We start from the raw sequence: 127,470 nt of genomic DNA, 5'->3' as shown, positions 1-127,470 counted from the left end.
AAAAAAAAAAACAATACAATTCCCAGTGTTTTAGACTGTTACTCAAGATTCTGAGTAAATATGAAATGTTAAATACAGCCTTTGATTGGTAATATCTGTAGCTAACTCCAGGAGGACTTTGAAACCAGTTGGAGAGTGATTAGGAGATGAAGAAAGATGTCAGAAGTTCCATCTTCCCTACCCCCTCAGAAAAGACTACAGATGCAAACCACAGCCTCTGGAATGTTAATTATCATATTCCCCCACATCATTTCCCACTTCTCGCTCTGTAAATGGACATAGAGTTGATTTACAATGTTGTGTTAGTTTCAGGTGTACAGCACAGTGATTCTACTCTGCTCCCTTTGATACCTTATGGGCCCCAGTCATCCCCACCTCTTGGTATTCTACACCCTTAGGGTATCCCCTCCCCTGGAGTGTGGGCTGAACCTGTAATTTACTTCTGACCAGTTCAATGGGCGGTGTCACCCTGTGATTAGAATTCATTAGATTGCCAAGGACCACGTGAGCTTGAAAGGGGATCCTCTACAGCTTGAAAGGGGATCCTCTACAGTCCGGTCTTCAAAAGAAACCCCGGCCCTGGCTGCCACCTGGATTGCAGCCTGATGAAACCAGGCTGGGAGTGTACGACCCACGTGAGCCAGGCCTGGACTCCTGACCCACAGAAACTGTGGGATAATAAACGTGTCCTGTTCATAGCCCAAGCTTGTGGTAACCTGCGGTACAGAAATGGATGACTCATATACCTGTTTACACAGTGATTCACCCAGAGTGACTCAGGAAGTAGCTGGGAAATTAATTGGCCACCAGGCCTCCTCATTCCAACTCTCCATTTCCATGAGCTCTCTCCATGTCTGCAAATGTCATTTCAAGAGGCAGAAAAAGATGGCAAGACATATCATTGTTGTCTCAAGGGGTACCGGTGTTTGCAACAGAGAATTTGACAAAAAGGATTTCACAGATAGGGGTTTATGGATTTCACTCAACCAACGCTCCAAGGATAGGCAACCAGGGCTCCTGGGGTGACCTGGATGATACTTCTAGGGCCCAGGCTCCCCTTCTTATGTCTTCCTGCTTCAACTTGAAGGGGGAGGCTCTTGTTCTCTTGCTCTTTACCTCACCCTGGGCCACATGTGATGTCACTTCTGCACCTCAGGCAGGAGGGCCTTTCTGATGCCCCCAGCAGCCTGCCACTCACGTCATCTCCAAGCTGTGTCATGTGTCTTCTAAAGAGTCTGCAGAAGCGAGAGTTTTTAGCTGGGCACTTTGCCGCCCAGCAAATGAAGGCAGGAGGAATGGATATCGGGTGGACCTCGAGCAACGTCTGCACTCAAAGCTCCTTTCCTACAGAAAGAACTATGGAAAGACAGGAAATAAAAAGAGTGGAAATTAATGATGCGGAAAGCCAGCTATGAGGATCATCAAAACCAAACTGAAAGGTGAAATTTTGAAATGACTAATAAAATAAAATCCATTTCCAGCAGGACCGACACTGTATAATGAGTACAAACAGTGAGCTTTAAAACCATTCATACAACATAATCCATCTGTTATCTCTGGTGGAGAGGCCACCCTCTCTTTTTTTATGCTCTTAGGTATTTTCTACAGTTTTTTTTTTCTATTAGTAATCATACATGGTTTTCATAAGGAGAAAGAGATGTTGTTTGAAAGTTGCACATGAAATGTGTGTTTTGTAAAAAATCATGTTTACTATCAGTTTCCAAATCAAAGATAATCTAAATGTCTACATTTAAAACAGCTGACATTTTCTAATTGTTGGAAATACAGTGATGTAGAATCAGAAGATAAGTTAGTATTTACTCTGTAGATGCTGCCTTGTTAATTGAATATTCTGTTTTTCCTCTGAGAGAACAGTTTAAGGAGTAGCATTGTTTCAAATGCCTAGTGGGTATTCCTGTTAAGTATTACAGAAAAGGAGAGCCTGAGGATCTATTTATTTTCAAGTTCTACTTTTTTTCTGAAAAATTCTTTTCCTGAGAACTTTTGGGCTGAAGGGGGTTTGGTAAGCATGCAAAACTCACAATGTAGCAGATTATTATTATATTTTCTAATCTATCTCTATCACATGAATTTTTTATTCAAAAATTTTTTTAATTAAAAAAATTTTTAAACTCTACTCGATACTATGTAATGACGTATATGGAAAAGGATTCTTTTCTTTATGATGTACTCTTGCCTGCTTCTTTTGTGTATCCCAGGTTTCATTGTAAAAAGAAGCTTGGACTTACAAATAAAAACATGGGATCACATCGCAACAGACAGTTGCCTGGTGGTATGAGCACCAAGTTTGATGTGGACAGGCCTGGATTTCTGGAGGCATCTACTAGCTGTGTGACCCCGGGGATTTCTGAAATGTACAGTGAGAAATTCATTAGGTTCAGTTGAAATTACATGAGAAAATACATGTAAGGTTACTTAGCCCAGTGCCTAGGCATTAAAGACACTCCAGAATGTTAATAGACATTATTATAATTATGATTTAGAGAGGTTAGAGTCTTGGAAAAGAGGGAAGAAGACAGCATAAAGGGAGGACGTGGGGAGAAGTGAGGCCCAGAGGTAGCTCAGATTGTAGGACCGCATCTTACAGCCAGAGATGGCCCCACCAGGGGTAGGCTGGATGCTGAGGAAGAGGAACGCATGCAGTCCTACCACAAGCTCAAAGCCTCCTTTCCTCAGAACATTTGCTGGAAAAGTGTTTTAATAAATCTATAAATCTGTGGTGATTACGGAAGTGAATGATGAGCCCTAGAGTCGTACAGTATGCAACCTGCAAAACTGTACATGGCAGCCCTGAACAATACAAGATGGTTCTACTCTTGCTTCAGTTTCTTCTTAAGCAGTTGCCATCTTGTATTTCTTTTTACCTGGTGGGCCCCTTTAAATTCTTTCCAGGTCAAGGCCGAGTACACATGTAAATACATTATATTGACATGAGGTAGAAGTTTGAAACTCAGGCCACCCCAAAAGGCAAAGAATCGGAGCTGAAGGAAGGATGGATTAATCAGTCTTCCTGCTTCCCTCCCACCTCCCATCCACTACATCTTTCTGCGTTAGCACAAAAGAAGGGTCTGTGTATCAGGAGATACTGCATCAGGTGAGACTGGTTCCAAATGCGGGTTAAATCCTTGTAAATGTCAATCGGAAGTCAATGAGCTCCTCCTTTGTACAGTGGGTTAGCTCACACCTGAAACTCATTACCCCTAGAGGTCGGTTTGGATTGCAAGTATAATGGTGTTTAAGGAAGGTCGATTTCAGGCTTGCTGGGGAAGCAGGCAGGCTGGGGATGTAGAGTTACGGCTACCACCCACACAAGGCTAAGGAAGCCACACCCCGTGTTCAGCCAAGTGCTTCCTGCTTCTTCCTCGGGATCTGCCTGCCTTCCAGCCTGCCTTCCAGGCTTCTCCTTACCCCATCCCCCCCCCACCTCAATGGCTGTCTCACCCTGGGACAGGACGAGGAATCTGGTTGTTAGCTGACTTAGGTATGACTGTGAGAGGAGAGCAAGCCTTGGGGGGCAAATGATACAGGCTGTGACCTGGGGGAGAAGTTCGCGTAGTTGGGAGCCTCCTGGCTTGTGGCTGGGCTGGTGGAGGTGCTGGGATCAGTTGAGACTAGTGATGGGTGTTTAAGAATTTCTGCAGGAGATAACTCGCTGGGACCCTATGAGGAGGGGCTCTCTAGGCACAGGGCATCTCAGACTAGGAAATACGGGACTTCCAGCCTGGACATCCATCAGGGAATCAGGAAAAGGATACCAAAGTCCCAGCAGAGGACACTGTCCTGGGACCACTGGTCACAGCCAATCAAGATCCAGTTCTGCCGAAACCGAGAAGGTTATGTTGTGGGACTTGGGCAGGGAGGGCCCATTTGGGGACCTGCTAATTGGAGGTGAGCCAGGAAGCAAGGGCTTAGTTCCAGAAATAAGGCAAAGTGGAGGTTCTTAATAGTAGCAGGTGATGGCAGGACTGGATAATTTGCTCAGTGGGTTTTGGGCTGCTTTCCCTTAGTTGCCTCCTAACCAAGTGCCCGAGACTTAGGTAGGGTGGAGCGTAGGAACGATGCTCAGGTGGTCCCCGCTGGGGGCGGGGCGGGGCAACAGACCAGGGGCGGGAGCCTGCAGCGAGCTTCGCAGTGCCGCCCTCTGGTCCTCAGTCCCTTTGCTTCTCTGCGTCCTCTGGATCCACGGCTGGAAGGGCTTGACCGCCTCCTCGCTCTTCTGTTGGACCGCTGGTTCTGGACTCTAACTCCAGGTAATCTCCCCACAGAACTCCTGAGAAACAGGCCAAGGCCCTTCCCTTGACAGTTTAGCTAAACCCGAGGGCTCCGTGCTGTGTAATTCAGAGCAGCCGGCCATTTTCTGGGAGTGTCAGCCTTCCGTATCTCTGACAGGGTTATCAGTGTGGGCCTAGGATTATCTCACCCGGTTGTTCCCAATTTTCATATCCAATGAGCAGCTGAGGACACTCATGATGTCGCCTTCTTTCTCTCTGTATTTCTTTCCCCTCCTCACTCAGCTAGCATCTTAGCAGCAGACCCCAGCCTCTCCCCATTTCCTACACTCTTCAGGTTCACTTGGTGTGTCTGTATAGCCTGTGTGCTGTTTCCACGTACACTGTCCACTTTGAAATCTTGGGTCTTGACATCTCTTACCTCCTATAAAATTCACCACTTCATTTGTTCTTTCAGTCATTTATTCCCCAATAACTTAGTGAGAGCTCTTTTCACAGGACCCGAGGGCCTTATGCAATGACCTCTACCACAGGCTCTGGGATCAGAATATATATAGCTACTTAAAGTTTCCCACTTACGTCCCAGGTAAGAACTTTATTCCTCCAGCAAACACTTTTTCTTTGAAAAATCTATTTATGAATTCACGAATGCCTGAAATCGTTTAAACCTCTGCACCTTATAAAATAAAATTCTAATGAGCCTATCTTTTCAACAAATAGTTGGTTTGAGATGTGGATAAAACAATTATCACAGAATCCTCTGGGGGAAAAAATGTCTTGACCTAACACAAAAGCCTTTCCATTCTACAAGGGGAACTTTTTTGACCTAGCTCAGTCCTTTAAAGGGCAAGTAAGGGCTGTAAGAAATTCTAAGGTTTTTCTCAGAATTCTAAGACAGTTGGTCAATATTGATATAAAAAGTCAGGTTCATTAGCGACACTAATTTGGTTTTCCTGAAAATCGGCCAGACAGAAAGTTCTCACTTTTATCCACCTTCATTGTTACTCTCCATAGCAACTGAAAACTATTCTGGGCTGAAATAATCCTCTCTAGCTCCCAGCGCACAGTCAAGGAATTTTAAAAACAGAGGACTTTGTAACCATGAAATACTCTCTGAGATTTAAAAGGCCACAGAGCTCCAGATAAATAATCATTTGTCTTTCGTCTGAAGGTAAGCACAGGGTTTAGAAATGTTTGTATCATCGTCTGTCATTTTTTAAATGCTAACATAAGAATCTTAAACTCTCTCTCTCTTTTTTCTTTTTAAACCATGAAAGTATTTTTCTCACTACCCCACAGTCATTAGCTCATCTCTGGGCCAAGATCTGCCGTGAGATGCTGTTAACATTTTGCATTCCTTAAGCAATCGGTTGAGATATTAATTTTTTTCCAGAAAGCTGATTGATTCTCAAGCTGTCCTTTCACTTCTTTGCTGAGGCCTGAATATGTGGATTTATCATGGCTCGTGTGGCCTTGAAACTCTCTTGTTTTTCCAAGATAGTTCATACTTTTAATCAACTAAAAAGTAACCAGTATGTTCCCGATGTTACTATTTTCTTTTAGTCCCTTCCTTATCGAAAAGTCTTCTAACTCAACATGGTAGCTGTAATTTATTCAAATTTTTTTTCTGTTTACTTTTATTTACTTACTTCACTGATGAGGCCCATAAATCAATGGGATAAAATGAGGGCGTTTCCTGTTGGCGGGGGTGGAGAGATAAATTAGGAGTTTGGGCTTAATGTATACACACCACTATACATAAAATAGGTAAACAGCAAGTACCTACTATATAGCACAGGGAACTATACTCAATATCTTGTAATAAACTACATAATAGAAAAGAATCTGAAAAAAATATATAAATATACACGTATGTATAACCGAATCACTTTGCTGTACACTTGAAACTAACACAACATTGTAAATCAACTATACTTCAATAAAAAAAATAAATGAGGGTGTTTCCTGCCCCGGGTCTTATGACCTGTAGCACCGTCAGGATGGACAGTGAAATGCATTCTTGCTAATTTTTGACTCTATGTCTATTTCAGAGAGAGACAATATAACACACTTCTTGGCTGTTGTAGGGTTTGAAAGTCTACACCCACCATAGTTTCCTGCCGGTTGGTGGGAGTTATAAGTGAGCTACAGACCCCAGTTGTTGAGAAACAGCTTGTCATTGCCAATCAGCTTAGCCACCCAATTAATGAATCCTTTCAAACCTGTTGCAGGCACAGTAATTAAAGGCTTTATTTTTCCTCTTTCCACAGACATTCCTCCAGTTACAAGTTGACACCGTGAACACCAACCCACCCACCGCCATCAGAGGCAGACTTGGGCTAAAGGAAGAGTGGAAATGTGCTTCTGGAGAAAGCTTTCTGTATTCGGGGTGCCATTGTTCCTTCTACTCAGCCTGGTTCCCTTGACTGAGACAGAAAGACCCTCAACTCCAGACAGCAGCGGCACTTGGAGTCCAGGGCAACTGACGGAAATTCTACATGTTCTCTCGGCAGAAGAGCCCACGCCCCTGAACCACTCAAGAAACCTCATCAGAACGCTGCTAGAGAAAACCGGGTGCCCACGGAGGACAGACGGAAGGCAAGGAGATTGCAATCTGGTTAGTGCCATAGAATGGGATCAGGGACAAGGGCATTTTCCAAAGAGAGCCATGCATTCCTTAGCCGCTTACTTTAGGAAAGAAAAATCCATTGCAAACCTTCCAGTATCCGAGTGGGCAATGCATTATAGTGTAATAACTCCCATATTTGGGATATGACAAATCATAAAGCATTCTGCATATGGCATTTAGAGACAGGGAGAACTTGTTTTTATTAAAATGGTAATGCTTCTGTAAGCCTTTCTACGACGCTTCTGCAGGTTTAGAGGTATTTATTTGCAGGTATGCACTTCTAGATCCCTTTTCTTTCTGATTGACTAATCCTTTTAATGAGCTTGCAATGACCTTGAACATGATTGGTTAGATAGATGCCATTTGTTTTCTGAGGCATAATAATACCAATCTGATATTTGTCTAATGTTGAATTTTTTAAGTACTTTCTCCCGGATATCGGTAGGTGTGTTCTAATATTTTGCATCGTGGGGAGTTAATGAATTGGATTATCATTTGCTTAAAAATGAGGAATCTAAGCTGGGGAAGGGAAGTGCTCCCAGTGGGGCTAAAATGGGCCCCAGAAACCCATTTTCCAGGCATTTCCTAGTCTATCAAGTGACTCTCAAACTCTGGCTATCTATTAGCATCACTTGGCCAGGTTCCACAAAATACCCAGGCTGGAGCTTCCTTCTCCAGAGATTGAGATTTCACTTTCCCTGGATGGAATTTTTAAAAATCTCTGCAGGCCACTTTAATGTAAAATCAGCATTACTGTAAAATCAACATTTAATGTAAAATCAGAATGTCTCCATTGGGTGGGGGGAGGGGGGAATGACCAGAGCAGCCCCCAGAGGCAAGAGCCCATGTCTTAAAATGACTGCAGACAAAAAACAGACCAAAACAGTCTGAGCATCCCTTTCCTGAGATGAGATTTTTCAGAATGAACTCACTCACAAATAAATAAGTAAATAAATGAAGACATAACTAACTAAATAAGAGAGGCAAATCATTTCTCCCCAAAATAAATTTTAGCAGATCTTCTCAATCACGCTTTGTTCTGGGGGAAACATTTCTTGGCCAAATGTTCTGTTTTTTGTTTTTGTTTTTTTCACAGAAGGGTCTTGCTAACAATTTTTCTCTGCTCTTTGCAAACAGTAAATAATTCAGTAATCAGTAAAACTCCCAAGGGTTCCCAGAGAAAACATGTGTTGTAAAGGCAACTCATCTGTGATGACAGTAATTTATATATATAGCAACAGAAGACTTCCCACCGGAAATAGCTAGGAGTCATATCTTATTAATGTCCTCCGAGAATTCGCTTCAGAGAAATGTTCTCTAATGACATGAAATGCCTTATTAAGGCTGGTTGGATATTACTTTAGCTTGGGGGGGGATGTAAACAGGCAAGATTATTCTCCATTTTTGGGGGGGGGAGTGGGTTGTTTTGTACGTTTTTTTGATTTCTATGACATTAACAAGTATTTGGCCAATTTAGTTTCTGTTCCATTCCTAGGAAGTGAAACACTGTCTGTAATAGCTTCACCCTCCTGCTGCCGCTGTTTCTCTTTCTCTAAGAGACTAAGGTTAAAAAAAAGGCTGATCTCAGCTTCACCTGCTCAGAAGTCTCCAGTTTACCCGAATCACCATATTCTAAGCAAGGAGCCCACGGAATCTCTCAGTGTCAATTCACAGAAACCAGGGAGAAACACCTGGTTTTACAAACTCCCACATTCTGGTGCAAACCAGAAGTTTTCACCATGTTCTTGAAACTTTTTTTGTCTTTCTAGGGACTCTGTCTACAGAGGGGCAGGGTACCTATCAGAAGTTCCGTGATAAAAAGAGGGCAAGGGAGTGAGTTCAGGTCCTTAAATGTCTGAGAAAAGAGATCCGTGTGTATCCTGAATTTGTGGGGAGGAAAAAAAAAGTTCCCAATTTTATTTCAGATCTAGGTAAAAACTGAATTTTCAAAAAAACTGAAGTTTTTAAGGGCACTGCACATTTAAAAGTAAATCCATTCAAGCTGCCGCCTTTGAATATGGTTACTCTTGCCTGATCATGGCTTTCCTTTTTCTTTGTTTTAATTTTTTAACGGGAAGGGTGAGAAGGGGGTTTTAATACATTTAATGAGGGATTAGTTAACTCGGAAAGAATAAATTCCACTTCAGGTATGATGAGAACCACGAGCCTGCATGGGTTCCAGGCATGGGAAAGGGAAAAGAATCTGGTTTGGAGTCAGTCAGCACTGGGTCCGTATCCTTGTTCTGGCACCGTCTAGCTGTTAGGATGCCGAGATGCTGATTCCTTTCTCAGGGGGCTCCCTGTGAGGTCACATGACCATTTATGAATGCATATACGAGCTCAAGCTCTCTTCCCCTGTTATATTCGCGGAAATGTCCAGTGCCCCTTTTCCAGGTCACTGGAGCAGCTTTTGTGAAGGACCTTCAGTGCTGCTGAGAAAACAAGACTTTACTCTGCGACCCCTCCTGCTCATCCCTCGGCCCCGCCCACCTCGACTGTCCCCAGAGGTTTGGGGATTTTTTTTTTTTTTTTTTTTTTTTTTTTTTTTTTTTTTTTTGTGGTACTCGGGCCTCTCACTGTTGTGGCCTCTCCCGTTGCGGAGCACAGGCTCCGGACGCGCAGGCTCAGCGGCCATGGCTCACGGGCCCAGCTGCTCCGCGGCACGTGGGATCTTCCCAGACCGGGGCACAGACACATCTCCCCTGCATCGGCAGGCGGACTCTCAACCACTGCGCCACCAGGGTAGCCCGAGGTTTGGGGATTTTAACCAAGATCTCCAGGCGATTCTCAGACACATTCAGAGAGAATCAATGCTTTAAGGTCCTGCATTTAATTCCCTCCCCCATCCCCGAGTTGTCATAATGGTGATGGGATAAAGTTTGAAAAGCATCAAGCTTTATCTTAACTTGTTTATTGAGAAAGTTTATGTGAACTCTTCTCAGTTAAGACTTTCCTTTCTGTCACTTAGAAATGCCACTAAATCTAGTACAGACCCACAAAAAGCTAGCGCCGGTCATCAGCTGACATCCTTCCAGATCTTTGTCTGGGAGGAAAAGGAAGAAATATAATTTCCCTCTTGTGTTGTATAGTCAATTGTTAGCAACCCTGCCCCCTCCTAAAACAGAACTTTAAAAATCTAAGAACTTAAAAGAAGGCAGTTGACTTACCCATAACCCGAAATCAAATTCTAAACATCTCTTGGTCTAAAATTCCTCAAGCTAACCCTGCAGGTTCTGACAACTGCCTTATTAACACAGAAGATTTTATATAGCCCTTTGTCGCTGAGGCTCTCGCCTGAAATACACAAGCAGTAAACAAAGCTGAATTAAGCAGCTGGGAAAAGGCAGTCTGATTTGGCTCCAGGGTTCATAGAAAATTACTACCAAACTTCTGAGTAGTCCATTTAGCTTAGTAGAGAGGACTTCTCACAATTTGACTAGTCTTTTTTTTTTTACCAAAGTTTATTTCCTTATGAAGTTGGAAAACAAATTCCCAGAATCTGTGTTTTTCTTTTCCTCTTAAACCTTATGCCTCCACCTGAAGAGATCAAAGGAAGTCAATGGATTATTTCTGAATGAGGCCATTCTTCAACAAAGAATCACTTTAGGGGCTTTCCTGGTGGCGCAGTGGTTGAGAGTCTGCCTGCTGATGCAGGGGACACGGGTTCGTGCCCCGGTCCAGGAAGATCCCACATGCCGCGGAGCGGCTGGGCCTGTGAGCCATGGCTGCTGAGCCTGCGCGTCAGGAGCCTGTGCTCCGCAACGGGAGAGGCCACAACAGTGAGAGGCCCGCGTACCGCAAAAAAAAAAAAAAAAAAAAAAAATCACTTTACTGGAGTCAGAGCCTGGGACAGATCTGATGCCTGTGGGGTGCCAGTATTTGCAAAATTTTGCTAAACATCCTCTCCCAAACCACAACTGAGCCACTTTGGAAAACTGTAACAACTGAAACAAATCTAGTGGTGATGAACTGAAAATCCCAGTCCCCCCACCAACCCCCATAGCAATTTTTGTCACGTCCACGCCCAGAGGAGATTTTACCTTATGTTAGCTCTTCCGATTCTCCCTGCACCACTCCGTCCTCAAGCCACCACCTTCTGCATTAAGGTAACTTGTCAAAGACTCAAATATCGGAGCACAGAGTTTTCACCACATGGTCCTCTGATTCACCATTAAGTTCCATTTCAGCAGGCCTCAAAATCTTAAGCAAGGGGTAGGCTACCTCTGTTCATTCAAGATGACCAAAATCTCTAGCAAGATAAAATGAGCTGCTTCCACAACTTATTTAAACTTTTCCAAGTCAGAAACTGATTTACCTTCCAACATGTAAGCATTTTACCAAAAAATTCTGGAGTGAACATTTGCCTGATTGTGTTCAGGGTACTCTATCTAGCCTGATAGGAGAGGGGGCTCTACCTGCCCTGATAGGAGAGGGGGCTCTATCTAGCCTGATAGGAGAGGGGGCTCTACCTGCCCTGATAGAAGAGGGGGCTCTACCTGCCCTGATAGGAGAGGGGACTCTACCTGCCCTGATAGGAGAGGGGACTCTACCTGCCCTGATAGGAGAGGGGGCTCTACCTGCCCTGATAGGAGAGGGGGCTCTACCTGCCCTGATAGGAGAGGGGGCTCTACCTGCCCTGATAGGAGAGGGGGTTCTACCTGCCCTGATAGGAGAGGGGGCTCTACCTGCCCTGATAGGAGAGGGAACTCTATCTAGCCTGATAGGAGAGGGGACCCTATCTACTCTGATAGGAGAGGGGACTGTACCTGCCCTGATAGGAGAGGGAACTCTATCTAGCCTGATTGATAGGAGAGGGGACTCTATCTTACCCTCTTTTCTGCTACCTCCTGCCTCACCCCTAGAAAGGCACAGAGCAAAAGCCTGGAGAAGGAGCCACGAGTGGACAAGGGCCTCGGGCTGCTTGGATGGGATACAGGGTGGCCACAGACACTGCTGTGTGCAACCAGCACACAACCACACCTGGGCCCCATACATACGTGGTCTGGTGGCCTCACGGAGGTCCTACGTGTGCTTGGTGCTCTTATTCCCACCTACCCGGCGCCATCAGACGACCTGAATAGCACTTGGAAGTCTCTAAAGGTGAACTTGTTCAACCCGCTGGCTGTACCACGTTCTCACTGATGGACATTATAACCTTACCAATCCCCTAGCCTCCTAATTGACCAGATCTCTTCCTACCAAACAGGAGGGAGAGAAAGTTACCTGGTGAGGGGCTGCACAGCAAGTGCAAAGTCTGTCAGTGGCAGAGCAGGAATTAAGACTGGGCCACCACTATTAACTGTGTGGCTTTAGGTACGTTACTCACCCTCTCTTAAACTTGGCTTACACATATCCTAAGGGTATATTTTCCTCATAGAAGGACAACATACTTCATACTTAATTCTGTGCAGGATCTTTGCATACTGCATGTATATGTACCTGTTAATTAATTCTTTATGAATTAAGTAATTGGGTAATTGGTATTCTGAATGCTTTTGCTTGTGCAGAAATACTTGGTGGATTATGATGTGGGCTTTTTTTTTTCCATTTAAAATAATGCAATGAGTTTCCCCCCTTTGAAAAATTGGTCATCCGACACCTTTTCCAGAACCAATTAGATTTATACTCTGAGGGATGCCTTGATATGGAAGATATTTAGCGCTGTCTTGGACACATGGCTTCCGATAAATGGTAGCTGATGTGACCGATGGTTTTCCCGGTACTTCAGTTTCAGGAGGTTATTTGGCACAAAGCTCGATTCAGGTGATTCACCTCCCTGGGTCCTGGTGTCAGTCCCGTCTAACAGCTACCAACCTACGGACTTTTCTCTAGGGCTGAGGAGGGAACAGAAAAGGGCTGCTGCAGTTTTGGTGGCTGCGTTTAATATTGACACTCAGAGTTGATCTTGTTGGGAAGCCTGCGTCCGGTTGCTGAGGTTTTGGCCTCTCACAGTTGAGTTGGGGAGAAATTGGAATCTGTGGCTCGCGAAGAATGTGATTCATGCTTTGCCTCACAGATGGATGACATGTTTCTTTCTGGCTCAGATGGTATTTTCCAGATGTTACCCAGTGGGACACACAGCAGACATGGAATTAGGACCCCTGAAACTTCCACCTCAAGAACAGATGAAAAGATTTCATAGTGGATTATCCCACAGTGGGACAACTCCCCTGGGGCTCAAGATAGGCATATTTTATGTATATATGTATGTATGTATGTATTTATTTACTGGCCAGACCACGCAGCATGTGGGAACCTACTTCCCCAAGCGGGGATCAAATCTGCGTCCCCTGCATTGGAAGAGCAGACTCTTAACCACAGGACCACCAGGGATGTCCTTCAGATAGGCATCTCTTGATGCCTTCACTCTGAGGCTGGTGCCATGTCATGAGCTGCTTCTCAGATCCTGGGAGCATTTCCAGAAGCTACCCAACTGTCTCTGAAGAAACACAGCTCTTATCTTGCTGGGAGAGCTTCTCTTCCACAACCCCTGTGTCTGTCTTTTTCTCACTGTCCCAACCCATTATCCCAAACACCATCCTCTGCTATGTAAACTTCCCAGATTAGATAAGCCAGCTGTCTATCTGTGGGTTGTGAAACAAAGCATCATGGAAGCGTTTTTAGTAATTCTCGAACCACCACCATTTCTGTTAATAGCAGGATGTGGTGACTGATTGCGTCTCAGAAAGGACTGACATCAATTCTCTTAGGTAGGCTAAGAGAGAAGCAGATGGTACTCGTTCATTCCACTTTTACTCTTCTTAAGTGCCAGGCATGGTGCTAGAGGCTGAGGATAGACCTGTGCACAAGACAGACAAAATCCAGCCTTAACGAGCCAGTTGTCTTCAAGAGGAAATAGAAAAGAAACAAGGAGACATAGTAACCTTAGAATCCTAGTTCTATGAAAAAAAGGAAAAATGGTAATGCTGGAGCTACCTGTGGCTGTTAGGCGCTTAATATGTGGCTCATCCCAGTTGCGATATGCTGATACGTGTAAAGCACACAGCAGATTTCAAAGACTTAGTGTGACAAAAAGAACATCAAATAGCTCATTAATACTTTTTTAGAGTTTTGATTATGTGTTGAAATCATATCTTGTGTTAGACCCAAACGGTCTACGAGGGATTCCAACTCGCCCAAGAACCGCCAAGAGTCGAGAGCCGTTGCAACACGCAAGAGGTTTATTAGGAGCCGATGCACCGGGGTTCCCTGAACCTCACGCAGGAGGCCGATGGGAACCCCTAAAAGCGGAATCACATACTTTTTATAGGTTTATTTACTCATAGGGCGGGTATATTCTCACAATGATTGGGTAAATGTGGTGACTTTTGAATTCATTGGCTTAGGAACTTTTGTCCCACCTTCTGGCCGTTATAGTTGTTTGTTCATTGTGGCGGTTAGGGCGTATACCTGTTACGGGCAACTGGAAAATTACCCGCTGTCTGGAAAGTCCCCGTCAACTGAAAAACTCCAAGAATTGGTTTCGATAGGGAGAAGGAGTGGCGCACGATAGGGAGAAGAATTGGTTTACGGGAACAAGTGAGGGGGTGGAAAGTCCCTAAAGGCCCCACACTTGCATATGTATTTCCAGAAAATATATTATTCACATTAATTTCACCTGTTTCTTTTTACGGTTTAAAATGTGGCTACTAGAAAATTTAAAACGTGCCTCACGTTTGTAGCCTGTGTGATATTTTTGTTGAACGGCGCTGTGCCGGAGAACACGGGGCAGGGATGGGGACTTTGGAAATGGTATCTGGGAAGGCATCCCTGAGGAAGTGGCACTTGAAACTGAGACCTGAGAAATCAGGTGGGAAAGAGCCTGGTGGAACTGACAGAAAATCACAGGGGCAGAAGTTGAGTGAGAGAGGTGGAGGGAGGCTAAGGTAAGGTAAGAGAGGTAGGATGGGCAGAAGCCAGACTGAGGAGAAAATTATAAGGAGCTTGGATTTCATTCTAGATGCAATGAGGCATCACGTTAAAAGCCAGAGTCAGCTGGTGTTAATCAAGGCAGAAAAGGGACAGCTTGCGTTAATATAGTTGGAGATAGAAAGGTTGCATTTAGGGAATAAGGGCTTCTGAGAGGACATCCTTTTTATATAAAAGTCCAACCATGATTGTCTTGCTTGAATTGGGCTTTTGAAGCTGCCTACTTTCCCCTCCTATTCATAAAATAATAAGCAACTGAGACTCTGTGGTCGTTAATGTTCTGGGACTATTTGTCAAGCTTTGTTTCTGTTTTTTATTTTTATTTTGTGGGGTTTTTTTGCACAGTGCTTCGAACCAGATGCCCTGTTACTAATAGCTGGAGGAGATTTCGAGGATCAGCTCAGAGAGGAAGTGGTCCAGAGAGTTTCTCTTCTCCTCCTCTATTACATCATTCATCAGGAAGAGATCTGCTCTTCCAAGCTCAACATGAGTAATAAGGAGTATACATTTTACCTACACAGCCTTCTCAGCCTCAGGCAGGATGAAGACTCCTATTTCCTTTCACAGAATGAGACGGAAGATATCCTGGCTTTCACCAGGCAGTACTTTGACACTTCCAGAAGCCAGGTAAGAAAGTCAGAATTGCTAACTAGCTCTCCTGCTAAGATACAGTCTCAGAGCATGATTTTTTTGGTCACTGATTCATTCCTAGGAAACTCAAAAACTTCTGAGAGGTAAGTAATTGTGGTTTTTAGTGATGGGATGTTAAGTGATGTAATTTAAAATTCTGAGTCTGAAGGGGAAATGTAACAACTAATCATGTGAATGTACAAAAATATTTCTTTTATTTTGTTTAATTCAGAATAAGCCTCAACAAAGCTGTTTTGTTTTTAAAGAAAAAAGAAGGGGGGGTGGATGTAATGATTACTCAGTTGTCAGATGAGTTTTAGGCGGAAGCTGGGTGGGTGGGCAGGCAGACCAGGTGACGGGGCAGCTCTGTTCTGAGTCCCCCTGAGCACTAAAGTGAGCGTGACTCATGGCTTTTGATCATTCTCCAAGGACTGAACTGTAGCGGTGAGAGCAGTGTGTCTATTTGCCTTGCCTCCTGGCAAGGGAAGGATTAGGCATTAAGAGTTGGCGAGAGATGAATTAGTCAGTTCCCTGAGGATGCAGCTTGCAAAAAGCATTATTCATGACAGCACAGACATTATCTCTTTCGTGGCTTGTAATTGGTGCTGCATGTGGTCAGGGGTCCCAAGAGCTTTTCTTTTCTCACAGTTCCCACTCTTAGGAAATGGGTGTCTTGTTGCCTTCATTACTAGTCCAGCAAAAGCTGGCCTTTCAGTTACCTTTTTGCTTTCTGCTTTGTGATGGGAAGTTTAGGCTGAAAACGTTCTCTGAACGTGGGGTTTTTTAAGCCGTATTTTCTTAAAGAATGAATTGAGGAGCTACCAGCACATTTTGAAGACTGTGGCAGAATGGGTTTTTTTTTTTTTTTCTCTTGAATTATTCATTGACGTGTCTTAGTCCGTTTGGGCTGATATAACATAAATGCCATAAGCTGGGTGGTTTATAAAGAACAGAAATTTATTCTCATAGTTCTGGAGGCTGGGAAGTCCAAGATCAAGGTGCTGGGCAGATTTGGTGTCTGGTGAGAGGCTACTTTTTGGTTAACAGGTGGTCATCTTTTTGTTGTGTCCTCACCTGCTGGAAGGAGCAAGGGAGCTCTTGGGATCTCTTATACAAGGGCACTAATTCTATTCATGAGGGCTCCACCCTCATGACCTAATCACCTCCTAAAAGCCCCACCTCCTAATACCATCACATTGATAATTAGGATTTCAACATGCAAATTTTGGGGGGGTGACACAAACATTCATTCTATAACAACATATAGTGATAAATTTGATTCTTGACCTCAAATCTGGTTTCTAGCAGTTCAAAGGTATCTGTGCAATCAGGCTACAACTTAATGCCAGCAAAAATATCCTCCAGTTTGCTGTAAATTTCTCTTGTAATTGGCAGAACGAATGGAAAGACTGTTTACTAAGGACTTTGGGGATATCACTTCAGTAATTTTAATCTGTGGCTCTCAAACATGGTTATATTTTTTCTTTCTATTTCCAAGGGATAAAATGGGGTTCCTGTATAGAATTCAGTTTTTTGCTTAAATAGGGAGGTGTGCCTACCTAGAATTTCCTCAGTTCAACGTCTACGTAATGTAAGATTGGTTCAAATGAGCCACTAGGATTTTAGTCATCCTATGTGTTACTGTCTTGATACAGGTTAAATGCAAATGCAAAGCCAGCACTTAAAGGCAGATGGAGTCTATATATTTAATGTAGATTTATGGTTATCCAACATATACTGCAAATACCTGGGCTTCCGAAAGTATGTGAGATTAAACATTCCTAGAACAGAATAAAGTAATTGAATATTATGTGTAGACCTACGTTACTCATCTATTCAGTCAGGAAGAAGTGAGCTACTGGTGAGTCATAACCCTGTGCTAGGCCTCAGAACAACTATCTCCTGGAGGATACCACTGTCACCAGTTCCTGGGAAGGGTCTTGTGGCCCGTGCCCTTGGGGTAGGCTTCCGCTAGGAAGTCAGTCATTCTCGACTTGCAGGAGGCCTCTTGGCACCTCACTGCAGGCTGCTGCTCTCTTTGACTAGGGGGTGTAAGGTCACAGAAGATGCTGGCGGTCCAGGCCCACCATGACTAGCATTTCTAGGTCTTGCTTTCATGGGACTCAACCTCCATAGGTCGAGCCACTAACAGCAACTCCAGGCGGTCCTTAACCAGCTCACTAAGAGTGACAGCCTTACACCATCATATTCTGATTTAGCGACCCTCCCTAATGGTCCAAAATCTAAATATCCGTCTCTTCTTTCCTTCTCTTCCTACTCTGTTTTATCTTCCTGACTCAATCTCTTAATGCAACCACCTCTCTCCATTCTTTCCACTCTTTTGCTGTTTCCATGGTAAATGTACATGGTGCTCTACTAGCCCTGCCTCTTATATGGAGGATGGGTATTCGTGACCACATCCTAGGGACTTTGGGATTGGAAACCATGGTTAGAATCCTCCTTTGTCCTCAGTGGCACATTGAGAGGTTACTCTTTCACACCCTCCATGAAAAACTCACACTTCTATGAGGTTCACACTCTCTTATTTTAACTTGTTCTTGTCATCCATGAATCTTCTGGCTACTTCTCCAAATTTGTTAAAATTTTGGTAACTGCCTCTCCGCCTTCCCCACTGCTCCCCACCATAGCTATGAATAGGCTCTTGCCAAGCTCACCAATTACAAACTTAAAAAAGAAATAAATTCAGGATATTGAATATAGCTCCCTAAACCATAATGGAAAAGAGTATGAAACAGAATATATATATATAGAGAGAGAGAGAGAGAGCGCGCTGAGTCACTTTGCTGTACAGCAGAAATTAAATACAACATTGTAAATCAACTAGACTTCAATAAAATAAATAGATAGATAAATAAATCTGATCCACACTTTTCCCACCTTGTCCTATGTCACAAGAAGGCAACATTGATGTCGTAACCTACCCTTGAGTCCTCATTGGATGAACATACTTCCTCCTTCCCACACTCCTGTACATTGTGTCTCTCAACCATCTCTGTCCTTCTCTTTGCTCTCTCACTTTTGTCAAGTCTTGCCTCCATGAAGCTCTCTTTTGCTCTTTGATTTCTGTCAGCCCATACTTCATGTTTTTTCCCGTTCACATCACCCCCATCTCCTGGTTTCTTCTCACTTGTCCAGCTGTTCTGTATCAGGTTCCTTTATAGGATCCACTTGACCTGCCATCCCTTAAATCATGGCATCCTTCTTGTTGAGTGGGATGCTCTCACAATGTCAAGCATTCCTAAACACTGATGACTATCAATTCCGTTGCAAGCCAGCCCAGATTTCTCTTTTGAGCCATCGACTCATATATACACCCATCTTTAAAAATCTCCATGTTTATATTTCCTCAGCACTTGAAACTCAATATTAAAATCAAAAGTCATATTTCTATTCCTGAACTTGTTCTTTCTTTGATGTTGCTTATGTAGCTCTTGAAATAGTCTCTACTTTGGCTTGTAGATGCTTCACATTCCTGTTTTTTTCCCCTCTGACCCCCATTTTCACCTTTACAGGCTCTTTCTCTGTGTAGATTTTAAGCATTAGTGCTCTTTCAGGTGTGGTCTTAGCTCCCATCATTCTATATGCTTTCTCTGGGGTACCACATCTATACTTAAAGATGACTCACCAGAGTGTATCTCCATCCCAGACCTCTTCCCTGCACTCCAGACCCACATAGACTATATAACATCTTTTCTTTAAGGATATGGTAAAGGCACCTCACACTTAAAATATCCAAAATCAAGGTTATAAATCAACCCGACGAGATCCAGTCTTCATGTATCACTTCATAGGTCAGCAAATAGCATCATCATCCAGTCAAATGCCCAGCTAGAAATTTTAATTCCCAAATTTCTTCCCCCTTTATATCTAATCCAAGTCCTACTGCTATTACCTCCTGAAGAGATCCCTAACCTGTTGACTTACTCCATTATCATCATCACTGTCTTGTACCTGGGCTACAGTAATGGCCTTCTTACTGTGCTACTAGGAAGCACTGACTCTCTTTCCAATCTATTTGTGCTCCACCAGGTAGCTAGAGTGAATCTGTCAAAACACACATCCAGTCCTATAACCCCCATTCCCAAACCTTGCTCACAATTCCCCTTTGGCTTCCAGTTGATTTGAGGATAAAGGGCGAACTCCGCTAAATGCCAGTAGACCTTCAGCTTTCACCATGCTCCCCTTACTCCGCCCACTCCAATGACTGCCCTCCTTCCAGCTGTGTATATCTGCCACCCTTCTTCCTGCCACAAAAATTTTGCATATGCTGTGTCTCCTGCCTGGGCTATTCCTTTCTCCCACTCCTTCAGATCAGTGTGTGTGTGTGTGTGTGTGTGTGTGTGTGTGTGTGTGTGTGTGTGTGTGTGTGTGTGTGCACACGTGCGCCACAATCCCAAGGAAGCCTTCTTGGGTCTGCCTGACTGGGTCAAATAGCTGTCTACTTTTACATCATTGTACCATGTACCTCTCCTTCAAAGCAATTGCCAGTTATCAGCTTACATTTGATTACATTATTGGTTCATCAACAATAGTGAACTTTAAGCTCCAGGGCAGGCAGGCACTGCATTTCCAGTACCTAGGGAAGCACCAGATATATACTGGGTATTTGGGGGGAGAATTTGTGGGATAGTGGGCGGTATTACCATTATACAGTTGTCAAACCCAGAAACCTTAGTCTTTTTTTTTTTTTTTTTTGGCGGTACGCGGGCCTCTCACTGTTGTGGCCTCTCCCGTTGCGGAGCACAGGCTCCGGACGCGCAGGCTCAGCGGCCATGGCTCACGGACCCAGCCGCTCCGTGGCATGTGGGATCTTCCCAGACCGGGCCACGAACCCGCGTCCCCTGCATCGGCAGGCGGACTCTCAACCACTGCGCCACCAGGGAAGCCGCTGATTCATTTTTGACTCTGCACTCCTCCACATTTTCTTCCAAGTCCTTCTAAGGCTAACTTCTTAATATTCTTCAAATACATCTGCTTCTTTCCGTGTCTAGTGCTACCGTCTTAGGTCACGAGATATTTTGGATTAATCAATAACTTCTTAACCAGACTTCTTGCCCTCAAGTTCTAACCCTGTCAGTCCATTTACTACTTTGCCACCTGAGTGACACTTCTGTAACCTACCTTATTGTACATTCTCTTGTTTATAATATTCCGTGGTTTCTCTGGGGCCTTAAGGGGAAATTTATTTTTTAAATTTAATTGAAGTGTAGTTGATTTACAACGTGGTGTTAATTTCTGCTGTACAGCAACGTGAGTCAGTTATGCATATATATGTGTGTAGTTTTTTCATATTCTTTTCCATTATGTTTTATCATAGGATAGTGAATATAGTTCCCTGTGCTCTACAGTAGGACAGTGAGAAAGATTAGATAAATAAGAATCAAAGGGATGGGAGTTAGAAAATTCAGTGTCATGGAAGATGAAAGAAACAAGCATTTTCCAGATAGAATTCTGTCTGAGACTAGAGAATGATGGTAAGCACATTCCCACAAACAATTCACTCCTCTTGTAGAAGAATGATTCCTTGTCTTTAGATGTTCTAATCAGAATAATTTCAGAAGTTAAAATTTTCTTTTTGCTTTGTGTCTGACTTCAGTGTATGGAAACCAAAGTGCTGCAGAAGAAATCTGGTATCTCAAGCAGTGATGGCGCCGATGAAAACACACTTCCTCAGTTGGCTGAGACAATCATTGCTTTGTCCCTCCAAGGTGTTTGTCTGGGACAAAGAAACTTGCCGTCCCCAGACTATTTTACAGAATATATTTTCAGTTCCTTGAATAGTACACATACGCTCCATCTATCAGGTAAGGATGCTTTTCATGAATTTCACTTCCCAGTCACACCTACTAAATATAAACTGTGCCAAAAACAAAAGCAGAATCATTGCGATGACTGAATTTGTCCAGGTATGTTTTAAACACCCTTTTAATCTCAGCATGTAGTGAGACAGCCCAGGGGGCCTTTTCAGGGCAGACATGCTATGATATGCATGTGGTGATAAGGCAAAAATATGCACTCAGGGCTTCCCTGGTGGTGCAGTGGTTGAGAGTCCGCCTGCCGATGCAGGGGACGCGGGTTCGTGCCCCGGTCCGGGAAGATCCCACGTGCCCCGGAGCGGCTGAGCCCGTGAGCCATGGCCGCTGAGCCTGCGCGTCAGGAGCCTGTGCTCTGCAACGGGAGGGGCCACAGCAGTGAGAGGCCCGCGTACCGCAAAAAAAAAAAAAAATAAAAAAAAAAATAAATTGCACTCAGCTCATTTGAGCAGGGATGATGAAATTGTGGATGGAGAGCCAAAGGGAGAGATTTTTATGATCTGCTACAAGTACTAACTGAACACTTTCCTGTTTGGTACAAAGCGCTGGGCCCCGGGGGACAGAGTATCACGTAGAAGGATAAAATAGTATTCTAAAGGGTGCAAGAGGCGTGGTAGCAGTTTGCTTGGAACCATAAAAGTAAGTCATTTAATGTTAAATAAAAGTACTGTAAAATACGCATCCTGGCTACATTCGTGACAGCCAGCATTGGAGGGATCCGAGGTAAAATAAGACATCACGAAAGGAATCAGAATGTGTGTTTCACGCATTTCTTTGTACTTGACATTAAGAGTGAAATGACTTATTTTTTCATCTGCATCAGAATGCCCTGCTTTGCACACACACCAAGGTCACATTCTTCCTCTTGGGAAGTCACAACATAGAAGAGAAATACAAATTTTCCAAGGTACCAGCAACACCCTCATGATCTAGATAAATCTTCTAACTCTGAAAGGGATCAAGAGCTAGGAGTCATACAATTCCATGCAGAACTTTCTCTGACTTGTTTGTCTAACCCACTGAACGACAGTTGTGTCTTTCTGCAATTCGTGTGTCTTTGCTTTAAGAAACGAGAGAAAGAAATCTTTATTAAGATGAAAGTTGAAGTATAATTCAATCACGTTACCTAGATGTCATCACTAGGAAATAGGCCGGGGGAAAGCATGCTACGCTGAGAATGATTTTGATGTAGCAAACAGGAATTGCTAAATTCAGATTTTGAGTGATTGAGTTTTAGCGGGACAGTTTGCATATCAACCGAAGGAATGGAATGATTTCCCTTTTCAAGTAAAAATGTATGCCCCTTGCAATAGGAAGAGCCATCAGACCAGAATACAGAATAGAGTTAGAGCAAGCTGTACTGTAAGATCAAGGCAAGTTGTCTAGATATTGACCATCATGGACCCTGGATAAAAAAACTAAAATAATTGTTTGTGAGAGGTGTTCAGTATCACCCACTTGGCACAAAGCGGCGGCGTTTGCATTTGAGAAGTCAGAATTCCATCCCATCCCCGTGCAATTAGATGCTTCTTCCAGAGGCCCCAAGGCATTTTTTGCTAATGACTGCCTCTGAGCTGGGGCTCTACTGATACTAATTGTATTTTGGGCCAGAGGGGGAAAAAAGTATGGTATTTTAAATTTTTTGTAATGTTTTTATTATAGAGATTGTTAAACATAAAAAGTAGAAACAATAAAATAGTGTACCCCCATGTACACAGTCCCCAGCCTTAACAATTAACAGCAATTGGATAATCTTATGTTTGTCTGCCTCCTCTCCCAATCACTTGATTACTTGGAAGCAATCAACCTGTACATATTTCTGTATGAATCTCTAAAAGAGGAGGATTTTTTTTTTTTGCGGTACGCGGGCCTCTCACTGCTGTGACCTCTCCCGCCGCGGAGCACAGGCTCCGGACGCGCAGGCTCAGCGGCCATGGCTCACGGGCCCAGCCGCTCTGCGGCATGTGGGATCCTCCTGGACCGGGGCACGAACCCGCGTCCCCTGCATCGGCAGGCGGACTCCCAACCACTGCGCCACCAGGGAAGCCCAAGAGGAGGATTTTTTTAAAAGCATCTATTACAAATATCACTGCTAAAAAAAACGAATGATTCCTTTAATATCATAAAAATTTCCTCCATGTTCACATTTTTCTGCTTTTTAAAAAATATTTTTAGTTTTTATTGAATCAGGATGTAAATAAGGTCCATAAAATGTGAATTGTTGGTATGTCTCTGACGGTTTACTTTTGATAGGTGTCATGTCCTTCCCCTCCATTCTATTTTGTTGCAAATTTTTTGTTGAAAAAAACAAAAAGGGATCATTTATCCCATCTGGATTTTGCTGATTGCATTCCTACTCATTTTACATGTGTTTCTTTTTTTTTAATTAATTAATTTATTTTTGGCTGCCCTGGGTCTTCGTTGCTGTGCGCGGGCTTTCTCTAGCTGCAGTGAGTGGGGGCTACTGTTTGTTGCCATGCATGGGCTTCTCATTTTGGTGGCTTCTCTTGTTGAAGAGCATGGACTTTAGGCACGCGGGTTCAGTAGTTGTGGCAGGCGGGCTTCAGTAGTTGTTGCCACAGGCTTAGTTGTTCCATGGCATGTGGGATCTTCCCGGACCAGGGCTCGAACCCGTGTCTCCTGCATTGGCAGGCAGATTCTTAACCACTGCACCACCAAGGAGGTCCCTTACATGTGTTTCTATGCAACGTGTTTCATGTATATTGATTTTTATAGTAGAGGTTTGATTCGTTTTATGTTGTTTATTTATTTGGGGCTACAGTCTGATCGTTGGTATCTTCCATCGGCAGCACATAACATCTGGTTGTCTCTCTGAGAAGTTATAAGCTATTGATGGTCATTGCCTAGATTGATCAGTTGTTTGGGGCTTACACAGTGGTGATCTTCTGATTCTCTCAGTTCTTCTTCATGTTTCAGTGTAATAATTCTATAGTGGAAAATCTTTCCCTCACCGCAATTTCATTTTATTGAGGTTCTTAAAGGAAAGTAAGGATAAACTCTTGATTCTTTAATTTACCACTTTACAAAATAATAACATAGTTTCCTTGCATCCTCAAGGAACAGTGAGCTTTTCTTTCTATATCATTATGATTTCTTATCTCTCAATCTATTGTCATTATTATCCTTTTGATACTCAGATCGTTCCCTCTTTGACAAGTGGAATCTTATTCAAGGTGGCTGTAAGTCCTGTTGTCAAAACCCTTAACACATTTTATATCTCCCTTGCTCTCCAGTATAAAATATTCCAGGTTCCTCTTGTACATTTTCTGCCTAAGCTGGGATAATTGTTTCTCCAAATATTTTTTATCTTTATATAAACCGATTAATCAAACTTCTCTTATTGCTTTTGGATTTTGAGTTAGAGTTGAGAAAGTTTCCCACATTCCCAGGTTATAGAAGAAGTTACTCGTGTTTTCTTCTAGTACTTGTATGCTTGCATTTCTGATCCATTTAGGATTAATTCTGGTGCATGTTGTGAGGATTAGATCCAGTTTATTTCCTCTATACGACTATGCAGTTTTCTTTATACTTCTTATTTAAAATGCAGTGGAAATTATTTCCTCCACTGGTTTGAGATGCTTCTTTTATATAATAAAATGATAAATGCAGTCAGGTCTATTTCTGTTTTCCATTCTGTTCTATTGGCCCACTTGTCTATCCATGTGCCAGTACTGTACTGTTTTACTTATAGTGGCTTTGTAGTATATTTTAATTTCTGATAGAGCTAGGCTTCTTCATTGCTCTTCTTTTCAGGGTCTTCCTGGCTTGTTCACTCTTCCTAACAAATATCACCTAACTGTCAAGCTCTGGGAAAAAATAACCCTGTGATAATTTTATTATAATTGCAAAATAATTATAAAATAACTTAGGAATGATATTTATAAGATGTTGCATTTCTATATCCCATAGTGTTTCTATTTGTGCATATCTACATGTGTGCTTTTGTGGAGTGTTTTATTATTTCCCTCACATAGGTTTTAGACATTTTCTGGTACATTTATACCTAGGCATTTAACTTTTCTTTTGGCTCTCTTACCTGGGGTCCTCTCTTTCATTACAGCTTCTAACTGGTCTTTGTCTATGTGAAGGTTAGTGATTTTTTTTTAGATTAATTTTATAACCTGTTCCATGATTAAATCTTTCATTTTATTTTGCCCTAATTTTTTAGCGTTTTCAGACAGTTTTGCCTCTTCTTTTTCAATTCGTGTGTGTCTTTTCTTTGTCATCTAATTACATTGCTTAATAACCCCGATATAATGGTAAATATTTTGAGAATGGTCTGTACCCTTATCATATTTTAGACTTTGAAAGAAAAGTTTGTTTCCTCACTGAGTCGAGAGAACAATGATAAAGAAATATATTTATAGTCTTTTATATTAACCCACATATTTACATTTCTAGTACTCTTCATTTCTTCCTGTGGACTTGACTTACCATTCAGATCATTTCTTTTCAGCTTAAATAACTTCATCTAGTGTTTCTTGTAAGACAGTTCTGGTACCAATGAATTCTCCATTCATGTTTCTCTGAGAATAATTTTATTTCACCTTCATTTTTTAAATTCATTTATTATTTATATTATTTTTTAACATCTTTATTGGAGTATAATTGCTTTACAATGGTGTGTTGTTTCTGCTGTATAACAAAGTGAATCAGCTATATGTATACATAAATCCCCATATCCCCTCCCTCTTGCGTCTCCCTCCCACCCTCCCTATCCCACCCCTCTAGGTGGTCACAAAGCACCGAGCTGATCTCCCTGTGCTACGCGGCTGCTTCCCACTAGCTATCTATTCTACATTTAGTAGTGTATATATGTCCATGCCACTCTCTCACTTCATCCCAGCTTACCCTGCCCCCTCCCAGTGTCCTCAAGTCTATTCTCTACGTCTGCATCTTTATTCCTGTCCTGCCCCTACGTTCTTCAGAACCTTTTTTTTTTTTTTTTTAGATTCCATATATATGTGTTAGCATACAGTATTTGTTTTTCTCTTTCTGACTCACTTCACTCTGTATGACAGATTCTAGGTCCATCCACCTCACTACAAATAACTCAGTTTCATTTCTTTTTATGGCTGAGTAATATTCCAGTGTATATATGTGCCACATCTTCTTTAGCCATTCATCTGTCGATGGACACCTAGGTTGCTTCCTCACCTTCATTTTGGAAGGGTTGTTCTGCTGGGTATTAAATCCCTAATTGATAGTTCTTTCGTTCAGCATTTTGAACAACTTATTCCACTACTTTCTGGCCTCTATTTTTCAGATGGGAAGTCAGCTATTGATTGTATCAATGCTCCCTGGTATGTGATGAGTCATTTTTCCATCACTGCTTTCAAGATATATCTTTGTCTTTGACTTTCAACTGTTTGACTATGTCTGGGTTTGGATCTTTTATATTTATTCTACTTGATGTCTGATGAGCTTCTTTTTGTTTTGTTTTGTTTTGTTTGTTTGTTTTTTGACCATGCCCCATATTATTTCCCCAACCTGGGACCTTGACAGTGAGAGCATGGAGTCCTAGCCACTGGATCACCAGGGAATTCCCTCTGATGAATTTTTTGAACATTGTAGATTAAGGCTTTACATCAAATTCAGAAAGTTTTTAGCCATTATTTTCTCCAGTATCTTTCTCTACTTCTTTCTCCTTCTTCTCTCCAAGTGACTCACTACATATAGGTCAGTATATTTGCTGGTTCCCACAGGTTTCTGAGACTTGTTCTTTCTTTTTCTCTTTGTTCTTCAGATTAGATTATTTCTATTAATGTATCGCCATATTCAGCAGTTCTTTCTTCTACCATCTCAATATGCTGTTGCACTCCTCTAGTGAATTTTTCACTTCATTTATTCTGTTCTTCTACTCCAGAATTTCCATTTAGACTTTTACATAGTTTTGATCTCCTGATTGAAAATTGCTATTTGTTAATTTATTATTGTCATACTTTCCTTTAATTTCTCAAATATTATTCTCTTTAGTTCCTTGAAGATACTTATAATGACTGCTTTGAACTCTTCATATGGTAAATCCAACATCTGGGAATACTCAGATACATATTTATTGACTGCTTTTTTCCCTGACTCTGAGTCACACTTTTCCATTTCTTTGCAGGTCTCTCTCTCTCTCTCTCTCTCTCTCTCTCTCTCTCTCTCACTCTCTCTCTCTCTCTTTTTTTTTTTTTTGTTGTTGAAACTGGCCATTTAAAATAAAATATTGTAGTAATTCTAGTTTGCAGTTCTCCTACTACTGATGGTAACATTTAGGAAAACACCAGAGGTATTTTTTTCACAAGTAGAAAGATGAATAAATCCCAAGAAATTCACCATAATATTCAATTGTTCTCTGTATCAGTCATTTTTTAAGGCTACAGCTGTACCAAGGGAAACTAAACTGCAGTCTTTAAACTGACAACTATATCACAGTAGCATTAGAAAACAAAGTCTCTTTTGTCCCAGTAATCTCAGCTGCTTTTCAGTTCCTGTTTCTTTCCTGCATTAAACACTGAAGAGGAAAATGGTTAGATTGACTTTACATTAAAGTTATAGTTAATCTACTAAGGATGTATAGTGCCTAAAGGGAATAAATTTTCTAAGGATTAAATCAGTTTCATCTTTTGTTTACATTTTTATAGGGAACACCTAGAAAAAGAATTAGTTGACTTACTAGAAGGCACTCCATTTTTGGAATTGCTCATTTCATCACGGTTCAGCCCTAAGATCTCAAGATCTTGTGAGAGAATCATTACCATGTGAAGTATAAATACTCTTTATTCTTTTTTTTTTTTTTTTGGCCATGCCGTGCAGCATGTGAGATCTTAGTTCCCTGACCAGGGATTGAACCTGTACCCTCTGTATTGGAAGCACAGAGTCTTAACCACTGGACCACCAGAGAAGTCCCTAAATGCTCTCTATTCTTGTTCAGAGTAAAACCTTGGCTTTTCATTAGAACTTAGAAATTTACTTAGTAAATATCTATGCTGTGGCCGTGTGAAATTGTGATTATTCTGAAACTGGCCTGTCTTTATGTGACACCAGATTTTGTATGAAATTTCTAGAACTAGACCAGCTCCTCAACACTCTCTGGACTACAAATACCTGTATCAGAAAAGATAGAATCCATCAACTTCAAAGGAAACAAAACAACCTAACAATCCATGATTGGGCCTATCCTAATCTATCTGTACCCGAGGACCCAGAATCAGATGACAGTCCAGTTTCCTGGGATCAGGTATTGTCGTTATTCCTCTTGTACCATCATTTGCTATCGTCAAAGGAAGTAGCTGTGAACATTCTCTAAGAGTTGTTGAAAAGTTAAAGGATAATGTAGATTTCCTTAAATGTAAAAATATTCTATTTCCACAGTGTGGGCAGGGTTTTTTCTTTTTACAAGTGGGTCTCTATAGACATAAACTTGAGGTCAGGATATTTAGGAGAATGATACATATTACTCTTTCCTCCACTGGGTCCATACTGAATGCAGGAATAATTCATTCAGCAAACCTGTGAGCATTTACTATGTGCTAGTCACCATCACGGGCCACAGGGATAGATAACACAAATAGGCACGGCTTCTATGGAGCTAACAGGGTAGTGGGAGGATATAGACATTATACAGAAACTTACAGTGATGAATGAACACTTTAAAGTTGGATTAGATTATGAAGAGATTACTTTGGATTGTGAGCAACAGAGAAATATTGGTATAGGAGGTAGCACTGAGAAGGTTTTTGAGAAAAGGTGATATGTGAGCCTATAAACACGTTCATATTCTTATTTCCTAAAGTTGTGTTCCGAAGTACGTCCACTAGTCTACCTAGCTAATTCTTGCAAAGGGGCGCTGTGGTCAGATCTGACGGGGAAATACTGAAGACGTATGTTGCACTGTAGCCTATCCATGTGTCTGGGGAGGTCCTTTAGTAAATAAAATGCTTTATCTTATTGGATCAAGCATTTTTCAGACTCTGTTACACACAGAAACCTTCCCTGCCCTTCTTATTTAAACTCTTGAAAAATTGATATTCCATGATGATGGCTTACATTTAATGATGAAATTAATACTATGTATTAGAGACTGCACAGTTTCACCTGCATTCTCCATGCAATCATTACAACAGCGGCATGAAGTTAGGTTATATGATTGCATCCTACAGATCAGGAAATTGAGGCACGGGGCGAATAAGTAGTTGCTTAAGTTCACAGAAACTGAGGTATATACGTCGGTTGTCTGACGGCATATTCTGTGCTCTGAACAGCTATGCTGTTTGAGAAGTGTTGGTTTAAAGAAATAAAACTATTTCTGTTATTTATATCTTGGATGAGTTAACATTCCTATTGAGCGCAATCTGTATTTTAAAAGAGCAAAATTCCTTGAATATTTCTAGCAACAGTGAAGGTCGTTCCTGTAAGTTATGAATGATCGGGCATTATCACGTATTTTTGCTATGATATATTTTAAAAAGCGAATTTCTATTAATTAGGCCACATATCAAACGCATCAATTAAAGCTGATTCTTTCAAACTCACACTTATTGTATTCAACTGGAGGTAACAAGAGTTGACGCCTATATCAATCCTTATTTGTGAAGTCTCTTTAAACGTTTCTTCAGGGCCGGCTCTTAGAAGGGAACCCATTTGTCTGATGGAGACCCTATTTGCATAAAGAACGAAGGTTATTTCTCAAAATGTAGGTGTTACCTGCTTAAGGCGTGTATCTTCTAAGAACGGTAATAATCGTTTTCTGTGCTGATTCTGCAAGACAAACAAACAGCCTCTTTCTCAGTTCTTCGCTGTTCCAACACGTCACTTCCTTTGTGACTTTTGAGGGGACCCTAAGGTAAGAGGCTAGATCTGGAGATCCTGCCTACATTGTTTAGGCTGGTGGTCCTCAAAGTGTTGTCCCCGCACCAGCTGTAACGGCAGCACCTGGGACCTTGTTGGAAATGGAAATTCTCAGGTCCCACCCAAGAAGCTACCGAATTATACCCTGCAACTGTGGAGTTCATCACCCTGTCTTTTAACAAGCCCTCCAAGGGATTCTCAAAACTAAAGTTCCAGAAGCAACACTTGAGAATGTGTTTGTAAAGTTTCCACAGGAATCTGATGATGTCAACACGAGTGTACAAGTATGTTGAAATTTTATGTGAAGGACTAAAGCTATTTCAAAGGTTATTGACGGGATAATCTACATTTCCATTCCATTTTCTTCTTCATTAAAAACATTTCGTCTACCAAAATTTTATAGGATATAATGAATCCCCTTTAAGGACATTTGTGTTAGTGATTTCAGAAGAAATGTAATGCAACAATAACCTAAATAGTACAGGAACAGCAAGTAAATATCAAGGGCATAGAAGCTTATAATAGAATAACCTTACTCTATGAGAAGGTATTCTAAAACTAGAAACTATTCAGTTCCTTGACAGTGAACTGCGGGAAGATGCATGGCATTCTTTTCATGTTTATCTTTCCACTCTCTTACTTCCCAGGCAGGCATTTTTCAATGAGAATGTTTATTACGAAGGATTCATTATCAGAAGCTTGTTGTTAGTTTCCCTTTATTGTTGCCAGTATTTTTAATGATGAAGTAATTCTATTCCATGATTAATAAATGATACAAAAGAGACTGTTGTCTTTGGTGTAAATTGTTTTGATAAAGGGAAAAAAAATCACAAGTTTAGCTTTTCTGCTGCTGCTTCTTGCAGTAGAAAACTTTTGGAGTTCTTGCCCAGTCCCCTTCTGAGAAATGGCTTTCTCACCCACAGTGCTGGGTCCAGAAGCCGTGTTTGACGAGCATGGTCCCACCTCCTGTCTCGGGGGCAAAATTGATGGAATCGAACGGGTATTTGACCAAGAAAACCCATCTATAGCTTTGCTGAGCCAATCGGATCTGTCAGGATTTGCAGACTCAATGCAATCTTGGGTTCTTGGATGGAAAGGTCACCTTAGGGTCAGGGCTTATATGGCCATGTGTTTATTAAAGAGAGAAGACCAGATTTTGAAAGGAAGTAGATGTCTGCAGAGGGAAACAGAAAGAAGAAAATACTAAGCCCCAAAGAGACAGAGGAAAGTCATTGGTTCTAATTTTCCAGCTTCCGGTTCAGTTCCTCTTGAAATGTGGCTGTCCTTCCCATCTCAGACATCCTCTGTAAGCTTCATGCATCCTCCCCTTGGTGTCTGCTGGTTTGAGTAGGTCCTGTTCCATGCAACCAAACATCTCCCAATGAAGATAAAGCTTTTTAACCCTTGGAATCATCCCAAAGGATTTTTGTGGGGGAGAATCCAGCAAATGTGTCATGATTTTCTGATTAGCCATGTGCCTTTGCTTAAAATCCCTACTTCCTACAGCATGGCAGATCAGACAATCCTTGTATACATCACTGACTTTTTTAAAGATACCTTACTGTAACTAAAGATCACACTGATCTTGCATTGGGGTCTTATTTCAGTAGAAGACACGCATTTGTGCTAGCGAAACTATACACCCTTCTCATCCACATATGAAAACTTTTCAGTGTAATTTTTGATGCACAAAACGTCAGCCCTTAACACTTCTGAAATGGACAGATGCTTTGAGGCAATTTTGAGAGACCCATTTCATTTGTTGTCTGTTTCTACTTCTTATCTCATAGATATCCCTATACAATATGAAAAAAATCACAAAGATCTAGATAAAAATTAGTGAAATCAGTAGGCAATAACAGTGATTTCAGTTGTTTTTGTGGTAGAAGGCTGTCAAGGGGCAGAGTTAGCCATATCGTTCAGTGTTTACACACCAGCAAGTTGACACAGCATTCACTTTTTAAAATATTGACTTCACTTTTATTGCTTTTGAAAATGCATGTTGCCTACAAAGGCTTGCTAAATCAGAGAATGTTAAAGACGGTGACCTCATTACCTCAGAGCTCCTGTTTATCCTGTGAAGTCTTAGCTTTGTTAATGACACAAAGCCATCCCCCCTCAAGGTTTCCTTAGGCTGCTGGTTAGAACGCTCTCCAACACATTGTAAAACACGGTGCATCTCTTCAGGAAAGAAAAAAGTGTGCAAAACTCCTGCTATATAATACTCAGAATGAAAGTGAGATATAGCTGCTTTAATCAGAGGTGAAAGATAATCCTGGGGAATTATTTATGGACAAAAGGCTTCAGGGAGACTCACCTAGTAATGGCTTCGTGTGGAAGGGTTGACTTGAACCCTTCCACTCAGTTCTGACTCCTCAAGAATGGTAGTCGATGGGGAATTTGGTTCAGTGCTGAGGATGGTAACAGTGTCTGCTCTTCCTCCTACAGACTTGCTTCTCTGCTGGACAATTCGTGGAGATATTTCTACAGAACAAGCTTTCAGCCATTTCTAAGGAGGACTTTAAGCAAATGAGTCCAGGAATCATCCAGCAATTGCTGAGCTGCTCTTGCCAGCTTCCCCAGGACCAACAAGCAAAGCTGGCACCCCCCGCTCCGGAGAGTAAGTTCTGGTTCTTCCCTCGGAGAGCTAATGCACACAGTGTATGCGATAATGATGGTGAGTGAAGGATACGTACCATATACCAGGCACCGCTCTAAGCATCTTAACATTGGTCAGCTCATCGAGTCCTCACGCAGTGCTACCAGCTAGAAATTATTATTATTATCCTCACTTTAGAGATGAGGAAACTGAAGCACATAGAAGTTAAGTGACTTGCCCACGGACACGCGGCTGGTAAGTGATAGAGCTGGGATTCAAACCCAGACAAGCTGTTTTTAACCACCTATGCTATACTGCCTCTCAACGAATATTTTATATTTTGTGTATAACTTAATATAACTCAAGTTTGTTCCCTGTATTTGACTCAAGCGTGGACCAAGTTCAAAGTCCATAGTTGAGAGGTGGCCTGGTATATGAGAAAGGGCATCGGGGTTGGGATCAGAAATGCAGAGCTGAGTCATGCCTTCCTTCCCCAGCCAACTCTGTGATCTTCAGCAATCTCTTTATATCCCAAGCCCGTCTCTTTCTCTGCACAGTGGGAAGCAGTGATAGTACAGGGCTTCCTATCCATTTCCACACTATGGCACACAGTAAAAATGAAGGCACGTTGGGGTAAACCAAAGAGGCTGTTCTGGGATGGAGGTGACCAGTGCAAGGAGGTGCCAGCCTCCCGGTTGTGGCTGGCGGCCCCAGGAAGCGAAAGGATCAATATTCACGCTCACCTGTGACCCATAACGTCACTGCAGTAGGTGAATACTACTTTAAGACTTCACAGTATATACCAGTGAAGTTCCAGTGGGCTGATGCGCACAAAGATGCATTCTGGAAATTTAAAGCACCTGACATTGAAAAGTCAAAAGAAAAAAAATGGTGGCCTAAAAGCATCTATGATGGATAGTAAAAATATGACATTTAACTGTATTAAAAATATTACCGGGCTTCCCTGGTGGCGCAGTGGTTGAGAGTCCGCCTGCCGATGCAGGGGACGCGGGTTCGTGCCCCGGTCCGGGAAGATCCCACATGCCGCAGAGCGGCTGGGCCCGTGAGCCATGGCCGCGGAGCCTGCGCGTCCGGAGCCTGTGCTCCGCAACGGGAGAGGCCACAGCAGTGAGAGGCCAGCGTACCGCAAAAAAAAAAAAATTACCATTGATCTGAGGGCCTTACATATTTTTCAGAACTGCTTTTCTTTCTCTTTGAGGTAGTCTGCAATGCCCATCATAGCAGAATTGTTCAGTTACTTATTTCTAACTCATAATGGATCCTACATCGAGTGATTCATTTGAAGATTGTGAACAAAAACATGCCAGGTCTATATATCTAAAACCCCACGTTCACTGAGAGGAAAAATAGCTTCATTAAAAGTGAGCAGCTAAATAATTCAACACCTTGTGGTCAGTGATGGCTCAAAAATGGATCTGTATTAACCAGACACCTCCCTGGCACGGGGTCTGGTTATACAGGCCAATTGGAAACAGGGTTTTGGACTGAAGATCCATGAAAAAAGCTTAATTCCCTTTTTAATTAACTTCTAGACCCTTCTAGGAAATAGTCTTCCTGAGAAAAATCCAAACAAGTCATACTCACTAAAGAACCTAGAAAAACAGCACCGTCCTCAATTTAAAATGTTGCATCATATAACTAAAGAGAAAGGTTTGTGTTGTTGGCCTTCTGAAATTACAGGAATGTAAGACGTTAAAGAGAGGACGACACAGGGAGACGTTATTAAGAACACAGTGTTCAGTATGCTGAAACGCAACCTCTAAGCACCACCTTCAATTGAATTTCCAGGAAAGAATGCTATGGCCGTGTAGAAATCGTTTCAGACCTGTTCAAAGAAGCTGCTCAGGATTGGTTAAGAATTTAGTTGGTAGGTCCAGTTCTGTTGTAAGGATGGGAAAGATTTATATCAAATCTGACTCCAGTCAAGAAAGATTTACAAGCTCCGAAGGAGTGAAACATCCTTTCTCTTCCAAAACCGTACTGCAGCTGCCCTCAGGACAATGGGGAGAGTAGAAGAATTAAAGAACTTGAAACTTTGCCTTTTGCCTGGGAAATGTCAGCCCCTGATTTGTCCTTGTTGAGTTCCTGACATTTTCTTATCTTTTGTAGCCACCATAAAAATGTGGCAACTTTGAACTTCATTAGGCACCCAGGTGCTCACGTTAAACTTCAAATGTCTTTAATTTACCTGTTAGTCAAGAAGAATCACTTGCCCACTGAGAGTCTGTTTGTGGAAGAATGGGATGTGAAACTTGGTTAAACATCTCTAGGGATTTTTTAACAACATAGGTATTAAGTTAGAGCAAAATAAAACCTCTAGGCAGGTGTATGATCATTCCAGTCTATTCCTGTTATGTTTGTTAAATGTCGTAAAAAATACTTGCACTTTACCATCTCAACCCTTTCAAGTGTACGGTTCGGTAGTATTAAGTATTTTCACATTGCTCTGCAACAGATCTCTAGAAATGCCTCGTCTTGCAAAACTGAAACTCTGTATCTGTTGAACAACAGCCGTTTTGTAGATTTCCTAGCAGCGAAGGAGTAGCGGTGAGAGTGGGAAAAATCGAAGTGTGAAAGTTTTTTGCCTCCTCTGAGTACACTACCAACTTTATTTTAATGTTCGATCTCTGTATAATTTAGAGCTTGTAATTCGATAAGGGTCCTCTTCACATCACAAGCCTATTGTCATCTTACCAGCTAGTGTCATTAACATGACCTACTGTGGAGAATGACTGTCCCAGAAAGGTACAAGAATGATGAGGGTGCAACATCTTCAATTATAACACCTTTTAAGATGGGAATTTATTAAAATCCACAATGGGCTTTAAGTGCAATAGTATGATAGCTGAAACTGTTTGATTTTGTTATCTGTCTGTAGTCACGAAAGGAAATGATGGTTTAATTTTGTAATTACCTACCTTCCTTGTTTACAAACCATTTGGCCTGAAATTAGTAACTTCTAAGTTGAAACAGAGTATTCGCTCTGGATATCTGCAACCAAAGGAAAATGGTGGGTGAATACTCTTTATTCCCAAATCATATATACTTGACTCTGAAAGCCATTTCTTTTTCTTAATCTTTCTCTTTCTCTTTCTTCCTTTACCCTTTTATTTCTTCTCCCCTCCTACATATTTGTTTCTGTTTGAATAATTGTAAAAAATTGCACTTTCTGAACATTTAAAAAATCGAGAAGCTTAGAAATACAGAATAAATTTTAGGGGTTATAAACACTTATTGCAATAATCCAAAAGGTAGCCTGTCCAAATTTATATTATCATCCATTACACATTGACTGATCCGTTTTTACCAATGCAATCGCTCGTTTTAGTCACTGAGAATAATAAACACTTCTGACACTACAAATAATTTTGAGAATTTTTGTGAGAAAGTACTCATTTTGTCCACAGATATTGATCTACAATGGCCCAAACTATATGCTCCTTCTGTAACCTTGCTTCCTTGCCTTCAAAATGTTTAAATGAAATTAAATGACAAATATTACCAGTGTCTGTCAATAGAGGTTGTAGTTTAAAGTGAGAGAAATTATTTTCTTTGTGGGTAGGAGGTAAGCTAGCTCCTTGCTTGCTAGGGTGATTTTTTCCTAAGGGGTAGTCAGGATAACTTCAAAGCCACGGAGTAATTTGGAGAAAGCCTTTTCATTCTTTTCCTTCCAAATTAAAGCCTTGAAACCTTTTACCCAATATAGCACTCACAAAACAATTTTGTATCCCTATCGGTTATAGTATAGGCTGGATTCTTCTAGCATGTTCACTGGCAGAGGCCCTCATTGGGGCTCTGACTGTTTTGCAATCTCCTCTTTGGCTCAGAATATGGCTACAGCACCATGGCAGTGACGTTGCTCACGCTGGGCTCCATGCTCGGGACGACCCTGACCCTTTTCCACTGCTGCGAGGAGAGCTATCGGCTCATTTTACAGCTGTTTGTGGGTCTGGCTGTTGGGACACTTTCTGGGGATGCTCTGCTCCATCTGATTCCTCAGGTAAGTGGCTATTTTCCGTTTCAGATGGAGTGTTTCTAATTTCTCTTTACTTTGTGCCACTGGAGGTGTTTATGCAGAGTTTCACAGTGACGTGGATGCATAGATACAGTGGCCAGTGTTTTCTGTGATAATCAGTATTATTTCCCCAAAGCCCTTGTAGGAGAAAAGAGATGATTAATCATTAGATCCACCAGGTTATTCTTACTTTTGAAATTTAAAAATACGTGATCAGATATGGATTCCTATTAACAAAAATTCAGGAAGTGTACGTATCTATAAATAAAAACGAATGGGCTATAAGATGTACTGGTTTTTCTCCGGTGGCCCCCAGCCCTCATCAGATCCATGCTCTGCTCTTCTCAGCCCCTGAAGATTGCACCCCCTCAGCTCTCTTGCAGGCTGGATTGTTGTTTGAGTTCCCCCAGTGGGTGCACAACAGAAAAGCCAGGGCAGGAGGAGAGAGTGGCAGGGGGTATCTCTTCCCCACTCCCTCCCTCCAGCACTAGCTCTAGAAGCGGAGGATTACAGGCAGTAATACACCTCCTGCAGGAGGCCTCCTCCCTAACTTCGTCTCCCATGGAGCTTCAGTAATTGAGCTTCAGTTATTTCCAACCTTTGCCCTTTGCCCTTTCAGCCTTGAGAGTGATAATGGTTCCCTGGGGTTTCCGGTTTCCGGGTGTCTCATTATCCCTCGTTCATACCCTTGACACCTGCCCGCACCTCTGTCATAGCACCACCATTAACCTCTCTTCGTTTGAACCATCAAAATGAATTTCTCTCTCTTGCCCAACTATTAGCATCTAGATTTCCTTTAAGAAACATGCAGTCTCCAGGAAGCTGGCTCTTTGCTGAAGTTTTCAGAGGCTCATTTGTCAGAGATGAAAGGATTAGAACCAGAGATGCAGAAGAGTTCAGGGAGAAGGGTCTTCAGATGAGGTTATGTATTCCTCCTGAAATCTCTCATGATGGGTAATGCTGAGCCAGTGATTTCCCCCACGTCTCACAAAGTCTGAGATGTTAAAAATTTCCACAAGCCTCTAGCAATTTCCTGCAGGGTCCCTCTTGTTGCTTAGAGGCTCAAAAATTATTACGTGTTCTGAAAGTTGCAAAGTGAGCATTGGAGAAATGAAACAAGCCATTATTAGTTTTAATTTCCCGTATAATCTAATTTTCAGGAAATATTTCAGGGCTTAGTGGTTTGAGGCGGTGGCCGAAGCCTGTTTCTAGGTCACTGCAGTGGGTGCAGAGCTGTTCATTGCCCAGGATCCTGGGAAATAGCAACAGGATCTTAAGGCTGCCTGGGTCTCCCCGAGTGGGAGAGTACACAGCCCAAGGCAGCAGGGGTGGACGCTGTGGGGAGTGGGACTGTCCACCGACCCTCCAGAGACATATTTACAGAGGGAAACTTAGCTGGGTTTCGCTTAGAAGGCAGTTGCTTTACTTGAGGAAAGAGAGGAGGACATAAATTATTGGGAAGAGGAAGATAGATGCTGTACAGGTGTGGTGGAAAGCTAGAAAAATCAGTGGTTCCTGAATGCGATGCACGGCCAGTGTTTAAAGGTCTGCACAGAAATGAGAAAAATCCCACTGTCACGATTTCCTCTTTTAACTAGCTGCATTGATTCAACTTGAAGATGTACATTTGATTCTGAGATTGTGAGGTTTTCCTCTGTTTTCTTTTCTGACATGACAACATCCTCTGTTTTGTGACATAATGGTAATTCCAAATATTAGGTGCCTGTCCTTTTAAGTCTTTACCAAAAGAAAAAGTGGACTAACCTGTATATGTCTTTAGTTATGTCCATACACTCAATGTGTATATGGAGATCCATACATACACTCACACATGTGTACATATGTATCGATATGTATATGCATATGTACATAAATACCTATACACTATTTTTATGAACATATACACATAATTTTTTTCTTTTCTAAATTTAATGGTTAGTAATATCCTAAATATTGAAACCACAATATTTCCCAAACTGTCTTCTCCTGGGGAGGGAATATGATACATTCTGATTTACTAGCTCACAAGAAATCATGAGGTCAGCAAATGGCTGAGACAAGCAGTGGGATGAGTCAACGAGAGGAAAATTCCTAATGCTTTTCTAGTATCCTTTTGTGTCCCGGAGAGCTGACAGTATTGCTGGGCATACAGGATATGCTCAATGGAAAAAGTCCTTCAGGTGGATTTCTTACTTATTTGAGCATTTATTAAAAGCTTTCTTTAATTGCTATGGGGAGAATAAACCCTGGATGAAATGTATCTTTATATTTGTTTTGGATATACAAAATATTGATTTGTTATAAAGCATTGCTGTGCAAATTGGGATGGATTGAACTGGAAAAAAATTCAGCTAAAGGACTGAGACTGTAGGAAAATTTAGGCCACTTGCTGAAATAAGCTTAGGCTTTCGTCTACTCATCAGCAGCAGCTTTTCAAAGCTCTCTTTTTTCACATCTTATTTGGCCACGATTAAATCACATAGTGGAAGTATTCATACATCTAAAAGCAAACTGGGCTTTGGATGAATTCAGGTGTTGTCATGGGGTTCCCCAGAATGGAAATTGAATATATTTTCAACAGTGGACCTACTAAATAATATTTAAGTCATCAAAAGTTATTTCTTTCCATCTCTTTTCTTTTTAGGTTCTTGGTTTACATGAGCAGGAAGCCTCAGAGTTTGGACATTTCCACGAAAACAAGGGCCATATTTGGAAACTGTTGGGATTAATTGGAGGCATCCATGGATTTTTCTTAATAGAAAAATGTTTTATTCTTCTTGTATCACCAAGTGCCGAGGTATATTTTAAATTTTATTTATCTTTTATGTTAGGGCTTCATGATATTTGTCTTTTATTTCAGAAATACTTGTTCAAAAGTAATTAACATCTTCATGAGGTTGTCCATTTAAGGGATGGGACTCCGCTTTCTAGGACACACAGATCGTTCTGAGAGCTTCCCTATAAGCATGGTTATTAATTTTTCAAACATCTGTTGCTGGCCCATTACTATACTTATTACAGCCTCCTTTTTGACCTCCCTGGCTAGTTTAGAAAGAGGAGAATATTTCATGTCTGAGAATGAAGGGGTTTAAAGGCCTAGCTACCAATCTGTGTTTTGGGTATCTTTCTTAACGCAAAACAAATTAACAAGCAAACAAAAACTTTGAAAATTCCGAAAATTATGCATCGTTTTCTATCTTAAGGACATTTAAAAGTATGCAAACAAGAGGCTCAGGAGTGGGAATTCCAGCAGATCTTTTTTTCAGCTTGAATAATTGCTTTCACTGTGTCTGCATTTGATCAATTTCTACATATATGATGAAATGTAAAATGCAGTGTGGCTTATTTTTAGATTTTGTTTCTTTTTGCTCTTATATGTTACCCTATAAGAAAATAGATGAACAGTTTTGTGGGTAGTTAAAAACATAAATGCTTGTAAACAAACAAACAAACAAACAAGCAAAAAACTCCAGGAGACTAAAATAAACTTTCCCTACAAAGTCCTGGGATTCTGCAGTCTTCATGGTTTTCTACTTATTCCCTGATTTTCTTCCCATTCACATACTGTAAAATGCTTGTACTCAGGGCAAACACTACTATCTTTTAAAAGACTTTTAAACAAACTTTTAAACAAGCAAACACTACTATATTCTTTTTAACTCGGAAAACAAGCCTTTGTTAATTTCTATTAATTAGGTCTTGTAGGTATAAGCAGAAGCAATATATGTTATAGTCATTTTCCTTGAGTAACTGATGCTCTTGGTATTTCTTTTTAAACGTCTTTATTGGAGTATAACTGCTTTACAATGGTGTGTTAGTTTCTGCTTTATAACAAAGTGAATCAGCTATACGTATACATATATTCCCATATCCCCTCCCACCCTCCCTATCCCACCCCTCTAGGTGGTCACGAAGCACCGAGCTGATCTCCCTGTGCTATGCGGCTGCTTCCCACTAGCTATCTATTTTACGTTTGGTAGTGTATATATGTCCATGCCACTCTCTCACTTCGTCCCAGCTTACCCTTCCCCCACCCTGCATCCTCAGGTCCATTCTCTAGGTCTGCATCTTTATTCCTGTCCTGCCCTTAGGTTTTTCAGAACCATTTTTTTTTTTTTAGTTTCCATATATATGTGTTAGCATAAAGTATTTGTTTTTCTCTTTATGACTTACTTCACTCTGTATGACAGACTCTAGGTCCATCCACCTCACTACAAATAACTCAATTTCATTTCCTTTTATGGCTGAGTAATATTCCATTGTATATATGTGCCACATCTTCTTTATCCATTCATCTGTCGATGGACACTTAGGCTGCTTCCACGTCCTGGCTGTTGTAAATAGAGCTACAATGAACATTTTGGTATACTATCTTTTAAAAGTCTTTTAAAAGACTACTGTCTTTCAAAATATCAGCACTTGTTGCTTATTATCCTTCCTAAATTTATTCTAAAATTTTATTTCATGCATCAAAAATAAGGTGGTTTATGGATGGATAGAAGGATGGTAGATAGATAGATGGGTGATAAAATAGGTGTAATAAAATGTCAATGGTAGGATCTAGGGAGTTAATATCTGAGTGTTGACATCACAGGTCTTTTAGCTTTTTTGTATATTTGAAACTTTTCACAATAAATAGATTTTAAACAAAATTCTGTAGAAATTTTTTCTGTTTTAATGAATCAGGGTTGTTCTTTGGCCTGGGGCCCAAGCTGGGGTACTACAGTAATTCAGGAATTAGGAATGACAGTTTCAATCCCAACACTTTCTTAAAAACTTAGGAATCCCACTTTCTCTAAAAATTTAGGAACTGAACCTCCACAAAAGGAGTTTCTAATCTAAATAAGCATTAAAGACAATAATAAGATCCCCATTTATACACAATAGACTAGCATTCATGGACTGGAAAAACTAATTCAGAAAGCCAACATATCAACTTATGCATAATAATTAGAAATGTAACCAGGTGGAAATGAGTGAAATAAATTCTGAACATTCAAAAATTATATTTTTTTCAGATGGTCCTTGGACTTGTCAGGGAACTTAAAATGAGTTTTAAGAACATAATTTTAAGATTCATGATATTGTGTAAAAGAAAAGGAGTGTGGATATTTTAGAAGCTACAAGTACTTTAATTGGTGAATATCTTTCTGGAGATATTCATTTAGTCGTTATAGGGTACAGTACAGTTTCAATGATCATCCTTTTGGTATCTCCATCAGAAAGAGCTCACAATTTAATTTTGCAGTAAATAAAAAGACAATATAAAATTACCACCGTTCATGCCTTTGTAAATCATGACTAGAATTTTTGAGGTTGCATTCTTTTTTTTTATTGAAGAATAATTGATTTACAATGTTGTATTAACTTCTGCTGTACAGCAAAGTAACTCAGTTATACATACATGTATTCTTTTTCATGTTCTTTTCCATTATGGTTTATCACAGGGTACTGAATACAGTTTCCTGTGCTATACAGTAGGACCTTGTTGTTTATCCATACTATATATATATATTAGTTTGCATCTGCTAACCCCAAATTTGCGGTTGCATTCTTAAAGCATTTAGACTATGCATGATGTTTTAGGGCAGCCCTATGCCCTAAAACATTCATTTTAGCAAGTATTTATCCTGATGAAATTCTCCTGGTACCCTTTTGGTGTCATCCACCCCTTTGGCCAATAAGCGAAATATTAAATAGAGCTGTGGAATTGACAGAGGCTACACCTGTGTTCTTCTGGCTTCAGCACTAATTTTAAACCATCCTCATCCAGCAGGGCATGTCACTGGTTAATGGGCATACGGGACATTCCCGCCATCTTGCGTTCAACACTGAATTAAGTGACCAGTCAGACAGAGGCAAATCTGCTTCAACTATCCAGTTGGTAGGTTACTGACCTGAAGTATTCTACTGATTTGCTTACCTTCTTTCCTTTATTCCTTGATAAATAGATGAGAATCAGTAGGCTAGATAAGTATTAATAGAATCCACTCCGATTTGCCTAGTCTTGATCATGATAAATCCTATTTGGAAAACTTTGCCAAACACCTGAAAGCTGTTTTCAGGGGTAAAATGCATTTTCCACAGATTCAAGTCACTGCTCTCTGCACCTCTTTGAAACACACGTGGATCAGATTGACATAATAAACATATCCTTAATCACTCCCTTTACCAGTTTTCATAAACCAGCCAACCTTGAGGTTTCTCCGGTCTGAGAAATCCTTAGTCATGACTAGGTGAGGCCAAATAAATGTTGAGCAAGGAGTTAGTTAGAGGACGTAAGAGTGGAGGGTTCATTTCGTAATGTAGGAGAGAAGTGATTCTGTCCGCGGAGATGTCTCATAGTAAGTGCCTTCTGTTACACTGAGTTTTCCACAACAAAGATCTTCCGTGTGAGTTCTCAAAACACAACCTCCAGTCAGGTTCAAAACAATATTCCCATTTTAATTCTTAAAGTCATAAATAAAGGGACCTGAAAAATATGAAAATATATAACATAGTTAGAAAACATGCCTCCTATAGCCATGGCCTTGGGGGAGGGGGTTACAGTTCAAGAGTAGATTCCTGAGTAGAGAGAAGTAAGCTATTCCTGACACATTAACCTGGCAAAATACAAGTGTCTGGCAGTAGATTGCAGAGCTAGAGCTAACTCAGGGATGTGAACAAAAAATATTTCTTTACAAAAGCCTTATTGTGTTTATTGTTTAGATACGTCACATGTGGTTTGAAAGCAGATAACTTCAGGCTGAGATTAGTTTTTAAATCACTTTAATGCTGACCTCATTTCTTCTGTGCGAATGAAGGGTCCAGAGCCCCAAGATACAAGCACATCTCGGATGTTAATTCAATGAGTTTAGAACAATTTGACTACTCTAGCTGACTAATAGTATACTCACCATTTGTTTTGTTATTTAAGCTGTAAGATCAACCTAAAGAGAAATAGAAATAATTTGAACTTTTAGGATTGTTTGATGGGTCCAATTTCCTGTTTTTTGGGGTTTTTTTTTAGTTATTTCTGAGATATACATTTTGAATTTCCTAGTTTTTTTGTTGTTTTTTTGCGGTACGCGGGCCTCTCACTGTCGTGGCCTCTCCCGTTGCGGAGCACAGGCTCCGGACGCGCAGGCTCAGCGGCCATGGCTCACGGGCCCAGCTGCTCCACGGCATGTGTGATCTTCCCGGACCGGGGCACGAACCCGCGTCCCCTGCATCGGCAGGCAGACTCTCAACCAGTGCGCCACCAGGGAAGCCCCTAATTTCCTGCTTTTTAAGGAAAGTTTTTAAGGAAGAGGAACTCACAAATCTTTCCAGTCATCAAAGGAGTTTTAGATATTTGCCTCTAAATTCCTTTACGTACTGTGACAATATATAGCTTTTTGGAAAAAAAATCCTGGAATAAATATCTGAAGTCCTGTCTTTTAATAGTCTTTTGATCTTAATCAGGCTTTGATATAACATAATTTTTTAAAAACCCCACATTTTTCTTTTGTTTCTGGATCCACCAATTTCAGGCAAGAGACCTGTCTACCTCTTCCAGCCCGTATCCTTCAGATCCTACCTTCTCAGCCACCCTTCTCCAAAAATAGCTTATCGTTACATCTTTTGAATAACTGCTGTTATTCTAACATGTGAATGTTAAGTTTACTTTCTCTGTTTACGTTAAAAAAAAGGCCTATGTCTCACATTAAATTTGTCTCAAAGTTTCCACAATTTGGGGTGATAGGAATATGCTTCTAAAAGGACATGTTCCATAGACAGATAAGAAGTATTCTTTTCACACAATAGAACAAGAATCTTAGGCCTAGGGAGGGAAAGTGTCTTTCCTGAAATTGAACCATGAGTCAGTCTCTGAAATAAAATCATATCATCTCAACTTGTAGAAGTCAATTACAAAATCTCACCTTCGTGTCGTGTGAAAGGATGAAAAATCTTTTTAAATTGTATTCTTTTGTAAGTTTGTTGATCTCCTTTCTTAGCAAGTTTTTTGTTTTTTTTTCCTGACTGGAAACACCACAGAAACAGCATCTTATGCTACGATGAATGAAATGAAGTGTTGGGTTTGCAATGGTTTCTTCTCCACAATCTACTTAAAGATCAGAAGAAATTCTAGATCCACAGTCTACTTACTGTACAGGAGCAGGGCCAACTGAGGTCAAGAATCAAGAATCATTTTTTTTTTCCTACGGCTTGGGTTTCATAAAGGCTTCCATAATTTAATAATGAATTACAGACTATCTAAGTAGCCTCCAGCTCTCTATGGAAGACTCTGAGCTATGTAAGAGTGCTATTTCCATCTACATGTAGATAGTGGGGAAAACACGCTTGCAGACTCTTGGCTCTACCTTCTGTGTTTGTCTATGAAATTGAAAAGTTCTGATATACTCCAGAGGATCAAAATGTCTTTTGATAAAATCAACATAACTCTACATGTCTCAGTTTTCGATAAAATGATGACTATTGCTTATTATTCATATTTTATTTTTTAATTTAAAATAGAAAGGCCCGGAAGATGCACAGGCAGCTGAAATTCCTAGAGGCAGTCTGAACGCCCCCAACAGAAAATGTGAGTACCAATTTTAAAAATCCAAACATTAAATATAGAAAGTGCCATAGGAAGAGGTTGTATCTGTTTTGAAATAAATATGTGAAAACCATGTAAATTTCATATTGGGTATGTATTTCATTATTAAAATTTTGCAATGAAATTTTTAATAAGGGCTCATTCCTATCAGTCTTTGAAACCTACTACACATTAATATCAGTGTCACTTCATTCTTTAAAAATGTTTTCCCCAGTGGCTTAAAACTGATCCTCTAGAAACTTCGATTAGCGTAAATACTTACGTGGTTATCAAGGCTCGTTTAAAATCCTGCTGACGTGATGATTCGAGCCTTTTACTTCCCATGAAGTCTGGAGACAGTACTGTTTTTCTTGTCTTCTGTCACAGTCTACTGATAATTCATCACAAATGTCTATCTCATTTATGATATTGTCGTTAACATGGTGGAGTTCAGTGCTATCTCGTTATTCAGATCTTATGCCATCACTCATTTGTTTGTATAATTTGCATCCAGTTGTCTTCTTTCTATGATTTTCCCTATTTCTGAATTTGATTAGCCAATTTTGGTCAGGACTTTATTCCCTTTTGCTCATGCTTTTGAATAATTCTTAGAACTTCTTTTTTTAAAAGGTCTGTGTTGGTTTTCATCAGTTGCTCCTGAATCCTTGCCCCATTTTTCTCACTGATATTATTCTTTTGTAAACACACTTCTCAATAGTTCAATGTTAAGCAGTCGTGATTAGTTATGTCCATTCTATCAGAATAAGTTAGTTACCTGAGAAGAAAAAGAGGTATTTATTGAATACTTATTATATGCCAGGCAGAATGCTAAACACATTCTGGATTATCTCATTTAATGAGATATGGATTATCTCATTTAATCCTCTTAACACTTTACTGAAGTAAGAATAATTAATATTCAAATTACACAAATGAAGAGACCAGTCATTAGAGAGGGTAAGTCACTGCCCAGGATTACATAGCTACTAAACTCCAGCATTGAGGAACCAAGAAATGCTAATGCAGCAACCATTTCCTTGTGATCATTCATTCAGGCATGCATCCCTGTATTTTTTCACATTCTTTCATTCATTTAAGAAATGTTAGGGCTTCTTGGGTGGTGCAGTGGTTAAGAACCCGCCTGCCAATGCAGGGGACACGGGTTCGAGTCCTGGTCCAGGAAGATCCCATATGCCATGGAGCACCTAGGCCCGTGCGCCACAACTACTGAGCCTGTGCTCTAGAGCCCGCGAACCACAACTACTGAAGCCCACGCACCTAGAGCCAGTGCTCTGCAACAAGAGAAGCCACTGCAGTGAGAAGCCTGTGCACCGCAACAAAGAGTAGCCGGCTCGCCGCAAGTAGAGAAAGCCCATGCACAGCAACGAAGACCCAACGCAGTCAAAAATAATAAATAAATAAAATAAATGAATTTTAAAAAATGTTTGAGGATGTTTTAGGCACTGTGATTGCACGGGGGAATAAAATTAGGAATGGTCTTTATCCTTAGGTTGCAATGTGGTTGAGGATATAAATGCTAATAAGAACAAACAAGGTGGTAACAATCACTGTTCTGAATGTGTTTGATGTTTTCACGCCTGTAATTTATTTATATGATTCAAAATATGTAATTACGTAGTCTGTCCAACTCTCTTTTCAGGACATTGGTAGTGATATTTTTCCTTCTAAATATTTAGTTCCAGGAGAAATTTTAGAATGCCAGGCACCTAGAAGGTATATCAGAGACATTTCTTTGTATTTGTTTTAGAAGAAAGGAAGTGGAAAGAAGCCTACACCTAGTCAAATTAGGAGCAGAGAATGGCTGTAATAATGGAAGTGGAAGTAATAATGATGGACTCATTCAAATATTTTGTAGACCTGATATCTTCCTACTTCAGATATCAATCTTGGCATACAGAATGATTAGTGAACAAATCCAAATTCAATTATGCAACTGCCCTTTTTGCCGGGGACATATTGAATTAGCTTCAAATATTTGATTACTTGTTTCATATTACCTGACTGGTGGAACTCAGGATGTGAAAGTCCTATCCACAGTCTGATTTAAATAAACAAAAAGCAGCACGCTACAAGATCCAGGCTGAGTATTACCATGGAAAACCTCTGCTAAGTCAGAAATGTGGCACTCGAAATGACTTCCATGTACCGAAGGAAAGGTAGAGTATTATTGATAGTTCTATAATGAGTACATTGATTTGCCAGTGAACGCTTGTCTTATCTTCCACTGAGTAATGTTTCCGTTGCCTTAACATGTACAATGTGCTCCTTGTTGTTTATATGCAAATATGTGTATTTGCCTTGCGGCTTGTTACATGGCCATGATCTGACATTTAGAAACCCATCATCAGAGATAACAAAATAATAGGCAACGAAAATAGGCTGCAGTGTTTCTTGGCAAAGTATAAATTGGGTAAAGCTTTTCCATCCAAATGTATGCCGTTAATATCAAAACTCTGTGTAGGCATACGCACAGGCACGGATTGGAGATCACAATTTATTTGTATGCTGCAGTGTTGTCACATGGATTACTTTAAATTATTTGATTTTATTTCCACAAAGAAGAGCTTTACTTCCAAAAATTGGCAGGAAAAGCTGAGTGACCTCTTTGCATTTTTAGGCTCAGAGAGCTTCCAGGCAATGCCAATAAGAACTCTCTGAATTCAGTACTTCGATATTTATTCTGTATTTTTATGACTGTTGCTTAAAATCTTCTCATTTTTGTTGAAGGATGAAATGAATTAGGAAACCACCAGAACGATAGAACTGAGTCTTATCGCCATGGTTCTAAATAAAGCATGATTTTGAGATGTAAAATGCATGGCATGTCTTTCCAACACAGGCAATACACTTGTCTCCTGGCTGATATAGTCTGGGCTAGATCTGCTGTTTACTGAAGTTCCTTATTTCACAGTGTGGGCTATGAAATAAGTCAGATCATATCCCCCCAGTAAACCCCAGTAAACTGTAGTAAACTACAGTGCAGTCCCTCCAGTCTTAGACCAGGTAACAGAAACCAGAAGGTAACCTCTTCCTATTTTTATTGAGTGTCCAGTTATTAGAATATTCTGGGCAGTTCTGATAGTAACAATAGCAACTCCTAACACCTGTCACACAGTATACACCAACTGAGTAATTAGACGACAGCAATTGATTTTAATGGCTGTTCTTATCAAATGGTATGCCTAGGTAGTTCACTGTCAGAATATGTGTTAGCCCTGGAATACTTTTTGTATTTGTTAATGGTTCCAACCCATAATACTAATACACAGTTTTAGGTTTTTGAAAACAGAAATTCTGTCCGTCAAAAACTTGAACCCAACTGTGATCTAATTATTTCATTAATTAAACCCATTATGGTCCAGTTGATTTCATTGGCTGTCTACTAATCAGATAATGTATATAATGTAATAGAATCGCATGAAGACAGCGTCTCTTTATTTCATCCAACATCTAGTTGGTCTAGTCAGAAAGACAGAACATTCAGTAAATGTTCCAAAGCTAACTTTGGGATCGGAAGGGATGGAAGCGGTTCTGCCGTGGTCACATTTGGGGAGTGAAGGAGGCAGTAGGGAGGGTGGTTAGCACCAACCAGAAAGGGGAACGATCACAAAGTGGCAGGAGGTTGACAGTTGACTCCAGGAGACTGACACGAGGGGCAGTCTGACTCAGGGGACAGTTTCAGAAAATAGACTCCATTTTACTGGCATTCTGCCCCGAGGGTCTTAAATTATTTAAAAATGCTTCACAAAAGACATTATGTGGAAAGGTCATCGAATGTATTTTGGAAAGTTACACCAGTGTTATTTTTATCTTCTTTTGGCACAGCTGAGCAGGAGGATAGAAGAGCGAATGCCCTAACATCTCATAATTAGTCAGACCCGTTAGAAAAATGGTGACCATAAATCCGTGTGCCATATCGGTTGCTGTATTCACATCGCCGGTCCTGACCTATTTTGAAAGCTGAGACAAAGTGGAGTTACTTAATCTGGTGCAATTTAAGAATGTTGAGGCTGGAGGGGAAAGTTGATCGTAACTGAAGGATTCCGTGAACTATGTAGTGCTTTGTTAATGCTTCTTACACCTTCTTTTGGTCCTTTAGGCAAAACCATGAGCTTGTTAGCAATAATGATCCTGGTTGGGGACAGCCTGCATAACTTTGCAGATGGCCTAGTCATAGGAACAGCCTTCTCATCTTCATCCGAGTCGGGAGTGACCACAACACTTGCTATCTTGTGTCATGAAATTCCCCACGAAATGGGTAAGTCTGACAGTAGAATCACTCTTCCTGCTCGCTGAGAAAATCATAATATATTTCTAGCCATGGTTTACTAGGCTTCTTTTTCCAACACATGATTGAAAGATGAATACTTTCTGTTCATAATTTATTTAAACCATCAAAAGCAAAGAACTAGAAAAAAAAATTCCTGTACCTCAAGATAGAATGCAGTTAGACCCATTTATGATATTTCCTGGATCCAGAAGTGACTCTTTTTGGATTCTGGAGAATTCTATATGGGAAACAGTCATTAAAGGTGGGGGGAAGGGATAAATTAGGAGGTTGGGATTAAGATATACACACTGCTATATATAAAATAGATAATCTACAAGGACCTACTGTATAGCACAGGGAACTCTGCTCAATACTCTGTAATAACCTATATGGGAAAAGAATCTAAAAATCAATGGATGGGGCTTCCCTGGTGGCGCGGTGGTTGAGAGTCCGCCTGCCGATGCAGGGGACGCGGGTTCGTGCCCCAGTCCGGGAAGATCCCACATGCCGCGGAGCGGCTGGGCCCGTGAGCCATGGCCGCTGAGCCTGCGCGTCCGGAGCCTGTGCTCCGCAGCGGGAGAGGCCACAGCAGTGAGAGGCCCGCGTACCGCAAAAAACAAACAAACAGTGGATGTATGTACATGTATGACTGAACCACTTTGCTGTACAACTGAAACTAACACAGCATTGTAAATCAACTATACCCCAATACAAAATAAAAATTAAATTAAAAAATTAAAATACTGGCATAATAAAAAGATTCTTTAATTTTTTAAAAAAACTTCAGCAAAAACTTTAAAATCTGCATATTAAATGTGGGAAAAACATTAATAGGAGAACTTTTGATCCATTATGTCAGCAAACAGGCCAGTGAGATAAAATAACATTTAAATTAAAGCCAAACCATGGTTTCATCAACCTGATTTACACAAAATGTCTAAAGCCAAGTGTAACATTGAAATGACAGGCGTATGGTATCAGATTCATGTAAGACCCTTTTTCTGGATAATCTTAATAACCCATGTAATTCAAATCTGCCTCCCAGGAACCAAGAGGAGACGGAATAGACATTTCTGAAACAGGTCCAGAAAGAGGAGAGGCTGGTCCCAGGAACACGTGTGCCCTAGAGAGAGGGCTCTTGGCAGTCACTCTTTCTTATCTCACTTTCACATTTACATTGCCCACTTGGGCCCCCCCTGACCTCTTGGGTTCTGTGTCTATTGCCCAGAGTCCTGTCACTGATCATCACTGACCCATTCCTCTCTGAGGAGTTTATCCAAGGTCCTTCCTGAATCCGTTAAGACATACCTGGTCTGGGGGCCATATTGTATGGTCCTATTTTAGCTACTATGATAAAACCCAACAGAGGAGGGTGACAGTCTGCGACAGGCCAGCAAAAATGTCTGAAGACCTGTTCATAGGATTAATTACGCAATAGAACTAGGAAACTGAGTCCCCAGGCTGTCTCTTTTAAAAAATTTTTTATTGAAGTCTAGTTGATTTACAATGTTGTGTCAATTTCTGCTGCATAGCAAACTGACTCAGTTATGCACATATAGACATTCTTTTCTGTATTCTTTTCCATTATGTCTCTTTATTGAACTTCAGCCTCTTCTCAATCCCAAAACTAAGAAACAGAGCCTCTCAGATTACAAGATCATTCTTCTTTTGGAGGAAAAGTGTAGAGGGAATAAGGTCGTTTTTCTATAATTAAGGCAGTAAAACATTTTCTAAAGGAAAAATTTGTTTTCCTAACCAACTTTTGCCATGATTTAAAAATCTCCTTAAGTCATCTTCTCTTTCTCTTTCTTAGCAGTTCCTGCCTAAGTAAAAAAAGAAAAGCCTATATAATGTTTACTACCTTGGGATTTTGCCTGGCAAGTTTCCAGGTAAAAAGCTTTAGAAATCCCAGGGCAGCAAGTGCTTTATTTTGCATTTGTCTCAGTTGAATATGTCACAGGACATTAGGAAGTAGAGAGTATGTCACAGTTCTCTCTGTATATACTGTCTTCCAGAGCAGTAAAAGGAACAGAACTCTTGAAATGTAACTTCCTAAAGTATAATGAGTTAGGCCGTAAATCCTAGAGAAATATAAGAAAGTGTTTTATTAACTGATCATTCAATGTTACTTATAAAATTGGCCCCAGTTGCTGAAATTTGAAACAGATAGCACACGAGTTGAACAAAGGCATCATCAGTTAAATGATAATTCTAGTTTCTTTTCCCTTAAATTTCAGGAGACTTTGCTGTGCTCTTAAGCTCTGGACTTCCTATTAAGATTGCCATCCTGATGAATCTTATAAGCGCTTTAACTGCCTTCATAGGACTGTATATTGGGCTCTCGGTATCCGCGGATCCATGTATTCAGAACTGGATCTTAACCATTACTGCTGGGATGTTCTTATATTTATCCTTGGTGGAAATGGTAAGCTTTGTGGTTTTCCTATTTTGTTTTTCCAAACACTAAAAATGCAAAACAGAGAAAAGGCAGCAAAACGGAAGGGTCGATGGGGAGAAGAGAAGAAGGATATAGGCAAAAGTATAAAAGAGTAGGGAAATATTCTGTGCAATCCAAGAAGGTAAGTGGTAGGCAGAAGAAACATAATTTGAGATTCAGAGAATATTGACATTCTTTTAACTGAAATTAAGTGGAATGTTTGAAACCTTTATAATTGTCAAAAAGTGATTGTCATTTCATTCTGCTCCAGCTTTGCATCTATAAAAGTTGCCTATACTTCCAGCTGAAAAGTTCTGTTAAACAGCCAGCCACTTTGTTTATACATTAGAAAATATTTCAACTGAATTTGTCATTAAGTTAAAGAGCTCTTTGGCTTAATGAACCAACCCTATCTTTAAGTTGCCAAAGCGCTATCATGCTGGAGAAATGAGAAAGATGTTTATAGTATTGAGTCTCTAAAATTGCAATATATTTTTCCTGAAGAGGTCCTTGCTGACATTAATGGTTAACTCAATCATCACGTTTCATCCCCTAGAATCTGAATTGAACCTGGGAAATGTCACATTTTTTTTTTTGCCTCTTAAGTTCTGTTCTCTGCAAGATAAACCAGTTTTTTAAGGTCACCTTCTATTAGATTGTTTACAACTTACATGTCTTTTTTTTTTTTTTTTTGGCTGCGCCATGGGGCTTAGAGATTTTAGTTCCCAACCAGGGATTGAACCTGGGCTCCGGCTGTGAAAGTGCCAACTCCTAACCACTGGACCACCAGGGAATCCCCTACAACTTACATGTCTTAAGAGAAAAGTCATAATGATTTTCCTGTCTCATGGGCGGGAATAAGGCAAATTAAAATGGCATAAATTAACAAAAGAAATATATATTTGTAAAATCACCCATTTTTTAAAAGAAGTCTTTATTGAATTTGTTACAGTATTGCTTCTGTTTTATGGTTTGGTTTTTTGGCCACAAGGCATGTGGGATCTTAGCTCCCCAACCAGGGAACGAACCCTCACCCCCTGCATTGGAAGGCGAAGCCTTAACCACTGGACCGCCAGGGAAGTCCCAACAAAAGAAATATTTAAGACTTAAAATCAATAGAAAGCCAATCTGATCAGAAATAAAACATGTGATTACACGCATCCTGGAGCAGAAACGTAAAATAAACAATCTTGAAGGTCATATGTGGAACAGGGCCATTGGGGTTGACTAGTGACTTGGCAGAAACCAGCGATTGTCCTGGATGTAAGTAAAGAGACTGTTTCATAAGGGAAAAAATCTGGAAGGCAGGAACCTGGGCTTTTACAACCAGAAGAGTGCATTCTATAAGCAGATTTCAAGAAGGGGACTCTTCAAGTAAAACCACCATCTTAAACTTCACTGTGGGGACTTCCCTGGCGGTTCAGTGGTGAGGACTCCACCCTTCTGCTGGGGCTTGGGTGGGGAGGCACGGGTTCAATCCCTGGTCAGGGAACTAAGATCCCCTATGCCTGTTGGGGCACAGCCAAAAAAAAAAAAAAAAAAGAAAAAGAAACCCACTGTAAATGCTTCTGACTTTTTGGTGGTCTTTCTTTTTTTCTTTTTTTTTTTTTTTGTGGTACACGGGCCTCTCACTGTTGTGGCCTCTCCCGTTGCAGAGCACAGGCTCCGGACGCGCAGGCTCAGCAGCCATGGCTCACGGGCCCAGCCGCTCCGCGGCATGTGGGATCTTTCCGGACCGGGGCACGAACCCGTGTCCCCTGCATCGGCAGGCGGACTCTCAACCACTGCGCCACCAGGGAAGCCTGGTGGTCTTTCTTAATTCTCATGAGATTCAAGTATACGAGGTAAACACCAAAATGTACTTTCATATTTGGAAATGTTCTTACATATTGTCTATGATACTCGGGGAATTCCCTAATCTTGATAGTGAATATAGTCAAAGGTGCAGCTGATTCTACCCATCTTTTCTGAACCCCGGTCCCCAACCCGCAATCAGTGTTAGAGAATCCCGCCATCCTTCCACTCTGAGAAATCCGGATATCTCACCTTGTGTGACTTAGAAAGTACACGGCCACTCATCACTGAATGTCGTGAGCTCTGCCTTTTATTTAAAATGTCTGTAGATCCATCCTTAAGTTCACTCTGGAGCCTCCTAATTTTCAGCTTTGCATTTCTTTTTTTTTTTTTTTAAACATCTTTATTGGAATATAATTGCTTTACAATGGTGGGTTAGTTTCTGCTTTATAACAAAGTGAATCCGTTATACATATACATATGTCCCCATATCTCTTCTCTCTTGTGTCTCCCTCCCTCCCACCCTCCCTATCCCACCCCTCTAGGTGGTCACAACAGCTTTGCATTTCTAATTCCTTTTTTCTTTAGGAGTTCGTCGGGGGCAGTTGCTATATTCTTTTGAAGTTGATTTTGTGTTTTAACACAGTGTCGTCTCTCTTCAAGTATGATGGATGTGTATGTACGTAGTTAGTCCTTTCTCTTTGTCTCCTAAAATTGACCTGAAAAGATTATCAAGAACCATTTGAGCCCTAAGCTAAAGACATCATTTTCCCCTCGATGTTTCCTCTCCCAGTCTTGTAAGGATAAAGAATTGCTTGTAAGAAAACAACGTGAGAAATCCTGACCTTATTGCAAATTACTATTGGCCAAAGAAAAATCAGTGTCCTGGCAAAAAGACAGGAAAGAAAATCCTGAGTTTCCTGGGGCTACTTCCTATAATCCAGGTCACCTGCTCTCACGGCCTTTTGAGTAACTTCTAAACAAATACAGCTCTTTCACATAGTGGCAAGTTTAACTGTTGTACTCTGGGGCCATGCCAAAGAAAATACTTTTTTGTCATTTCGAGGGAAGAAAACAACGTTTCAAGACTCTGTACAACAGCAAAGAAAATAAATGACGGCCACTAAAGGGTAAGGGGGAATACTTTCATTCATTGGCTATTTACCAAATTCTGGAAATTTACCAGGCATCTTCTGAGCAGGGTTAATGTGAAAAGATTAGCTAGATTTTTGCTTTGCCTATTTGTTTCAAAGAAATTGGGTGTGTGATTTCAAACTCCTAAAAGGAAAAGAACTGGGGGCAAAAATGGGGCCGTGGGCAATGATGCCAACAAAGCAGAAAGTCTTCACCAGGCAAGTCTGCCAGCCTAAAATTCTCCCGAGTGGTATCGCCTGATCCAAGCACGTCACCTCTCAGTTCCATCGAATGGTTTCTAAAGTACATTAAGAATGAATGCAGCTCTGGGTGGCCAGAGGAAATTCATTCGCTACTGTAAAGAGCCGTGTGCTAGACTGGGTTTCCCCAAAGCAGAGTCTAAGACAGAGGCGTGTGTGAAGTCACTCGACTTGGCAGGTGATCCCGGGGAGCAGAAGTGAAGGGCAGGCGGAGTGAAACAGAGAAGGATAAAAGGTCAGTAGAACAATGGGTTTTTATTAAGTTCAATACCACCGTGGGGCATCCGCCACACAGGACCTACTGAGGGGGCGTCTGTCCCCATTGTTCGTTAAGCATCACCTCCCACATTTCAGGAGATACATGCCTGAGTGCCAAGGGAGTTCCCTGGCAGTGCCATGCCGTCACGCTGAGGAGCCCAGGGCAAGAGAAAGAGGAATGTAGTGTAGACCTGAAACAAGGCTTCGTGCGGGACTAGTTAACGCGCTCTTGGAAATGGTGTCTTGCCACAGTAGCTGGGGTGAGAGATGGGCTGAAAGAATGTGAAATAGCACACACGTGCTGGCCATTAACAGTTGACCCATCCGCCACTCAGATACGCTTCTGGTCCTTCACTTTGGAATTCCATCTATACCAAAGCCCCTGCAGAGCGGTAGACAGCAAAAATCTCCACAAAGACTTAATACAAGGTAGTTAGTGGAAACAGTCTCTAAACCCTACTGGTCTTGAGGCAGTATTTGATATTCATGATCTCTGTCCTTCCAGCAGACAATCTTGATTCTCCGCACCTTCAGGCAGCACTGTGGCTGACCTCGATTTCATTCCTGGTAGGACACCCAGATCTTCCCTGAGGGATCCTTTCTGTCTTTGTCAGGCCATAGCTCCTGTGGTTGCCTGTTCACCATTGTCACCAGGCATGGAAACACCAGGAAAGGCTCCAAGGAATTCTCAGGTTTCCAGATACAGTCCTTGCTTACTCCATTGTGTAGCGATCACCCTACTTCTCATGGGAAACCACTGATGATTGTTGCCATCAGCGTAATAACTTTTTTCTCTTTTAGTTGATACATTAGCTTGAGATGGTCAAGTGACCAGGTGGTAGACATAACTTCAAGTTCAGTGGAAACATTCCCTGGTGTATTCTCCTCACGAACAAGGATCTGTGTGATCTGATGGTCCTAAAGTTTGCAGGAACGGGAAGCACAAATTCTAAAAGCAGAAAAACTGGCAATGATCATATACTATTGCTTCATGAGTTTGTCTTTTGTTTCTGTTCTTATTTCTATTATTTCCTCCCTTCTACTCACTTTGCATTTAATTTTCTGATCATTTTCTGGCTTCATGAGGTGGAACGATGTATCATTGATTTTAAATGTTTTCTCCTTTTCTAGTATAAGCATTTAAAGCTGTAAATTTCCCTCTTAGCACTGCTTTGCTGAGTCTCATGTATTTTGCTATGTTCTGTTTCCAGTACTGATCATTTTGAAATGTTTCTAAACATTCACAACCTCTCATGATTTTTTCTTATTTGACCCATGTACTTACTGTATGAAAGTATGTTGCCTAATATCTCAATATTTATAGCTTTAAAAGTATCTTTTAGTTATTTTAATTCTTGCATAGTCAGAGAATATACCTTGTATTATTTTAGCCCTTTGAAATATTCTGAGACTTTTTTATGGCCCAGAATATGGTCTGTCCTGGTGAATGGCCCCATGTTCACTTGAAAGGTACATGAGTGTGACTGCTGTTGGGCGAGGGGTTCTGTGAATGTCAATTAGATCGGGCTGGGTGATAGTGTTATTCATATTTTCAAATTCCATGATTTTTTTTCTCCACTAGTTCTGTTAATTATTGAGGGAACGCTTGAGGGAGTTAAAATACAGACCTAACTTTGTGGGTTTCCCTATTTCTTTCTTAGTTCTATCAATTTTGCTTCATACATTTGATACTCTGATATTAGATGCACGCATATATGGGGCTGCTACGTCTTCTTAATCGAATGGATACTTTTATCACCATGCACGATCCCTCTTGATCTCTGGTAAAAGTCCTTGGCCTAAGTCTTCTTTGCCTGTTGTTAATATAGTCACACCTGCTTTCCTGCTTACTCTTTGCACAGAATATGGAAAGTAAGTGGTAGGGCTTTGAAAGAGTATTTGAAGTGACGTAACAGGAGAAATGTCTGATACAATCAGCAGTGTCTGTGATTCATATGTTAATATCCATGTATCTTGTTTATCTTATTTCCCTAAATCTTATTTAAAACAAATCTATTGGTTTGTGATCTTTTTCATACTCCCATGTTTGCTACAAAGATTTCATGAGATTTGTTCTTTATAGATATAATAGCCCCTGAAAGATATACATGTGCCAGTCTTGGAAGCTTGTGAATATGTTATCTCACATAGGAAAAGAAACTACGCAGGTGTGATTAAGGTTTAGAATCCAGAGATGGGAAGATTACCCTGGATTATCTGGGTGGTCCCAACCTAATCACCAGTTGTGAAAAGTGGAAAACCTTCCCCAGCTGTGGTCAGACAAAGATACATGACGACAGAAAGGTCAGAGAGATTTGATGTTGCTGAATTTGAGATTGGAGTTAGGGGGCCAGGAGCCCAGGAATGCAGGCAGCCTCTGGAAGCTAGAAAAGACAAAGAAACAGATTCTCCTCTAAAGAATCCGAAATGGAAAAATACGTTACCAGATTCAGGTCCGGCTGCTCCCCGCTCGAAAATCAATACCCGAGAGGCAGTTGTTGGTAGAAAGGAAAATTGCTTTTAATCAGAATGCTGGTGATCTGGGGAGATGATTGACTCGGTGTCCCCCAAAAACCATCTGCTTGGCCATGAAAGTTTTTAAAGGGAAAAACGGAGGTAATCTCAGTTAATCATTGAGATGGGGGTCAGAGTCGTCACCTTGTTGACAGGCTTGTTGACTTCTTGTGATGTTTCTTTAGAGGCTGTCTTGTTCACACAGTTTGTCCACACTGTTGGTTCACGAGATTACTGAAGGGGAAGCAAGGGAAGAGATCTGGTCACCTGTTAATTATTCTTCATTTCTACTTCTTTGATCTGCAGAAAGAACCAACAAGTTAGGCAAGGTATTGTGTGAGCACAAGATCTGATAGGTGTGCTAGGGCTGGAGATGAGTAGAGCATGGAGGTGCCTGATTGAAAAGTTAGTTACAGCGTAGCTTTGCTGAGTGGAAGAGAAAGGGGGTTTCCTGCTGTGGGCCGTTTCCTGCAAAGAGCTGTTTACAGATCCCACCCCCCTCAGATATCATTCCATTTCTACGGGATTAGGGATGAAGGTCTGTCTTCTGTAGCTGCTTCATGCTGTGAAAGGGCCTCGAGGTCTTAGTGTGAAAGATGCTGACATGGGTTTGAAGCATCTCTCGGCTGACAGCTTCAGTTGCCCGTTTACATACACAAGCAGAGGAAGTTACAATTATTTTGATGCCTGCAAAGATACAGATTATTATGAGCAGTAGTATTAATCCCATTCTCTTAAGGCCAGTGCTTGGAACTGTGCAAGCCATAGATTCAGTTCCGCTCTAGATGGAGCAGCTTATGTCATGACTGCAGTCTGGTCGTCATGCAGTTACTTCCCTCTTGTGGCAATTACAGTATCTGTAAAACAACTCGGGAATGTGCATCAGACACTGTCTGTGACCCTATTATCCTAATCATTAACTGCTTGAACCTGCTCTTTTGTGACCCAGGAAGGCCTGGGAGATGTCAGCTTTTCAACAAACAAGAGGCAGAGGACACGAAGGGGCCTTTTTACTTGGGGGGAGGGAGCCCACAGGGTTCTGCTCGGTTCCAAACACATTGATTTTAGCCTGGTGAGACCCAAGTCAAATTTCTGACCTACAGACTGTAAGATAAATTTGTGGGGTTTTGGCGGGGGGGGGGGGGGGGGGTTGTTTTTTTGCGGTACACGGGCCTCTCACTGTCGTGGCCTCTCCCGTTGTGGAGCTCAGGCTCCGGACGCGCGGGCTCAGCGGCCATGGCTCACGGGCCCAGCCGCTCGCTCCGTGGCATGTGGGATCTTCCCGGACCGGGGCACGAACCCGCGTCCCCTGCATCGGCAGGCGGACTCTCAACCACTGCGCCACCAGGGAAACCCAAATCTGTGTTGTTTTAAACCCCCAGGTTAGTAGTGATTTGTTAACAGCAGCCATAGAAAACTACTATGTCTCTGTGCTACTAACCTTGGTTTAGATGTGCTTGGGAACAGAGGCAGCTATGTAAGAGCTTCTCATTCGAAGTCTGAGAACTGAAAATTCCTTCTAAGACAATTCCCAGAACTAAAAAAACCAGGAAGATTTCTCATAGCCACCATCTCTAAAGTTTATAAAATCTCTCAAATAGAAGGAAAAGACCAGCCCTGGAAGTACTGTTTTTTTTCAGCAGTTTGGATAAGAGAGACTTTATTTTTAACGATATGATTTATTATTTAAAGAATAAGTTAATTCATTTTGAAGAGCATTAAGCAGGTTATGCCAAAGAAAGGTTTATTTTGGATCCGAAACAAGATTCAAACCTTTAGGCACTTTTCCTGAGGTTTTAAATCCTGCAACACTGTTTCCATAGCAACAAGCCCATAGAAATCTCAAGGGGCTATCATGATGGATGTGACTGGAGATGTCTCTAGAATGGGGATCACTGCACAGCTGCCTAGGATCTAGTATGTTAATAGCATCCAAGCTGATAGTGGAGGAGCTGTAACTCAGAGAAGTAGGTACAGAAGAAGGAAGTGCCTACCAATTCATGCCAAAGCAAAAGAAACTCTCATGCCCCCTCCGTGTACATCACAGGGAATTAATTGAGGGTATACCTTATTTCCAGTCCTCTCCCTCCACCAGTCTTTCTCACTACATAAATCTCTGGGCTGCTTCCTCTTCTGCTCTGCACTTGGGTTTTTTATTTGTTTGTGTTTGGTTTTGTTTTTTGTTTTGATGCTCTTTTAAAACTTCTTTTCACTGACATAATAATGGGAGAGGAAACAGTAAGATTGAAGAGGAATCACTTAGAGCAATTTGCTTATCTACCTTCTTCTGGAAATAATATCCTCCAAGTAATATCACAGCCACCCTTTTGCCTGGAGCAGTTTTCAATTACCAGATCATTTTCTTTGTATGAAAGGCAGGGTAAAGAATAGTTTGAATTTTTGAACTTAGATCCTCTGCTTTGAAAATATACCCAAACACAGGAAAAAAAAATCCCTCTACGAAACCCACTCAGTAAATAGGATTATCAACAGTCCAGATGAAGGGCATTCATTGGCTTCTCTACAATTATTTTAGTTTAGTAAATATAACAGCTTTAAGATTGTGAATTGGGTAAAAAGAACATTGACTGACAAAAGGGCCACCCTCCTAGCTAGGTTTCTCATCTTTTTAAAAGCAGGTGACTGTAATATTAAGCTATCCCTACACGTTTAGGATATTTTGGTCCTATTCCCTGTTCCCGTCATGCTTTCTTTATCTTCCAATTTATTGCATTTGATTGAGTCTTTCTTTCTCGGAGGACTGTAAATAAATCCAGTGCAATTCAATCAATCATCTATAATCCCAAGTTGGCTCTGGTAAATGAATCCTTTATCCAAAAAAACTAGTAAGCTATCCTTTCTTTGAAGTTTGGCAATATCTAGGTGTAATGACCTTTAAACAATATTCATCTATAGAAAAGGGATATTTTGTTATAAAAGACATAAAATAATCTTGATATGAATATTTTCTTTCAACAAATACTGTACTTGAAATCAATGTGTGTAACTGACATCGTTTAAACGCTTCTGCTGTGAAAAAGTGAGAAGCATTTAAAAACCATTTCAGGTAGCACAATGAATATTATTTAACGTTCACAGTTATTTCTTCACAAGAGCAAGAAGTATGAAAATCATTCTTCCCAACAATTTTGAAAGATTTCCCTTCTCTCTCTGTAAAAAAAGAGATTTCTCGAAAAATCAGTCAAACCCTACACTTAGATATTTTCTACTGAGAAAATGATTAATAGGCCCAACTCTGATGAACACTGAGCTCTGTAATTTTTAAAAATTGGCCACCAGAAATGTGTGTATTTTTTGCTCTTCATGTTTTTTTTCTTCTAACTAGTTTCTCAAACCACATGTGCATGTGTGCACACACACACACACATCTTCCAAAGCAATCCATTTCTCAGGAAAATATTACAGCTGACTGATGACTCTCTTTTCTGAGCTATACAATTAAGAGTTTGTCTAACTTAAGTGCTTCCCCTAAGGAAAAAAATGGAGAAGTGAATAGTTAAATACAAGTTAAAAACAGGTAATATCTTCGTCTCTCTGAATTATATGTGACAATGATATGGTCTTTGTCTTACAACTCAGTTTTCAAAAGAGAAATTTTCATTTATCTTCTGCGGCAAGTGGCTTCATGAATTTCCCTTGGGATACCATTGAGAAGGTAGAAACCTATAATATCTTGTATTTGAATGTTTAACAAATAAAATATCTAATGCTGAATTTTTAAAAAGAAGCTTATAAGCCTCCAGTTTGGTGATCTCAGACACACTGAGAGCTGTGGCCCTTGCTTTCTTGCTTGGTAAGGAAAGTTAAAGCTACTGTGTTAAGTTGTTTTACAAACATAGCTACTAATTTTAAAAGACCTAAATTCGAAACAGGACTCGTGTCAGTGGGAACAAATCTCCCAATTTCAGGATATTGTTGGTTCGACGTAGTAATTTGTGTTGACGGCACTAATTCTATTCACGTGGGCTCTGTTCTCATGACCTCATCAAATCCTAATTATGTCCCAAAGGCCCCACCTCCTAATACCCTCACATTCGGGGGTAGGGTTTCAACATATGAATTTTGAGAGGGGACAAAAACATTCATCACATGACATTTTATGCTCTGGGACTTGGAGATCTAAACATAACCCAGAACTTGATGTTCCTCAGTACAAAGTGAATGCAATAAAACCTTAGTAAATGACACCTCTTCCTACCATATATTTTTTTCGATGTAATCTAGATGCTACTTATTGTAATATTACAGTAAGCTAAAGAGCTAAAGAATTAATCAAAGTTTTTGAAACCTTGGAGTGAGTGAAGGTGTGTGTGTTCATTGTGGTAAAACATTTGTAACATAAAATTGGCCATTCTAACCATTTTAGGTGTACGGTTCAATGGCATTAAGTACATTCACATTGCTCTGCAACCCTCATCGCCATCCATCTCCAGAACTTAAAAAATCTTTTCATACTGAAACTCCATACTCATTAAACAACAATACACCCCTACGCCCAGCCCCTGGTAACCACCATTCTGCTTTCTTCTCTATGAATTTGACCATTTACTGTAGGTACCTCACATTAGTGGAATCATGCAGTATTTGTCCTTTTGTGATTGGCTGAGTTCACCTCACATAATATCTTCAAGGCTCATCTGTGTCATAGCATGTGTCAGAGCTTCCTTCCTTTTTAATGTTGAATAATATTGCATTGTATGTACATCACATTTTGTTTAGCCATTTATCTATCAATGGATACTTGGCTTGCTTTCACCTTTTGACTATTGTGAATAATGCTGCTATGAACACGGGTGTATAAATATCTGTTTGAGTCCTTGCTTCAATTCTTCTGTGTATATATCCAAAAATGGAGTTGCTAAATCATATGATAATTCTATTTTTAATTATTTTAGAAACTGCCATACTGTTTTCCATAGTATCCGCACCATTTTACATTTCTACCGGTGGTAGTCAGCGTTCCAGTTTCTCCACATCCTCACCAACACTTGTTATTTTCTGTTATTTTGATAATAGTGATCCTAATGGGTGTGAAGTGGTTTTCATTTGCATTTCCCTAATGATTAGTGATGTTAAGCATCTTTTCATGTGCTTATTGGCCATTTGTATATCTTCTCTTTGGAAGAATGTCTATTCAGGTCACTTGCTCATTTTGTAATTGGGTTGTTTGCTTTTTGGTTGTGAGTTATAGGAGTTCTTTATATGTTCTGGATATTAACCCTTTATCAGATACATGATTTGCAAATATTTTCTCCATTCCATGGATTACCTTTTCACTCTGTAATGTCCTTTGTTGCATAAAAGTTTTAAATTTTGATGAAGTCAAACTTGTGTTTCTCTTGTGTTGCCTAAGCTTTTAGTGACATATCCAAGAAATCACTGCCAAATCCAGTGTTACAAAGATTTCCCCCTATGTTTTCTTCTAAGAATTTTATAGTTTTAGTTCTTACATTTAGGTCTTTGATTCATTCTGGGTTAATTTTTGTATATGGTGTAAGGTAGGAGTCCAGCTTCATTCTTTTGTGTGTGGATATCCAGTTTTCCGCGTTCGTTGAAAGGACTGTTCTTGCCCCATCAAGTTGTCTTGGCACTCTTGTTGAAAATCAATTGGCTGTGTATGCAAGAATGTATTTCTGGGCTCTCTGTTGTATTTTATTCACCTGTATGTCTGTCTTCATGCCAAGACAACACTCTTTTGATTATTGTAGATTTGTAGTAAATTTTGAAATCAGGCAGTGCAAGACGTCTAAATTTGTTCTTTTTCAAGATTGTTTTTACTATTTGGTGTCCCTAGAGATTTATATGGATTTTTCTGTTTCTGCCAAAAAAAAAAAAAAAAAAGTCATTAGTATTTTCATAGGAATTGCATTAAATCTGTAGATTACTTTACCTAGTAGTGATACCTTAACAATATAAAGTCTTCCAGTCCATGAACATGAGATGTCATTCCCTTTATTTGTGCCTTCTTGGTTAAGTTTATTTCTAAGTATTTTATTCTTTTCAATACTGTTGCAAATGGAATTGTTTCCTTAATATCCCTCCTCTTCAGATTGTTCATTGTTTGGATATAGAAGTACAATGGATTTTTGTGTGTCGGTTTTGTATGTTACAACTTTGCTGAATTTTTCAATTGTATTTTATTTTTTTTTTTATTTTTTTCGGTACGCAGGCCTGTCACTGTTGTGGCCTCTCCCGTTGCGGAGCACAGGCTCCGGACGCGCAGGCTCAGCGGCCATGGCTCACGGGCCTAGCCGCTCCGTGGCATGTGGGATCTTCCCGGACCGGGTCACGAACCCGTGTCCCCTGCATCGGCAGGCGGACTCTCAACCACTGTGCCACCAGGGAAGCCCTTAATTGTATTTTAGATTTTTTTTTTTTTTTTTTTTTTTTTTTTTTTTTATGCGTTACGCGGGCCTCTCACTGTTGTGGCCTCTCCCGTTGCGGAGGACAGGCTCCGGACGCGCAGGCTCAGCGGTCATGGCTCACGGGCCCAGCCGCTCCGCGGCACGTGGGATCCTCCCAGACCGGGGCACGAACCCGCGTCCCCTGCATCGGCAGGCGGACTCCCAACCACTGCGCCACCAGGGAAGCCCCCTTAATTGTATTTTAAAAGCTCGAGAGTAAAAAAGTATATATTAGTACTGGGTAACAAATTTTTGCTTATGGAAAGACATGTTTCATAAACAGTAATTTTTTAATGTAATTCTATGGTGAATAAAATTGTGTAAGTTAAAGACATTTACAAGTCAAAAGGGTTCCATCATTAATCACATAAGCCCATTTCTCTTCTTTTGTTTTTGAAGCTCACTGAAACAGAAATCTGCTGCAATTCTATCCACTGTTTTCTCTTCTTCCTCAATTTTAAGTTGCATGAATAGATAAACCTATGTTGATGACAATAAGTAAATAAAAGAAATCTCTATTGCTTTTCAAAGTTAGAAAGGATGATATTTTCCTAAATTCTTGCTGAGGACTGAATGACAGTTTTGATCCTCGTCTGATTTTTTTTCTTTCACTAGAGCAACGTCCCTGTTTTTGTGAAGTTTGTGACAGTGAATGCCAAATACAATCTTGTTTGCTCATCAGGAGTAACGTAGGTTGTTTACAATTCATCTAAAGTTTATTGAATGTATGAGATGATCACTGCTATGAAGAGCCACAATCTGAAAGAAAAGCAAAAAGGTAACGTGATTGTGTCTGTGGTGGAATACTTACTAACACAAGTAAGTTGTTCAGCCAACACAAGGGAGAAGACAGACAGGAGCAGTGCATCTATCTCTTGGATTCGTAAATGCAAAATAGTCTTTCTGCTTTACTAGTTTTTCAGCAAGTTGTCATCTCATGGATGACATCTTCAGAAAATTTTCTTGGAGACAGTGCATAGACAAAAGATTATACAGACTGAGTTATTAGGTTTTGCAAACACTGGATGAACTTTTGGGGTGTCATTAAAAACAGTAATCGATCTACCTCTATTTAACAGAACTCCTACATGTCTCTTTGTAATCATTTTTTAGACAACACGTTACCAATGAACAATCATCAAACGACCCTTCAAAAGTCAAGAGAAAAACTGAAAAATTAACATTGTTATAAATATGTGAGTGGGTGAATATTCAAAAGTTAATTTTTCTCATGTGCTAGACAACATAGAGCTATCCCAGTGGCTCTTCATAGCGGTGATGATTTTAAAAAATCTAAGTGTATTAGTGTTATGAGACTATGGAAAATACTTGGAAAAATATCTTCCTGTTCTGAGTATAAATAAAAGACTTTGAAATGGCACTCTGTAGTTTGGCTGTAGCCACCAAACAATCCAGTAACTCAAAATATTCTTTAGTTTTTCCTTCTCATTTTTTTCTATTTTTACTCTTAGAAAATAGGAAGGTATAGGTGGAACAGAAGAAATATCATTAGATCCATAATCAATACCAGATGATCCATAACCGTTATAATGTTTCTCCCAGTAAGCCTATAGGCCATGCTGAGTGTTTCTTTAATTTACACTGGGCTTAGATAATAAAAAAAAATTTTTTTCTGTGTATGGTCTAAGATGGTGGCCACACCCACATGTGACTATGCTGAGTGCTTGAAATGTGGTTAGTGTAACTAGGAAATGGATTTTTTAAATTAATAAACGTTATTGTTTACAGCAGTTTTAGGTTCATGGCAGTATTGAGTAGAAACTACAGAAAATTCCCACATGACATCTGACTCCCACGTACACACCTTCCGCCACTATGAACATCCCACACCACAGTAATAATATGTTCGTGACAATTGATGAAACTACACTGATACATCATTAGCATTCGTGCTTGGTGTTGTCCATTCTATGGGTTCTGACAAATGACATGTATTCCACCACTGTAGTATCAGACAGAATAGTTTCCCTGCCCTAAAATTCCTCTGTGATCCTCCTATTCATCCCTCCCTTTCCGTTAACTCCTGGCAACCACTAATCTTTTTACTGTTTCCATAGTTTTGCCTGTTATTTCACTTAGTAGTATACATGTACATTTTCCCCATGTCTTGATAGCTTTTTTTTTTTTTTTAGCCTTGAATAATATTCAGTTGTCTGGATGTACCACCATTTACCTATCCATCTACCTACTGAAGGATGCCTTGGTTACTTCCAAGTTTTGGAAATTATGAATAAAACTGCTGTAAACATCCATGTGCAAGTTTTTCTATTAACATAAGTTTCCAAAATATTTGGGTAAATACTGAGGAATGCGATTTCTGGATCTTAACGATAAGAGAATGTTTAGTTCTGCAGAAAGTATGTCAAATGTCTTCCAAAGTGGCTGTACCATTTTGCATTCCCACCAGCGATGAATGAGAGTCCCTGTTGCTTCAGATCTTTGCCAGTATTTGGTGGTGTCCGTTTTTTGGATCTAGGCCGTTCGAATAGGTGTGCAGTAGTATCTCATTGCCATTTTAATCTGGAATTTCCTGAAGTCATATGATGTTTAACATCTTTTCATATGATTATTTGCCATCGATATACCTTCTGCCTCCTTTGGGGAGGTGTCTTTTCAGCTCTTTTGCCCATTTTAAATATTGGGTTGTTTGTTTTCTTATTGTTGAATTTTAAGCGTTCTTTGTATATTTTAAACAGTCTTTTACAAATATTTTCTCCCAGTCTCTGGCTTATCTTTTCATTCTCTTGATGTTATCAAGAGAAGAAGTTTTTAATTTAAATGAACTTCGGCTTGTCAGTGAGTTCATTCATGGATCATGTTTTTGATGTTGTATCTAAAAAGGCATTACCAAACCCAAGGTCATCTAGGTTTCACCTATATTATCTTCCAGTAGTTTCATAATTTTGTTTTTCATTTAGATCTGTGATTCATCTTGATTTAATTTTTATGAAAGTTCTGTGTATAGATTCAGTTTTTGCGTGTGCATATCCAATAGTTCCAACACCATTTGTTTAAAAGACTCTGTTCCATTTTATTACTTTTGCTCTTCTGTCAAAGATCAGTTGACTTTATTTATGTGGGTCTATTTCTAAGCTCTCTCCTCTGTTCCATTGATCTGTTTGTCTGTTCTTTTGCCAATACCACACTGTCTTAATTACTGTAGCTTTATAGTAAGTCTTGACGTTCTTCTCCAACTTTATTCTTCTCCTTCAATATTGTGTAGGCTATTCTGTGTCTTCTGCCTCTCCATATAAACTTTAGAATCAGAATCAGTTTGTCAATATCCACAAAATAACTTGCTGGGATTTTTATTTTGATTTGGATTGCATTGAATCTGTAGATCAAGTTGTGAAGATCTGACATCTTGACAATATTGAGTCTTCCTATTCATAAACATGCAATATCTCTCCATTCAGTTTTTCCTTGACATCTTTTGTTTGAGCTTTATAGTTTTCCTCATATAGATCTTGCATATATTTGGTTAGATTTATACCTGAGTATTTCATTTTGGGTACTAATATAAATGGTAATATATTTTTAATTCAAACTCCACTTGTTCATTCCTGGTAAATAGAAAAGCAATTGACTCTTGTATATTAACCTTGTATTCTGTAACCTTGATATAAGCATTTAATAGTTCCAGGAGCTTTGCTGTTGGTTCTTTGGGATTTTCTACATAGATGATCATGTCAAGTACAAATAAACACAGTCTTATTTTCACCTTCCCAATCTCTTCACCTTTTGTTTCCTTTTCTTCTCTTACTGCATTTGCTAGGACTTCCAATGCGATGTTGAAAAGCAGTGGTGGGAGGGGACATCCTTGCTTTGTGTCTGTTCTTATGGGAAAGCTTTGAGTTTCTCACCATTGAGTGAGAAGTTAGCTGTAAGCTTTTTATAGATGTTCATAGTGAGTTTGAGGAAATTTCCTTCTATTCCTAGTTTACTGGGAGTTTTTATCATAAATGGGTGTTGAATTTTGTCAGTGCTTTATATGCATCTATAGATAGGATCGTGTGATTTTCCTTTAGCCTGTTGATATTGGAATGTAGATTACATTAATTGATTTTTGAATGTTAAACCAGACTTGTATATGCCTGGGGTGAATCCCACTTTTTTGTGGTGCATAATTCTTCTTACACATTGTTGGATTTGAGTTGCTCATATTTTGTTGAGGATTTTTACAACTCTGTTCATGAGAAATATTGCTCTCTATTTTTCTTTTCTTGTAATATCTCTGTCTGGTTTGGGTGTTAAGACAACTCTGGCCTCTTAGAATGAATTAGAAAGTATTTCCTTTGCTTCTTTCTTTGGGAAGAGATTGTAGAGAACTGACACAATTTTTTCATTAAATATTTGATAGAATTCACCAGTGAATACATCTGGGTCTAGTGCTTTGGAAGGTTGTTAATTATTGATTCTATTTCTTTCATAGAAGTAGGCCTATTCAGATGGTCTGTTTCCTTTTGTGTTAGTTTTAGCAGATTGTGTCTTTCAAGGCATTTGTATATTTCGTCTAGGTTATCAAATTTGTGGGCATAGAGTTATTCATAATATTCCTTTATTATCCTTTTATTGTCCATGGATTTATTAGTGATGTCCCCTCTTTCATTTCTGATATTGGTAATTTGTGTCTTCTGTCTTTATTTCTTAGTTAGCCTGGAAGAGGCTCATCCATTTTATTGCTCTTTTCATGGAATCAACTTCTGGTTTTGTCGATTTTTCTCTATTGATTTCCTGTTTTCAATTTCATTGATTTCTGCTGTAATTTTTATTATTTCTTTTCTTCTTCTTTCTTTGGATTTAATTTGCTATTCTTCTTCTAGTTTCCTAAATTGGAAGCTTAGATTATTGATTTTAGATCTTTCTTTTTTTCTAACATATACATTCAATCATAAATTTCCCTCTGTTCACTATGTTCACTGAATCCCACTAATTTTGATATGTTGATTTTCATTTTCATCTAGGTCAAAGTATTAATTTCTCCTGAGATTTCTTCTTGACTCATGTTATTTAGAACTGTGTTGTTTAATCTTCAGTATTTGGGGATGTTCCAGCTGTTTTTCTGTCATTAATTTCTAGTTTAATTCCATTGTGATCTGAGATCAGACATTGTATGATTCCTATTCTTCTAAGTTTATTAAGCCCAGAATGTGGTCTGTCTTGGTGAATGTTCCACGTGAGCTTGAGAAGAATGTGTGTTCTGCTGTGATTGGATGGAGTGGTCTGTAGATGTCAATTTTATCCAGCTGATTGATGGTCCAGCTCTTTAGTTCCACTTTGATCTTACTGATTTTTTGCCTCCTGGATCTGTCCGTTTCTGAAAGAGGCCCGCTAAAGTCTCCAGCTGTAATAGTGGATCCATCTAGTTCTTCTTTCAGTTTTATCAGTTTTTGCCTCATGTATTTTGACATGCTGTTGTTAGGTGCATACACATTAAGGATTGTTATGTCTTCTTGGAGCATTGACTCTTTTTTCCTTATCTAATGCCCATCTTTTTCCCTGATAACTTTCCTTGCTCTGAAGTCTGGAAGCTTGATGGCATTTTTCTCCAATATTCACTGTGAGAATCTGGTAGAGCTCCTCTCAGTAAAATTCACAAAAGTGTGTGGGTGGAAGGCCTCCCTAAGACTGGTTCCCCCTGAAGCTTTTAACGCTTAGGCTTGTCTACACTCAGCCTCTAACGATCCATCAGTTACAGCTCCAGTTTCCCTACCCTGGCACTGGTTCCTACAAAAGTTCCTGCTTGTGGTTTCTGCTACAGTAAATTGTGATTCTCTGTGTCTTCTTGTCTTTCAGTATGTAGGCCAGCAGTTTGCCCTGTGACCTCACTTCTCTGACATATCTAAGAAGGCTGGTTAATCTTTGAGTTTGTTCAGTTTTTCACTTGTTAGGATGAATTGGTGACTTGTAATCTCCTTACATGCCATACCAGAATCCAGAAGTCTTTGATATTCAACTGTTGACGGGGAAAAAAATGCACAACGTGAGAGCTGTGACTTAAGTTTTATCGGGGCAAAATGAGGACTATAGCCCAGGAGACAGCATTTCAGATAGCTCTGAGAAACTGCTTCAAAGAGGTAGGGGGGAAGGTCAGTATATATGTGGTTTCAGTGAAGGGGGGTACATGCAATCAAGCACATATTTTTTGCAGAAGGTTTCCGCTAATCTCGTGATTAGCCAGTCACAAGGAGCAGATGTCAGCCTGAAGGATTTTAGTGTTTTTTCTAGATAGGAGGAGATGCGAGATTTGGGCTCATAAAATCATCTCCTGAAAATATCTAATTATCTGAAGACCTGTTCTGCCAGTTTTTTCCAGAGCACAGAGCACCTCATTTCTGATCTCCACCCTGAACTCCTTTCAGGAGGTGTTGAAGGTCAGCAGCTGCAGCGGCTCATAATGGCAAGTGCTCCTTAGAGGTAGATGGCAAGTGCCAATTTGTAGGTGACACAACTATTAAGTATACAGTTGCACGTGCAAACGGATCATTGCAGATTTGCCAACCAAAGGGTGACTTCCATTAACGAGTTTCCATTTTGTTTTTAGAAGTGACTCTTTTGCAAGGACAGAATTAAGCCATTTACAAATGTGACAGTTAGACCAACCCATTGCATCTGTGCCCCTAAAGAGTTTAAACATTATTAGGACACCCTACAGAAAGGCTTCTGAGGTTTTTCTCCTCGTCATGTTTCTTAGGAATAAGCATGGTTCTTCTTAGCAAAGGCAAATACATACCCGACTCAGTGTGCACGATGGGTTTTAAGGTCCCTCTGAAGAGAAGATGGTATAAACCAGTTGTTAGTTGTGCGCCATGAATGGAGAAACACATCATTTCTCTTGAAAGTTGGTGACGCCAAAAGCTATGGATTCCTGAGAGGGGAAAAATATTTGCATTACAATTTTACCTTCATAAGAGGTATCGCCAAGTGTCTTCAACAAATGAATGTTGAACTTCTATATTTGAATTGTACATTGTTAATAATGAAAGGCCTTTGAAATTTTTAGTGTATTAGATCAATAGAAATATTGGACACTGAGATTTCTTTTTTAGCATGTACATTTATGAACCATAATGAAGGTAAATGTTACAAAATCCAGTAATTGATCTTTAATGACACCAACAAGGAAGCATTTTCAGAATATCAACGGAAATGGACAGAGAAGTCTTTGTATGGCCTGGGAGTGTGAACCTTAGATGTACAAGAAGGAGAGACAGAATCTTAGTTTCAGAGGATATTCTACAGACCACCCTTTTTTTGTGACAAGTTCTCCCTAGTATCTAATTACTACATGGTACATGATATTAGTATTTATCCACTTTCCTTCCTGATGTGTTCTAGCTTCTCTGAGAACATTCATTTTAAAGCTTCAGTTTGACTAAGGATACAATTATCGGGATGGACTCAGGTGTAAAACATTTATTTACTATCACTTTCTAAAATGTTCAGAAATCCTAGTCAGCAGTTGACCATCATAACTACCTCTGAATTAGTTAATAGAACTTGCAAGGACAATTATCTGTAGAAAAATCACGGTCAATATGTGGAGTTTGCGCATCTCAGGGAATGTCTTTCCTGTGCCTGATTGAAAATTTAAAAAAAAGAGCTTAGTGGTGTGTTAAAGAGTTGCATCTTAGTTCAAGATTATTTTCCAGAAAACTACAACACCTTGACTATCATATCTTGACATTCACTGATCTGACTTGAGGAACTTGCCGAGCGTGGAGGTTAAAAAGGAAGGACTTTCTACTTCAAGGTTTCCGAATATCTGGAAGAAATCTAAAGAACGTTTCTCCTAGTGCTATCTCTGGGCAAGGCTGTTTTACTAACATTTCTCATCTTTTTTTTCTACATTTTACTTCAATGTTAACACACTCTATCCATCATTTCACCCCTCTGGTCTTAGGTTATAAATCAACATCTGTAAAACTGTTCAATAACAGCATTTAATTGCCCTGGAGGAAAAGGGGTCTTTTCTCACTTGAAAGCCAGGGAAAAATGGTGGCATTTAACCTCTTGTTGGGCATTTTAAAAAGAGGAAAAGAACAATAAATGCTCTTGAAAATTAATTCAAATGGACCTTTATTTTCCTTCAAAATTTGCTGACTGAAATTATTTTAAAAATGTGAGTAGGACTTCCCTGGTGGCGCAGTGGTTAAGAATCCACCTGCCAATGCAGGGGACACGGGTTCAAGCACTGGTCCAGGAAGATCCCACATGTTGTGGAGCAATGAAGCCTGTGTGCCGCAACTACTGAGCCTGCGCTCTAGAGCCCGCGAGCCACAACTACTGAGCCTGAGTGCCTAGAGCCTGTGTTCCTCAACAAGAGAAGCCACCGCAACGAGAAGCTCGCACACAATGAAGAGTAGCCCCCGCTCGCCGCAACTAGAGAAAGCCCACATGCAGCAATGAAGACCCAATGCAGCCAAAAATAAATAAATAAAATATAAATAATTTTTTTTTAAATGTGGGTAGATTTGGAGCAAGTGAAATACTGTGATCAGATGTGGTCTGAGCTTTGGCATTTTATGTTTGTATCTTTTGGAAAGACTTTCTGCAGAACTCTGGTATTTTGGTATGTACCCAAGAGATATTACGGTTCACATGTCATCCATAGTCATCCAAAAGAGGGCCAAGTATTGTCTCAAAAGCAAGCTTAGCTGGGTTTTCTTCCAAACCACGTGGGCATGGGAAGTTCAGACAGGCCACCCAGATTAAGATCAAAGCTTCCATATCAGGGTGAGAATCTCCTTAAAGTGTTTTGAAATGTTGATTTTCATTGTTTGTCTATTTCTATAGGTGTACAAAGTTAGTCTGTTATAGCTTTTTTTCCAGTGCATATTGTCTGCCTTAAAAACAGAATCAGTAATGTGATGTCGTTTATGACAAAGGCAGTGTGATATCTGTATATTCTACGTATTTTTATCACATGCAATGGCTAGTTTATGCCTAATTGGACATTTTTAGTGTTTGCATTTTCTAATTTTTTCTAATTAGTTAGAAATGTATTGGCCATAATAGACAGAGGTGAATTTCAGATAGAAAGCTGGTCTTTGTAGGTGTTTGTATATCCTCTACAATAATGAGATGACCTGGCTCCTTGTCTTGGTTCTGACATCATGTCTGTGTGCCTTTGGATAAGTCATCATCCTCCTTGAGCCAGTGTTTCCTCATAACCGAAAGGAGTTAATAATTTTACCTCTTACAGGGTTATGAGGAGTAAACAGGAGAGGGGGAAAGATATAAGAAAGGGCATGATAAAATGGATGTAAATGAAAGTAAATGTTACATAAGACCTGCTGCCAAGAGCATCCTGAAAGGCCTCAAGGGAAAGGTGAGCTGCTAGAAGGTACCCCTGAATGAATGGCACGTTATCACAGAGCCAGTTATTTTGATTAAAAAAAGCAGCAAGGGATACCATTTGCAGCAATATGGACGGACCTAGAGATTATCATACGAAGTGAAGTAAGCCAGACAAAGACAAATACCATATGATATCACTTATATGTGGAATCTAAAAAAATGATACAAAGGAACTTATTTACGAAACAGAGACTCACAGAGACAGAAAACAAACTTACGGTTACCAACCAGGAAAGGGAGGTGGCGGGAGGGATAAATTAGGAGTTTGGGATTAACATGTACACACGACTATATATAAAATAGATAATCAACAGGGCCTACTGCATAGCACAGGGAACTCCACTCAATATTTTGTAATAACCTATAAAGGAAAAGAATCTGAAAAGGTATATATATATACCGGATGCTGCCATACAGGCATGAAAAAATACGTCAGCCTGTTTTCCACTGCCATAACTCTAAAGCCCTTGCATATTTTTTATGTTTGACCTTTCTCTTGCTAGGTAAAAGAATACAGTAGTTCTCAATCAGAGGTGATTTTTAGCCCCCAGGGGACATTTGACAATGTCTGGAGACATTCTTGGTTGTCATGACTAGGGGCAGACGTACAACTGACATCTAGTGGATAGAAATCAGGGATGCTGCTAAACATCCTTCAATACACAGGAGAACTCCCACAACAAAGAATTCTCTAGCCCCAAATGTCAGCAGTGCCAAGGCGGAGTTCAGTCTCCAAACCATGTTGACCTGAGCCCGTGCTCCAATAGAAATGACTGTCATGAGAGAGAGATACTCACTCGGACCGTCTCAGGGTCAGGGATTCGAAAGAATGTGAGACAAACACATTGAGGCATTTCACACAGATGCTCGAGTGAACGTTTCCCTCTAAATGGCGTACGGCATTTCACAAACATAAAGCGGTTGCCATTTCTCTCTCTGAGAATAAAACATAAGTCTTAGGAGATGATGCCTTTATTGTTCCAAAGGTCAGGAAGACCTTGGTCATCATTTTGAAAAGAAACAAGTGTATGCTTCGTAATAGCCAGTGAATTCAGCAACTTCGTAAACCTAACAGAACGATCAAAAGTGATACCTTTCATTTATTATCTATCGCACATTTAAGCATTTTCCAAAAATCAAAATAAGAGTTGGGTTTGCTTTCACTTGATAGCTCTGTCATTTTAAGATTTCTGGTATCACTAAGATCCTTCTAACCACAATCAAATGGCTTAATTTATCTAATGTTTTAGAATTTTGGTAAGAGTAGGTATTAAACATTTTGTAACTGTTTGGGGAATTTGAAAGGTTATTAAGTTCTGAATAACAGAGTCTCTCATGTTTTCCCACCAAACTTTTCCCAGCAGTGAATATATCTGGATCTTATTCTGGTTTTTTATTCTTTTTTTAGCTTCCTGAAATGACTCATGTTCAAACACAGCGACCGTGGTTGATGTTTCTCCTGCAGAACTTTGGACTGACCCTAGGTTGGCTTTCCCTCTTACTCTTGGCTATATATGAACAAAATATTAAAATATAAGTTGAGTCTCAAAATCCTTCAAAAATCAATTTCAATGGCATTATTTTGTTTCTTTTGTTGTATTCTATAGTGATTTATAAATTAAATATTTTTACCTTAGGTGAAGTGTGTCTTTTAGTTCATTAACTTATTGATTTTATAATGCAATTTTGTTTCTATAGTGTATAAATGTCAGGTTGTACTTAATTGAATTTTTGTTGTTAGTTTCCAACACTGTGATGGAACTCACACCTTTTTAGTAACTCATACGCTCTAAATTAATTGTAGTAAACTTCCAAAAAATATTTTTTCCCTAGTAAAAGATGTTTGTTTGTAGTATTTGAAGTGGACAAACGTCTGTTGGGTTAAAATCTGCTGTAACTTCTTTGATGTCAATAATATATTTTTTGTGTGTATGTGAGATTATAAACCATAAGCAAACTAAATTACAAACAAATGTAATAAAGTCTTGTTTTCATGTGATGGTTTGTATTACCTTCTGTTACTGGATGTCAGATTCTGAATCAACGCTAAAAAAAAAAAAAAACAATATAGAATAGTTCACCTGAAAGTGTGACCCACTGGCTAAGAAATGCTCATAAATGAGCAGACTTGGGAATTTTAAAGGCTACTGTGTCAGCACTCTTCTCTATAAGCAGCAAAGGAAATCTGTTCTCGACAAAGAGAACTGGAAACAAAAAAAGTGAAATTCAAACAATTTTAACATAAAACTTGAGTCGGGCAGTAGATTTAATGCGTAAAGTGTCACAGATTTAACAGAGTGTGTTGATGAGAATAATATTACTAAGTGAAACATATTTTTATGCTCTTTCTGAGGAAATATAGAACCCTAAACATTATTTAAGTAGGTAAGGTCATGAGATGTACAAGCAACATTCCTGATAACCTAGCAAAATCATTAAAATAGAAAATAACTCTGGCTTTAGTCATTTTTCTTGGGAAACAGATGCCTACTATTTTTCTCATTTTTTAATGAGATATCTTGACAAGGGAAAAAAGCCCATTTTACTGCCAGAATGACTCATGGCGCTGCATCAAATACATCTCTCCTCCTTCCTCACTTACCAGTAGAGAGTCTTTGCCACGTGCACGCAAACACAATCTTCTTCAACCTTTCTTTGATCTCAGAATGAGGGGGCTTTCTCCTTCAGTTGTCGTTAGAGCTTCATTTAAGGGAGCGTCATGACGTAATGCAACAGTGCTCTGGCTTCGGCAGACATCAGGACCGATGGAGGGTGTTTCACAGTGTAGACTGCTGGGCCTCATCCCTAGAGTTTCTGAGGCTGTAAGTCTGCGGCGGGGCTTGATGTTGAACTGCTTCCAGGTGATGCTGAGGCGGCTGGTTGGATGCCCCGCCCCCCCGCCCGAGCTTCACTGGCGTGATGGAGATCAGACACACCTGGCGTCAGGAAAGGGCAGGCGCACGACTCTTGCCCCATTAAGTTGATTAACGCCCGACAAGCCTCACAGTAGACCTGAGTTCCTAGGTTGAAGGCCCCTGCTCTTTCCACCTTGCTTGTGAGCGTCGGTTCAGTCGCGGGAGTTACCGGATGAAGAGTTCGCAGGTAGCACTTTTATTCATCTCCGCCTTGAAAGGTAAGCGGCCCCGACACGTAGTGCTTTGTCGTCCTTTTATTGGAGGATAATATGTAGCTGAACAAAACCGCTTTGTACAGGTCGATGTGGTGTGGAGGTTACGCAAAAGGAGCACCTGGCACCACCCGTGTTCGGGTTTCTATGAGCACGTTCTGATTTGGGCGTGAAGCCTTAACTTAAGACAGTCTAGTTAGAAAAACTCTGGTGGATGAGTTTGTTCCCAGCTCAAGTTTAGAGTAGTTTGGGGTTTGGCTAAATTAAACATCTTTTTTTTTGCGGTACGCGGGCCTCTCACCATTGCGGCCTCTCCCGTTGTGGAGCACAGGCTCCGGACGCGCAGGCTCAGCGGCCATGGCTCACGGGCCCAGCCGCTCCGCGGCATGTGGGATCTTCCCGGACCGGGACACGAACCCGTGTCCCCTGCATCAGCAGGCGGACTCTCAACCACTGCACCACCAGGGAAGCCCCTAAGTTAAACATCTTGATGTGAGCTACTCTGTAACCTTCAAGTTAGAGTGGGTTTAATTTCTTTTTAAATTTTATTGAAGTCTAGTTGAGTTACAATGTGTTAATTTCTGCTGTACAGCAAAGTGACTCAGTTATACATATATGTATTCTCTTTCGTATTCTTTTACATGATGGTTTATCACAGGGTATTGAGTATAGTTCCCTGTGCTGTACAGTAGGACCTTGTTGTTTACCCATCCTATAGACACTCGTTTGCATCTGCTAATCTAGAGTGGGTTTAATTTGACGTTGGATGAGGTGGTGCCGAGGATGTAGAGGGATTAACAGGAGTCAGCTGTCGGGAGAATTTGGAGGGACATTTTCAGTGAGTATTTTGCAACCCAACACCAGTGTGCTCTGGTTGTAAGCAAAGACCTGGCCATCAGAGGTCATCTGCAAGGGTCATCCTAGGAATAGGATGTAGTGGCTCCTGAGGGTACCTTTCTGGGTTGGCCATCCCTCCCCCCATGCTACCTTATACCTGGCTCTCTGTTAATCCTTATCAGCAACCCAATAGCCTGAGCTGGACCGCCAGCCTCAAGCAATCTTAAAAATTGATAGAAATTCTCTTTTCCTCAAAATTGAGTGGTAATGATAAAAATATTATGATGACTTTTTGCCTTCTAAATATGGACAGAGTCTAAACTTGGGGTGGCTGACCATGGTCATCCTTTCAGTCATGTACGTTATGTGTTACTCACTGAGCTTTGGGGTAAATGGTGTTTTCCTTGAAACCAGATTTCACGATAACGTTAGAGTATTTCTGTTTAGTAGACCTAAATTTAGGATTCCACTGTATTTCTACTCGCTGATTGATTTGTTTTTTAGTCACTGAACTAGAAATGCTCCCGGAGGAATAAAAACCAAGGAGCAGGTCATACAGAAATCTTATTTGAACATCCATCACCCACTGACAGGGCCCTCTTTAGGGAAAGGAGAATTGGTATCGTGTTACTGTGAGGCAGAATTCAGGGCCCGGGAAGGTGGTTCCAATGCCACGTGCTGACCAGGACCAGGGTGTATATAAATATGCCCATAAATCACAGCCATGATCACCCCTCCGCCACCCCTTCCAGAAGCCAGACTTTGGAAATGCGACTGTGCCTCTCTCTATAAGACGCCCCTCTCAGGATACCAAACCTTTTTTTTTTTTTGCGGTATGGTGTTGTGGTCTCTCCCGTTGCGAAGCACAGGCTCCGGACGCGCAGGCTCAGCGGACATGGCTCCTGGGCCCAGCCGCTCCGCGGCATGTGGGATCTTCCCAGCCCGGACCACAAACCCATGTTCCCTGCATCGGCAGGCGGACTCTCAACCACTGCGCCAGCAGGCGAGCCCGATACTGCACTTTTGACAACTTCCTTTCCTCTTCGAAGCTGGAGGGGAAGGGTTGGATTGTGACGATGCTGGTTGCTAGGGTAGACTGGACCAATCAGGTTGGGGCTCTTGTGTGCATTAAGAATTCAGACGCTAAACTGGAATCCCAGCAGTGCCACGTAATAAACTTACAACTTCTTTGAGCAATTTTTATTTCTGTAAAATAGGGCTAAAAATAGACCCTACCTCATGAGGTTGTGGTGGGGTCAGTATGAGATGTTTACTGTTCCTGAAACACAGTGCCTGGAGAATACTGAAGGCTGAATGAATATTAAATCAACATCATCATCACCACCATCATCATCAGTATCCCGTTCTTTTATCACATTTTCACAGTTTACCTCTCAGGGCTGTACCTCAGCTCATGGAAATGTCTTTCCTTGGTAGGGAATGGAGATCAAACCTTTTTATGTCTTTACAATCTTCTACTCAAGCCTCCAAACCAGTCACTCAAATATTTCCTTACTGTTTTTTCACCTTGACTCACTTCCAGAGCTGGAGAGATGGTGGGGGGGCCCTCTGGTTGACCCCCAGTCTGCCATCTCCTCTGGGAAGCCTCCCTCCAAGTGTCATAATGCTTGCACCCAGCGTGAGCCCCTCTCTCTTATTCTTTATCTTATTTATTTAGTCTTGTTGCCCAGAGGCACTCACTTTATTTTATTTTAAACTTTTTATTTTATATGGAGCATAGTTGATTAACACTGTTGTGTCAGTTTCAGGTGTACAGCAAAGTGATGCCGTTATACGTATACGTGTATCCATTCTTTTTCAGATTTTTTTCCCACTTAGTTTGTTACATAACATCGAGCAGCGTTCTCTGTGCTATGCAGCGGGTGCTTGTTGGTTTTCTATCTTATATACAGTAGTAGGTACGTGTCAATCCCAAACTCCCTAACTGTAAGCAAAACCTATTATGTTCCACTCTGATCACACTTCTCAGGACCTGGAGGTTGAATAAGGGAAGCTGATGGAGAGGAACCTGTCTGAGGTCATGGCTATGGTCACAACTTGATTTCAATTCAGAGCCCAAAGGAGTTCAGCCCACTGCCCCTGTTGCCAATGTACCCTTTGCACCTGCTGCTGAGGGAATGCGACCAGCTCTGAAAAGGGTCCAGGGTCCATGAGGCATCACCCTTGGGAGTGCCGGCTTGTTCAAACAGGGCAGGTGCCCTCCAGCTGGAGGTACACACAGCCACCGTGGACAGCGAGGACACCATGGACAGCGGCGCCAACTCACCCAGCGGATGTTCCTACCTGCCCTAGCACCCATGTGTGTGGGGCAATGAGCCCCCCACGGTCAAGCTTTTACCTCCATAGGCACATCTCAAAACCCACTGGAAATCATAGGAAGTTTGAGAAGCCAAAGAGAGTTTTCCAAATCCAAAGTGATCTAACCCCATGTGAAGGGCCTGTGAAGTGTACTTACACACCTGCCCTCCCCCTACCACAATGTTCATGTCTCAGAGACAGACTTTATCATATGGACCTTCCCCCCACCTCCCAGCCCATCGCCCCACCACTGCTTAACCCGCTTTGCAAAGCCTCTTGCTTCTCAGAGGCTTTCTTTCTTTGTATGATAAATCCCTCCATCTCCCTAGTCATATTGACCAGTATAAAAACAGGAAGATCTTCCTCTTCCCCTGCCCACAGAGACAGGGGCTGCCAGCTGGGACCCACCTAGGCTCTCACCAATTCCCACCCCTACCCTTGACTTTACACAAAATTTTGGAAAGTATCCAGGATTTCTGGTCTATGGATTTGTTTTGTTTCACAGTCTCAGATAGCTATGCAGAGTGCCCCTAGACTCAGCCCACAGCATCCCAGCATGCTGGTGCAAGAACCAACCTCAGAGATTTAATTCAACTCTTTGCTTTTATAGTGGTGACGTAATAGCAAATCTTTTTATAGTGCTTACGAGGTGCCAGATACTATTAAAGGTGCTTTATAAGACTCATTTAATTCTCTTAAGAAGCCTGGAAGTATAGGTGAAACACTCTTTTCATCCCCCCTTTTACAGACGAAGAAACTGAGGCCCAGAGGGGTCAGTTAACTTGCCCAAGGTTACAGAGCTAAGGCAGGCTGGCTCCAGAATATGTGACCTCAATCCCTGCAACACACAGCCTCTATAGAGAAGAAGTTGAGGTTTGGAGAGTCTGAATGACAGCCCAAGCTCTTATCTCTGTAAAGCCGTTGACCAAGGACTCAGCTCGAGATCTCAGATTTCTGGTCCAGCAATCTTAACAATTTTTACCATCCTCTCTGGTCCCAGTCCACCCTTCTCCTCTGTAAGGTCTCAGTCATTTAAGGTGGCTTTGCTTATTCTTGTTCATGTTAATTTCTTCCCATGAGGATCTACAGTCTATACAGCATGTTTGTTTCTTTTTAATGGAAGTTATTTTCATACAGCTTAAAGCCATTTAACAAATGAATTCTTTAAGTTCTAAAATTTCAAAAGGTTTCTAGGCTTAAGGAATTTTTTGTTAAAATATAATTGATATATTACCTTATTAGTTTCTGGTGTACAACATAATGATTCAGTGTTTGTGCATATTGCTAAACAATCCACCACCACAAGTCGAGTTAGCATCCATCACCACAGTAGTTACAACTTCTTTATTTCTCATGATGAGAACTTTTAGGATCTACTCTCTTAGCGAGTTTCAAGCACACAATACAGTATTATTAACTATAGTCACCATGCTGTACTACATCCCATAACTTATTTATTTTATAACTAAAGTTTGACACCCTTTGCCTATTTTGCCCACCCCTTACCCCCCGCCTCTGGCAACCACTAATCTGTTCTCTGTATCTATGAGCTCACTGTTTTTGTTTTTAGATTTCACATATAAATGAGATCATATGGTACTTATATTTCTCTGTCTGACCCCTTTCATTTAGTGTACTGCCCTCAAAGTCAGTCCATTTTATTGCAAATGGCAATATTTCATTCTTTTTTATAGCTGAATATATTTCATTGTACATAGGTATATACATATATGTATCACATCTTCTTTATCCATTCGTCCATCAGGGACCCTTAGGTTGCCTCCATATCTTTGTTATTGTAAACAGGGCTGCAGCGAACATGAGTGTAGAGATATCTTTTTTAAAAAAATAAATTATTTATTTATTTTGGCTGCGTTGGGTCTTTGTTGCTGCACGCGGGCTTTCTCTAGTTGCATCAGAGGGGGCTACTCTTTGTTGCAGTGTATGGGCTTCTCATTGCGGTGGCTTCTCTTGTTGTGGAGCACAGGCTCTAGGCACGCAGGCTTCAGTAGATGTGGCATGCGAGCTCAGTAGTTGTGGCTCACGGGGTGTAGAGCGCAGGCTCAGCAGTTGTGGTGCACAGGCTTAGTTGCTCTGCGGCATGTGGCATCTTTCCGGACCAGGGCTCGAACATGTGTCCCCTGAGGCGGATTCTTAACCACTGTGCCACCAGGGAAGTCCCTAGACATCTTTTTAAGTTAGTGTTTTTGTTGCCTTCAGATAAATACCAGAAGTGGAATCTTGGATCATATGGTAGTGATATTTGAAGAATCTCCATACTGTTTTCCACAGTGACTGTACCAATTGACCTTCCAGCCAATAGTGCACAATGATTCCCTTTTCTCCACATTCTCACCAACACTTGTCATTTTTTAAAAATAATAGCCATTCTAACAGATGTAACTTGATATCTCATTATGGTTTTGATTTGCATTTCCCTGATAAATAGTGATATTGAGCACCTTTTCATATACCTGTTGGCCATCTGTATGTCTAATGTCTAATCATATCCTTTATTAGATATATGATTTGCAAATATTTTCTCTCATTTGGCAGGTTCACTTTCATTTTGTTGATAGTTTCCTTTGCTGTGCAGAAGCTTTTTAGTTTGATGTAGTTCCACTTGTTTATTTTTGCTTTTGTTGCCTTTGCTTTTTGTGTCAAATCCAAAAAATCATCACTAAGACTGATGTCAAAGAGCTTATTGCCTACGTTTTCTTCTAGGAGTTTTATGGTTTCAGGGCTTACATTCAAGTTTTTAATCCATTTTGAGTTAATTTTTGTGTATTTTGTAAGATAGTGGTCCGGTTTCATTCTTTTACATGTGGGGGTCCAGTTTTCCCAGACTGTTTATTCAAGAGACTGTTCTTTCCCCATTGTATATTCTTGGCTTTTTTGTCATAAATTAATTGACCCTATATGCATGAGTTTATTTCTGGGCTCTCTATTCTGTTCCTTTGATCTATGTGTCTGTTTTTATGCCAATACCATACTGTTTTGATTACTACAGCTTTGTAAAGTAGTTTGGAATCAGGAAGTGTGATGCCTCTAGCTTTATTCTTTCTCACAATTGCTTTAGCTATTCAGGGTTTTTTGTGGATCTATACAAATTTTAGGACTGCTCCTTCTATTTCTGGGGAAAAATGCCATTGGAATTTTGATAGAGATTGCATTGGATCTGTAGATTGTTTCGGGTGGTATGGACATTGTAACAATATTAATTCTTCTAATCCATGACCATGGAGTATCTTTCCATTTATTTGTATCTTCAATTTCTTTCATCAGTATTTTATAGTTATCAGTGTACAAGTCTTTCACCTCCTTGGTTATATTTATCCCTAAGTATTTTAGTCTTTTTAATGCTGTTGTAAATGGGATTGCTTTCTTAAGTTCTCTTTCTGATAGCTTGTTGTTAGTATATAGAAATGCAGCTGATTTTTGTATGCTGATTTTATGTCCTGCAACTGTACTTAATCTACTTTTTAGTTCTAACAGTCTTCAGGGTGTTCTCTTTGTAGTCTCATGTCATCTGCAAATAGTGGCAGTTTAAATTCTTCCTTTCTGATTTGTATACCTTTTCTTCCTTCCTCCCTCCCTCCCCGTCTTTATTCCTTCCCTTTTTTTTTTTTTTTTTTTTTTTTTTACCTAATTTCTCTGGCTAGGACTCCAATATTATGTTGAATAAAGTGATAAGTGTAGGCATCCTTGTCTTGTTCCTAATATTAGAGGAAAAGCTTTTACACCATTGAGTATAATGTTAGTTTTGAGCTTGTCATATATGGCCTGAATTGTGTTTAGGTATGTTTCCTCTACACCCACTTTGTTGAGAGATTTTATTTTAAAAAATGGTTGTTAAATTTTGTCAAGTGCTTTTTCTGAATCTGTTGGGATGATCGTGTGGTTTTTATTCTTTGTTTTTTTAATGTGATGTATCACATCGCTTGATCTGTGGTTGTTTAACCATCCTTGCATCCCTGGAATTAACCCCACTTGATGCTGGTGTATGATCTTTTAATGAATTGTGGAATTTGGCTTGCTAATATTTTGTTGAAGATTCTTGTACATGTTCATCAGGGATATTGGCCTGTAATTTTCTTGTGGCATCCTCGTCTGGCTTTCATATCAGAGTAATGCTCGACTTGAGAAAAAAGTTTGTTCCCTCCTCTTCTATTTTCTGGAAGAGTTTGAGGAGTGGTATTAATTTGTCTTTAAATGTTTGGTAGAATCATCACTGAAGCCATCTGGTCCTGGACTTTTGTTTGTTGGAAGGTTTTTGATTACTAATTCAATCTCCTTACTAGGAATCAGTCTGTTCAGTTATTCTTTTCTTCATGGTTCAGTCTTGATATGTGTTTCTAGCAACTTATCCAGTTCTTCAATGTTGTCCAATAACTGTTCGTAGTAGTCTCTTACGATCCTTTGTTTTTCTGTGGTAACAGTTGTAATATCTTCTTTATTTCTGATTTTATTTATATGATTTGTCTCTCATTTTTTCTTGGTGAGTCAAGCTAAAGATTTGTCAGTTGTGTTTATCTTTTCCAAGAACCAGCTTTTAGTTTTATTACTGAGTCCAAGCTCTTACTGCTCATCCCACGACAGGCCAGTAAATCAAGAGATGAATTGTTGGGGCAACGAATAGTGACTTTATTCAGAAAGCCAGCAGGTCAAAAAGACGGTAGACTAGTGGCCCAAAGAGCTATCTTACCCAGGTTAGAATTCAGGCTTGTTTTATACTGAAAGGGGAGGGAGTGTGGCTGTTTGTTGCAAACTTCTTGGTACCAGAATCCTTTATTCTTGCAGCTGTCCAAGTAAGTCTGGTCACAATGCTTCTACAAACCTCCAACAAGACAGAGATGTCCGTCTGCAGCTATTTGTTCTGCAACTGTTTATCTCTATATGAATGGAAAAGTGTTATACTTTTAAAGGTCAGAGCTTTGAGAAGGGGATAGACTGTATACTTCAGGTTATAAGCAACATTCTTTTATGAGAGGTGCAGAACCAGCATGACGAGGCACAGGCAACAGAGCACAAAAGTTAGAGCTAAAGGAATAGATTCAATATGGAGTCAGGTTTGTTTCTCTCTGTTACAGTTTCACTGATATTTTCTGTTGTCTTTTTAGTGTCTATTTTACTATGAAATTCCACTCTGATCTTGTTATTTCTTTCCTTCTACTAACTTTGGAATTTATTTGTCTTTCTTTTTCTAGTTCCTTGAGGTATGAGGTTAGGTTGTTTAACTGATATTTTTCTAGTTTCTTGATATAGGTACTAGGAACTTCCCTCTTAGAACTGCTTTTTTCTGCATCCCATAAGTTTTGGTATGTGGTATTTCCATTCTAATTTGTTTCAAGGTATTTTTTTGAATTTTCTTCTTTGACCTATTTGTTGTTCAGTAGCATGTTGTTTAACCTTCACATATTTGTAAATTTTTCAGTTTTCTTCTTGTAATTGATTTCTAGTTTCATACCATTGTAATTGGAAAAATGCTTGATATGATTTCATTATTCTTAAATTTATTAAGACGGGCCTAACACGGTGGTCTAACCTGGAGAACATTTCATCTGTGCTGGAGAAGAATGTATATTTTGTTGCTTTTCAATGAAATGTTCTGTATGTGTTTGATAAATTCATGTTGTCTAACGTGTCATTTAAGGCTGATACTTTCTTCCTGATTTTCTGTGTGAATGATCTATCCATTTGATGAAAGTAGGGTGTTGAAGTCCTCTACTATTATTATTTTTTGTTTGTTTGTTTTTTGCAGTATGCGGGCCTCTCACTGTTGTGGCCTCTCCCGTTGCGGAGCACAGGCTCCGGACGCGCAGGCTCAGCGGCCATGGCTCACGGGCCCAGTCGCTCCGCGGCATGTGGGATCTTCCCGGACCGGGGCACGAACCCGTGTCCTCTGCATCGGCAGGCGGACTCTCAACCACTGTGCCACCAGGGAAGCCCCCTTTACTATTATTGTATTGCTGTCTGTTTCTCCCTTTAGGTCTGTTAATATTTGCTTTATATATTTAGGTGCTCCTAAGTCGGTTGTGTAAATATTTACAAATGTTGTATCTTCCTGTTGAATTGACCCCTTTATCATTATATAATGACCTTCTTTGTCTCTTCTTACCGTCTTTGTCTTGAAGTGTATTTTGTCTGATATTTGTATAGGTGCCTGAGCTTTCTTTTGTTTTCCATTTGCATGAAATATCTTTTTCCACCCCTTCACTTTCAGTCTGTGTGTGTCCTTACATCTGAAGTGAATCTCCTGTAGGCTGCATATAGATGGGTCTTGTTGTTTTATCCATTCAGCCACTCTGTGTCTTTTGATTAGAGAATTTTAGTCCATTTACAGGTAAAGTGATTGACAGGTAAGTACATTTGACCCTTGAAAAATGTGGGTTTCAACTGTATCGGTCCACTTATATGTAGAATTTTTTCAGTAGTAAAAACTATAATACTACACGATCTGTGGTTGGTTGAATCCTTGGATGTGGAACTGTGGACACAGAGGAACTGTGGATGTGGAGGAACTACAAATACGGATGGCTGACTCTACGTTTTATGCAGACTTTTGACTGTGTGGGGGGCCAGTGCCCCTAATCCCCATGTTGTTCAAGGGTCAACTGTACTTATTGACATTTTGTTAATTCTTTTCTGATTGTTTTTAATTCCTCTGTCTCTTTCTTCTTCCCTTGCCCTCTTCCTTTGTGATTTGATGATTTTCTGTAGTGAAAGTTTAGGTATCTTTCTTTTGATCTTTTGTGTATCTCCAATTGGTTTTTGCTTTATGGTTACCATGAGGCTTATATAAAACAACTTATATTTGTAACAATCCATATTAAGTTGATAACAGCTTAAGTTGGAATGCATTCTAAAACTCTACATTTTTACTTCCCCCACCCATGTTTTATGTTTTCGATGTCACAGTGTACATCTGTGTATCCATTAAGAAATTATTGTAATTATGTTTCTTTACTACTTTTGTCTTTTAACCTTCATATAGTTTTTAAGTCATCAACACACCACCTTTACATTAGATTATTTTGAATTTTACTATATATTTACCTTTACCAGTGAGATTTGTACCTTCACATGTTTCCCTGTTCCTAATTGGTGCCCTTTTGCTCAGCTTAAAGAAGTGCCTCTAACAATTCTTGTAAGGCTGGTCTAGGGGTGATGCATTCCTTTAGCTTTTGCTTGGCTGCAAAATTTTATCTTGTCTTCAACACTGAACGACAACTTTGTCAGGTAGAGTAGTCTTGTTTGACAGTGTTTTGTTGTTTTGTTTTGTTTTAGCTCTTTAAATATATCATGCCACTTCCTTCTGGACTGCCAAATGTCTGCTGAAAAAAATCTGCTGATAGTCTTATGGGGGTTCCCTTGTTTATAACAAGCTGTTTTTCTCTTGCTGCTTTTAAGATTCTCTCTTTGTCCTTAACTTTTGGCACTTAATTATAATGTGTCATAGTGTGGGTCTCTTTGAGTTCATCTTTTTTGGAACTCCCTGGGCTTCCTGGATCTGGATGTCTGTTTCCTTTCCCAGGTTAGAAACATTTTGAACCGTTATTTCTTCAGATAATTTTTCTGCCGCTTTCTCTCTCTCTTCTCCTCCTGGGACTCCCATAATGTGAATGTTGGCCTGCTTGATAGTGCCCCATACATCCCGTAAGCTGTCTTCACTCATTTTTCGTTCCTTTTCCTTTTCGCTGTTCTAACTGGGTGAATTCCAATGCCCTGCTTTCGAGTTCATTCATCCTTTCTTTTGCTTCCTCTGGTCTGTTGTTGAACCCTTCTGTTATATTTTTCAGTTGAGTTATTATATTCTTCAATTCTGTGACTTCTCTTTGGTACTTGCTTATATTTTCTATCTCTGTGTTGAAATTCTCACTTTCTTCATCCATTCTTCTCTCAAGCTCAGTGAGTATCTTTATGACAATTATTGGGAACTTTTGATCAGGTAAATCACATGTCTCCATTTCACTGAGGTCTTTTTCTGAGGTTGTATCTTGTTCTTTCATTTGGAACATATTCTTCCATATCATCACTTTTTTCTTTCACACTTTGCATTAGATGCATTAGATAAAACAGTCACTTCTCTCAGGCTTAAGGAGTGGCCTCATGTAGGAAATGAAACTTATTGTTCAGCGTTGCCCTAGATCTTGGTTGTGTCTCAAACCTTTGTGATTGTCTAAGCAGACTACTTTACTTTTAGGGGCTCCCAATAGTTGAGGGTGTGCTGAGACCTGTCATTGTACCGGAGAGGAAGATCTCAGTCAGCACCTAGATTCAGGCTGATTGGATGCCAGACCTTCATGCAGCAGCTTTTCAGATATGCAAATATTCCTCCTTCAGAGGAGGAATGGGAAATGAGTGTTTCTGTCTGCTCCCTGTGTGCTGAAACCTGGTGTGATAGCCAATGAAGAACTGTCTTGTTCTCTTTGCTACTGTCCCACTGAACCCATGAACACAAGCCCTACTGGTCACCAGAGCCAGGCTTTCTGGGCAGCAGACACAAAACCCGGGCACCGTATGTGTACAGAGCTTCTTTTCCACAGAACCAATGATCTGGGGCAGCCCAGAGGGAGGGTGCAAGGATGGAACTTGCTGGCCTCCCTGGTCCCTAATGAGGATTGTAGTTGGCCCCTTGATTTGTGTTTAATTAGAGCCCTGCCCCTCAGACCAAAATGAAGATACAGTAATAGTCCTCTGCCACAGATTCTAGCGACCAAGAGGGAGAAGGAGGCAGAGGGAGGGCACAGAGATGGTACCCAGCAGGCTCCACCCCTGGAGTGCACCTCAGTAGACCCCTAGATGTGCACCAAACCAGAAGCCTTCCACTCAGGCCAAAGCTCCAAGACAAGCAAATAGGCCTCTTTCACAGAAAGACTGGGGGCGTGTTTCAGCCTGCTCTCTCTGCGCTGTGCCCTGGGGTAGTAGCCAGCCAAGAACTGTCTCTCCATTTGCTATAGTCCAAGGAGACCCACAAACACAAGCCCCACTGGCCACTAGATCAAGGGGCATCCCTGGGCAGCGGCCACAAAAACTGGGGCACCAGACATAAACCAGGGCAGTAGAAGTGAGTATAAGCTCCCCTGTGGGAGATACCAGTGCAGCAGAGGAAGAGTACAGAGGGAAGCACCCACCCTCCAGGGTCTCTGGAGAGGATTACAGTCAGCCCTTAGGTCTCTGTTTAATTAGAAACCTGGCCCTCAGGCCAAAGCTCCAAAAGAAGCAAATAGGCCTTTTCACAGAAGAACTGGGGGTGTCTTTCAGTCTGCTGTCTCCATGCTGTATCCTGGGGGTGGCAGCCAGCGAAGAACAGCCTCTCCATTTGTTGTAGTCTAAGGGGACCCGTGAACACAAGCCCCGTGGGCCACCAGAGCCAGGTGACCAGGGGCATCCCTGGGCAGCAGCCACAAAAACTGGGGCACCAGACGTAACCCAGGGCACCAGGATCATGTACACACTTTCCTCTGGGGGATAGAGGTGCAGCAGGGGGAGAGTGGAAGAGAGCACCCACCCTCCAGGGTCTCTGGAGAGAATTACAATCAGCCCTTAGATGCTCGTTTAGTTAGAAGCCTGCCCGTCAGGCCACAGAATGAATATATACTGATAAGATTCTTATACAGAGAGACTGGTGGCCTCACTGTTACCTCTTGTCCTGCGCTGGGGGTGGGAGCTGGTTAAGAACTCTTTCTGTATTTGTTAGTGTCCTGTGGGACCCGCGAACGTAAGCCCCATTGGTCATCAGAGCCAGGAGATCAAGATGTGTCCCCTGGGCATTAGCAGCAAGGACTGGGACACCAGACCAGTGTAGAAGCTCCTTTATGGGAGACACCAGCAAGCTGGAGTGGGGCAGAGGGAGAGCACGAAGCTGGCACCCAGCCTCCATCCCTGGAAAGCACCTTCGCAGGCCCCTATAAGTGTGCCAAACCCAAAGCCTGCCCCCAGACAGGTAAATAGGCTTCCTTCACAGAAAGACTGCGGGTGTGTTTCAGTCTGCTTTCTGCATTGTGCCCTGGGGTGGGGGGAGGCCAAGACCTGTCTTTCCATCTGTTCCAGTCCCATAAATGCAAACCCCGCTGATCAGGTGATCAAGGAGCATCCCCTGGGAAGTAGCCAGAAAAACTGGGGCACCAGCTGTTGCGGCGAGCCGCTTCTGACCAGCAGAATGACGAATCACCACACGCTAGATTCTTCTCGCATCACACTTTATTGGAGTACAGCTTGGTTTCTGGCGGATGGAAGGAAGACCCCGTACGCTCGAGCCTGTCTGCTTATATAAGGGCTTAAGGACTCGTGTAAGTCCCTGATTCGTCCGTATGGTTATCGCATTTCGCAAGCCGGACTTTGGATAGGCCACTGCTTCAAAACCTGATTAGCATATTAGGTGCATACGCCCTAGCGGCATACTTAGTGCATGCGTAATGGCTATCCGGCCGCGCCCTACATCTCCCCCTTTTTTCTTTTCGACCATTGCAGCGGACATTGACCTGTACCAGTGCTCATACCGGGGTATGTACACGGTGTACCGGTAGTTTCCGCTTGCATTCGCAGACACCCTCCTGCGTGCAATGCTCGCAATCGAACTGCAGGGTGCAAGGGCTGTCTTCACGTGGCATGGGCTCCTCATGGAGGTGCAATGGTAACGAGACCTCTCCGTGCAGAGGCAGCCCCTAGGGCCGATCCCCTATAGAGGTGCAATGGCGGCAAGGCCCCTCTGTGCAAGGGCGATCATATGTTTTTTAGGGTGGAGAGCCAGGCTGCGGGGGACTCGCCTTCACTGATGGCCACAAGCGCCTGAGTGAGCATTATCCTATCTCGCCGGGTTCGAATGCGAATACGACAGACCAACCAGAGACACAACACTATCCCAAACAAACAGCAGGCTGCGAACAGTCCCACACCCACCCATTCCTTAAAAAAGGAAAATGCTCTAGCTAGCCATGCGGTAAATTCTCCAAGAGTCACTGGATCCACTCTGGTTGCATTCAGCTGCAGGATATTCAACTTCTGCTTAAATATCCCCTGGCAGCCTCTGCAAGATCCTTAAGTATTTTATAATCCACCATCTCATAATATCTTTGACGCGTGGCTGGGTCTTCAAACACCGGAAAAGCTGTGGGTACCTGAGACCAGACTTCTCTGGGTATGAATGTACACTTTGGCGGTTCCCGAACCGCAGCGCCAGGGGGGGCGCTAGCAATAAAAGCGGAAGTCTGAGTACATGTTAAAGCTTTTGATTTAGCAGAAGCACAAAATGGCGGACGAGCACCCGCAGAGGCACAAAATGGCGGACGAGCACATGGGGAACTGCCATATCGTCCTCTTTCATATTCGGCAGCTGCTTCTTCCAGATCCGCCTCCTCCTTGGGATTCAACTCATCTTGAGACAAATAAAGCGCTTTAAATTCATCTAAGAGTGGATACAATCCTGGCGTTGCATCCGATTTTTCTATTTGTTTTTCTCTCTTTTTCCTAGGATTCTTAGGCCTATCTACCGTAGTCCCTATATTTTCACTTTCTGACGCACTATCTTGATGTATGCTAAGAGCTTTACGGCCCATCTGTACAATATCTTCGCATTTCCCTTCTCTTAAGCACGAATGTATCATTCTCCATAACGGAAACGTGCCTCGAGAGAGCTCCCCCATTTTGTGACGATCAGCCAAGTCCTTCCCCAGTTTTTCCCAAGATGGAACAGTCAGGCTTCCAGACACCGCAAACCATGGGGCGGCACCATCAATATCCTGCAACAGTTTACTAATAGTTTTATGTGAAATCTTAAGTCCTCGATCGTTCAGAAGGGCTTGGATGGGCTCATGGAATCCAACGGTTGGTTCCGCGGATGAACTATTCCCCATAGTTCACTCTCATATATGAACAACTTGCTAAAGCGGGAAGATCTCTGACCTATCTAATGGCCAGGGGAGACACACTCGGTCGGGCTGATGGCACCGTAGCCGCACGCAGACAAAAAGTGCGACAGCTACGAAGAGAACGAAAGCGAAAATAAAAATCTCGGGCTCTATTGCAGCAAAAAACATACCTAAACTGGACTACTTAACGGCGGTTCACTCCGTGTGTCGAGTTCTGAATCGGTCCTCCATGCGGGGCGCGCAGATTCCCGGGTTTCGGCACCACTTGCGGCGAGCCGCTTCTGACCAGCAGAATGACGAATCACCACACGCTAGATTCTTCTCGCATCACACTTTATTGGAGTACAGCTTGGTTTCTGGCGGATGGAAGGAAGACCCCGTACGCTCGAGCCTGTCTGCTTATATAAGGGCTTAAGGACTCGTGTAAGTCCCTGATTCGTCCGTATGGTTATCGCATTTCGCAAGCCGGACTTTGGATAGGCCACTGCTTCAAAACCTGATTAGCATATTAGGTGCATACGCCCTAGCGGCATACTTAGTGCATGCGTAATGGCTATCCGGCCGCGCCCTACAAGCTGTGTGTCCAAGCTCCCCTCTGGGAGAGACTGTCCCTCTGGAGCACAACAGAAGCGAAGTGCAGAGATAGAATCCACCCTCCAAGGTCTCTGGAGAGGATTGAAGTCCGCCCTCTGATGCGTGTTGAGTAGAAGCCTGACCCTCCAGCTGCAGCTCTGAAGATAAGCTAACAGGCCTCTTTCACAGAGACACTGGGTACCCCAATCTTCTGCCTTTCTGCTGTGTCCCTGGAGTGTCAGCTGGTTAAGAATTCTTTCTCCACTGGACCCACTCGTGTAAGTGCCTCTGGGCGCCAGAGCCACGATGAGTCTCCCGGACAGCAGTTGCACGATTCAGGGTGCCGCACAAGTGAGAAGCTCCTTTTGGGGTGACACCGGCCACCTGGAGTGAGGAAGAGGGAGAGCACGGAGATGGCAGCCGCTGGCCTCTGTCTGGAGAGTGTTTCAGCCAACTGTAAATGTCTGTTAAATAGGATGCCTCCCCCATTGGGATGATGCTTTAGGATACACAAATACGCAGTAAGCTTCTGTTGTAGGATGTCTGGGCACCTCTCAGTTTCTGCCTCTGCCTGGTCCCTGCGGTGAGAGTCCCAGCATGTGAGCCCTTTAAGGGTTGTTTCTCAGTTTGCAGTCATCTACGGGTCTCACGGAACAAGCCCTGTTGGCTTTCTAAGCTAGATGTTTGGGGGGGCTCATCTCTCAGGTGCAGGTCTGAAGAGTTGGCTGCCTGATATGGGGGTCAAATGCTTTGCTCCTTGGGGAGAAGCTCGGGGTTCTGAGTTCCCTCCTGACTGTGGGTTGTCACCGTGTGGCTGGTGGGGTTTATGGTGAGATTGTGCCTCAGCCCCTCCTACCTGCTTCCATGTGGGTTTTCTTCTCATTCGTCCAAAATGGAGGAGGCACTCAGCTAGTTTTGGGTTTTGTTCATGAGGAAATGGTTCCTTATGTAGCTGTAGATTCAGTGTGTCTGTGGGAGGAGGTGAGTTCAGGATCCCGCTGCGTCACCACCTTGAATCAGAAACTATTTATTCATCTTGAGTTACTGAGCAATCCAGGAAGCAGTTGTGAAATGTTAGGTACACAAGGTCACCTACTGTGATTATGATGGGTAAGAAATGGGTCTCATCTGGAGTTTTAAATGCATCACCCTTAAAAAAAATGCACAGAGAACTACCTGGTTATCAGGCTAAACTGGAAGAGGTGAAGCTCTTCTAGGGCTAAGTCACCCAGCTCAGCTCTCTACAGTGGAGAATAGTTGGAAATAAATGTCTGAAATTGCCAAATATATATATTTTTCTGCCCAAGAGGGACAGTTTTCTGTGACCATATTACCTGTGATGAACCCAGGTAATGAGTTCAATACCGGGACCAACATTTGAAGAGAGTTCATGAAAGTTTTGCTTTTTTTCGTTTTTTTTTTTTTTTTTTTTTTTTTAAAGAAGCGAGGGCACAGGCATATCCAGAAATGATGGGGTCTTTTTGCTTTTTTTTTTTTTTTTTGCAGTACGCGGGCCCCTCACTGTTGTGGCCTCTCACCGCTGCGGAGCACAGGCTCCAGACGCGCAGGCAGGCCCAGCGGCCATGGCTCACGGGCCCAGCCGCTCCGCGACACGCGGGATCTTCCCGGACCGGGGCACGAACCCGCGTCCCCTGCATCGGCAGGTGGACTCCGAACCACTGCGCCACCAGGGGAGCCCCAGAAATGATGTTTTAATCATCATAGTAACAGCTGTTATTTACTGAACTTTATTATACAAGGGGCTTGCTTATTGCTTTACCTATATTTCTCTTATCATGTAAGTCCCATATTAAACCATTTTAGAGATGAGAAACTTGAGTCAGAAAGTTTAAGTAACTAACCCAAGACCACACAGCTAGTAAATGGCAGAGCCACCTGTGATTCTCTGGTCTGGGGGTCTGTTCTCGTTACATACGCTGCCTCAAATGAGAGTTAAAAGACATTACTGGGAGAGGAACCTCTGAAATATTATGCAGGAATCACCTTTTTAACATATCTACTTCCAACAGTGGAACAAGCTGACTTGGGTGGTTTAATAACAGTTGAGGAAGGCTGTTATTAAAGAGATATGAAACTAGACGACCTCTAAGGCCCCCCACCAAGTCTGGGAGCTGATGCCTGTGCAGGGGCATTTTGTTGCAAGGAATAAAGGCAGACAATGTACTTGTGTTGCAAAGACTCAAACGTACAGCTCAGGAAAGAGAAGCATTTTCCCATCTATTTTGGAGCTGTTTTGGGTTCGCCAACTCTATCTGGGTGTTCTTTTTGCAAATATCCAGGTCATCAGAGTACTCAGCAAGTGTTTTGAAGTGACGTCTTTCCTTGTCTATCTTTTCCCCTCAACTTTTGTTCTCTCAGGGTAAAATGATAGCTCTTATTCACTTCTGTACTCTTCTAACTTAGCCTACTGCCCCAAAATTTGTCAAAATGAACTGTCTAAGCACCAAATCAAGTCACTCCTCTATTCAAAATATTTTGTCTGTGGGACTTCCCTGGTGGCGCAGTGGTTAAGAATCTGCCTGCCAATTCAGGGCACGAGAATTCGATCCCCGGTCCAGGAAGATCCCACATGCCGTGGAGCAACTAGGCCCGTGCACCACAACTACTGAGCCTGCGCTCTAGAGCCTGTGAGCCACAGCTACTGAGCCCGTGTGCCACAACTACTGAAGCCCATGCTCCTACAGCCCATGCTCCGCAACAAGAAAAGCCACCACAGTGAGAAGCCCACGCACCACAGCAAAGAGTGGCCCCCGTTCGCCACAACTAGAGAAAACCTGCGTGCAGCAACGAAGACCCAACACAGCCAAAAGTAAATAAGTAAATTGAAAAGAATATTTTGTTTCTCCCTACTGCCTCCATGAAAATGTCTAAGTTACTTAACGTGGAGTAAAGACTGTGATTTGTCCTCTTTCTACTTCTCCTGCTGCATTTTTGTCTCCTCCTTCTTTGTGTTTTAGGCACCAATCAAATCAGACTGCTTTGCATATTTTCCTCTTGCTCTTCCTCACCTCTGTGTATCAGCAGGGAGGTTCCCTCTGCCTGGCTTGCCTCAGGCACGAGCTCTTCCACAAGTTCTTCCCTCATTCTCCTAGGTCTCACCAAGCCCAGGGGGATGATGTCACCATCTTTTATGTTCCCATCGAGCCTCTATCACGGCTCCTGGGGCTCTGTGGTTTATTACAGTAGAGATCGCCCTATTTCCCACCAGAGGGCTATCTCTGCGTTTTCTCATGCATCTGGGTATTTCCAGAAGCTTAATCTTTACCTGATCTACAAAAGGCGTTGAGTTACTATTTGATGAGCAACTGAATCAATCAAAAATTGTAAATCTCCCTCCATATCTGAGACCTGTTGAGTCAAAAATAAGAGGCCAATCCAATGAAATGCCAGACTAACTTTTTGGATGGGATAACAAATAAGACCTCTGAAGGATTTACCCATAGGTGTACAAGCGTGAGTCTCTTTTTTTTGTGAATTATTTAAAAATTCTTTTTGTTAATATTCTAACAATGTCACAAGGTGGATAAAGGTCATTGGACTTGTGCTACAGACTGAATGTTGTTTGCATCCCCCCTCCAAATTCATATGTCGAAATCCCAGTCCTCAAAGTGATAATATTTGGAGGTAGGGAGGTGACAAGGTCATGAGAGTGGAGCCCTCATGAATGGGGTTAGTGCCCTTATAAAAGAGACCCCAAGAGAGCTCCCTTGCCCTCCCACCATGTGAGGACACAGCGAGAAGGCGCCATCTACAAACCAGGAAGTGGTCCCTCACCAAACACCAAATCTGCCGGCATCTTGGGCTTGGACTTCCCAACCTCCAGAACAGTGAGAAATCAATTTCTGTTGTTTATAAGCCGCCCAGTTTATGGTATTTGCTACAACATCACAAACAGACTAAGACACCTTTTTCAAAAAAGGCTGTGATAATAAGTCAATGACTGATTCTTTTCATTTATTTATTTATTTTAATGAAATATAGTTGATTTACAATGTTGTGTTAATTTCTGTTGTACAGAAAAGGGATTCAGTCATATATATATATATATATATATATATATATATATATAATATATATATATATATATATATATAAAGGTATACATTGTTCTTCATATTCTTTTCAATTATGGTTTATCACAGGATATTGAATATATTTCCCTGTGCTATACAGTAGGACCTTGTTGTTTATCCATTCTATATGTAGTAGTTTGCATCTGCTAATCCCAAACACCCAATCCATCCCTCCCCACCCCCTCCTTGGCAACCACAAGTCTGTTCTCTATGTCTGTGGGTCTGTTTCTGTTTCATAGATAGGTTCATTTGTGTCACACTTTAGATTCCAGTTATAAGTGGTACCATATGGTATTTGTCTTTCTCTTTCTGACTTACTTCATTTAATATAATAATCTCTAGGTCCATCCATGTTGCTGCATATGACATTATTTCATTCTTTTTGGTAGCTGAGTAGATCTCCATTTTATATATATATATGTATATATATATATATATATATATATGCCACATCTTCTTTATCCATTCATCTTTCGATAGACATTTAGGTTGCTTCCATGTCTTAGTTATTGTAAATAGTGCTGCAATGAACATTGGGGTGCATGCATCTTTTTAAATTATACTTTTGTCTGATATATGCCCAGGAGTGGGATTGCAGGATCATATGGCAACTCTATTTTTAGTTTTTGAGGAACCTCCATACTGTTTTCCATAGTTCCTGCACCAATTTACATTCCTACCAACAGTGTAGGAGGGTTCCCTTTTCTCCACACCCTCTCCAGCATTTGTTATTTGTAGACATTTTAACGATGGCCATTCTGACCAGTGTGTGATGGTACCTCATTATTGTTTTGATTTACATTTCTCTAATAATTAACAATGTTGAGCATCTTTTCACGAACCTGTTGGTCATCTGTATGTTTTCTTTGGAGGAATGTCTATTTAGATCTTATGCCCATTTTTCAACTGGTTTTTGTTGTTGTTGTTGAGTTGCATGAGCTCTTTGTATCGTTTGGAAATTAAGCCCTTGTCAGTCACATCATTTGCAAATATTTTCTCTCAATCTGTAGGTTGACTTTTCATTTTGCTTATGGTTTCCTTTGCTGTGCAAAACCTTGTAAGCTTGATTATATCGCATTTGTTTATTTTTGCTTTTATTTCTGTTGCCTTGGGAGACTGACCTAAGAAAACATTGGTACGATTTATGTCAGAGAATGTTTTGCCTATGTTCTCTTCTAAGAGTTTTATGGTGTCATGTCTTATATTTAAGTCTTTAAGCCATTTTGAGTTTACTTTTGTGTATGGTGTGAAGGTGTGTTCTAACTTCTTTGATTTATTTACATGTGGCTGTCCAGCTTTCCCAACGTCACTTGCTCAAGAGACTGTCTTTTCTCAGTTGTATATTCTTACCTCCTTTGTCAAAGATTAATTGACCATAGGTGTCTGGGTTTATTTCTGGGCTCTCTATTCTGTTCCATGGATCCATATGTCTGTTTTTGTGTTAATACCATGCTGCTTTGATTACTGTAGCTTTGTTATATTGTCTGAAGCCTGGGGGAGTTAGGCCTCCTGCTTTGTTCTTTTTCCTCAGAATTGCTTTGGCATATAAATTTTAGGAATATTTGTTCTAGTTCTGTGAAGAAATGTCACGGGTAATTTGATAGGGATCATGTTAAATCTGTAGATTGCTTTGGGTAGTATGGACATTTTAACAATATTAATTCTTCCAGTCCAAGAGCATGGGATATCTTTCCATTTCTTTGAATCATCTCAATTTCCTTCATTAATGTTTTATAGTTCTTATCATATAAGTCTTTCACCTTGGTGGTCGGGTTTATTCCTAAGTACTTTTTTTAATGTGATTGTAAAAGGCATTGTCTTTTTACATTGCCTTTCTGATATTTCATTGTTAGTATAAAGAAATGCAACCAATTTCTGTATTAGTCTTGTATCCTGCTACCTTGCTGAGTTCGTTTCTCAGTTCTAGCAGTTTTTGTGCAGTCTTTAGTGTTTTCTATATATAGTATCATGTTATCTGCATATAATGAGGATTTTACCTTTTCCCTTCTTTTGATTTCTTTTTCTTGTCTGATTACTGTGGCTAGGACTTCCAGTACTATGTTAAATAAGAATGGTGAGAATGGGCATCCTTGTCTTCTTCTAGATTTTAGTGGGAAGGCTTTCAGTTTTTCACTGTTAAGTATTATATTGGCTGTGGGTTTGTCATAAATAACTTATTATGTTGAGATATGTTTCCTCTATACCCACTTTGGTAAGAGTTTTGATCATGAATGGATGTTGGCTTTTATTAAATGCTTTTTCTACACCTACTGAGATGTTTCTTTTGTTGATGTAGTTTATCACATTGACTGATTTGCCTACGTTGAACCATCCTTATGACCCTGGGATGAATCCAAATTGGTCGTGGTGTATGTTCTTTTTTATATGTTGTTGGATTTGGTTTGCTAGTATTTTATTGAGAATTTTTGCATCCATATTCATCAAAGACATTGGCCTGTAATTTTCTTTTTTGGTAGTGAATGACCAATCCTTTAGTCAAATTCAGAGTATACTGCTTGCTCCAGAACTCAACTGTTGACTTATCACTGTTCAGGTGTTTCCTTTATGACTAACGTGAAAAAATATGATACGATCTCTGTTTAGTTGTCTTTTTTAGAAGATAGTAATTTTATATTAGAAGTGGGGTTTGGAGGAGCATTCCACACTACATTATATGACATAATGAAAACAACTATCCCCCATAACACTGTTGGCACTAGGACTGCATCTTCATTTGTTAAGCACCAGCTGTGTACCAGACACTATTCCTGGCATTATAAGTATCTCTCCTTTAACCCTCAATGCAAGTTTGAGGTGGTTATTCTTACATAAGTACACTGATGTTTGTAATATATTGATGAGGGGTTAATTCCATCTCTCTTTAAGGGTTAGTATAAGGAGGATGAGAAAATGCATTTGAGAGTGTTTTCAAACGGTAAATCTCTATACAAATAAGTGGTTTTATTCCTGACAACTTATTTCAAGGGGAGACACTCAAATTTGAGCATATGTAATAATGTTTGTCTGATTATCCAATTATGTCCTATATCAAGATTATTGTTGGGACTTCCTCGGTGGTCCAGTGGTTAAGACTTCACCTTCCAATTCAGGGGGTGTGGGTTTGATCCCTGGTCAGGGAGCTAAGATCCCACACGCCTCAGGGCCAAAAAACCAAAACATAAAACAGGAACAATATTGTAACAAATTCGATAAAGACTTTAATAATGGTCCACATCAAAAAAAAAATCTAAAAAGAAAAAAAGACTATTGTTGACTTGGTAACTCAGAGCCTTAACTGTCAAACAGAATTCTTCTCCGAAATAGACGTTAGATGTGAGTATATATACCTTCATGTACAGAGTCATAGGATGCTAGATCTGGTAGGAAACTTCGATGGATTCAAGCTCAGTTTCTTTACTTTCCAAAGGTGGAACTCAAAACAACAGGAGGCTGGCTTAATGTATGATCAGATCAGAGGCAAGTTCTGGATGACAAAGGGTTAGTAACAGAGGAGAGAAAGCTATGGAAAGGGGTTTGGAGAAACTGACTTTGCTTTGGGGAAAAGGAGTTGAGAGAGAGAGAAGAAGCTGCCCAGACACAATATTGGAAAGAGTGTCAGAGCCTCAACCCTAATTCCTGAAGCCTTCCCTCCATATGGCATCAAGGAATCCAGACAGCAGAGTCAGGTGGGCTGGGGGTCCAGGCTCTGACCAGGAGGATGGCTGGGTCACCGCATCTCAGGCTTAGACCAGTGTATCTGAATTCCAACGCTACTCCCAAGTCTGACTGTATTATTGGCTCATCAAAGGACTTGGGAATCCAGGAACTGGAAGCTGAGGCAGCAGGATGGGCCTGGCCGAGATGCTGCCATTGGTGAGCGGCAGAGCTGAGCCCAGAATCCAGCTCTCCCGACCCCTACTCCAGCCTCCACGCTTCCTGGATGTGTCGAGTCTACCTTTGGCTACGGTCTTCTTTCCTGGATCTCATTTGTCTCTTTCTTCAGCAAAAAGTGTTCTTGCAAAAGGATTAACAGTATGATTTGTGTAACTCTATAACTGGGAGAATGAGAGGTTGGGGAGCATTCCACGTCTGCAATCACTCACGTAATGGAAATAGGGAACCCCCAACCCACTGCCAAGCACTACGTCAGGCACTGTGAATATACCCATTACTTGGTGGTAGTTCCTGTGACGTGAGCCCACTGATGTTTACAGAACACACTTACCCACATCGGCAGTTCAAGCTAGTCTACTTCTTCATGCAGTCTGTTCACCGATAACGAAATGTGTTTATCCTGCCTTCCGTAGCCTGGAGTATCGCAAGAGCCTGGGCTTTGAGGCCTGCCTCTGACACTTACTTGCTGTGGTTACTTGAACCAGTTCCTTAACTTCTCTGAGCCTCAGTCCTCATCATGGGTGTAGCACTTTCTGCCTCGCCAGGTCAATGATCTGTGTAAGCGACCCACCTTAGTTCCTGGCATGTAATGAGCAGTCCATAAATGAGAGCTATTATGATGTCACTTCCGTTAATAAGATTTTTTTTTTCAGACCAGTTACCAGCTTAAACCGAGTCCATTCAGAAACAATAATAATAACAACAACGACGTTAGCAACATTTGCCAAAGCACTTTCTGTATTTTGGGTGCTGTTTTATCAGTAATTACCTCTATTATTTCGTTTAACCCTCACAACAACCTTTGCTACCTATTTCAATGTAATGAATCAATGCGTCAATACTTGTAAGTAGCTGGAAGAATTTCTAGCACATAGTAAGTGCTATACATGCTTATTTAAATTTTAAAAAGATAAATACCGTTCTTTCCCCCATTTCTCAGATAGGGACGCTGACTCCCAGAGATAAAATGACTTGGCCAAAGTCACACAGCTGGAGAGCGAGGAAGCTGGGACCCACACCCTGGCAGGGCTCCTGCAGGCCTCGCGTGAAGCTTGTGGTAGACGGTCCTGGTGTTTCTCACAGAGCCGAAGGCTGTACCCATGATGGAAAGGAGGAGCGAGTCACCCGCTGAGACATCCTGCATGTTGGTTCTTTCCCTCACTTCTTTAGATACTGACTTCTTCCAATGCCCTAACATCCAGGTGTCGCCCTGTCCATCCACTTGGGCGGTCCTTTCTCTCTCCGGAGAGCAACTGGACTACACCAGTCTCTCTCTGATCCCATAGGGACGTAGTCACCCTTCTCTCTCAAGAACCTTCCTGTCTAAAGCAGCCCAATTTCCTTCCACACTGTATGTAGCAGGTCAGCCCAGATCAGAAGCTTACCTGCCTTTCCCCCGCCTCTTTGTGGGTTTTCCTAGAATGTTCCTAACTCTCCCTCTGCACAAGTATGTCAGTCGTTCCCCCATAGTCTCAAGAAACGCATTCCTGGAAATGGGCATTAGTGCTACATAATCATACAGAAGAAGCACGGGGACGCAGGTGACATTTTAGCTGCTTGCGTCCAGACAGCCAGGGGTGTGATGGGATGCGCGCCCCTCGTTAGGCCATCGTTCACCTTTTCTTCTGAGTAACCGCTGTGGCGTGTGTCTGTGCGGAAAGCCTCGTCCGTCTTGGAAGGCTGCGGTCTTGGTCTCCGCGATAAGAACATCACTCTCGCTTGAATCCGCCACTCGCGGGGCCTGCTTTGCTTCTCGAGGACGCTTAGTTCTTAAACCCAGGCGAGATGAAAAACATATTGTGCATCCCTCGGGGACTATTTAAAATGTAAAATATAAATATTTCTCCTTTGAACGGACTTAACTTAGCAAGCCTGGGTCTGGTTTGTGTCCCTTCAGTCATCACAGCGGCAGGATGTCTCCCAGCCCTCCATTTAGCCAAGTCGAACCGCGCTGGGGCAGAGCCAGTCAGCACTTGGGCCCTCTCTGCCGAGCAGGCCTCACAAGGGTTGCCAAGTCTCCCTTGATCACATAATGCCTTTCAGATAAGGTTAACTCTGCAGTGGGCCCTGCCTCGTGTTAGTGTTTTATGGTGACAGATCCCCGGGCTCCGGCTCTCCCGTGACAATGAACCCCTTGTGAGGAACATCTAAGGGGAAGGTCAACCAGCTGAGGGTGGGGCGCAGGGCCTGGGACTCACACCTTTGCCTTGTCACGGCCAACTCAAAATCACTCCCCTCCTTCCCCCGCTTCCCCTAACCAGGGTGTTCTGAAGAACTTCTGAATAGAAAGGAAAAACCCAAGAGAGTGGCTACACCTTCCTTCTAGCATCCTCCCACTTTGCCAGACTGAACGGCTGCCCTTCAAATATGACTGAGGATACTCTTCCTATCTCACACACTGTTCAGAAGCCTAGCCTGCCCCTTCCTCCTGCTTAATTTAGGAGCCAGGGCTTGCAGGGGACCGGGGGACAGACAGCGTAGGGCTCTCGGATTCCCTTCTGCAGCTGGAGTGATGGCTCCTGAAGCTTGTGGGGCTGAGTGGTGGATATTTTCTGTACGTTCTATTTGCAGGTCTTCTTCGGTTCTGAGAAACATTAAACAGTAAAAGAAACCTCATTGGGTGCAGCAAAAAATATGTCTTTCTTGAGCCAGGGGGTACTTAGTACTCCAGGGACAGGACCGAGTGGGAAAGTGGCTTCTGAGTGTCCCAGCCTCGGACCCCTTTCTTCAAGCAAACTCTCACGAGGAAGCCTCACCTTAGAAGGGAGTTTTCTGGCTCAAGGAGGGTGTTGAGTGGAACACCTATGAGTGGCACCCCTCGGAAACACCTGAGGCTTTGAGGAGCAGAGCTAGGGAAGCATCTGGATATAAAGGGAACACGCAGCCTGGTGTTCCGGCTCCAGTTCTGCCATACCTTGAATGGTACCGAGCAGATCATTTCATACCTGGGGGCTTGTTCTGTCCTCCGCTGATGAGCGCTCAGGTGAGAATAGTGCATGGTGATCAATTTGCTTTGGCACACGGCACCTCCTGCTTGACTCAGTTTGCAGAGGAAGGTTGGGGGTTGGTCCAGAAAGGTCATAGCTGGAATTCCACCTGTTATTTTTCTTCCTCTCCTCTCAGCTCCCATGTCATTTTGGATCAGCCAGAGAAGAGATTCTACCTGGGGTCTCCTCGCATCCCCAGTGTCTTGGTCCAAAGTTCCGTGGACTGGGTAGTTTACAACCAACAGAAATTTCCTCCTCACAGTTTTGGAGGCTGGATGTCCAAGATCAGGGCACCAGGACAACCGGCTTCTGATGAGGGCCCTCTTCCTGGTTGCAGACAATACACAGCCTTCTCACTGTGTCCTCACGTGGCAGAAGGGGCTATGGAGCTCCCTGGGGTCTCTTTAGTAAGGGAACTAATCTCATTCATGAGGGCTCCACCCTCATGACCCAATTACCTCCCCCAAAGCCCTATCTCCTAATACCATCACCTTAGGGGTTAGGATTTCAACATATGAATTTGGGGGGGGACACAAACATTCAGACCATAACACCCAGCCACCCCATATATTGTAGATTAGCCAACTGCAGGCATGTCCTGTCTTTTTCCCACTTTGGGCTCTTCTGTGGCTTATTTTCTCCTCCTCTATGCTTGGTTTATTTTTCTTTTTACCTTTTCATTAACAAAACCAAGCAGTTGTGTGTACTAGGGACTGTGATGTCTCAGTGATTTATAAGAACTGGGAGAGGGAACTGGAGTCTAAGACTATGGACACAGAAAGGTGGGGGATGTCACAGCCCCTCCCCCCAGCCTTTCGCAAGGCTGATGTCTCTGGAATATCAGAGGCCATTATCCCTGGCCTCAGGCCGTCATTTACTCCAGGCTCCTGGCTCACTGAGGGTCACTTGTTCCTGGAGTCCTCATCTATAAAATAAGGAGGCTGAGTTTGCTGACTGCCAAGATGCCTGTTAATTCTAACCTCCTTTGAGGGTACTGCCCCATATACCTCTTAAAATGGGCTTGGGCTGGAGCTGATCGGAGCACCAACAGAGCAAAGCAGAATTCTGAGGAATGAAGTTCAAAGGTCCCTCCTTTTGCTGTCCTTGGTGCTGCTTGGCTCATAAAATAGAACAAAACGTCATGAGTAAGATATTTTACTATCGATGAGGAGGATTGGCCTCGGCCTCTTCTTTTGCATTAAATTTTACCAGAAATGCAACATGATTGCAGACTGTTTGGAACTTTTACTTTACAAAAGTCACCTACAATCACATGACCCTGACATTACAGCCATTATTTTTGGTTTTTCTCTTTCAGAGTTAGCGCAGCTACGTGATTATCTCAAAGATGGAAGACATTTGTTTACGCATTTTTTCACTGACATCTTATCATGAACATCTTTGGTGCTAGTGAGATCAGAGTCTTTGGGATCAGATAGCCACTTTCTACCTGGAGAACTCTGGATAGCATCTAGACCATCAGTTTCCCCATCTGTAAAATAGTACAACCACTAGGATTAAATTGAATAAGATATATAAACGCATGTAGCACAGAATTTGACATATAGGCAATACTTAAAATATCATTTCTGCCCTGCTTCCTTCTGAATACCCCAGACAACTACTATTTATGGCATTTCCTATCTGACTAATTGAAATTTGGAAAGGGATTATAAATCTAACTCTACGTTTTGTTTTGCCAAAATTATTTTGGTGTGTAATGTTAATCCAGTCCAACGTACATCTGTTGAACTTGCACTTGGAAAGACACTGTGCCTTTCACTGTGTAGCGTAGAAAAAGCATGATCCTACTTCTCAAGGAACTTACTGTCCGTAAGGGGAGATAAAGCGCATGTGCAAATAGCTATCATCTTGATGCAAGGTGTGTCGAGAGACATAGGACGGATGTGGATTGCGATGGGCTAAAAAGTAGGAAGAGGGAACTTCCGACCAGAGACTCAGTTCCAGCTCCGCCCCTTTAAATGAATCTGTCCACTGGCTGGAGCCCCATGCTTTCAGCTCTCGTTCCTTATCACATCCTCTGAGTTTTCCACCTTATTTAATGCTGTGCTTTCCTGCCTCTCCGTTTAAACTTCTTAGCTACTTTTCTTTGAACCGTTTTTCTCATGCCTGTCCTTGTGACATCTTGACCTCCTGACTCCATACACTGTATATACAGTAGGGTTCATCCTGTACTACTCTGTCCAGAGCTCCAGGAAACCCGCCTGCCCACCCTATACGTTAGCCATGGCCCAAGTCGTTAGCCACGCCCCAAGTCGTTAGCCACGCCCTGATTCACCTCTGTCTTGTTCTCAGAAAGGGCTTTTTGGTAGAGGAGAGATTTGATCTGTTCCTTTAAGAGCAGATGGGTTTTTGGTTTTTTTTTTTGTGGTAAGCGGGCCTCTCACTGTTGTGGCCTCTCCCGTTGTGGAGCACAGGCTCCGGACGCGCAGGCTCAGCGGCCATGGCTCACGGGCCCAGCCGCTCCGCGGCATGTGGGATCTTCCCGGACCGGGGCACGAACCCACGTCCCCTGCATCGGCAGGCGGACTCTCAACCACTGCACCACCAGGGAAGCCCAAGAGCAGATGGTTTTTTAAAGGCTAGAAGGGATTTCTAAATGGTAGGAATAAGCCAAGCAAACGTGCAAGTGAAGGAAATTGTCCCGTGTTTGGGAAATGCTGAGTAGTGGGGCTGGAACACAAACATACGTAGAGGTGAGTCATCAAAGAGTTAAGGATGGATAAATTGAGGTGAAATTGTGGAGGCTTCAGAAATCTCATTTAATACTTTTAAACTTCACTTGACAGATAGGATGGAGTTACTATAGATTTCTGATCTAAGTATGTTCAAGCTTTCCTGACAAGGGCTTTGCAGCGTGGGAAGTATTATAATCCCACATCTGGGCGTGCCATGCTTCTTTGGGGCCTCTCTATGGCCCACTGTTACCCTAGATGTCACCTGGTGGCACTTGCTTTGGCTTCAGCTATCCTTTTCATTTTCTGGCCTGGCACTTCTCTGACGCTGCAGCAGGATGGGAGGGAAGGCCCCTCGCAGATACCCCATCCTGTCAGCCTGGATGTGCAAAAACATTCACCCGCATGGCAACCTGTCCCCCATGGGGAAGGATGTGGGTGACAAATGCTGCCCTCTGGGTAGCAGTCTCCACAGCTCCTAGGAGTGTCCAGCACGACGGAGCCCAGAATGTACTTATGGAACTGCTGCCCTTATTTTCTGTTTCATTCTCTGCACTATTCCCCTCCTATTTCCTGGGATCCCTTCCCAAAATAAATACCTTTGAGAAATGCCTTGTCTCAAGGTCTGCTTTTCCTCAGAAAGTTGGGCTAAGACCCATGGGACTTGTGTCTGTGCCCTAGAGCAAGGATGAGAGAAAGGTCTCAAACTACATTTCAAATTCATCAGTCTGTTGAACCATGTAGGGGGTTTCGTTTTATGTTTTTTTCCCCAAATTCTGCTGCTGTGTTGTTGTTATTATAAAATATATTTAATATAAGATTTGCCATTTTAACCATTTCGAAGTGTACAATTCAGTGGCATTACTTACAGAATCGTGCTACCATCATCACTTAGACTTCAGACTTCTTTCATCACCCCAACAGAAACCCTAGAGCCATCGAGCAGTAACTCCCCGTGTCCTGGCTGCCTGGGTAACCTCTAATCAACTCTCTGGCTCTGAATTCGTCTATTCTAGAGATTTCATATAAATGTAATCATACAGGATTTGTCCTTTTGTGTCTGGCTTATTTCACTCAGCTTAGTACTTTCAAGATTCATCCAAGTTGTGGCATGTATCAGAACTTCACTCCTTTTTATGACTGAATAATTTTCAATTGTTTGGATATACCATATTTTGCTTTTCTATTCACCCATCGCTGGACACCTGGGTTGCTTCCACATTTCGGCTCTTGTGAATAATGCTGCAGTGAATATTGTCATATAAGTGTCTGTTCGCATCCCTGCTTTCAATTCTTTTGGGTATATACCCAGGAGGGGAATTGCTAGGTCATATGGTGATACTACGTTTAGCTTTTTGAGGAACTGACAAAATGTTTTCAACAAGAGTTGCTCCATTTTATGTTCCCTCCCACCAGCAGTGTAGAAGGGTTCTAATTTCTCCACAACCTCACCAGCACGTTATTCTTCATTTTTAAAATTATTATTATTATCTCCATCCTAGTGGGTGTAAAATGGTATCTCATTGTGGGTTTGATTTGCATATCCTTAATGATGAAGGACACTGAGAGCATCTTTTCATGTGCTTATTGGTCATTTGTATATCTTCTTTGTAGAAATATCTATTCAAGTCCTTTGCCACCTTTGGGTGTTTTGTTGTTTCATTGTTGAAAATTAGAATCTCATCATATATTCTGGAAATACGGTCAGGTATACCAGAGATACAATTTGCAAGTATTTTCTCCCAGTCTGTCGGTTGTATTTTCCCTTTCTTGGCAATGTCTTTTGATGCGCAAAATTTTTAATTTTGCTGAAGTTCAGTTTATCTAGTTTATCTTTAGTTGCTTGTGTTTTGGTGTTGTATCTAAAAATCCGTTGCCAAGTCCAAGATTATGAAAATGTACCCCTATGGTTTCTTGAACATGTTTTTTGAAGACTTACGTCTCAGGCACTTTCCATTTATAATGTTATTTAATTCTTACAGCAAACCTGTATGGTAATATTGTCCCCTTTTGATTGATGAGGACATTTAAGCTCAAAATTGTAATTTGCCCAAGACTGTGCAACTAGTAAAATGATAGAGGAGGGATTTGAACTAGTGCTTCCAAAGTCCTGATGGATACAAATTTGGGGGGTTCAGGAATGAGATACCATAATTTACAGAATTTCTCAGGAATTCCCCCAAATCATAACTTATTCTTAAAATACTTCCAACATTCTTTATATACTTAACTCATTATTATGGATATCTAAAAAGTTTTGTTTAATAAACAAATATTAAATTTAGTAGAATTTATATAGTGAATGTTCAAACACTGGAAATGCCAGCAAACAGTATTGGCTTATATTCAAATAATGTAATGTTTGGATCTCTTAGCAAGATTAATAGAACGTCAAAGAATCTTGTGTAGAAACTGTCAATTTAAGGATTTATTTGCTTCTAAAACTTGTTATTTCTTAAATCATTCTTCATAGGAGTTAAATAAAGCATACAATGTGTATAAGCTTATTAATATTTCTTTTATGTGCCAGAATGACTCAGTGTTAGCAGCAGACAGGGCCAGAAGCAAACACTTATAATATGGCAACTGCTACAGGCAAGAGTGATTAGATCGTAAATTCTCCTCTCCAACGTTGACGGTTAAGCTTTAATTCTTGCTGGAGGATGATAATACTTTCCCCCTTTCCCCAATTTCTCAACTGATTTTTCTCAGGATTGAGGAAAACATAAATTTTCTGAGGAATGCCGAGAAAGAATTCTTGCGTGGAAACACTAATTGGAGCCAGATCTGGGTGTTTCCCCTTAAAATCCCAAGAGATGTTAGGAAGGAAGGAGAAAAGGAAAAGATCCTTCAGTTTTATGATGAGGAGGTCTCCGGTATAACACTCTGAGAGTGATTATTGGTGTATTAGTTTCCCATTGCTGCTGTAGCAAATTACCACAGACTTCATGGCTTAAATTAATTCTCTCACTGTTCTGAAGGTCAGAACTTCACAGTTCAGTGTCACTGGGCTAAAGTCAATGTGTTGACAGACCTGTTTCCTCCCGGGGCTCTGCTGTTTCCCTGGGTGTTTCATCTTTGAGTGGCTGCCTATATCCCTTGGCTTGTGGCCCCTCGCTGATCTTCAGAGAGCGTCACTGCAGTCTCTGCCTGCATCATTATATCTCCTCCTCTTTGGACTCCTCCTTCATCCCTCTTTTGGGGACCATTGTGATTACACCGGGCCCATTGTATAATCCAAGACAACACCCCTCTTCTAAGAATCTCTAAGTTAGTCACATCTGCAAAGTCCCTTTTGCCGTATAAGGTAACATTCCCAGGTCCCAGAAATAGGTCATGGACCTAACGCGGGGGCCATTCTTTAGCCTACTGCGCTGGGCACTGTGGTCCACGCTTCAAGTAAGAATGAAAGGTGGATAGAGGTGGCCAGGAACTGACAACAGGTGAGCCATCTAGATCAAGGTACTGAGTAAAGAACGTGCCTAGGTGCCAGTTAGGCTTCATCTCAGTAGGCAAAATTCAAGGTCTAGTGGAACTCGGCAGGCTCCTATCCTGTTCACAGTTAAGAGCTGGTGAGTATATGAGCTGAATTACACGGGGCTCAACTTGCAAGGAAAGGAAGTAAGATCCAGAAAACTGATGCTCTGGAGTTTAGGTGGGCAGCCATCACAGGAAGTCTGTCGATAGAACAAGAGCTCCTGTTTAGGCTCTGATTTTGAAAGGAGGTCTAGTCTCTTGGAAGGAAAACTGGTAAGAATCAAGTGCGACTTCAGGGCTCTCAGGATAGCAAAGGAACCAGCTTGTTCCTGCATTACAAATTCAGAATAGGGAAAGATGCCAAAGCATAGCTCTTATGACCTGTGTGTTTTAGGAGAGTGTAGGTTTTAGAAACCATGCTATATGTTGTGGTACCTGGTGTGATAAGTGATATGTGGAGTAGGTGAGCTGTGACTTAAGAAAAACATGAGATTGTCTATGATTAGAATTAGGAATAAATAGACTTAGACAAATCAGATTTACAGAAAGAAAGATTTATTCTTAAGACTATGGAGCACTTAACACCCTGTACGTAAGTGCGTGTACGCACATGGGTGCGTGTGAATCTTAGAGAGAGTACATTTTACTTATCTACTCTCCCAGTGAGGTATAGCCAGATTGCCTACACCTTCCTGATCCCCTCCCCCCAAAACCTGCAATAATTATGCTCAAATACTTCTCCTTATGGACTCATATGAGGATTTCTTTGAATATATATCTGGAACGTGATCCCTAGGTCAGGGAATATAAGTGCCTGGTCACTCCCCAGAACGATGGTATCAGTCTACATTTTTTTCCAGGAGGGTGTGAGGATTCAGGTATCCTTACATCCCTGTTAACATTTATCGTTTTCCAACTTTCTAACTTTTCCAATCAATTTATTAGGCAGTTCCTCCTTGTTGCTTTAATTTGTGCTTTTCTGTCTACTGCGTTTCAACCTCGTTTCGTATGCTTATAGTCATGTGACTTTCCTCTGCTATAAACTGCCTCTTTGTATCCTTTGTTGACTTCGTCTATTAGAGTTGTTATCTTTTCCTTGGTTCATGTGAAAGTGTCTCTTGTATTCAGGAATATTAATCCTTTGTCAGTGTCAGGCATTACAGATAACTTTTCCATTCTGTCAGTCTATTAGTTTTGTCCATGATGTTCTTTGCTGAACAGAAATTCATAATTTTGATGTGATCAAACACATCAAGTTTTAGCTTTACTGTTTGCACTTCTGAGATTTTAAGAATTTTCCCCCTTCCAAGTCACAAAAAATATTCCTCTGTGTTTTCTAATAACTTTAGGTCTTTAATCCACTTGGCGTCCACCTAGCCGGTGCTAGGTATTAATCCAGGTTTGTTTTCCTTCCTAATACTAGCTGCTAGATAATGGATTCTTTCTCCATTGATTAATGATGCCATTTTACTATACCTTAAGTTCCCCTCTATACATGAATCTGCCTCTGACCTCTTTTTTCTGTTCTGTTGGTCTACTTTGCTGCTGTACTTTCATTACTGTGACTATATGGTAAGTCTTAATAATTGATACATGGCCCCCTTATAGATCTTCTGTTAAGAATAACTTAGCTTTTGAGAACCTTCATTCTTTTTTTTCTTTTTCTTTTTAAAAATAAGATACAATTCACACAAACCATGAAACATACCCTTTTAAAATGTATAATTCAGTGGGTTTTAGTATATTTACAGCCATCACCGCTCTCTGTTCAGAACCTTTTTATTCCCCCCAAAGAGAAACTTTGTACCTGTTAGTAGTTACTCTCCCTTTCCCCGCTTCCCCAAACCCCTGGAAACTACTAATCTACTTTCTGTCTCTATGGATTTACCTATTCTGAACATTTCACTTAAATAGAATCATACGATATGCGATCTTTCATGATTGGCCTCCCTCACTTAGCGTTAACATTTTCAAGGTTCATCCATGTTGGTGTATGTACCGTATTATGTAGTGTTTTGGTTGCCAAATAATATTCCATTTGTGTGGATATGCCATATTTTGTTTATCATCCATCAGTTGATAGCTATTTGCGTTGTTTCCACTTTTTACTATCTTGAGTGATGCCGCCATGAACATTCACGTACATGTTTTTGTATGAACAGTTTTCGGTGCTCTCGGTTATATACCTAGGAATCAAATTGCTGGGTCATATGGTAATTTCATGCTTAGATTTTGAGAAAATCCCAAGCTGTTTTCCAATATAGCTGCACCATTTTACACTCTCACCAACAGCACTGTCATCTTTTACCCGGATCATTGCTTAGGCTCCTAACTCTTTTCCCTGCTTCCACACCTACCCTCAGACTGTCTCTTCTCAATTTGTACGATACCAGAAAGATTCAGTGGGTTTGATTTCCATTTCCTTAGTGGCTGATTTATGTTGAGCATCTTTCTATGTGTTTGTTGGCCATTTGTGTATCTTCTTCGGAGCAATGTCTATTCAAATCCTTTGTCCATTTTTAAATTATGTTGCTGTTACTGAGTTACAATTGGATTATATCACTCCTCTGATCAAATTCTCCCCAAACCACTCAGAGTAAAAGCCAAACTCCTTGCAATGGCTTAGGAAACCTACAAGATCTGCTCACTCCGTGAACGCTTTTCCTTCCACTCACCCCTCCTCAACTCTGCTCTAGCTACTGGCTGCTTCTGGACTCCTGCCTCTGGGCCTTTGCACCTGCTATTCCCCTTACCTTGATGCATCCCCACAGATGACCACAGGACTCTAATTTTTCAGGGGTTTGCTTAAATTTCATCTTTCAGTGAAGACTTACCTGTTCACCTCATTTAAAAACTCACACCACACTTCTAGTACCACTACCACTTCCCTCCCTTTCCTAGTTCCCTGGTTTATTTTTCTCCATAGCACTTGTTCCCTTTTTTTCTTTTTTTTTTTTTGTGGTACGCGGGCCTCTCACTGTCGTGGCCTCTCCCGTTGCGGAGCACAGGCTCCAGACGCGCAGGCTCAGCAGCCATGGCTCACGGGCCCAGCCGTTCCGCGGCATGTGGGATCTTCCCGGACAGGGGCACGAACCCGTGTCCCCTGCATCGGCAGGCGGACTCTCAAACACTGCGCCACCAGGGAAGCCCCACTTGTTCCCTTTTAAGTGCTATATACTGTGCTTGTTTTTGTCGGTCTTTCTCCACCCTGACTTTAGAAAGTAAATTCCATGAGGGTAGGGATTTCAAAAGACATTACAATCCACAAGAATCTCCCAGGACCTTTGGCACTTTTCTCTTTGGAAATCAATGCAGCAGTGGTTCAAATTATTTGTCTTTCGTGCTTCATATGGATTTCAATGTAGTCTTTCCTCCTTCTCCATGCAGGGCTGCTCCTGTCACAGCACTGTGATTTCTACAAAGGCAAGTGGTGAGTTCATTTGTTTTTGTTGGTTTGCTTTTTTTAAAATATATAGATAAATTTATTTATTTATTTTTGGCCGCATTGGGTCTTCGTTGCTGCGCACGGGCTTTCTCTAGTTGCGGCGACCGGGGGCTGCTCTTCATTGCGGTGCACGGGCTTCTCATTGCGGTGGCTTCTCTTGTTGCGGAGCACGGGCTCTAGGCGCGCGGGCTTCAGTAGTTGTGGCATGCAGGCTCAGTAGTTGTGGCTCACGGGCTCTAGAGTGCAGGCTCAGTAGTTGTGGCGCACGGGCTTAGTTGCTCCGTGGCATGTGAGATCTTCCTGGACCAGGGCTCGAACATGTGTCTCCTGCATCGGCAGGCAGATTCTTAACCATTGTGCCACCTGGGAAGTCCTGTTGGTTTGCTTTTGTTTTTTTTTTTTTTTTTAACCTCTTTATTGGGGTATAATTGCGTTACAATGGTGTGTTAGTTTCTGCTTTATAACAAAGTGAATCAGTTATACATATACATATGCTCCCATATCTCTTCCCTCTTGCGTCTCCCTCCCTCCCACCCTCCCTATCCCACCCCTCCAGATGGTCACAAAGCACGGTTTGCTTTTTAAAATCAAAAATTGAATATGTGTTTAAATAAAGAAAGCAATCACTGGATTCTTAATAATTCCTTATCTCTTTCTTTAAGAAATTTCCAATTGAAATCTGGCTTCCCCTCCCACCTAGAAAACTCAACTGCTCCCAGCTACCCCTGACATTGATTGGAACCCAGAGGGGTGGTGAGGGGCCCAGGAACTGAGCCTCATAACTTCAGGATAAATCAGACTCTGCTCCCCAGCAGTCCTGCGTCCTTTATTGAGATTGTTCCCTCGTTCTCACTCTGTCATTAGTGTCTTTTTTATTGATTAGCGTACAACACACAGAAAGCACACAGATCATACATGTACAGCTCAATTAAATCTTCCCAAGTTCAACACACCTGCCCAACCAGCTTTCACATCAAAAGACCAAATGCTACCCAGCAGAACCCATCTGGATTGGTTGTACTTTTAGCTGATGAAGGAGGTCGAGGCAAAAGAAAAAAAAAAGGACTATAGCACGATACCTTTTTACCTTAGTAACAGGTCTGTACCTTTTCAGAAATGAGCTTCCAAATGTGCCTCATACTCTTGAATTTCCATAATGAGCTCATCTAATCTTTGAGCAGATGTCTGATAATGTGATTCATCCTAGCATTTTAGCTTTTCTCTCTTTTTTAAAAATAAACTTAATTTTTTTAAAAAAGGGAACTGATGTTTGAATATATGTGGCCAGTTTGTCTTTTGATACTGTAAGTGGATGGCTCGCAGGAGGAGAAGGGCAGAAAGGCGCCATCTGAATTTATTCTAAATCACTCTCAAAATCTTATCACCCCTTCTTCTCAAGCAGCCTTTGCATGGGATCCAGGCTCTCCTCTCAGGAAGCATAACAGACAATCGTCTATAGCCCAGAAGTGCTGAGAAAGCCCCAAGCTCAAAATATCCCTTCTGAATTTGCTAGTTTCTCCACCGATTTCTGACCTTTGTTCCTAGACCTTCAAGTCGGCAAAAGCAAGGACCCCTGGAAAGGTATCATTTGAGGCATGATCCCTTAAAAATGCAACAAGTTTGACACACCTTCCAGGTGTAATGCTTTTCTGGGGTAGGTTAGAGAGAATAAAACTCCGAGGGAGAAAAGGAGTAATCAGGAGAAAGTGACGTTTGTGAGAATTAGTGTGGTTTAGTGGTGAAGAGGTTAAGCATGAGAGACAGACATGGGTTCCAGTCCTAGCACGGCCACTGTGCAAGCTGTGTGTGCTCCAGGTTGCTGCCTTCAAGCTCCCTAAGCATGACGTTCATTATCCACAACACAGAAGAATCGCTGTAATAGTGCAATGAGATTCTGTAGAATGGGGATGGTCATGCGAACAGTGTGGTGAGAATCAAAGGAAATAATACATCTGTAGCAAGCAGAATAATGTCCCCCAAAGACGCCCACATCCTAATCCCAGGAGTCTGTGAATGTGTCACCTGATGTGTTGAAAGGGACTTTGCAGTTGATTACCTTTAAGGACCTTGAGGTGGGGAGATGGCAAAGGAGAGTTAGGTTGCAGATGGAATTAAGGTTGCACATCAGGGAGATTATTGAAATAGGGAGATGATCCGGGATTATCCTTAGAAGTGGAAGAAGGAGGCGGAAGAGAAGGTCAAAGTGATGTGAAGCATCGGGAGAAGAACTTGCCCTACCATTGCTCTCTTTACAATGAAGGAAGGGGCAAAGGGCCAAGGAATGCTGGCAGCCTCGAGAAGCTGGAAAAGGCAAAGCAATGGATCCCCCCAGAGCTTCCAGAAAGAGACACAGCCCTGCTGGTACCTTGATGGTAGCCCCACGAGAACTGTGTCAGATTTCTAACCTTCATAACTGTAATATAATACATTTGTGTTGTTTTAAAGCCTTTGAACTGGTGGTAATTTGTTACACCAGCTCTAGAAAATGAACACAAACTAACAAAACTAATAAAATATTTACAGACCCTAAAGAAGTGCCAGGTACATAATGAGTTAATAAATTAAACCCACGTTAGTTATGCAGGATAGTTAGGGAAAAGGAATGCCGAATACTCTAAAATGTTTAATATGTAACAATTTTGTCCAGGGTTGACCCTGTATATGTCATCAAAAGCCTGCTCTGAGAATCTCATAGAGATTCACAAAGCTGGCTTTAGAACCTAAAGTAATTCTTCCTCTTACTTGTTTACGGTCAGAGCCAGGGTTGTCATGTCTAAGAACACCCCCAATAGTCATTCTGTTCAAACAGCACTTGGAGAAATGTGTTATTCCAAATATATATATATAATACATTCTTTATATGTCTATAAATATACATAAATATATATTATTTATACATAAATATAATATAAATATATGTATTATATACATAAATATACATGAATATAAATATATATATAACTATATATTATATTATAAAAATGTGTATATATATATATATATATATATACACACAGAGACATACATATACTTATATAAATATAATTTATATTTATAAAAAATAAACCCCTTCCTGGGCTATAGCAATGTCAGATGGATGTATCCCACCTCATTGGTTACCACCCTTCTGATGCAGACCCTATTACCTCTCACGTCGATGATATTTTTGTTAGCATCTTTATTGGAGTATAACTCCTTTACAATGCTGTGTTATTTTCTGCTGTATAACAAAGTGAATCAGCTATATGTCTACATAAATCCCCATATCCCCTCCCTCTTGTGTCTCCCTCCCACCGTCCCTATCCCACCCCTCTAGGGGGTCACAAAGCACCGAGCTGATCTCCCTGTGCTATGCAGCTGCTTCCCACTAGCTATCTATTTTATGTTTCGTAGTGTATGTATGTCCATGCCACTCTCTCACTTCATCCCAGCTTATCCTTCCCCTTCCCCATATCCTCAAGTCCATTCTCTACGTCTGCATCTTTATTCCTGTCCTGCCCCTAGGTTCTTCAGAATCATTTTTTTTTTTTTGGTTCCATATATGTGCTAGCATACGGTATTTGTTTTTCTCTTTCTGACTTACTTCACTCTGTATGACACGTTGATGATTTTTAACAGCCTTCCAACCCATCTCCTGCTCGTCGGTGGCTCCTGCCTTCCAATCCATCTTCCGTGCTGTCTTTATGGAGCTTTTTAATAATAAAGATCTGGTCCTGTCCATGCCCACCCCTGCCCCCAGGCGTTTAGTGATTTCCCAGAACTTTTATAGGAGAAGGTCCTGAGATCATCAGTGATTTCAGAGGACCTTACAGGCTGTTTCCAAGCCCCTTTCCTTTCTAGAAAGGTCGAGATTTCCCAGCTTGCCTACTTGAGCTTTGGGTGGTGGCCTGCCAGGACGACTCCTCAGTCCCTAAACATCTACCTACCTCCTGACTTTGGCCATCCTGTCCCCTCCTCCTGGAAGGTCTTTCTCTGACAACTTGGCAAGTCGAAGTTTCAGCCACTGTTATCTAAAGCCTTTACAGACCAGACCCGCGAGACGTAGTCTCCTCTCCGAGACCACAGAACATCAAGTGCCTTCTAGAACAGTGCATTCATACCTGCCTTAAATTCTCTGTGAGCACATAAACCTTAGAGGGCAGGAGGAATGGGAGGCGAGGGACATGGAACCTTACATATTGATGAATCGCACACAGCGTCAGAACTGTGCCTCCCATGATGGTCCCTGGTGTCACATGTGGCTATTTAGATTTTAACTAGTCAAAATTAAATCAGTTAAAAACTCTTTAGTCCTCCTGGCCAAATTTCAACTATTCAATTGCCATGAGTAGTTAGTGGCTACCGTACCGGAAAGCAGGGACATAGGACTTTCTGTCATCATTGAAAGTTCTGGGACTTCCCTGGCGGTCCAGTGGTTAAGACTTCACCTTCCAATGCAGGGGGGGGTGGGTTCGATCCCTGGTCAGGGAGCTAAGGATCCCACAGGCCTCGCAGCCAAAAAACCGAAGCATAAAGCAGAAGCAGTACTGTAACAAATTCAATAAAGACTTTAAAAATGGTCCACATCAAAAAAAAAAAAAGTTCTATTGGTCAGTGCTGATCTAGAATACAATAAATATATGAAGAGGAAGGAAGGAAAGAAATAATGAAGGGAGAGAGAAAGGGAGGGAAGATAAATAAAATTCCAAAGGAAGTCAGGGGAAATTGTCCCAGATTTGGAAATGGGGGAAAACGGTTAGAGTGTCCTTTCAGCAAAGGCCTGGAAACCCCTTTGGAGATTATCTAGTTCTATAGGGCTGTGCACCTCTGGTTGACTTTTATATCTAGGTAATTTTATATCTAAGAGATATAAGAGAAGAAGTTATCGTGCAAAAACTGATAGCAGCGCAGTTGATTCTTGCCCGCAACAAGGCAAATAAATTTTGTTTCACGAGAGAAATAATTCATTTCTACAATAAAGATATAAAAGATCATCTCAAAGATTATATTTAATTGCCCCATAAGATATTAACCTGTTTTGCATCTATTAACAAATTTTAACATTCTTAACCAACAGTTTACATCTATCTATCTATCTATTGGAGGCTGCCGTGCAACACTCCTGTGGACTCACCTGGAAGCCCGGTACAGGGCATTGCTTGAGACGTGAAACTCATAGGCTACATAAACCCAGGCTTGTCTTTCCTTGGCTCCCAGTGTGAATGACAAAAAGCAGTAGAGCTTGAACTTTGCTGACGCTCGGCTTCTTTAGGTTCTTTTGTCCTCTCTACTGTTCGGGGTTCTTTTTAGTATGTCTATGTTTGGTTTTGGTTCTAGTTCATGCAAGGCCACTGAGTCATTTCTACTCGGTTGCAGCAAGGAGGGATTTGGTTTTATGGTCTTTCTAGTGATTCTAACCAGATGGATAATGGAGAGGACTGAGAGTCATGTGTTTAGTTTTTCTTAAATGACACCCTGGCAGGGCAAAGCAAATGACAAATAAAAGGAGGCTCCCTTGCAAGAGGTCCTTTCTGAGGTACTGGTCCCTATACAACTTGTGAAAGGAAAATCAGAGTCCGCCAGTGAAGTGGTTAAGAACAGATTTTATTCAGGGGCTATTGCACGAGGGGACGAGAGACCGCGGCCTAGAACTGGGCTCGGTTCTGAAGACAGCAAGAACAAGTGGGTATTTATAGACAAGGAGCAGGGTGGGGGTCTGCGGACGGAACATTACAAAGAGAAAACATCCAGGGTGAAGGGGATGCTGGTTAACCCAACCTGACATTCTTGCTGCAGTCAGGCCGGGGTGATCAGACATCACCTGGGGATGGGTGAGGAATTTAATCAGATATCAAAGTGATCAGATATGGAGGGTGGGAGAATTCTCTTACCTGGCTTAGCAGGGCTTTTGGTAAAATTGGGCAATGCCAAGATAGACACAGGAGTCCAAGAGTTGAGTCCTTGTGTTCAAAGCAACCCGACCAAAGTTTGGTCAAGGGTAGCGTTTTGTTACCCTGAACAAAGATGAGAGTTTGGGGTAATCTTTGGAAAGAAGAAAATTACTTTGCCAAATCTATAATCAAAAATACTCTAAGACGGTGAAAATTGACAGAATAACAGACAAAATTAATAAAAGGATGAAAATGTTCTTACAGTCCCTGAGTATAGAAAATGGAGTCATTAATAAAGGCAGGGGCTGAAAAGTGGAGACCTCTGGAGTTTATTTTTGGGGCTGAGACATTAACAGGAATGAAAAGCCTTTAAAAAGAGTCCCATGTGGTCAAGGTAGAAGTTTCTTGCTTTTATACTGTACTTTGAAATGTTAACAGAGGAGAGAAAAGATAAGAAATAAAGTGAATATAGCCAGGAGAAATATTTCTTTGACAGATATAAAGAGAAATATGAAAAAATATAATAAGGTCAGGTAGGAAAATCTTTATCCTCTTACAGTGAGTACCTGGGGGCCTGCAAATTAAGCTAACAAAAGACAGATTAGCAGGAGAAAAGGCACACAATTTTCATTAATATTTATGTGCACAAAAGTTCATAGAAAAGAAGTGAAATTCAAAGAAGTGGTTAGACTCAGGGACTTATATACCCCTTTAACAGAAAGGGCAGGGAGCTGGGCTTCGAGGGATGACAAATCACGGGAAAGTAACTTGGAAAAATATATGGGAGAACTAATGGAAGGTAAGGGTTATTTTAGGGGGGTGTTGACTCCCCTGTCTCCAGTGATATGAGTTGATATTCTCTTTATGCTACAGAGAAGGGTAAGGAAGAGAGAGGGGGACACCTTCACACATGGAAATTAATACCCTCCTTTTTGGCAGAGAAGGGAAGGTCAGGGAATTCTTCTTGCATCCATTGATTATGAATTGTCTTCAGCTCAAAATAATCTTTATGCCAAAGTGGCGTATTTGGGGAGGGCGTATTCTGATTCCCTTCAGTGGCTTTCTGAAGGTCAGAGGACAATCTGAAGTCAGAGTCAGTCTGTGACTCAGTAATGACTCTTGTCAAACGGCAGATGTAGCCAACGAGAACTCGCCCGAAGGATGTTCTGTTCAAGAAACAATTCACTTTGAGATGTGACTTGGGTTGAAAATGCATGTCTTTGAAAGTTTTACCAGTTGCTTATTTTCTTCGAAAGGAAAGTAAACCAACAAAATGATAGTGACTGTACTCATACCCAGTAACATATCACCGTAAAAAAGTATATATAAAATTAGGGATTTGAGGGATTCAGTGGAATTTCCAAAGTCTGCTTCAACTGTCCGTGGCACCAACGGATATGTAGTCTAAACACCTGTGTCTGACTTACTTCTAACCTTGTCTGAGAAGGAGCCTTTCGATCAGGTGTTTTGGATTGGATTTTATGGAGTGACATCTGCTCCGTGTGTGAAAAATCCATTCACCAGATTTGTTTAGTTATTTCTGTGCCTCCGGTTAATATTTTTCTTAGAAGTTATCCAATAGCTTGCAGGCAAATTCTCACAAGAACTCAGGCTTTATGTAATAGACTTTTCGTAACTTGCTAAACATATCTAAAATCTGCTCTTGTTTTCCTAACTGCTTGATATCTTTCTACACCCCTATTATAATCCGATCTCAAGTCTCTTGCAAATAAACTTGACTTCTCTTAAGCAGTCAACCACAGGCAGGCTCTCTTGGAATTAAACCGGTTGCCCTGAGCAGTAGGCAGTTAAATGGCCATTTCTCCTCAAAGCCAAGCTGCCTACTCCCCTCGGCAGAGAACAGAGCAATGATTGGAAATCACTTTCCAAAACCTTATCTCTGACTGCATCCTTTGCTCTGCTCAAGGCTAGGTTCGTTTGAGCTCAGACCATTTACAGAGGGATTTCCTGACTTAATTTTTGTCTGGTACCTTTTTTTTTTTCTTTTTTTTTCTGGGTCTTTCTGTCAGGCTGCTCTGGGATTTTCTTTGAGCATTTTGTCCACTCACCCACCCGCCCACCGCTCTTCAGATCAGGAAATAGCTACCTGTGGGATCGTGCCCTCCAGTTTCCACACTTAGCAGAGTTGAGAAGAGGACCCAAGGCTTCTAATCGCAAATCCCGCTTGACACAGGACTAAGTGTTCCTTCTGTAGAGTTTTGTTGAATCACTTGTGCGCAGAAGCTTGTCTCCACAGAAGAGAGTCCTGACTGGGATACTTGAAACCTAAGTATGGATGCCTTGCGTGTTTTCTAGTTAGAGACACTGTTGACTTCCCTCTGTTTTCTCCCTCTAGTGGCCATGAGGATCCATTGAGCCTTCCTCCCTTCCTTCCCTCAAAGTTGTCCCCTCCTTTTCTTTCCTCCCCTTCCCGTCTTTCACTCCTTTCACCTTCTGCCTCAACTATTTCCATGGCTACTGAAGACGTGGTCTCCGGTCTCCCCCTCACCCACCGAGTTCACCCTTCGTAGAGCCAGGAAGAAATGGTCAGATCACCTTGCCTGACATGGCTCCGTCTACCGAACACTGGGGTCCACAGATCTGCAGGGTCTTGGTGACACCCTCTCAGGGATCTATTCATTTCTCGATAAACCTTTTAAAAAGTTTGTATCTTCATTTTGATGATAAGGTATAAAGTTAAACAAGAATTGACTCATCTGCGTGCTTATAACCTAGTGTGAACAGGCGGTTTGAGCACCCACATCAGTTTCTGTGTTTACTCATCCCCTACAGAGACATTTAAAAAAATGAATGTCGTTTTTCTTAAGCTTGTGGTTAGAGCTCTAAGGGACCTTAGACTGAGTGAAATAGTGGAGCCGATTTTTTTAAAAACATCTTTATTGGCGTATTATTGCTTTGCAATGTTGTGTTAGTTTCTGCTGTATAACAAAGTGAATCAGCTCTACGTATACATATATCCCCATATCCCCTCCCTCTTGCGTCTCCCTCCCTCCCACCCTCCCTGTCCCACCCCTCTAGGTGGTCACAAAGCACGGAGCTGCTCTCCCTGTGCTATGCAGCTGCTTCCCACTAGCTGTCTGTTTTACATTTGCTGGCGTATATATGTCCATGCCGCTCTCTCACTTCGTCCCAGCTCACCCTTCCCCCTCCCCGTGTTGGAGCCGATTTTTGAACCAGACCATTTAGACACGAAATGGCGATTATCCAAATGGAGCCACATTTTACAGATTATTCGAGGATCGAATATCATCATGGCCAGTGGTAGAAGATGCTCTCTGACCCATCTCCACTGTTCAGAGCCTCTGTCCGATGGGTGTTAGCTAGCTTTGCCCTGTGAAATCCCCCATGGAGCTGTTTGCTTTATCCCCTGAGTTGGTTTTCCGAAGCTTCCAGAAGACTGCGAGTTTGTCGAGAGCTTTCTGAGATGTTTCCCCACACTCCCCAGCCCTTCCTCCCGCTCTCGTTATCTGTGCTCAGTCTGGTGACTAAGCGTTTTGAATTAGAAGGTCCACTTTTCAGCAGAACAGTCACCCTCCTCTGCTTTCTGGCTCCTTGTGGCTGGGCTCCAACTCCGGATCGCTGTTTCTTCACTCATTTCCTTCTCGTTTTAAGATAATCTGACGTTATTGTTGCCTCTTCCCAGGAGTATTTCCAGCTTGGGCTTGAAGTACCGGGTGGAGACAGGAAGCAGGTTCTGGTTGTTTGAGGGGGTGTTATTGACTAAAGATAAGTTGGTTCTTTAGCTGGGACTCTTCTCAGAGGTTATGTCTCATATCCTCCCCTCTCTCCTCTGCCAGCTTCCCAATTCCTCCCCTTCTGTCTCTGTCTGTCTCTCTCTCATGCACCCATGCACATACTCCAGAGCGGTGTCTCATAAATCACGTAGATTACTTTTGACTCCTAACCTCTATCCTACAAAACACCTTGAAAAAAAATAAAAGCAGTTATGGACCCTGCAAACTCTGTCAGGTACTCCGCCGTGGATGTTCTCACACCGTATCTGCTGGCACACCTCTGCCGCTGAGGCAAAAGAGGAGATTCCCTGGCACCTCTCTGCAGATCAGCTCTGTTTCGCTCCAAAAACTCCCACCTTTTGTATTTTTCACCCCAGGATTTCAGCCATGGGAGGAAGACGGACCACACTCATTCTGGTTTGAGTGCAAAGTGTTGGCGGGTACATGTTGGTTTCACCTGAAACTAATCAACTGGGACCAGGGAAAGGGGCATTTTGTCTCAATGCAGTAGCTCCCATGTGGACCCAGGGCAGGACAGGCAGGGGTGGGAAGGAACAAGGCTCTACCAGGCGAGTCATCTTAGGCATCCATTTCATCTGTGTCCCAGTATGTGAAAACCTCAACAATCTTCGTGGCCAATATTACTACTCTGACTTCACAAATAAGGAAAGATTCTTGGAGAAGTTAAGCCACACAGCTGATAAATGGCTGGTCGGATCAATTTCTGAACCAGAGTTTACCCTATTCCCACTATGACGTGACACACAACAATATCTGATTGGAGATGAACATTGAGTTGCTTTAATAAAATAAAGACATCCTTAGCTAATTGTTATCCAGTATTATTCACCGAACTTCACTAAAAGACACCACTGACTTAATTGTTGGTTCCTTTTATACTAAATGATGTTAGGGCTACAAGGACCTCTTCCCCCAACGCCGCCGAAATCCCAGTGACCTTCAATCCCCACATCAGCATCCATACATCCTACACCCTAAGCTCTCGGTTCTTGTACCACCTGAATTCCAATAACCTCCTCCTCTCACATTCCACCCCATCACACGCCAGATAACATGCCACTCCATCTGCCTCCTTTATAAAACCTGAGCTCCAAACTTTGTGGTCTCTATACCTGGCCCCCATCCCGGATCCCTCACCCTGATCCCGCTACACCTGCCCCTGTCTCGTCAAGGTACCTGGTCCCTTCCCCCCCCCGACCCCAACTGCCACTGCTACCTTCACCTCCTCAGGTCCTCTCTTACCTCCCTATTCAGACAAGAACAAATGCTTCTTCATGTCAAATACTCTTTCCCCATTTCCTCCAGCCCCTGCTTCCACGGTCTTCATATCATGCTTGGCATGCAGTCTCCTCAACTTTGAACCAACTAGATTGTTTGTGTTCTCCACTCATTCCTACCCTCTGGAAAAAACATCACAAAGTACAGACTGGCACAACTAGGCATTAACCCCCAGGCTCTCACTGTCCTTTCTCCACAGTGGCTATTTCAAGCCTTCCTTGCTTTCCTCAATCTTTCTACCCCACAGGATCCTCCCCTCTCTTAACCAGTGACTTTACCTTCTTCTGAGGGAAAATTGAAGCTTTTTCTTATGACCATTATCTTACCTTCCAACCTGAAAACCTATGATCTACATGTATTTTTATTAAACCTTTTATCACAAAGGAATGCCCCTTTCTCTCTGGCCTCAGGGGGACCAAGCCCCCTCCTTGTCATCGAGTACAATCTACAGATTTTCTTCTTTCTCCCCTGAATCTCCCATGTCTTCCTGTTTTATAGTTCCTTTCCAAAAGAATTTTTAAAACCCTCAGTTCTATGCATCAAAAGCAAACAAAGCACATACCTTCCTTCTTTAGACTTGTTCTGGTCTCTCACTAGTAGAATATGATCTCCTTGAAGAGAAGTGTGATCTTTTCCCACCATACTTCTTTTTCCACCATATTTACCTATAAACATGTGATAAAAGTAAAGAATGAACTCTAGTTCAAATGCCTCTGTTGATGAATAAGGAAAATGGGACCAGACTATTATCCAGGTTTATATAATGACAAACTAGGTTTAATATTCCCAATACCTTACTTAGTCAATTGATAGAAACGTAGATATTCAAATATTCACAGTATATAACATGACTGGTACTTAGTTTGGGTGCTTTTGACAACATCTTCCATGGATACTGTGAGCTGATTTGGGTTTTAATAGAGTAAAAGCAATTCCTCCCAAGTTCTTACTGAAAGACTGTCATCAACACAACAGGAGGAACGTCTTGAAGTCCGTGTCAGAGCAGGACACTCCTCTGCTCAAAACCCTCCAATGCTTCCCATCTCACTCAGAATAGACACCCACGCCCTGACCGTCACATCCTGGGCTCTTCAAGGTCCGACCTTCCTTCTCGAACGCGATCTCTGCATTCTTCATATCTGTCTGAACACTTGTTCCCTCCAGGGATGATAAACGTTTGGGCAGATCAACTTCTGAATCCAAGTTTACCCTGTTTCCGCTATGACCAGACACAAAGCAGTGTTTGGTTGGAGATGAACATCCAGTTGCTTTAGTAAAACCCACCTTGCCCGGAAAGCTCATTCCCCCGGCAGCCACGTGGCACATCCTTCACTCTACTTTGCTTGAGAGTTACCTTCTTGGTGAACTTTGGGAAGCTCAGTGTCAGCCATTGAAACTTAAAGAATAACTTCTCTGCTTATAGAAAACAATCGGGAGGCTGTCTTCCTAGGGCTGTTAAGGGGGAAACATGGCAGCCACCAGGGACCTAGGGAGACGTCAAGGAAGACAGGCTTTGCCCTGAAAGGGCTCCACCTCCCCCTTCTGCCTCCTTATGCCTTTCTCTCTCCATCCCAGAAGCTCCTTGTGAGGGAGTGTGCTGATTCCTTTGCACTAGTCAGAGCCTCAGGGGGCGGCCCCCTCCCAGACGTTCTGTGTCAAGAGTCCCTCCCATTATCACCTCCTTTTCCTCAGGGCAACCGAATTCGCTGAGCCTGTTAGCTCTGTGGACGCTGCGTGCAAAACGTCTGCTATGTCTATTCTCCCCACAGGTTGTTTGCAGATTGAAAGGTGAGCTTGTTGATCCAAACAAATATGGAGGTGGTAGAGGGTCGAGGGAACCTATTTTTCACTCGGGAGAACCTCGTGGGCAGCTTGACCTCCTTTGCGACTAAATAGCGGCAGGAAGTAGATGCCTCACTTTTGCAAGTTGGTCAAACCGTAACGAGTAACTGTTTTTAAAAATGCCATAAAAGGCAAGTCATTGATAGACTAAGATTTTAATAGCAATATGTCTCAAATAATATTAGTCGGTTTCATATTGCACATTTATATATATTTTTAATTTTATTGAGGTATAGTTGATTTACAAGGTAGCGTTTAATTTCTGCTGTACAGCAAAGTGACTCAGTTATACATATAGATAGATTCCTTTTCATATTCTTTTCCATTATGGTTTATCACAGGATATTGAATATAGTTCCCTGTGCTATACAGTAGGACCTTGTTGTTTATCCTTTTCTAAAACATTTTAATATTTTTTCACATGTCAGTTCCTGTCAAGCCAGTGCTGTTAGTGGGGGGCCCTAGTCCCACCTTGTTTTTGACTGAGACTGTATATTAGTTTCAAAGTGTAGCCTTTGCTGATCATGGCCTGAAGGATACGTTCTGTTTTTAAAGGAAATGTTTCACCACGGAGTGGGACAACTTATCACAGGCACTTAATTTAATGTGGAAACCCAGCTGTTACTTGCTCTGGAATTTTCAGTAACTATTGAATATGAAGGAAGGTAAAGACAGCCTTGGAACCTGAGCTCCGATTCGTTGGCCAAAACTGTTCTCAGGAAAAAGACCTCCAGTTGGCTGGAAAGAGAGCTCAGCTCATGGTGGACAACCCAGAATGCGGAGCCAGAGTTCACAGAACACTTCAAACAAACACAGCCCAACCTCATCCTTGAGCTGTCGTTTGTTGGCCCATGGCCGGGGGAGATGTTTGGAACTCCTGGGAAGCGTGCCCAAGGCAAGAGTTCAAAGCTCCCTTTCTGAGCAGATTGGGAGAACCAGTAGATAAAGGGCCATCATTGCAGAAAAGACTGGGGGTGCTTGGCCTAGTGACCTGATCTCCAAATATTTCAGAAGATGCTGGTCTCCATGTCTCTCTCGCTTTAATCATCAGCTGTACCCAGGCTGTATTCTGGGGCTGGGCTTAGCAAAATATAATAGCTTTAGAAATTACAGAGTAATAAAAACAAAGGTTTTATGTAGAAAGGAGCAGTTGTATATCAACCGCCATAATGGAATTTTCCCCCAAATGATGGGATTCTGACTCGATGCATATGCAGATTTCAGGCTGGATGACTGGTTTGCAAATGTATGAAGTTGGGAAGGGGCAAACGAAAATGTCTTCATTCGAATTTAACGTGATATCCTAAGAGAGTTCCCTAACTTGTCCTTTAACCTTCATTTAAAGGTGAGTAAAATACAGTCATGATCTATTACCACTCAGCATTTAGTTGTACATTTTTATGAACAACACTGGGGTAATATATGAAGAGGGGAGGCTGGCAATCTGAGGCAGGCGATGTGTGTTGGTGGCTTGGGTTGGGTCACATCCCATGGAGAAGTGGCTTTAGCGATTCAGGCCTCTAGCGAGTGGGGCTTGGGCTGGGATGACAATGGGAGTAGAGATGAGG

General features: G+C 41.5%; 1 protein-coding gene across 3 annotated transcripts; it reads left to right on the top strand.

Moving 5' to 3' along the window:
• The first annotated feature begins 6,459 nt into the window (after window positions 1–6,459).
• On the top strand, window positions 6,460–75,816 carry SLC39A12 (solute carrier family 39 member 12). 3 transcript variants are annotated; one of them, XM_032623303.1, is made up of 12 exons: window positions 6,607–6,867; window positions 15,154–15,435; window positions 21,056–21,263; window positions 28,346–28,518; window positions 32,577–32,748; window positions 36,576–36,748; window positions 39,408–39,560; window positions 42,540–42,647; window positions 45,260–45,326; window positions 49,444–49,602; window positions 51,852–52,039; window positions 75,226–75,716. In XM_032623303.1, exons 1-12 carry the CDS (start codon window positions 6,607–6,609, stop codon window positions 75,352–75,354), a joined length of 2,073 nt encoding a protein of 690 aa, XP_032479194.1. In that variant the 3' UTR covers window positions 75,355–75,716. The 3 variants fall into 3 exon arrangements, with proteins under 3 accessions (XP_032479195.1, XP_032479194.1, XP_032479193.1); XM_032623302.1 differs by having other exon boundaries at window positions 42,537–42,647; XM_032623304.1 differs by lacking the exon at window positions 42,540–42,647 and having other exon boundaries at window positions 6,460–6,867; window positions 75,226–75,816.
• Window positions 75,817–127,470: the final 51,654 nt, after the last annotated feature.

Source organism: Phocoena sinus, chromosome 2 (assembly GCF_008692025.1).
Source record: "Phocoena sinus isolate mPhoSin1 chromosome 2, mPhoSin1.pri, whole genome shotgun sequence".
NCBI lineage: Eukaryota > Metazoa > Chordata > Mammalia > Artiodactyla > Phocoenidae > Phocoena > Phocoena sinus.
The sequence above is the reverse complement of the archived record's forward strand: the minus strand, read 5'-3'. Positions and strand labels throughout refer to the sequence as shown.

Bases quoted from the DNA above. Each gene is read 5' to 3' on its own strand.
- SLC39A12 (XM_032623302.1), top strand. From the start codon at position 6,607: ATGTGCTTCTGGAGAAAGCTTTCTGTATTCGGGGTGCCATTGTTCCTT. The intron at 21,264-28,345 runs GTAAGGATGCTT...TGAAATTTCTAG, and splicing joins ACATACGCTCCATCTATCAG to AACTAGACCAGCTCCTCAAC. The intron at 28,519-32,576 runs GTATTGTCGTTA...TTCCTCCTACAG, and splicing joins GTCCAGTTTCCTGGGATCAG to ACTTGCTTCTCTGCTGGACA.